The sequence below is a fragment of the Ixodes scapularis genome, unplaced genomic scaffold, assembly GCF_016920785.2.
Source record: "Ixodes scapularis isolate PalLabHiFi unplaced genomic scaffold, ASM1692078v2 PGA_scaffold4__175_contigs__length_147842914, whole genome shotgun sequence".
NCBI lineage: Eukaryota > Metazoa > Arthropoda > Arachnida > Ixodida > Ixodidae > Ixodes > Ixodes scapularis.
In genome coordinates, this window is record NW_024609879.1 from 71,655,338 (window position 1) to 71,799,516 (window position 144,179).

General features: G+C 44.6%; 1 protein-coding gene across 1 annotated transcript; it reads right to left on the minus strand.

Annotated features, from left to right (window-relative positions):
• Positions 1–10,622: 10,622 nt before the first annotated feature.
• LOC115329268 (venom metalloproteinase antarease-like TfasMP_A) lies at positions 10,623–69,788 on the minus strand. The gene is made up of 9 exons (XM_040218003.1): positions 69,743–69,788; positions 48,476–48,550; positions 46,091–46,212; positions 42,513–42,587; positions 42,302–42,447; positions 29,928–30,016; positions 29,706–29,817; positions 23,546–23,716; positions 10,623–10,692 (listed from the first exon to the last, which is right to left on the minus strand). The coding sequence occupies exons 1-9, from the start codon at positions 69,786–69,788 to the stop codon at positions 10,623–10,625; spliced, it is 906 nt and encodes a 301-aa protein (XP_040073937.1).
• Between the last annotated feature and the right edge of the window lie 74,391 nt (positions 69,789–144,179).

Sequence of the window (144,179 nt, forward strand, 5' to 3'; positions counted from 1 at the left end):
CATGCCACATATAAGGCTTTCGCCTTAAAGGGATTGTTCGGTCGAAACCGGAAGTACTTAAGTTCTTGCGCTCGTTACGTCAGGGGAGACTTCATGCAGACAAACGTCATTTTTATTTTGATATATGATCTCCCGTTATCAATTAAACCTTTTATGAGCGTATGTACGAAACTGCACCCCGAATTTCGCCAAAGTCAATGGCTGACATCCATAGATGCTGCGTGACGTCACAAAACGCAAAAGGTTTGTCGGATCGCCTAGATAACAAGCGTTGGTCGATGGATGCCTTGTATTTTGTTTCGAATTATATAGTCTCCTAGGCTGTACCCTGCTTAAATACGGTTCTTTTAATGCAGTTCCCAAGCATGCAAAAGAAAAGTCACGCCTTTCAGCAAAAAAATTATTCGCCTACAGCCATATGCTTCGAGCAAACGTATGCCGTTTCGAGCAAACAGAACTGCAACGGCCACCGATCGAACTAGGGGTGCTTGCAAAGCAAAGGATGCAGATTTCGGTCCTGAAGCGGCACCTAAGTACACGAAGCGGCATCTGAGTACACATGTCAGCGGATCCACTGGATCGGTGATGAGGCTGCGGGTCGTTCCCTCAGAGGGGCTGTCTGCGGGTCGAAGACAAACGGCGAATCGTTCAAATGCAGGTCGTCACTTGACTTGGACAAGCTTGGTGAATCGTAGTCGCGCTCCATTTTCGCACGCGGGTCAAGCAGAATCGGGCTGCACGCGTGTTAAATACAACTTCTGGCATCGTTTCCAGATGGCCTAGGTGTGGGTTTCGGTTTCGCTGCATAAGCAAATTGATTGATCCGATTTGGGCGAGGAGTGGATGGACGTAGTTTCATATCGTTGGCGCAGCATCGCACCTCGGCTTACGAGCCATCTGTTCTTTAGAGCTCAGCTCGTAGCTCTCCTCTGTGAGACGATTGCTGCATAAGCGGGATCTCGATCTTGACGGAAACCTAGTCCCTACGCACGGCGACGATCCACATCGCTCGACACTGCACGTCTCGCGGAAAATTGTGGAACGTCATGTCTTGGCTCGCATGTGCTGCCTGGTGGTTCTGGCACCCAACCGCGCAACAAAAATCTCACCCAACTAAGAAACAAGTCGAGCTCAACAACATAAACGAAGCACGCAGAGGCAGTCAAAAATGCTCGCTTTGTGTTTTGTACCGTCAGAGCTTCAATTTTGCCAACAAAAGCAGCGTTTACGCTAGAATGGGATTGGAGCAGCATAACTTCAATTACTCACGCAGAGGGGCATATAAAATTCAGATATTGCACGTACGATCCGTTTCGAGGCAATACAAATGATATTCCATTGTTTTCTCAAATATAAAATTTGACCGGACAATCCCTTTAATAAGTATATATTAGGTAAATTTGCAGCAAGTACTCTTTGTATTCAAAATAGTATTATCCTTGTGGGTGTTCTGTGGCGATCATAGGAATCCAAGCCAGAGACGTTTCGGGATCCAGCAGGTCCTTCTTCACTCGGACCAAAAACCTCAATAAACTTCATTTTCTTTTATCGGAATAAAAATGCCACGCGAAGAAACCTTTAAAAAGTACTTACGACTTGAAAAATATCTGCTAAATAAATATGGCTGTTAATTGTTTGCTATATTAGACACAAAACAAAAACAAAAAAAAACAATCAACCTTTTTTATCGACTTAAAATAAAAAAGAAAGAAATGTATTTTTTTTTAGGCAAAACCAGTTTTGCGGCATGGGGATGGCGTGAAGCCATCTACCTGGTGTCATTATATGGTGATCCTTCGCTAAAATATTCACTCGTATAAAAAAAAAGGACAATGCGGTACCGAATGGATTTATATTAAATATCAAGGAAAAATGACGGTAATGTTCCTTTAGAAATGTTAAGGCCCTTCGGTTCTAGGGTATGAAATTAATTATTAATATTTATAATTTATAAATTGCAATGGTAATTCAATCGGTTGTGCGGACATGCCCTGCCATGATGAATGCGCTTCAGCACGGACGGATTAATGGACAAATTTCTGGGTGCAAGTGGTTTATTGAAAAAAAAAAAAAATTCACCACCTTAAAAACAACCACGCAGCTGGGCGATGCGTAAAACGGTAGGTAAGGGGCGAAAGAGAAAATAAACAGCGCAGCTTTCTCAGGAAGCGATAACAATATGGCAAGTAAGACAAGTGCAAAGCAAAAGTACCGCCAGTCCGCTGCGTGTGTAACATGATTTCGTCAAGCTTGGTAAAAACGTTTGTAGTAGAAGTTTGGTTGAAGTTTATTTTTCGTACATAAGGTGACATGATTACAAGACACACAGAGGAGGCTGAACTACTGCTTTTGAGAAATCGGTTTCAGGGGGCTAATCATCTCTTGGTACTTTCAAGTTTTTTTTCCCCTTCATTTGTTTGTTTTATGTAACATTGCTCGCACTTTTTTTTTTTACAGCGTGCTGCATTTGAACGAAAAGTGAAAACCTTCTCTGTTTCATAATTTATTTCTCAGTACTCGTACATGATAAAAATACAAACTTTGTTAATTTGGAAGGAAATGAAAGGTATTATTTTGAAAGCAATACTAAACACGGTCGACTCAAAGAAAAAAAAAAAAAAATTCCCCAATTTAGGTTACAGTTGTTCGCGGAGCCATGGTTGGGGATATTTACAAAGATCAGAGCGACGAATAATAAATAATAGAAATAATGTCGTTTTGCCTACGTGCCCATATATCACACTAAAAAAATATAGACTTTGAAATCTTTGAGATTGAGAGTGAGTCAAATAGGCCACACGCGACCATTGTCAAAACAGCGTTGTTCTTTGCCGCTTCCTTGAGATTATTTTTTCTCGCAAACTAAACATGCCAGGACAATAAAATAAAAAAGGATTGTTCTTCTTGTAACATGCGCCACGAAATATAAAATTTTGAAGCAAAATAAAAATATGACTGCACCTCGTTGCTCGAATCCAAATGAAACCGCCCACATCTATATATTAAAAAGCTAAAACTTTTTTTGAGGGGCTACAAGAGATGACCATGAAACAAAAATTTTAAAATTGTAATGGAGGAGTTTGTACGGCCATTCCTGGTCAATATAGGCATGATTATGACAGACAGGGTAGCGTATCGAAAGAAACTGCTTGAAGCCACTACATAGCAGAGTACTTCACGTCTAGTCTAAAACTTCAAGGCTTGGAATCTGTAAATATACCAGGTTGGAATAGGCCCGTAGCTCTAAAGATTTAAGCAGCGCTCCAGGCGAGCAAAACAGAATATTTGGCTCGCGTTTCGAACCTGCGTCGTTACGCTTAACCACTACTGTTTTTATACTCCGTTCCATTATAAACGCAAGCGTAGTAGAGGCTACGAGAGCGAACTCCGAGCTTTCAGTGTCCCTTCCAAGCACGCGCGCTCGAGCAGTTAGAGCATCGTTCAGGTGTAACATGCTTTTGCAAGTAGCTTCAGCTTCGCTATCATGTAAAGTGAAACATATGGGCTCACGAAAGCTATAAAAAAGCAAAAAAAAAAGAAAGAAAAAAGCTGAAAGGAACGTTTATTGGGTCTACAGTGTTCTAGAGGGGGTTGTAGTGGCAAAAGCGGCAGCCGCTTTGTGAAGATTTTGCGCGTAGACGACATCATGGCGCTGGTGTTCTGTGCCCTGGGAGCGCGCCCCCGTCAGCCCCATCATCAGCGCTGTTCGGCGCTTACTACTGTGGTTTGACTGGAGCTTTTCGCGGTGCGAAACAAAGGCTACAAGCGCGAGCTCCTTGCTCTGGGGCACATATCGGCGGCAGAAGCTCTGGTGAATTAAGAGCAGCCGCCAACGCTATGAGCTCGCGCTTCTTGCTTTCGCTGCGGTACAACATAAGGTGAAACGAAGTATAGTAAATTGTAGTTCTGCCTTTGGACTAATGCCTCTAGAGTGTGTGCTATCCTCTACTTGAAATTTTCGCGTGTTTTGAAGGAGATTATTTAATTAATATTAACTTCCACCCCCCCCCCCAGTACTGACACATCGTTCAGCAACGCTATCACTTGGGCTGCATGCAGGCTTAATAGCTGCACAAGAAGTTCTACGGTGCTACATTTTGGAGGAGAGTACCGCGTTACCCTCGTCGTCTTCTTCGTTCATCGCACACGTGCCATTAATTCTCCTAGGGCACAGAACTCCAGCGCCACTCACGGTATCTACGTCGACCGTCTTCACGCGCTTCATTGTAAGCGGGCGCCGCTCTTGCCGCTACACCCTCTAGAACACTGCAATTGGGACGCTGAGGCCGCGAGCTGCATAATTCTTTTTTATTTAGGTTTTTTTTTTTAGTCATTTTGTTATCGCGCGTCTACAGGTGTTGACAGACGCTTGTATTCGAACGTGGCGCGTGCAAAATCGAACGTTACAGCGCCGCCTCGATGGTGCTGCCAGCATAACATGGTCGCGTCTTGCGGACGCGCTCGCGCCCCCTGCCCGAGAGCAACGGGTCTATACCGAATAAACCAGCTTGGAACAAGGTTGGAATTTTTAAATAAACCAGAGTTCTTTTTCTTGAGACCCCGTTGCCTGTTTTCATATAGATTAAGTTATATCACTGCGTGCATAATGGGTACGGTGGTATGTGCTACAAGTGCCAAAAACCAGACGTTTACAAGATAACGCCCCATGTTTTGAATCAGTACCTACTATTATCACAAAATTTATAAAACAAAAAAATGGCGAAATCATTGCGAGGTGGTCGTATCTCACCACCATAATTTTGTCGCTAAAGCCGGGGTCACACTGCTTAGACATCACACAAAAGACAATCTGCAAACAGATTGAAACGCGAGTCACCACGAAATCAGAGCTTCGAATGCCGCACGGCAGCGAGTTCAAGGAGGCACTTGGCACGCGGCATTTGAACCGCGGATATGGTGGTGACTGATATCTGCAGACTGTCTTGTGTATAATGCATTAGCAGTGTCACCCCGGCTTAAAGTTACTTCTAGTAGAATCAAACACAGCAATATTACCCGCAAAAGTTGTGTAATAAATAATAAAAAAATATTAAAAGAAGGACAACATGGACTGCAATATATAGTATCAAACCTCGTGCAAAGGCTCAAAAAGCTACGTCAAACAACGCGTGATCAAAAAAAAAAAAAAAAGTGCATCATGATTTTCTTTTTTTTTTCTTTTTTAGATAGGGAAATTTGCATTCCTTATGTCCGGAGCCACTTTTTTTCTGGGATTTTATATGCGCTAGAGATTGCAGTCAAATATATCAAAAGGCGCGCTTGTAGCGCTAGCCACCACCATGTCCAGATGAATATCTAAAATTAAATAATCATCACAACTTGTCTATCTACTTCCCCGACCTTCAGTTCTTGATTCCTCTAATTCCGTTCCCTGGACTTCATCATTGCCACAGCAGGACAGCTTATCGCCACTTTAGATGCTACTGTGTCCTTCTCCCCAGCGTAGGCCTTTGGGGAGGCTCGTCAACGACCGCTTCAGTGGCTCGGCATCTAGGTAAGACAAGAGCAGGCCGGCTATGAAGCCCCAATTTGGCGCGTGTCTTGGCGTCGATATCAAAAAAAAAAAAAAAAATGAGAAAGCGATTCCGTCCGCGCCCCGTCTGTCTATCTTCTTCAAATTGAAAGGCGCTTTTGGATGGCTGTCTTCGAGTAGGCGATTGGGTGTGAAGCGGATTTGGAAATAATGCGTGTATATATAGGTGACGATTCTTCAATTAAAAAACTAATTGAAAGTAAATCACCTGTCCTGTCGTGTGTGTATCTTTACTGTGTCCGTTTTGTTTCCGCTTTTAACCTTTAATTCACTTATTGGAGGGTGTTCCCGGCGAAATAAAACCGTGTTATTGATCGGGTAGATAAACTACGCGTCGCAGAACGCTCGAACTTTGTGAGATTGTGATGCTAGCCGTTTTGATAGAACGCGGAAGTTTGAGAACATGACGTTACATGGATAAAAAGGTAATTGCGAGAAACGAAATTTTTGTCGAGCCGACGTCCACCTATGTCTAATCTCGTCAAAACAAGAAATGACACTATGGGCAAATGTAACATGTATTATAGTGATAAAGAAACATTTCAGTAAGAAATAAAAAATTTTCTTTCTTGCTGACAAGCGCTGTTCACTGATGTAAATTTCGCATGCGTTCAAAGTGTTATTTTTTACTCTATTAGGCTTAGGCGGAAGCAGACTTGTGCTCGCTACTTGAACAATGAAATGGATTACAATTACAAATTACCGAGCCTCAAATGTAATGGATTACCTTTACAAATCACTTACGCTAAACTTTACTCGTTACGTTATAAATTACTTTCACGTTACTTTTTCCTTACACTTATCCAGAAAACAAAGAAACAATTTTGATTGTTTTTTTTTGTGTTTTGCAGCACCATTTTTTTTATTAATTTTCATACGCCCGTAAAGGTAGTGCTTGTAAAAATAAAACATAGTATTTAAGAGAAAGAGTCTAGGTGGACTCCATTCACCTGTAAGCCGACAAGGCACCAAAAGCTGTAGCCACAGCCGCCATCCCGCTAGCTTACGGCATCCGGAAATGATCCCTGGAATTGTGCAGACAGAGAAAGCGGTGCGCACGCTCAGTAGCAGCGTCTGCCTCGGCTACAGGATTTGGAGCTAAAGCAGCGATCTACGAAATCTGTCGTTTGACTCGGGTGTTTCGCCTCTTATTCGCAAGGAAATGAAAAGTTAGTTCTAACGTTACAAATTACAATGCAGGGGCCCTAAACTCATCTAACGCAAAGTTGGAGCCGAAAGTTCGCGGAGCGCGCCGATTGGACGCCGGTGAACAAAGCGTGAAGTCATGGTCGTGATAGTCCAATTGGTGCGCTTTGTTAAGTTGGGCCCCAACTTTGTGTTTGGCGAGATTAGAGCTCCAGAACGCCGGTGTCGCAGCTTACCTTGATATGTTTCCGTAGATTAGACTCTGTTGTTCTTGCTGATGACAATGTGTGTTTTTCGGCGAGCAAAGTGTGCACTGAAACTCTAGGTTTCCGTTGTCCTTAATGCCATGAATCTCGAACATCGAACTAAGAGATGGCCAGGGAGATGACGGACACTCCAAGACCGAAAACTCGACCAGTCAGAGAAAAAGTGGCGGTTACGGATTATAGATCGTTCATCGGTACTCACTTTTATATCAATATTCGTGGAGGCCCGGAGAGGGGAGGAGCGGTGGCCATCGGTCTCAGAAAACAATAGAGGATCACAAAACTTTTACGCGTTCTCTCTCTCTCTCTCTGTCAGCACTCCTTAGATGGTGTAACCCCACCCCGTCCTCCCTTTCATGTTGACAGTTGGCTGTAAAGTGAGCAGTGGACTCGACCGCCATGCCGAGACAGGTAAACCAAAAGAAGTATCGTCCGTGCCCTCGAAGACGATGCTCTTAGCCTTGTGCCGGGAGCTTCCCATCCGTGCCTCAAGAGCGTGCTACAATACAGTAGCGCACATCAAACACAAAGAGAATTCGACGCACTGCGCGAGGCCACATCGTCTGTTACGCGAGTTGTGAACCAGCGAATCGAATGGGTACAGACCCGCGTTTCATGTCAGTGCAGGTGGCGGGAGACATCGAAGACGTTGGAAAGGGTGAAACGGTGTAAAAGACAAAAAACTAATAACCGCGAAGAGCTTCTCCCTGCCCGGGAGACGAAGAAATACACGATCGAAGGCGACGGAGAGCCTACTCGGTGTTGCCTTACTTGATCTCTGGCTTTCGTATATTTGTACATGCCTTGCCTGTTTTTTTTAGTGGGTCTACCATCCGGTCATACAAAAAAATCGTGGTTTCTTTTTCTGCTATTATCCCCTTCCTGACGTTTTCTATTCTGTAGAACTTGATCTCTTTATGATGCTGAATTTTCTGCTCGTATTGCTCTAATTATTGTAATATGCTCATATTTTTAAGAAGTAACGAGTTCCTAAAGTAATCCGTTACCAATATTTTGCAATGGAATCCCACTGCAAATTACTTCCGAAAAAAAGTAAGGTGGTAATTACACAATTACTTAAAAAAGTAACGGATTACAAGTAACCCGATACTTGTAATGGACTACTTCTAAGTTTGGGTGGAAGTCGGATAGTAGAAAAATTTCGACTTTCTCAAGTATTTTTTTTTTTTTTTTTGATACCGCTAACATTATAATTTCGATCTTTACCGTTCTATCCCAGCTGCTCTCGTCGCATTATCTCGAAGTTAATTTACGCGGGCCTAAAATATGATTCTTTTTTCTCAAGAAAGCAAGGTACTGTACATCGCCTGGCTTTATTGAAGGGGCAAACAGTAAAACAATAATTTATGACTCGTTGAATGCACCCACTTGGCACCCGCGTTGTTGGAGAACGTTTTCAGGCCTTAAGTGTCCTCTTTTCTTCCGGGGTAAGTTTCATAAACACGACGCATTCCGTAATACTAGTCTAGTCGCAAAATACCTAGGTTGTAGTTGTCGACAGTTAAATTCGAGACTTGTTTCCTCGGTGAAACTTGAGGATGTGCTACAAGGTATCATCATAATAACCTAAATATCTCGCCGCTATTGTAATGATGCGACTCAAGCGCGTGCCCACGGATTTACGGAGGACAACGAAGATGCCCGCGAAGACGGCACGCCACCTGCACTTCTAATCTGTTCTAATACATTCATGGATGTAACCTATCCCATGAAATCTGTTACAATACTATCCTGAATCTCCACTAAACAAGCCATTCAAGTGGCTGTGATTAGTTCTCTACCGTGCGCTCAGTGTGCAGCTTCTGCTAAAACCATTCGGGGCGAAACGTCGTCATTTTCGCGCAGCCTGCACCTCCCGCTTAGTGAAGTCGGATTTGAGAAATTTGAATCCTTTGGGTGTGCGAATACAAGTGGCCGTGCAACAGCGGCTCGAGAGTGGGGTCTAAACCGAAACGGTAAGCTCGGGGGCGGCTGTCGCCGTTCCCGAGCCCCTAATTTTCGTCTTGCTGGAAAAAGAAAAAAAAAAAATATTTTGTTGCGAATTCATGCACAGTATCAGAAAGAAAAATACGCTCTCTAACTTCTGGACGACGACTGTCTGTACACAAAAACCTAGAAAACTGACTGGGTCATGTTTTAACGAGAAAGAAATGTGAGTGAATTGCATTTTGAAAATGTTTACGAAGCTCCGGAGCTCCGGAGTTCCCGGTTGGGCCTATAGGTGCGCCGCGTCGCTGGCTTCTCTCTCGTACGTCCATCCAAAGAGCAGATTCGTAGGTCTACCCAGCCGACTCCGACCAAATTGTTATGCTTATATTCGCCGCTATGATTTTTAGCGCAGGCGACGTGTATATGATCTTCGCTACCGAAAGCGAAGCACTCTGGGCTTTTCCGACCAATCAGTAAGAGCGAAGGGAAACGACCGTTTTTGTCTTTTTTGTTTTGTTTGCGCTCGCTCGTCACTCCAAGCTTTCAAACCGTTCCGCGCGTGCTATATTCGAAAGTGCGGATTTTACGGCAGTATTAGCAGTACGTTGCGCGCTTATAATAATTAGAGATGTACGTCTCTAATTTGACAGAGATTCTGCCGAGTGTTTTGCGTGCCTCATGACGGCGTGTTACGGAGTCTACAGCGCGGCGAAATAACTCCGAGTGCTCATTCTTCCTCTTTCCAACAGACGACAGGTGAACCTCCATATCATTTTTTTTTTTTTTTGTCAGCGTTCGAAGCTCAATTTTTTTTTTTAGTCAGTGTTCGGAACTCGAGGAGGAGCACAGAGGGCGCACGGCGCACGCCAACGGCAGTGGTGGCGCCATCTGGCAGTCTTTAGTCTCCGACCGTTCGTATGTTCGCCTTTCTACCACTAGCGCCTCGTGGCGCTAGTTTTTTCTTACCATGGTGGAAACTACAGTTGCACTCAGGTGACAGCGGCTCGAGAGTGCGGTCTAAACAGAAACGATAAGCTCGCCGTTCCCGAGCGCCTAGTTTTTGTCTTGTTGGAAATAGAAAAAAAAAAAAAAAAAAAAACTTCTTGCGAATTTATGCACAGTATTAGAAAGAAAAATGCGCTCTCTAACTCCTGGACGACGACTGTCTGTACACAAAAATTTACTAACCACTTCACAGCTATGACCCGCGCTTTCAACATGTGCGCAAACGTGATCCTATTATTGACAGAACATATTGACCTTTTTTTATTCTATATTTGCAACACGTTGACGCTTATTAGAACAATCGGCAGGTTTTCAAATCCTTGCAACATTAATTTTGACATTTGTTAAAAATAACCAACATGCGATCAAACTTGTATTTTATTTCGTGACATAATTGAGAGTGAGTTTACATTTAAAATAGCGCCAGATTTTATTAATATTTCAGTTTAAAAATCAATCAGAGTAATTCGAAAATGTAAGAACACCTGTTTCACTGTTAACCTTTTGGGGCTACAAAATGCAATACTTGAAAGAATAAAACACAGAGGGCAATCACAGGACAACCACTTTTCCCTCTGCGTTTTATTCTTTCAATTTTATGTATTCATGTTACCCGCTCGCCTGCACCAGACAAACTGCAAACTTTCTGCTAGTTATTTTTTTTTCCATAATGTCTTTTTTAGTGAGCTTTCTTGCAAATATTATTCCAGGATTTCGTTGCCCAACGATTCGTTGGGTGGGGTTTGGTCGTAACATCCGGGTCCATGTTGCCTGTAGTAAAGGGATGGTTTTATTTGAAATTGAACACGCGTGTGGGGATAGGTATTTTGAGTTACTTCAAGAATATATGTAATGGCCACACTTTAGTAATAAAGAAAACAGCTCTTTACAAGTTTATTTAAATTTATTTCCTTCCGCTAAACTTTTTAAGTGGGGTAAGGTGAAATGCAAATTTTTTGCTGCTTGCTTTGGAACCTAGTTGTTTGAGTTCTTGTTATAATATAATGATATACTTTATTTTCTGGTAGTGTCCAAAAACGGCCACGAAGGCCTACCTATTGGTACACTATAAACAAAATCACAATCACATTAAAGATGCATTTCTCTGTTCAGCCACAAATAAATCAACACTAACTACAAAATTGACAAACGTAATACACGCATATACCAAGACACTACAGATAGCACAAAGAGCTAAAACCAAAACACAATGCTAGAAACGCAAACAAACTTTCACACTCTTTAAATGCTTCACCATTTTTAAGAACGTATATGTATAGATGTCAAGAACAGGAGAAGAAAGCTCGTTACAAAGGTGCTGGATCCTGGACATTGGCGAGTCATGGAATGGTGTATTTGGGTAAAATTGCAAAAGAAATCTACGAGTTATAGATTGGTAATATAAAAAGAAAGATCAGAATCCTTTTTTTTCTAATAAACTTAAAATGCACGGTCTCTTTGTTCTTGTCTGAACTAATCATTTTGGAATTTTTAATGCCAGAAAACAGAAATAACAAGCATCGTACCTTTGACGCGTCGGTGACATATCTAGGAGTTTGTATCTTTGGAATATTAAAATATATTGCTTACTAAATCCTTCACATCTATACTCCCATGGATGTGATATCAACCGGTACCACTTCCGTTTAATTTGAGTTATTTTCACGATACATTTGCAAAATATTTTTTTTTCTCATGTTCATTAAAAAATCAAATTTAGCCAGTTTTTGAGGAAGATTCATTAAAAAAATAGCATTTTTATTTCTTCGTATTTGTTTCTTATTTCAATGATGTTAACTTTCTATTAACCGTTATATTATTTGTAGATTTATGTTGTTTTTCGTATCGACATACTACCGTTTTGTTGATTCGGGTGCATTTTTTGGCCGCTTGATCAAACATTAAACCCACATATAGAAGAAAAAAAAAAAGGTTTTCGCGCAAGTTGGCTTTACTGTAAGGCGTTTTAGGCTTGAAATGCTTCGGGCAGTGTCGTTGCAGACGTTCGGCTTGGGAAGGGAAGGGGCGGTGGGAGCTGGCTTTGACGGGAGGCGGGAAGGGGAGTGGGTGTTGCGAACGGGGCGACATTAGAAAAATGTCTGCCCCCACCCTCCCCTGTTTTTACACCATGGCTGAGCGTACTTTTGTTTTCCTTTAATTTCAATACAGGCCTTTATTTCAGGGTGCATATTGTCGTTTATCTCAGTTTAGTGTCTACAGTACTTTTAAGGCTTTACATAATTGTTTTAAATAAACGTTAAGCCTTTCCACTTTGGTGAAGCAGGAAGACCAGCGAAGCTGCACTATGGTGGGAATGAAGTAATGGCCGGCCGCAAGTCGGCAAGCCAGAGTGAAAGGCCGAAAGGTTGCGCCATCTATGAGTGACGGCGGCAAGCGGACCACCGGCAAACACAACATTCCGAACAGCTACCGCCATCTATGAGCGACAGCGGCAGCCAAAGTTTTGTTGCAACATTTTTTTTTTTTTTTTGCGGGGGACACGTTGTTGGCGAAACTAGCGCTGAACAGATCCTCTCTCTGTACAAGCCGTGAAAGGTTCACCAATAAGCGTTTTGCGGATGAGTTATACACAATAGAAGAGGATAATCGTCACGATAACTGGGATAAATATACCGAAACTTGTTTAATCACTGCTTTTAATTACTGAACATAAAGATATGTTTCCAGTCGAACCCTTTCCAAGCGTGATCGGAAATAACTAGGTAAGTAAATTTGAGAAAGATCTGGGGCGGGTGAGAAAAGCGGTGGTACGCTGAAGTTGCCGCTCGTGAAACTGCGCAATGCTAGTGGTGGGAATGCACTCATGCGTGCTATGTCCATCTTTTATCATCCACATTTTCTCACCACCAGCACTGCGCCCGTTGCAAAAATGGTAACTTTAGTGGACCACAGCGCTTCCAACGGATCCCAAGTCTTTCAAAGATCTACTTATAGCATTGTTTATGATGACGCTCAGCAAGTTTCTATTTCAAAGCCTACTTTTATTTTCATTAACCAAAAAAAAAGTTAATAGGCTCCTTTCAAAACTCCATCAAGGACATTCATATTAAAAATAGCGCAAAAGAGACGGGACAAAAAGACGAAGAAGCACACAGGACAAACGCTAACTGGCAACTAAACTTTATTGAAAGCTTCCAACTTTGCTATCGCCATGCACGTGCTTAGTCTCGTTCAACAGAGACAGGGCGTACCGCCAAATCCGCACAATCATACCGCCCACCGTCTGTTCCAAAAAGTCAGCAAAACAGCTACATCACCCCGCCGCACAATCCGAACGAGAAAAGAATAGAAAAAACGCCGCGTTAATATTGTCAAGTTAGATAGTGTTAATGAAATGGTACTCTTTCTGCTGCATATACACCGATGCGACGCTTATGCAAACGTCTTTGTCACAATCACGTATTTTCGCTGCCTCCAACAACTCTCGTTCCCTCCTTCCTTTGTTTCGTCCCTCCACCTTCGCACCGTCCAGCTTGGGGGAACAACCACAAGTTCTACAATGCCCCGGTAAGTGGGAACCGTAATTGTTGCCAAGAGAAGCCGCATGCTCTCGAAGTCGATCATTTAAGCAACGTCCCGTCTGCCCTATGTAAACACGGCCACACGTTAGAGGAATCCTGTAAACCACCTCAGTGGCACAAGGTACAAACTTTGTCACGTGTTTCTTGCTACAAACAGGTTTCTTCACTTTCGGCCCGCTCACCATAGCGCACAATTTTGACAATCTGCACGGGGCAGTGAAGACAACGTCCACGTCGAACTTTGATGCTATCCTTTTCAGATTGTGCGACACCTTATGAATATAAGGTAGCACTACAAAATTCTTTGGTTTCCTCTTAGGTACAACGGAAGAGCATTTCAACTTCTTTAGAAGGGATTCCGCAACTCCCTGTATTAAAACCGAGGGAAACCCGGAGTGTTCCAAGCGAAGTGTCTGGAGGTCAAAACTTTCACTAACTACATGCGGACAGGACTTCAACAGAGCCGACCGGAGGCAGAGGGATGCGATGCCCCTCTTTATCAATTTAGAGTGGGCTGAGTCAAAGGCTAAAAGGGACTTTTTTGTGCGTGGCCTGTACATCCAGCACACATGGTCAAGGGAGTTAAAAGACAACCGGACATCTAAAAACTGTAAAAAACCTTCCAACGGAAGTTCGTAGGTGAAATGTAAATGCTTAGAAGATTTGCTAAAAACTTCCAGAGTAGTCTCGACTAAAGAGACCAGGCTTTGCTCTGCAGGAACTCTAACAAAAATAATAAAATCGTCAACGTACCTACAAACCTTCACAACGGGGAAGTCAACCAACTCATGCAAAACCGAGCGGTCAAACTTGGCAAGAAAAATCTCACATAGTACAGGGGCCACACTAGACCCGATACAAATGCCACGCCTCTGCACATACACCTTGTCCTCAAAGCAAACAAGCGTTGAGTTTAGGTAGCAGTCCAACACTTCCAGGAAGGCATCAACCGTAACCCCACACGCGTTTTGAAACGCAAGAACGCCCGATGTCTCAATCAGTTCCCGAACAGCAACTAGAAGTTCGTCGTGTGGAACCGAATAAAACAATTCCTCAACATCCAAGGAGAAAGCGTTGTTGACTCCAGGTAGGCCCTCCCGTAGTACGTCGATGAGGTGGTCCGAACTGCTCACCTTGTAAGGGTCTTCTGGGATGAGGTTACTCAGGTGCAGCTGCAGAAACCTGCTCACCTGGGCCTGCCAGCTGTCTCTCTCTGTGACGATGGCTCTGAAAGGGCACTCAACTTTGTGGGTCTTCGCCGCAAAGAACATCTTCAGGACATCCAGTTTGGAATTTCTTGCACGCTTCGCCAAAGCCTCGAGGTTCAACTCCTCCAGCATCTTGACCGCCCTAGTTTTTGCCCTAGCCGGTCGTGTGTCTGCTTGTTTGAAGTTCTTGTTGATGGCCAGCATCGCTTTCTCACCAAATAATTTGTTTGGGAGTACTGTGAAGCTTCCTTCTTTATCAGACAACAGGAGCGAAAGGTCCGAGTCGTGGAAGTGCCGGACAATCGTCCGGAGAACCGAGCGATTGTCTTTGCCACCTACGTAGCTCCTCTGCAACGACTCCACTCCTTCCGAAACACACCGCTCCTTTTCCTCCGTGGGAGCCTTGTCCGCAATCCTGTGGACAGCTGCCAAGAGTTCGAGTTTGTCTGCAGAAGTTTCAAGACTAAACTTTGGTCCTCTTTCCAGCACTCGCTCCACGGCTGGTGGGACCGAAGCACCACCCAGAAAGACCACCGGAGCAACAGAAACTGTCGTCTTCTTACCCGGTTTTGGCAGGTTCCACCGAGTTCTGGACCAAAGAAACTCCGTCGTCGCTACCGCCAACCTACGGTATTCAGCCAATCGGGTCGCTCCAGCTTGGCCGTCCCCGCACCATTTGAAGCAACTGACTCTCAGCCAGTCGTGAAGGAATCGAACTTGCCGCCAACACTCCGACTTGAGGATCTTGCAAATTCTCTTCCAATGCCCTATAGACGAACCCAATGCACCAAACAAGGAAGCAATGTCCGGTGGGCACTGTCCTTTCCGAAGACAGTAGGCAAGGTACCTGGCCTTGCACGTCGAGATGGCGATGAGACTCGTGCACTGCGCGCACTGCTCACATAGTGGAAGCTTACACAGAAAAGAGCCCAATGAAGAAGAAATGTATTGTAAAAGCTTGGTCTGCTGGGCAAGTTGGTAGTGGACATTCATATTAAAAATAGCGCAAAAGAGACGGGACAAAAAGACGAAGAGGCACACAGGACAAACGCTAACTGGCAACTAAACTTTATTGAAAGCTTCCAACTTTGCTATCGCCATGCACGTGCTTAGTCTCGTTCAACAGAGACAGGGCGTACCGCCAAATCCGCACAATCATACCGCCCACCGCCCACCCGTGTTTACATAGGGCAGACGGGACGTTGCTTAAATGATCGACTTCGAGAGCATGCGGCTTCTCTTGGCAACAATTACGGTTCCCACTTACCGGGGCATTGTAGAACTTGTGGTTGTTCCCCCAAGCTGGACGGTGCGAAGGTGGAGGGACGAAACAAAGGAAGGAGGGAACGAGAGTTGTTGGAGGCAGCGAAAATACGTGATTGTGACAAAGACGTTTGCATAAGCGTCGCATCGGTGTATATGCAGCAGAAAGAGTACCATTTCATTAACAGTATCTAACTTGACAATATTAACGCGGCGTTTTTTCTATTCTTTTCTCGTTCGGATTGTGCGGCGGGGTGATGTAGCTGTTTTGCTGACTTTTTGGAACAGGCGGTGGGCGGTATGATTGTGCGGATTTGGCGGTACGCCCTGTCTCTGTTGAACGAGACTAAGCACGTGCATGGCGATAGCAAAGTTGGAAGCTTTCAATAAAGTTTAGTTGCCAGTTAGCGTTTGTCCTGTGTGCTTCTTCGTCTTTTTGTCCCGTCTCTTTTGCGCTATTTTTAATATGAATGTCCACTACCAACTTGCCCAGCAGACCAAGCTTTTACAATACATTTCTTCTTCATTGGGCTCTTTTCTGTGTAAGCTTCCACTATGTGAGCAGTGCGCGCAGTGCACGAGTCTCATCGCCATCTCGACGTGCAAGGCCAGGTACCTTGCCTACTGTCTTCGGAAAGGACAGTGCCCACCGGACATTGCTTCCTTGTTTGGTGCATTGGGTTCGTCTATAGGGCATTGGAAGAGAATTTGCAAGATCCTCAAGTCGGAGTGTTGGCGGCATGTTCGATTCCTTCACGACTGGCTGAGAGTCAGTTGCTTCAAATGGTGCGGGGACGGCCAAGCTGGAGCGACCCGATTGGCTGAATACCGTAGGTTGGCGGTAGCGACGACGGAGTTTCTTTGGTCCAGAACTCGGTGGAACCTGCCAAAACCGGGTAAGAAGACGACAGTTTCTGTTGCTCCGGTGGTCTTTCTGGGTGGTGCTTCGGTCCCACCTGCCGTGGAGCGAGTGCTGGAAAGAGGACCAAAGTTTAGTCTTGAAACTTCTGCAGACAAACTCGAACTCTTGGCAGCTGTCCACAGGATAGCGGACAAGGCTCCCACGGAGGAAAAGGAGCGGTGTGTTTCGGAAGGAGTGGAGTCGTTGCAGAGGAGCTACGTAGGTGGCAAAGACAATCGCTCGGTTCTCCGGACGATTGTCCGGCACTTCCACGGCTCGGACCTTTCGCTCCTGTTGTCTGATAAAGAAGGAAGCTTCACAGTACTCCCAAACAAATTATTTGGTGAGAAAGCGATGCTGGCCATCAACAAGAACTTCAAACTAGCAGACACACGACCGGCTAGGGCAAAAACTAGGGCGGTCAAGATGCTGGAGGAGTTGAACCTCGAGGCTTTGGCGAAGCGTGCAAGAAATTCCAAACTGGATGTCCTGAAGATGTTCTTTGCGGCGAAGACCCACAAAGTTGAGTGCCCTTTCAGAGCCATCGTCACAGAGAGAGACAGCTGGCAGGCCCAGGTGAGCAGGTTTCTGCAGCTGCACCTGAGTAACCTCATCCCAGAAGACCCTTACAAGGTGAGCAGTTCGGACCACCTCATCGACGTACTACGGGAGGGCCTACCTGGAGTCAACAACGCTTTCTCCTTGGATGTTGAGGAATTGTTTTATTCGGTTCCACACGACGAACTTCTAGTTGCTGTTCGGGAATTGATTGAGACATCGGGCGTTCTTGCGTTTCAAAACGCGTGTGGGGTTACGGTTGATGCCTTCCTGGAAGTGTTGGACTGCTACCTAAACTCAACGCTTGTTTGCTTTGAGGACAAGGTGTATGTGCAGAGGCGTGGCATTTGTATCGGGTCTAGTGTGGCCCCTGTACTATGTGAGATTTTTCTTGCCAAGTTTGACCGCTCGGTTTTGCATGAGTTGGTTGACTTCCCCGTTGTGAAGGTTTGTAGGTACGTTGACGATTTTATTATTTTTGTTAGTGTTCCTGCAGAGCAAAGCCTGGTCTCTTTAGTCGAGACTACTCTGGAAGTTTTTAGCAAATCTTCTAAGCATTTACATTTCACCTACGAGCTTCCGTTGGAAGGTTTTTTACAGTTTTTAGATGTCCGGTTGTCTTTTAACTCCCTTGACCATGTGTGCTGGATGTACAGGCCACGCACAAAAAAGTCCCTTTTAGCCTTTGACTCAGCCCACTCTAAATTGATAAAGAGGGGCATCGCATCGCTCTGCCTCCGGTCGGCTCTGTTGAAGTCCTGTCCGCATGTAGTTAGTGAAAGTTTTGACCTCCAGACACTCCGCTCGGAACACTCCGGGTTTCCCTCGGTTTTAATACAGGGAGTTGCGGAATCCCTTCTAAAGAAGTTGAAATGCTCTTCCGTTGTACCTAAGAGGAAACCAAAGAATTTTGTAGTGCTACCTTATATTCATAAGGTGTCGCACAATCTGAAAAGGATAGCATCAAAGTTCGACGTGGACGTTGTCTTCACTGCCCCGTGCAGATTGTCAAAATTGTGCGCTATGGTGAGCGGGCCGAAAGTGAAGAAACCTGTTTGTAGCAAGAAACACGTGACAAAGTTTGTACCTTGTGCCACTGAGGTGGTTTACAGGATTCCTCTAACGTGTGGCCGTGTTTACATAGGGCAGACGGGACGTTGCTTAAATGATCGACTTCGAGAGCATGCGGCTTCTCTTGGCAACAATTACGGTTCCCACTTACCGGGGCATTGTAGAACTTGTGGTTGTTCCCCCAAGCTGGACGGTGCGAAGGTGGAGGGACGAAACAAAGGAAGGAGGGAACGAGAGTTGTTGGAGGCAGCGAAAATACGTGATTGTGACAAAGACGTTTGCATAAGCGTCGCATCGGTGTATATGCAGCAGAAAGAGTACCATTTCATTAACACTATCTAACTTGACAATATTAACGCGGCGTTTTTTCTATTCTTTTCTCGTTCGGATTGTGCGGCGGGGTGATGTAGCTGTTTTGCTGACTTTTTGGAACAGGCGGTGGGCGGTATGATTGTGCGGATTTGGCGGTACGCCCTGTCTCTGTTGAACGAGACTAAGCACGTGCATGGCGATAGCAAAGTTGGAAGCTTTCAATAAAGTTTAGTTGCCAGTTAGCGTTTGTCCTGTGTGCTTCTTCGTCTTTTTGTCCCGTCTCTTTTGCGCTATCTTTAATATGAATGTCCACTACCAACTTGCCCAGCACACCAAGCTTTTCCATCAAGGAACACACTGATGGTCGCGATATCTTGAACATAAAGCGCGTGATTGGATCCGGGTCGTCGCGAAACACCCACGCAGCCCTCGTGTCCAGGACATTTTCATAGTGCGTGGTCAAGCAATGGCGGACAGACGATGGCGCGGACATTTTACATTGAAGCTGTTTATGGCTAGAGTTCCGTAGAGTTTTCGTGTGCAGTGACTAAAAACCCTACGTTCGCACCGCCGGACGCGCCGCACGCGCACGCCTCATAATTTTTCAAAGGGTCTATTAACCAATCCTAGTTGTAAACTCTTCGATAGAGAGAAAACACGAAACACTGAAAACATACAAAATAAGTGATTCGCCAAAATGATATATACTAAAGCGAAATAAAGCACACAATTCACCGGACTCAAGCCTTCCGATTCAAATGAAAGGGAGAAAAAAAGAAAAACACGCGATTGAGAGTGCACGTAGCCGGACTAGCGGATGGCTGGTGGCAGTCATTCAAGTCTGATACTGGTACGTTCACAAATTCCTTTCCCGTCCCTAGCCCCTCCAAAGTCAGCTCCCGCCACCCCTTCACCTCCCAAACGCTTGCAACGCCACTGCCCTCGGATTTGGAAGCTTAAAAAAAACCTTGCATGAACTAAATCAACCAGCGAAACTACCGTTTCGTCGATTCGGATCCATTTATTTATTTTGTTAAAGCTTTATTTTGACTGTTTCCCAGATAAAACCATTAAACTTGCCAGAAAGGGACGAAAGTCATGGATGACCCCTACACTTTTTAAAAAGACACGTAGAAAATAACAACTTTATCAAATAGTTCTTGCTACCCGTGAAAAAACGGCACTTGAACAATTGAAAAAAAAATATAGAAATCAATTAACTAAGAAAATTAGAAAGTCGAAAAAACTCTATTACTCTAATCTATTTGATGTGGAGTGCCTAAAGAAAGCAGATTTATTGCGGAAACGTATAAACAGTGTTGTTAATATGTCCTATAAATCAAGCAAAATTGAAAACATAAAACATAACGGCGAAACACTGAGTCGTTTGAATTTGCAAATGCATTTAACAGCTATTTCGTGAATATAGCAACTAGCTTTTACAATCCTAAAGCGTCAGATCACATTTCGTCAATTTCGGATTCACTATTTATCTACCCTACTGATGAAATTGAGGTTTGTTCTTTTATTTTGTCTCTTAATAATAATCACAGTCGCGATGCCGATGACTTGCAAATTAAATCTATCAAGTATGTGATAGATAATATTGCTCCTTGTCTAACATACATATTCAACCTCGCAATATCATCTGGCACTTTTCCCCAAAAAATGCAAACTGCAAAAGTTTTAGCGTTGTTTAAAGCAGGTAACAAAAATGAACTAGGGAACTACCATCCTATATCTATACTTCCTGTGTTCTCAAAAAGTCTAGAAAAAATAATTCACTCTCGTGTTGTTAACGTTTGTGATAAGCACTCTATAATTACTGATTGTCAATTTGGATTTAGAAAGAATAGGTCAACCGAAACAGCGTTAGTGGTTCAAAAAGAAGAAATACTTAAGAATTTCGAAGAAAAAACCTTAACGCTTGGGATATTTTTAGATTTCAGCAAAGCGTTTGACTGTATAAATCATTCCATTTTGTAAGATAAACTATATGCTTACGGCATTCGTGATCTTCCTCATGCTCTAATTAAATCTTATTTAGAATATCGTACCCAGTTTGTGCAAATTAATAATGAGAAATCAATTCCATTAACCATATCAGCTGGAGTGCCCCAAGGAAGTATTCTAGGACCACTTCTTTTTTTGTTGTATATTAATGATATTGTGAACATTGATTCAAACTGTAAATATATAATGACTGCGGATGACACGAGTATCTTTTTTTCTAATATATCCGAAGAGGCCCTCATAAATAAAGCTAACGCATTTTTTTCAAAGTTAAAAGTATGGTCTCAGTCCAATTGCTTGACTATAAATACTTCGAAAACAAAAGCAATGATGTTTCGCCCACGCGGCTCAAGTAACCGAGTTTACACTCCTCTTCATTTCGGGTCTTCATACATTGAATTTGTAAATAGCATAAAAACTCTCGGAGTCATTTTTTCCGAAGACATGCTCTGGAAAAATCACGTAAAACATCTCTGCTCTAAATTAGGCAAAGTCGCAGGAATTATGAACAAGCATCGACAGGTTCTTCCATCCAGCGTAAAAAAGGTTTTGTACAATTCCTTAATTTATTCTCATTTATGTTACTGCACCCTTATTTGGGGTAACACGTCTTACTCAAACTTGCATATAATACACTTATTGCAAAAAAAGTGCTAAGAATAATAGGTAACGTTCCCTACATTCATCATACGGATTCACTATTCAAGTCATACAAGATGATTAATATTCACCAAATCTATAACTGTCGCTTAACGATGGCGTATAAATATGCGGCATTAGGACGCTCAAATGTAATTCTTCAACTGTCTGATTTAAAAGAAAAAAGGGATTATTATTCATCGAGAAATCAACAACCCTGGCAAATTCCGAAACGTGGAACGAACTATGGAAAACAAAAAATAAGTTATGCTTTACCGTCTATTCTGAACGAATATTTTGCTAAAAACATAAGATATGGTGCAATTGTCCAACAGCCAAATATTCAATTTGTTCATTTGATTTTTTCTTTCTTGACCAGTGTACTGTATGTGCTCCGTCGTAGCTGCTGAATGGGGGGCCCGGAGCCTCGTCAAGCTGCATTTATGCAGCTTTTTCTTCGGCCTCTTATTCACCACTTGTATTTGCGGTGAAAAATTAAGTTCGTATTGTATCGTATCGTATCGTATTATCCACTTCTACAAAAAAAAAAAAAAAACTTTGAATAAGGCAATAGAAAGATAACATAATTCGGAATATTAAAAATACACTAAATATATAAAAATGCTTATAAAACACAGGCTCGAAAATAGCCAAATTATACTTGATATGAATAAATATGTAGTTGTTTCCGTGAAAATTGAATTTATATAAATTAGTACCGGTAAATAGCACATGTAAAAGACTGCAGGTTTACCGTATTTAGTAAGCGACATGCGTGATTAATCCTAAGATACAAAAGTCCAAATATGTCACTAAAACCTGAAAAGTACGACGTCTGTCATTTTCGGTCTTCTACACGTTACTGAAAAAAAAGTGATCGCTTACTATAACAATTACTTTTTGTTGAAAATATTCAATTAGGTCACCTGTTACCCAATAAGAAGCGTAATTGAACGTTGCTTGAAAATGTAACCGTTACTTTTCCGATTACATCATATTTTCAAAGGGAAGCATTTTTCTGTTGCTTCAAAATGATGTGTCTCGTACCTTATATTCTTTGATAAGAATCATCGAATAGTAAACTACTTATTTTCCTAATCCTCCAACTTTGGTAAACCGTTCTCCTGTCGGAGAAATGGTCTCAGGATTCATTGGTCGGAAACGTGTACAATCAAAGCGCGCCATTAAAAAAGGTAAGGGGAAAATAGCTACAGTTACGAGCAAGTTTAGTACTTCCATAAGTAATTTATTTAATTACCTCTAAAGGACCACAGGGGCATTACATACAGAGGGGGCACAAAGAATGTCGTCATAGTCGTACAATTATGTAATTGTATGAACATATAAAAGGAAAGATAACCACGCTAACACAGCTGAATAACGCGTTACATGATGCATGGTCACGCTCACCGGAATGTAATAATCCCTAAGTGATTAAAAGTAATAGAGAAGAAATATACAAGTGCTACCAAAAAGAGTACACAGAAAACATTATAGAAAAGACTTAATAAGCGATGATGACACATACGATTACTGCCTTAAAAATGCAAACTAATAATTACCAAATTCCTTTAACTGGTATCATTTTATTACCTTTAATAAGTTCCATACAAGTTCGGTCATTGTAGTTTTGAATTTTGACAAAAAGGGGGGGGGGGGCTTTTTTGCCGGCTTGGATTTTCTGAGACACCTTTGGCAAATCCATTTCGGGACTCAAGGCATAGGCCCGCTTAGAATATTACTACATCTATCGCCCCCCCCCCCCTCATTTCCACAGTATTGTTTAATGTTGTGATGTTTTCAGTGGAAGAAGAGAGAGATAGAGTGAGAAACCAAGATCGCTGGTGTTGTTATGCGCGTGCGCATGTTCGTTTATTGAGATATATTAGTATTTCAATAGTTGTCAAATTATCAGTGGTCTGTTAAGAATACTGGTCGAGTGTGAACATTATTGCTTATTGTTATTTTGAAACACCGAAATGCATTTAAAACTTAATATCTCTATTAGCACTGAGTTGTTTTCGTTCAACTAATAGCAACCCCCTAGCGTTCTACAAACCCCAAAGATGTGCAAAGGATTGTGGAGGATGCAAATTAATATGCGCAGGTTCACGTACCTTATACCCATTATGTACGAGGACCCAGAGCACCTGGACAGCCTTTCGCTGTTCTTGCCATTCGGCTTCCCCATAAGATAGCCGTCACTGTACGGGCACCCTAATGCCCCATCACTTCCCCGAACATACTCCCTACCAGGAGGGCCTTGACCGTCTTCCACGGCGCCCATACTAGAAGGACAAAAATAGAAATATCTCTCATGAAGTTCGCGCACTGATGCAAACAAAGAAACAGATTATGAACGATGCCGACTTCCAAACACAACAACCACAATGTTTATTTTACATTTTTTGCTAAGTTATCTTGTTGAATTGCACTTATGCGCCGGATGATAGCTTAAAATAAATTCTATGTGTATCCGTTTGACTTATGGAACCCTGAAAAACTATGTAGCAGCCAGGCAGAAATAACATGAAAGGAGCAGGTTGTGAGTGTCGGGACGCACTCCGTCCAGAGATAAGGCGTAACGACTTCCAGACCAATGGCAGGGGCGAAGCGACCAGTTGGAAGGACAGGAACAGAAGAGAGCTTTTTTTCAAAAGGATTCAATATATGCACAGTTTCCGAAATAGTGTTAGCAACCTGCGTACGGCACTAGCGCCCACTATATCTTCCCCCTGAGACCCTACTACTGTTAGAAAGAGAGAGCTACGCTTTGAACTGAGTAAAAAAAAACATCATGAATCTGAACTAAATATCCCAAGTTGTCTTTTGGGAGGATTCACTTGTCTCCCGGAACGAGAGGTGTACCTCGGTCCCGCGCCGGCTCAACTAGCTCCTTAATTTATTTATTTATCCTCAAAGTCCAAAGCACATTTCAGAGGGGATTGGACACACACAAAAATAATGGCAACGAAAAAACGAAATCAATCTACGAAGGTGGCTGTTACTAAGTGTTTCTTTAAAAAAAAAAAAAAAAAAAAAAAAAAAAAAACGTCAGTGATGGTTGCGATTGAAGCGGGAAGGCGGTTCCAATCTGTTGACGTGCGAGGTATGAATGACACACTGAATGCGTTAGCTTTGAAACTCGGTGTGTTAAACTTATGAACGTGATCGTAAACGAAAAGCATGCAATTAATGGCAGCGACGGCACGGACGGCGAAGACACTGCACGACATGGTGAGGCAGCAGAACCGACGGTGTCCGAACTACCACGGGATGTTGAACCTCGACCGACGGGGGAGCCTGGAGCCGGCGTGGTCGGTAGTGGTGAACTTTCACTTTGGCGATAGGGCACCAAACTTCGCCGGTTGCACTAAAGAACCGCTCCAGTGCCCATCTCAACCACGTATGACCTTTTATACTGTGCCGGACTTAGAACGGTTGCTTGCTGTCGATCCGGCTGCGCCCAGACGGGTGTCCCCCTGAAGCTCTGGAAGTTCTCGGGCGCGGTGACGGTTACTGAAGTCGGCACTCTGCTTCTTGCAGTAGCTGGCATTCCTTGCAGCCACGAAGTCTCTCCTCAAACAAAGCGGCTGCAGCTGCTCCTCCGTCTTCGATAGCCGCCATCTGATTTGGCGTCGATCACCAGTTGCATATCGCTGAAGCTTGTGGCGCCTGGCATGTCCCGACAGCTTAGGAGCGCCAAGTAAGGGTCTTTCTCCTTATGGAAGAGGTTTTTGATTGTACGAAGCATCTTTTCTACCTTTCCATTTGACTGGGGGAACTTTGCGCTGTTGATTACGTGAGCGAAGCAGTACTACTTCGCGAACACAACAAACTCCTGCGACAAAAACAGAGGGCCGTTGTCGGATCGCGCGGTCTTGGGAATTTCGTGGCCAGCCGACGTAATTTTCAGAACCTCGATTACTTTGCCTGCAGGAATGTTTCCAAACGTCACGTCCTTTTGGTAGTGGGAGTAGTAGTCTACCAGCAGGACGAAGGTTTGGCAGTTTAAGTGGAAGCTAGGTCAACGCAGAGGACTTCCTATGGATTTCCTAGGAAACTTATGCTAAAAAGGGATTCCGCCAAATTGACTCGGCACGACACAGACCTTTCCCAGTTTGCCCACGAGTGAGTTGATACTGGCATTTATTAGGGGCGACCAGACCAACGTAGCGATTGATCCCTTGATGATCATCGTAAACTAAGGCGAATATCATCGGGCGAAGCGAAGCTTGGATACGACCCTGGTTTCCTTTAGCAGAAGACCGTTGCAGACGGAATGTTCTTGTAAGACTAGTGCATGCTAGGTCACATGGAACGATAACTTCGCTTTCGAGGGCGTACCACGTTGACAAAGGAAAATGAAAGTACTGCTCACGCCATTCGACACTTGAGGCATTTTTAAATCTTCCAGCGGGACAGGAAGCACGTAAGAGAAGCCCTTCACGGTTTCAGCAGCAAACAGCTTAAGGGAATCCAACCCTCCAATTGCACGAGATGTCTTCCATGGAATCCGAGAGAGCGTGACAGCCGTTGCCATAAGCTTCCCAGGGACGTGAAGCATCCTGAACTGGTACCGCATGAGCTTCAGAAGCAACCGCAGAACCCGGGGTGGCTCGATCTTGAGCTCAACGTCGCCGAAAAGAAAGAGAAGAGGCCGGTGGTCCGTCTCCACTTCAAACGAAATTTCTCCTCGTGTTCTCGTCGAACCTCTGTACCGCCCACGTGGCCGACAGCGCCCCCTTTTCTGTTTGGCTGTAACGCTGCCTCGTTACTGCCAGATCTCTCTATGCGGCGAAGGCAACAGGTCGTCGATACCAGGTCGGCTAAGTCTAGAGTAATACTGCACCCAGCCCGAATGAACTTGCATGCGCGTAGATGAATGTTTGGTAGAACGTGTAGTATTCCGAGATGCAGTGTTCCGACGTGGGAATCTCCTTCAGGGCAATAAAGGCGGCGTCTTGCTCGGGTGTCCAGGTCCACTGTGCGTTCTTGCTGAGGAGTGCCCTGATTACCTCGATAACTTGGACCACGTGGGGAAGAAAGCGGGCAAAGAGGTTGACCTTGCCGAGAAGGCATCGCACCCCCGCGACACCCGTCGGTGGGTTCGTGTTCTTCAGCTCACAGAACTTGCCGGGGTCGGCTATTGTCCCGTCAGCAGAGACGACGACGCTAAGAAAGGACACAAGGGAGACGCCGAAGCGGCAATTGTCCTTATTGACAGTGACGCCCGCCTTAAGAGACGCGACAGAACAATCTGCTGGCGCTGGTCCTGCTCTTTCATCGTTCTGCCAAACACAAGGATGTTGTCAATCATGTTGATTGTTTCTTCGAGGCCTTCCAAGATTCGAGCTATCTGTCTTGGGAAGAACTCGGGGGCTGACATGATGCCGAACGGGCGCCGGCCAAATCAAAACCGGCCAAACGTTGTTAGAAACGTGGTAAGCTCCTGCGAGTCTTCGGGCAGCTTCACCTGGTAAAAACTGGACGGTCCAACTTCGAGAATACAGGTGTGTCAACCAAATTGATTTAGCTTCGTCACTTCGACACAAAGCCGAGAGCCACCAGAGGGTGTCAGAGCCACGACCAGTACAGCACAATATGGAGCTGGATTGGAGACTCGCTGTATGAACCCGTCGTGTTTCATCTCGCTGAGCTCCGTTCGCACAACCTATCGCAGGGGCATGGGTATTCGGCGTGGAACGCTGAGGGAAAAAGGCTCCGCATCAGGATGTAGGTTAGTCGTGTACTCTTCCATGAGCGTACTAAGGCCTTCGAAGAGATGTTGCGGTGCCGGTATCTCTACGTCGTCCAAACATTTTACGACAGCCATGGCTTGGATGACTGGAATTCTCAGCAGTGGCACCGAGAGATTCTTGAAACATAAAGACGCTGACGCCTGCACTGGCCCCGCCGAACAAATGTGGTCATGAAGGAGCACAAGATTTGCAGCGACTGGTCTCCCGGTCTTGTCAGCAAGACGTCGACCGCGCCCAGTTGGAGGGGAAAGTTCGGAAATCCTTCCGATACGGCACACACCTCAGAGCCGGAGTTTACCTTGAATGTTTCAGTCTTATTAGGGAGTTTAAGTATACCGTGTTTCCCCTTCAGCTAACTCTCCGCTACGAAGAAACCGCCACTGCACCTACGCGCCGATGGCCTCGGCTGTAGAGTTCCGGGTAGCGGAGGGGGAAGCACGGTCTACTAAAACTCGCTATAAATCTTTCCTTGCTTACTCTCGCCCCCCGCCACCAAGTAGGCAGATCCGGTATGGGCGACGAAAAAATTATACAACATTTCAACCTGCCAATGGTCAAAAAATAGAGCGGACACAAAATCAGAATGTGTGATGGTTACGCTTATATCCGAAATGCATTATATTGGTGTGGAGACGGCAAAGCAATGTTTTCGCCCATACTGGAAACGACGATATTTTAAGATGGCGGCGCTCTTGTGAAGAGGGTCTATTGTCGACTGTCACCTCAACGTACTTGGACTTCCCATGCTTGAGGATTGCGTGAAGCTGTAGGGTCGCCCATCACCTTGCTCTGCTACTGCTTCCGACCGTGACAGACGTCACGCGAAGCGGCCTTTCTTCTTGCAGTAGTTGCACAGCAACTGTCCAGCGGGACAGCTCGAACGCGCGTAAACAGCTCGGTCGCAGTAATCGCAGAATCCGCTTGGTCATCTGGACGGATTGCAGACGCTGGCGCATCTTTCGAAAGCTTCGTTCCCCTGCACTGGCGCGGTGGGCCACGGCGAGTCTTTGCTGCGGCATCGTTTTTGTCTGCAACGTGTGCTTGACTTTAGTGAGTTTTTTTCTCTCGGCATCTTAGGCCTGTTATGCCTGCAGCCACGCTTCTTTTAGGCTGAGTTTAACGTTTCGGCAGAGCTGGTCAGAGAGGCGCGCATCTCGAAGGCCAGCAACCAATATGTCGATTAGAAGACGCTCTGCGACGTCGGGCGACGGGTGGTTTCATCGTTTGACAAGCCGACGCAGCTCAGCGCAGTGGCGGCATATACTCGATCCTGGCTATCGAACCTTCTTGTTAATTCTTGAGGATTCGTAAACCTCAGTGACGGGGCACACGAAGAGCACCGAAAAAGGCGTTACGACAAGGTCGTAGCCTGTCAGCGCCGCGTCCTCCAGGCCGAGACTGCTGAGGAGGGTATCGAGCCTACGTTCCCATGCTGTAGAGTCCGCACCTGTAAATCACGTGGCGCTTGGCGAAGACCCGAAGCGTAGGAACATTCCACGAGAAGGTTGAGCCAGATGGGCGGGGGGGTTGTGTTCTCATAGTCAACACGGTCGGTTGAAAAAGCTAACGAGCGCTATAGCCGGACAGTGACAGGGCCATAGACAAAGCTAAAGCGGTCTATAAAGACGACTCTAAAAGATACTAAAAATTGCCATAGATTTTTTTTAGCTAAATGGGCTAAATAGCTAAAGCTGACCATACAAAAGAATTTTCTATAGCCGACCATAGTATATTTTTATATGTGTGCATCGCTCCTCGAAGCGGTTGTGTAATGTCTTTTAAACAAATTTAAACGATTGCTCCTTAAATGGTGCATTTCATGCATTACAGTACTTTGGAGGTAAATATTACTGCCAATGCGTATTCATCGACGTCTCTATAGGAGCTATTCGTCACCTTCGTACCCTTCCAAATGCAGTGGGCTAGGAGGATGCCTTCATCGTTCCATGGTAAGGACATCATCATCTTCTTTGAACCGGCGGTAACGCGAAATGCCTTTGGTGGCGGGGAGTCCCAGTGTTTAGATTACTGCGACAGGCGTTTGGGTTCAGGGTACGTGCCAGCATCCCTATCTCGTATATTGCAACAATCAATGAAAGAAAACCATCACTCATGCGTCCTCATGTAATAAAAACGCCGGATCGATGTAGAAATCAAATCATTGCATTATGTTTTCTGAATATGACCGGTCACCTATTTTAGTGTTTGAAACCTTTGGTCGGATCAGGTATCGCAAAGATCTTTTGATGATATTCGCAGTGTTTCTCCACCTCACACTCGTTCCCCTCAAAATATCGCAAATTTTGAAGTGCTTGTCATGCTCCGATTTGCTCACTTTTCTGGAAAATCAATTACGAGACATTACAACTTGAATGCCCTAGTGCTAGACGGGAAAAGCAGATGTTTGTCTTGAGCGTTCGTCTCATGCCATAAACTGGAATGCCTAGACATTCGCCTGTTATACATTCAAGGGCTTCTTAAACGTGCAGTTTATGTACGCAGTATGCTGACTTACAGAAAAGACAGCTGGCGAGCGGCGCTTTTAACACCACGGTATTTTCCATCATCCGTCGCTGCTGCGACAAAATGTTCCTTCAGACAAATACCTCCGATTCGTCCTACAATGCCTGAGAAATGTAAATTAAAACGTAAGATATTCGGGAGCCGCATATATGTCACAAATTAAATCAATGAGATAATTAACATCAGTTGTAGAACGTAAAATGTATCCGCATACCTGTCAGAACGTCGTTCTGTTTACTCGTTCCAATATTGTTGCTGTTGGTGTTTTCGGTCTCACTCATAGACACATTTCTAATGTGTGACCTGCCAGACATAAAAAGACGAAAAACTAATACGTTTCAAACTATGCCAAACGTTTTTAACAATTTGCCCAGTGTTGTTTTATTACTACTTATTAAATGCTCATCAACGATATTACACATAAAAGAATGATATTCAGTGTACACACAAAAATGAGGCTATATAAGCACAAGTAAAAACGAAATACTCTGATACAATTATTCCAACTTTAATATCAAGCGAATAGTATATTAAAGAAACATGAATCCCCTAACATGCGTCAAATTCAGCTGAGTTCAAAATGGCGACCGGGGAGGGCGGTAGATCACTCCAGTCACTCACGGCTCGTGGAAGAATATGATATATTCAAAACGTTTCATTGCTTTTTATAAAGGAATATAAATAAAATATAAAAATGATCATTCGAGTGTTTTATGAAAAATATAAATATATGAAAAGACGTTATTTTTTACGACTTCTTTATATTTAAAAAAAAAAAAAAAAGATTTAAGGTCATTAGACATGACATCTACCAAAGAGTGTTGCGTAGTTTCCACTCTGAAGTTGGAGTGGATCCGGATTAATTCCGCACTTGCGGGACCCCGGAATGGAATGGGAATGGAATGGTGGCAGCACTAGGGGGAAGGGAATGGGCTCGGTTTTTATGCGAGCTGTGTTGATTTTCATTTACGGTCTACGGGCCAATGCCGCAATTCGCAATCGCGTGGTAAGTGGCTCTTGAAACAGCATCATTGCACTTGCGGTATTGAAGGATTCTTTGTTTCTCTGGCTTATGCTCTTTCGATGATGAAATTGGAGCACCTTCGGTGGAGCATGCAACCAAACTGCAGAGAGACAAGGTGTCGTTTCTGGTGCCGCGAGACGCGACAAAGCGGTTGTTGTACGTATGCGCGATTGGCATGCAGCGTTTAACCAGGGTGTCGAACCGAACCCGAACCGAACAGAACCCGAACCGATTTCGAACCTAACCCAAATAATGACCAGATCGACTCCCTGCTTTTAACCCAGCCGATCTTCTAGTATTTGTGTGGATCGCAAAGAAGAAAAAATAAACTGAATACGCAGCAAAACGTAAAATTTTACGTTTCAAGGCAGGTTTTATAATATGGTGGTACAGTCCCTTGTGCTGGCGCCGTCAACCGATTAAACATAGTCAGTGGTTTTTTGTTCCTGCCGCAGTGCATGGAGATTTGGGGTAGGTTTAAGCGGCGTCGCTTCTAACAGCGCACTAGCGCGGTGTTTTAGCGAACTATCCGACGCAAAAGCAAGATAGCTTCTTCTTTCACCAAGCACGAACCAGACATTTTTAAGGCCTTAGCAAACAAACAACACGCTAGCCATGTATCTGTTTAGGGTATACACGGTCCGTTTGCGAAGAAAATTAGTAGTTTAGTTTTTTGGCGTCTGTTAGGACTCGGAAGCCTTTTACGCTTGATCGCGCGATCGCTGTCTGCCGTGACAAGAAGTCGTTACGGAGCGCATTGTGCGACCAGCATTTGGCTTAACTGAATGGGTGCTCTGAGGATGCTTGTGTATACATCATCGTTTGATGACGTTAGCAGCTCTATACTGCTTTTTGCAGTAACACAACGTTACTCTCACTGGCCATTTATTTACCTTTAGGAACTAGAGGAATAGAATAGTGAAGTTCAACCATTCCAGGAGTGGGAATGGGCCCAGTGTCTCCACTCCGAGGAGTTGAATGGAATGTAATTGCCGAAAACTCTAATTCCTCAGAAGTGAATGAAATTGGAATGGAATGGGGATGTCCATTCCGCAATACTGCTAACAAACAGAGGATAATATTTTCACGCAAATAAAAAACATGCATATTGGATGGTGAATATAAAATAAACTAAGTTAGTTAAGTTTATTATTACCAATCTTTGATAAACAGTTCAAATGATAGTAACTAATCAACGCGGTGCTTACATAGTAGGCACCTGTCACTGCCTCACAGATTTTCTTTTTTCTTTTCTAGGCTTGAATCGAAGTCTTCCTGGCTTCGTTAGGAAATTGTTGACATGGTTGGCACAAATATGCGTTGAGGTCATTTCTTTGATTTCTGAAAACTATATATTTAATGTGAATGTATTAACTGTCCCATGTAGCGAAGCCGGCGTTGTCTGTAACCGTCTGTAGCAGCAAAACGGCACCTTCTTCAAAAATAAACCCAAAGAAAAGCACAGCAACGAATGCTTCGTCACGGAAGAAGTCGTGAAGCAGACAGGCTTCGCAGTGCCTGCGCAGTGGGGGAACGTGATGTCACTGCTGGAGCGCCGTGTGCTAGAGGAAGACGTAGCGAGCTGCTTGTATGAATACGCTGCCTGTAGGAATGCTTTCGCATTCCTACACGTGAGCAGTCTTAAGTGCCTCTGCCGAAGTTTTTGTTGCTTGTTATGCACATGTATGTCTGAGGTATGCACTGATGTGTCTTCCTGCATAATCCCTAAATGGTTCGCAAGTATAGATATAAATTAAAAATAATGAATAACTATTTGCTAAAATAAACAAAATTAGTTGTATCAAGCTAAAATTGTATATTTCTGTATAAAATGGGCACTTATCATTTTAGTATTAAAATAAAGGTCACGACCTAACACGTTTTTATTCTTATATTTCCTTTAGAGCGCCTCTCTTAGGCGCCGTTTCCGGCTTGTGTGGCGTCGCCGTCGCCGTCTCCGTCGGCGTAACCGCGCGTTGCGTTATGGGAAACGTCCCATATTCCAACGCGCGGGTCTCATTCACGAACCGCGCGTTGCATTCTAGGACGTTTCCGATAATGACGTCACTTGTGATATCATGTGTGACATTACAAGGGACACGAGTGACGTCACGAGGGTCCCACGCGTTGCATTATGGCGAACGTCCCATGATGCAACGCGCGGGTCACGAGTGAGACTCGCGCGTTGCATCATAGTACGTTTCCAATAATGCAACGCGCTGCTCTCACTAGTGACCCGAGTGTTGCATCACGGGACGTTCCCGATAATTACGTCACGCGTGACGTCACAAGGGTCACGAGGATCCTGTGCGTTGCATCATGGGACGTTTCCTATAATGATGTCACACGTGACGTGTTACTCATGACCACGAGGGTCATGAGTAACAAAACGAGGGTCACAAGTGAGGTCACAACGGTCACGAGGGTTACGAGTTACGTCAACAGTGTCGTCACCAGTGGCGTTCCCAGGGACACTTGTGAAGGTCACGACGAAGGTCACGACCACTGATCTCTATGTCTATTTGCAGGATCACGTTTGACCAGCTCCGCCTATGGACGGGAATGCGGCCACGGTCAGTCATCTTTTTGGTGGAGTTATATTATCTCTAGCCATCATAGTAAAATGGCAGACAGCGCAGTGGCAGCAGGCTGCCATAAAATAGTCGTGGATTTAGTACACTGTACCGTGGGTGATATTTCTTGCTTGATTGAGGTTGTTCGACGAAGCAAATTGTTGAAACCCGGCGTGAACGGTAGCCTCATCTTTGAGGACCCGGCAAAAGCTCTACGAAAGCGCAGCAACGGGGGAAAGCAGCGCAGCTCGCATCGAAAGCAGGCTCCGTGTCGACGTCTACTATCGATGCTTCTTTCGATGCGACTTTCGATGCGTGCTGTGCTGCTTTTGCCCGGTGCTGCTATTTCGTGAAACTTCTACCGGGTCCTCAAAGACCAGGCTACCGTTCACGCTGGGTTTCAAAAATGTTTCGTCAAACAATTTCAATCAAGCACGAAATATCACCCACGGAATTTTGGTGGCAGCCTGTCACCACAACTCCCACAACGCTGTGTGCCATGGATGGATGATTGTGGCTGCAGCAGCTGTACCTTGGCTAGAGGTAATATAACTGTACCAAAAAGATGGCCGCCAGTGCCGCATTCGCGGAGCGGGCAAACGCGGTCCAGCAATTGTAATAGAGATCATTGGTCACAACCTTCACGTGACCTGCACTCGTGAAGCTCATGAAGTTCGTGATGTCTTTACAAGTGACGTTACGAGGGGACAGTGAGGGAGGCGGAGGAAGAGGGGTGGAGAATTAGAGCAGGGGAAGGGAGAAGGAGAGGAGGAAGAGGAGAGGGGCCAGAGGACGACGGGAGGAGGAGCAGAAGAGGTGGGGGAGAGGGCGGTAGGCGGAGAGGAGGAGAGGGTATTAAGCAGAAGGCGCATACCTTCCTCTCAGTACTCTCCCCTCCTTCAGAAGGTCTGGGCTGTAATTTGGCACTACAGGAAGTTGTAAAGTTGTCTTTTTTTCTACTTTTTCAATAAATCGTTCCAGTAGGGGTGTGCGAACATTAATATTTTCGAATACGAATCGAATACAAATAATTAGCTTCGCATATCGAATCGAATATCGAATAGTCGAAAACAGCTGCATTTATTTACAGAATTTTTATTTTCACATGTCGGAACTGCAGTTGATTTTTCTTTTGATTTCTTAATTTCTGAATTGCAGAACTGCAGTTGATTTTTCTGCATGACAACTTGTTATCTTCACTACAAATAGAATTTTTGTTTTTGTGTTTTATTCTCGTTAACACCAGTGAAACACTGGCGTTAACGAAAATAAAAACACGAAAACGAAAATTTTAGTTGTAGGGAAGATCACAAGCTGTCATGCAGAAAAGTCAACTGCTGCACATGGTCAGGTAGGAGGCGCTACCTTCGAGCGGATCTACACCTCCAGGCACAGAAAAAAATCTCTCACTCAGCACTGAAGTAGCAGGCATTGCCAGGTATTTGATGCAAAGCTTCGCCAGACTCGGCTATCTTAAAAAGGCCGTGCAATCATATTCTAGCGTCTACATTTTTTGCGGTTTCCACATCTCTCGTGGCTCGGGCAAGCCAGCGGGCACGGAGAGAGTAACGTAATATCTGTGCGTCATATTTTAACCGGACGACGCGGAAACCTCCTCCACCGACGAGGGCGACCCGTGGTACCGAAAGCACGCATTATCTGACGTCTTTGGTCCTGGGCTTAATACTGGTCAGAACAGCTAGAAGTTTCTTTTTAGTCGAAATACAAAATATAGGTGGCGCGAACCGTTTCAAATATTTATAAAAGTAGTTTTGCTCCAGTATTTTAGATAGAAAAAGAAACGAATACAGTTCATAAAGTACGGAAACAACAAATGACCCGTCGACATACCCGCCACCAAGCGACGAAAAGGCGGCGCATACTAGAAAGGAGTAGTGGGATCAGGCGCCGACACGGAAAGGTCCCGGATGAACGCGGCGGCGGTGCGGTCGTATGGGAAGGAGGATCCGACCGGCTCAGAGCGTTCGGAAGGCCTTCGGCAACAAGCTTTGTCTTGCGGTTTGGCCATTTCGCGGTATAACAGCGCAAAGTAGCTCCCATTCTGAATTGATCTTTATCCCGTGTTTGCTGTCGTCTGTGGCCAATGAAGTGTCATGCCGAATTAGTATTTAATCGCGCACCAAATGAAATCAGAGCCGCTCTGGCTGCCGGCTGCATACAGCATATCCAGAACACGCTTTAATGGCGCCCTCTCGCGCCGTCGACACGGAGTGCGGCAGCCGTGAGCGCTCGATGAGCTCACTACTTCTCCTCTAGTTCACGGCCACTCTCAAGCAACCAAGGACGTCATGAGGGAGGTTATTTTTTGCTTGTTTTTCTCATTTTAATTTGCCTATAACTTTTAAAATAAAGGAAATTTCGAGAAAAGTTTCACTAAGTTCCTACGTTCAGTGCGCTTAGGTTCGTTGCAAATTAAAAATTAGTAAAAAAAGTCATTGCAGGGCCCCTTTAAAGGGGTACTCCGCCGATTCTTTTAGCTACCTCGACTAACTATATTTTCTGAATCCCAGACCTTTACCCTCTCCGGTATGCTATTTAGAATCGCGAAATTCTTCATAGGTATTGTGAAATCGGCAAATGAAAATGGTGCAATAACCAACATTCAAATATACCCGCACTTTTCAGTGCCGTGACGTCAGTGGAAGGCAAGCTTGCCAGTCGAGCAAGTAGTCTAAAAATAGAATATGCCAATCATTTGTTCCGTGCTGGAGCGCGGATACGGGAGCGAGCTTTCCAAGCATTCATTTGACACCATGAAACTGCTTCGAATCAGTTTAAAACAAAATCTACAGCCCAAAGAGTGAACCCCTGCCTTCCACTGACGTAACTTTTTCATTGTTGCCAGTAGAGACCTCGAGCTTGAAAAACACGGTGAGGATCAAAACTGTAAATTCAATAAGTTCGCGAAAAAACAATATTTCAGCCTAATATTTGGGATACTATTTTCGCAATGTTTATTGGTTAGTTTAGAAAAATTTCAAGCAAATCGGAGACAATGAAAAAACCTGTGGAGTACCCCTTTAAGCACCCGACAGTTCGCCACAGCTCACACAGATCACTTCTTCTTTTTAGCAGTGCCTCCACCGCTTAAGTTACAACTTCTTATTCTGAAGCTGAAACCACTCTGGTTTCCATTGCACTTTTGGCTAAGTGGTTAAATGTTTTCCAAACATTGCTGAAGGTTTTGCGCCCTGCTCTTTTGCTGTGTTGAAGTTTTCGGCTGGGTTTCTTCAGTAGCATCACATGAGGCTAGCTTTTACAGCACCACAGCATTTAGCTATATCACTTTTTTTTCTGTTCAGCTTTACAAATGGTGGACTTGAAGCGTGGGTCCAAGAACTTAGCAAGTCATATGCTTTCTTGTCCTCCTTATACGAAGTGAACCTTGCTTCGATGACTCTTATCAGTCCTGCGAGAAATTCTGATGCCCCAGCACACTTACCTAGACAGAGGGGCATACCAAAATCATAGGAACTTGGGAGGACAAATACGGATACTTCTCAGCACTGGCAATAAGAGCGGCATTAAACAATGGCTTCAATGCTTGCACATATTCAGAAACATCTTTCCACTCTGATGAACCAAGTCCATCGATGTCACAGTCCGAGGTAGCAAGTTCCACAGTGACTGCTTCTTTGAGTTACAGAAGGCGCGACAACATTACATACTGGCTATTCCATCTCGTATCCACGTCTTGCACCAGACGCAGTGCGTCCTTTCTCAACTTATTTGGCACTCCTCAAGCCTTTTCTGAGCTGATTAACGGTGATTGTAATGCCCCACAATATGCTTCACTTTTTTGCACAGGCGATCACTGGCCGACGAACGGGATCTCGCGTTATTAATCGCCAGTTGGAGCGTATGCGCAAAGCACGCTCTTTCAGTCCACGGAGGTCTCCTTACTGCAGCACGGATGTCGCGCCCGTTATACGTTACGATGAACGCCGCAAATTCATCGGGTATCTCCCAGTCACGGCACATTTTGTACAGCATGGTGACAATGTTCACTGAACTGCGACTTGCAGCCATGTCTAGAGTGTTCAATGTGACCCGCTTCATCATGAATTTTGGAGTGCAGAAGGTGGAAGGTGAAGCTCACGTAGCTTTCGTTAGCGCGCGATGTCGGCATGTCGCTAGTGAAGGCAACAGCGGCAGCGCCGCCTTCAAAGGCGCTGTTGAGCTCTGCTTTCGCCTTGTTTCGGGTGTCGTCATTCATCCGTAACACCAGCACGCGCGAGAGTGTAGATCCGGATGGTAAGACGATGGTTGGGAACGGCTTTTGTCAGAAGTTTTTTGAAGCCGCGGTCTTCCACAGTGCTGTAAGGCTGTAAATCAAGCGCCACCATGGCGGCCACCATGGCGGCCACCTTGTTATTTAGCGCTCGAATCCTCTGTTCTGGCAGGGGCTCCATGCGATGCAGGAAGTCCGTCAGCGTTGGTTGATCTTTTCCTGGCGTACCAGTGGTAATCTTAAGACACTCTTTTAACAACGCAGGATGTACTCTGGGACGGTTGGCAAGATGCCTTGTCGTCTCTGTGGGCGCTTTAAGCGTTGAGTCACATGCCGTACATTGCGCCATCGAAGTCGTCATCCTCGCAAAATCATTACAAATATCGCTCCTCTCTCATCGTTTTGGAGCCGTTTCCCGTTCTTTTCTCCGCTTCGCAGATGGTTCTCCTCAAACACTTCCATCCGTCATAACACGGGTGGGCGAAAGCGAAAGTGAGCAGTTTAAAAAGTCAGGAGTCCCAAGGGCACAGAAACTCACAGATTACCGCTACCGACACCGGCGCCACCAGTTTAGGTTTAAGCCACCATGCACTATGTCGCTGTTAATGGGCCTTACTTACCAAAACAGAAGCCGAAAGCAAAACTTACGCTTGCGAATACGTTCTCGAATATTCGATTAATTTCGAATATTCGTGTTACGACGAATATTCCAAAAATACCGAAGACTTAGTTCACGAATCGAATACGAATATTAAATGTATAATATTCGATCCGTATTCGAAGTTTCGAATATTCGCCCACCCCTACATTCCAGAGAAGAGAGTATATTTTTCAGGGAGGCAGAATAATAACTATTTTATACATGTTATATTAATTAATAAAACAAACTATAAAACCGTTCAGGCTTATACTATAGGTATAATGATGTCGGCAACTAGCCGAAGAAAATAGAAACTTCATATGAGCAAATACACGACTTTCACGGTACTATACAATCGGAGCTCTTATATGACCTAATCCTAAGGAACATATAGCAAATATTTGTAAGGAATGCATTCTGAAACATTCCTTGTATCCAGAGATGGCAGTAATGAGATTACTGTAATGGAATTACAGCAATTAAATTACTTTTTGGAGTAATTAGTAATGTAATGAATTACTGTTTTACGCTAGTAATTTAGTAATGTAATGATTTACTTTCAGGCAGTAATTCAAAAAAAAAAATTCTCATTACTTTTGAAATTGCCTTTGTCCTAAATCTGAAAATTAGTTCGCAAGCTTTAAAAAAGACGAGAAAAATTATTTTGCATGGTGAAATGTTGTGAAAGAGCACCAGAGAAAATAATCGACAGCCACCTGAGCGCAAAGCCTTGTACGAAGAGCTGGACAGCCGCAAAAAGGAGGGCTGGAAAGGCGAAAGAGAAAAGCTTGCATGTAGACATCGCTGGAAGGCAACGGCTTACAAACTCCAGGCACGACAGATTCGCGGCGTCGCGTCATCACGACGACTGGGGCCTTTGAGCATTACACGGTGCAAGGAAGGACTACAACGACGAGGCTAGCATGCTAGCCCTTGTCAAAACTGCTGTGCTCGACCGGAGAGTTGAATCAGGACTTTGAAACTTTCGTAGTAGGAATCAAGGACTTTGAAACTTTCGTATAGTTTACAGCTTAATTGTTGCCTTCCGTTTGTTTTATTTTAATAGGTGTCTTTGTGCTATTACATTTTAGTCTATTTTAATGTTTGTCCGTGCTATGTTACAGTTTTGTTTCTTATCATTTTTTCTTGAATGGGGGAAGTACTTGCTTAGAGTTTTGGCACTTTTAAAAATAAACCTTTTTGCAAACCATAATCTCGGTCTGCTCCCTCGACAACCAATCCCGCCAAAGGGCTGTTTACTTTCCGACGTCGAATGATATGTTACAATGTTTCCGAGCTAGCGATCGCCTGCATTCTATATTTGTAGCATACATATTTGTCGGAATGACAGATTCCGAACCAGACCAATAGAGATTGGTCAGTGGCCTATTCTGTAGATATATCTATACGTAAACACACGTTTGGCAGTGTGGGATAGCAGTAAAATGTATATTATGGGGATATTCATAGAAATGCATTATATGATCCCATGTCTGGACCTGGAAAATAGGGTACCTACCCCTTGAAAATAATTTTCATGTGATTCTAGAAGGAGCATCGCATGAAAATTGCTATATATGGGGTGGATACCCTATTTGCCAGGCCCAAACACGGGATCATATAAAGCAGTCCATATATTGCATATAAGGAATTGGGCAGATATGGGTATATAAGGAATTGGGCAGATATGGGCATATAAGGAATTGGGCAGATATGGCTTTATCAGTCTAGATATGGCCTGACTACGCATAGCTGGCCATATCTGCCCAATTCCTTATATATACATATCTGTATTTTTTAATATAAGTCCAGATATGACATTTCTGTAAGGGATGCTATACTTCCTCCCTCCCTAAGCTGACAGTGCTGGGGAGATACAAGCTAACCAGAACCAACGAGACACCTTTTTTAATTACGTGTCCCGTTCCTTTCTCTGCGCGTGGGCATGAACGAGAGCGTGGTTACGTGGCGAACGATAGACGTGTGACTGCTCCAAGAAACACGTAGCTTCCACCGTTCATTCCTAAGCTGACAGTCCGTCAGCTCAGGGATGAACGGCTCATAGGCTACAAGGCGACGGGCGCATCACCAGTGAGTTAAATATAATTTGAAACCTCAGAGGACAAGACAAACAGATCCCCAGCCTTGTACTTTCGTCAAGCGAGGTCAAACCGTAAGCTTCGACCATTGTGAACAACAAACGACCGGAATAAATTGTTAATTCCAAATGCCTTGTCAAAGCCCCAGAACGTTTCGCGCGTCCTCGAGCAAAGCAGTGCCGCTCGCGGTATCCCTCGCGGGCTTCCCTTGGGAAGTCCGTTCGGGAATAAGCCTACACGCAGATATCGCCACCCTTTGTTGGGAAAGTACATAATTTAGGAAGTTCGCGTCATTCCCCAATTGGCGACGCTTTTTCTTTAAAAGACAATGCGCAAAAGCTTGGACTCTTCGGGTGTTTCGGAAAAATGCTCCTTTACAGGAATGACCCAGAATAGGTCAACTATAATCGGTGTCAACCTTTTCTTGGCAACGCAGTAGAGGATACAGGCACGCGTACCCTCTCCCATTTTGAGCGCTGAATAAAGCTGTGGGCGAGCTCTCCTTCTCTCCACTGCATTGCCAAGAAAATTTATCGCCGGATATAGTGCTCTCGGGAGAATAAAATTAGATTGCGTCCGAGGCGGAAGTGAAACGTTTCACGTGACGGCTCCTTGTAAGAACGAGTTGTCGTTCCCCGACTTAACAAACTGACACGGACTACAACTTTAAATCAGGAAGACAGAAACATATCACGCTTTCAGTAAGAACCTACACCGTTGAATGAACACCGGAACCGGTGAGTCGTCTGTCTTTCTGAGTAACATCTAAAGAAGCTATTAATCATGTTTAACACCTATGTCGGGTGCGGCAGCAAAACCATTGTTCAGTATGGTTCACTTTGAGGCACATAAAGTTGTTGCGGTCTAAACAGGAAGATCTGAGTTTTGGTGCGAGGACTTGTATTGTAAACACTGTGTTTCTGTATATGGTAAATAAAATGAGCGCGAATTACTGCCTTAAGGTATTCAAAAGTAGTGTCAAAGTAATTTCAAAGTAATTTCATTACTTTCGGGAAGTAATTGTAATGTAATGTCATTACCTTCAGTCCGCGGTAATTTATAATGTAATTTATTACATTTTTGCAGTTTTCAAAAAGTAATTAGTAATGTAATTTAATTACTTCTTGAAAGTAATTTTGCCATCTCTGCTTGTATCTACTCTCCCACTGTACTTTCAAGAGAGCCAATCACTACAATATATAAATAGAGCTTGTCAATTACCAGAGCTGAAAATATATTTAGTCGTAATAAATGTAGTCTGCTCTGTGGTACTGCATGACGTATCACATGGTTTAGTCATGCAGAGCAAAAGTAATTTTTTATATGAAACGCTTTTTTCTGAACTGCAATCCGTCGAACATTCGCCGTAGATCGAAATTATCAACTCTCCCACGAGATTCTTGTTGCAACTATCAGTTTAGAAGTGCCTAAAGAACATCTGCTAATATATACTTTGTTAATAAATCTTATAACGTAAAACCAATAAAGTGATGACACGCATATCTAATATACTCGCAATTTACAGAGTGGTCGAGCACACTGTCGAGCATTTTGCTCAAGCCAAAATAGACGATGATAGCCTGGGGTGGTTTGCCAAAAAGGAGTCAACGCTGTGTTTGGTGGTTTGTGTTTGTCTTTTGTTCCTCATGTTCCCCTTCTCCGGGGATTATTTTCGTCATTCTTGTCCAGTTCGCTTGCACCTTTGCATTTAATTGCATTATAATCGTGACTGATATACACTACTGATTTAATTTGCATTGACTTTAGAAATACACGTTAAACTTGCCACACCTTCCTGTGGAGGAATTTGAGGAGCCCATTTAACTCCCAAAATGTTTTGGCCATGATAGCAAGAAAGAATCTGGGCAGAATTTTGGCTTTTACAGAGAATAACATCTAGTGCAGTGCATAACGTAAAAGTAGATGTGATTATTTTACTGTGTTGTAGTATTACTGCATCGCCTTATTTTGCTGCCAGTTGAAACAAAATCACAACTTACGTGGTAAGAAACAAGACAGCATCTATATTTCTGTGCTTTTCCTTGTGCAGCCGTGTCGCAAGCCTCTTCCCGTACACCTTAAGTATCGCAATCAAAAGTTCGGCATCTAGGGCTTTTCTGTCTTCAGTGAGAGCTCTGTGATCCTCCTGCAAAAGCAAGATATTAAGAACAGTTTCTGCATTAAAAAACAATTAGAGAAAATGTAACTTACATTCCATTGACTGGCTCCCAGAAGACTGAACTGCACAGTTACAATTGCTTCCGCAGTTTTCAGAATCTTGTTTACCTGGAAACAAACAATCCAACCTACGTTGATGACATGACTCAAGCATTTTGTTCGAGTCAAAAGAATACATGAATGAATAATTAAAAATTTCAGAATCTTCACTTATTGATTAATGTATTATCTTTATTTCGGGAACGAACTATCAGCCACGGCGCACATCCGGGATTGCACAAAACGTACTAATTAGGCAACAAATTATAAAAATACATTACAAATTTGCTTTTAGTTAGTGGAAATATGCAATATGTTCCAATAAAGACGTGTTAAGCGTTGTTGAAAATGGCTAAATAAGTTCATTTTAGAAATGGTTAAACCACGTCTGAAGCGTGGGAGTGCGCTAAATATTCCATTCATGCTGCAGGCACAAGGCTAGGGACGCGAGAACGAGTATGATAAGAATATCAACCAAATTTTTCGCAACCCCAGCTTCGTGCCTGCTGCACCATTAAAAACTGTAGTTTACACCAAACCCCCCCCCCCCTTTTCATACGTACTTAAATCTTCCTAAATTGATTGACTTAGGAGTTTTTGATGACGCTAAGAAAGTTTCAAACTGAAACCATATTCTAACTTTGGTTAATTAAAGGTAATGAATAAATTTCAGAAAAATATTACACTAATTAGCTGGTTTGTTGCAACCTTGATGTCTACCGTGGCAGGCAGTTTGTTTTCGAAAATTATTTTCTCAACCACTCAATTGGTAGGAAGTTGTTTTTAAATATTCCCTGAAACACCCGGTACAATTTCGTGCTTAAGAACAGTGTAGCACTGCGAGGGTGTGAACGGTACAAGCTAAAACTACGACAAAAGTACAATAACCAGCCTATATGAGGCATAAAGTGTTTTCATCGTAGTTCTTAGTAAATAAAATGGCACGCCAAAATAGGATGATGCTGTGGCCATGCCTATTTGGTAATAAGAAAAAAAAATATAAAACAGGTCGAAATGTTAGCCGCCCTGTTGGGGGCGTGGAGGGTGGCGGTGGCAATGCTTAAGTGAAAGTTAAAAAACAAGCGAAAAAAAAAAACAATGTGCACTGCTTCCTCTGCAAGACATATTTGGTGTATATTTTATACAAGCTCTGAATAGACAAGGAAAGGACAACCCTTGCAAAAAGTTTCTGTAACATTTTACAGGGCGTGCGGAGGCAAACAAAAACAAAACTGACAGACCTTCCGGGAGGAATATGTTGCTTCCGGTCGGCTATGATGTTTGCTTGTTTTTGACGACCCGCACTCAGTAGAGAAAACGTCAAAAGTCTCGCCTCCGAGCACTAACTGCAGTACCTCCTGAAATTTGTTTTTACGGGACCGACATGCCTTCCCGACCTCTTGTGTGAAAAGAAATAGCCCTTGTTTTTTAAGAAAATTACAAACCTGCCAAAGGTTTCGTAGGCGCGTCTTCATGACTACATATTCGAGCCATCTGGTCTATATATCTGAGAACGACTTAAAACCTACAAGTTCTTAAACGCTTTCAACTAATTCTTGAACGGAAAGGCATCGGCGTGGGCGCCTATGTCCACCAGGGGCCGAAGATACGTCCCGAGCTTCCCCGCACTGGTCGCCGACTTTTGTCTTGGTTTTAGAAGATATTCTTCCGAAAGTTTGCATCACGCTGCCTTCAGCACGACGCGAGTCTCTGTAAGGCCCAATTGTCTCGTGTTTTGTCCAGCTTGCTTCGATGTTCAAGGTTTCTTTCCCAGAGCGCCGTGTCGGCTTCTATTTATACTTGCTGTAATTGCCCGGTTGGCACCTATCGTTGTACGGTGATGGTTGGTCGAGGCGCCGCCGCGCCCCTGGTGCTACATGCTTGAGTTTATCTCGTTGAGCCATCTGTCGGCAGTACATCGAAGTAGACTAGCACCGTCTGCTTAGCTGCGATCACCGAGGCTCAGAGGCGTCGGCGGCGTCCCTTGTCTCGAGATAATTAAATAACTAATGAGCCATAACTAATGGACCAAGAGTCGTCCCGCACCAACCCAAGCACAAGACAAACATAGGAAAACGAGAAGTATCTCTCTTCTCTTGTCATGGCGGCCGAAGGTGGCGCGAACACCCTGAATATAAGTGAATGTGAAAGTAAACACACTCACGAAAGACAAAAAAAAACGAAGCATTCGTGGCTATATTTTCTTCAACAAATTACACTTAAAAACACAAGTTACTTAGTTAATTACCTGTTTATTTATAAATGCCGCCAATCTTACGAGGAGCTTTTAGCAGGCAGTCAACTGCTTATTCCAGCACCTGCGGTTGGTTATACGTAGCTCTACATACCCGCACTCTAACATTTCTGAAAGGATCTGAGTTTTAAGAATATATTTAATATAAAGCAGCTTCATTTTGTGAGTTAGAGACACATAAACACTTTTTTATATGTAATGCACGTGTGCTACACTGCCACAAGGCCTACATTAATTCAAAAAGTCAGATCTACATTACACAGGTGCTAATTGCTAAAATCCTTCGCGATTCAATAGAATATGCAGTCATCGGCCTACAGCCTTGTTTTTGCAGAAGCTTCGGGAATAGTTTGGTTAGTGGAGAGCAAAAATAAAGCGGTTCCAGAGCCAATCATTCCGGTACCCGAAAATCAAAAATATATTATCAGTTCAAGCACCGCGAAAATTCATATAACCTGCAAGAAAAATATGCAACTATGCATTTCACGCGTGGCGAACATAATTTCTTTTTTTGCCTTTAGTATTCAATAATTATTTTTCGCGTTGCTTATTTCTTGAGCACTATCATTGTTGCAATACTAGGCCTTACACAATAATATTGCTTTAATTTCGGCTTTCAGAGGACAAAATAGTAAGACTTCATTAATTTAACTAAAAGCACTTTCGTTCACCTCTTAAAGATGGATAGCTAACGTTTCTCAAATAAAAAGACCTCGCCATAAAGTTCGTTTTGGGATATATTTTTGTTATTAATTCATATCCTAAATGTACACTTAAAATTTTATGACCTGTTTCCAGCAATATTTCGATTAAACTTCCGTTTTTACCCAAAGTAACGAGGTTTATCCTTGAATAAAGTCTATTGATGATTGATTTATTTGCAAGTTCAGTTTTTCCAGATTCTTCGCTAATTATGAAATTCGCAATGCTTAATTCATTATTGAAATAGGTGGTACCTCTCTGGTGAGCGAGTGTTACTCACAAGAAATATGTGCAGCATAGCTCAAGGCCAGCGTGCAATAATGAATAAGCTCAGAAGCGAAGCTTTGAAAAAAGTACGGAAATACTTTACGTATGAACCGTAACAATAATCACATTTTTGGTTTAACCTTGCAGGAAAGGTCGACTGAAATCTGATGCCAGAAAAAAACTGAATGTAGCAAGGTATTGGATGCCTGCAGCCGAAAATATAACAATTCCCCAGATCTAATTAACTTGTATTACTGCTCTAGGTGCGGCTTTGTTCAGCTAGCCATCCCACAACAATATCTCGAAAGTTACTCTTTAACCTTGTGCAAGGGCGCGTAAATTTACTCACCTTTTTTAAAAACTGTTTCAAATATTCCAACACCACTTTTTTATCACCAAGACGTTTTTTTATGTGTCTACTATAATATATGTAAAGTTCCAGATAGGCTGAACCTCCAGCAGAAAGTGTACCTGAAAACGAATAATAAGTTTGAAATTGGCTTAACGGCAGCAACCAGGGCTCGTGCACGTTTACATTTAATAAATACGTGAAGAACCGGTAAGGGCGCCAAATTTTGTTTAAACTTCATTACTAAGAGTCCCTAATGTCCTCTTCAGATACACACGACTAAACAATAAATATGCAAACATAAACGCGAAAATTGTAACATACATTTCAATTAAATGAAAGTTTAAAATATCTCTGTATTTTGAATACACTCAAAAAGTTTCGCGGCCACTAGTCCAGGGAAGAGATAGAAACAATTATATATACCTTCGGCGTGAATAAATATTTTTATGTCCATTGTATTATATAGATAGCCCTAAGATACAAGCTCCCGTTGCACACCCTAACACAGGGTTGAGAAAAATATACACATGTTTTAATAGACTAAATAAAAATGTATTGTATTTACATCACATCATCCCAAGGATGGTGCTTTGTCGCCACTAAAGGCCGCTTTAAACATGGCACGTTGATTCATCAACCTGCTTGATCTCTAAAAACAGTGTGGAAAAAGCCTCCACCGTAAATTTAAATATATCAGAAAGCACAGTTTAATCAAGATAATTTCATTCCTTATCTAAAGCCGTATATTATTGTTGTAACAAAAGGCCAATTTACTTTTTTAGTTAGTAAGAAAATTTCATTCGCTGCAATGCTCCCTAAAATCAAGACGTCAGTCGCCTTGTAATTTACAAACATGGAAACCTCATGAAAACAGTATTCGCACATTTTTTATTCTGCTCTCCTAAAGGTACCAGCCAATTTCTTTTTTCTCAACTTCGTTGAAACGGTGGCATTGTTTCCAACACCTCTGCGGCCAGCTGCATATGGAATATAAGGGATATCGAGGCCATTCATATCTGCTTTGAATTTTAAGCGCCAAGAAAAAAAAATGTCCTAAATAATTTTTAATTGTGCCCTTTGAACTCAAGCACAGTTTGCGATTGTCCTATCTAGAATTTTATAAGCGCTCAAGGCTTCGGTATGGTCTCACTATAAAGACGGAAAGTTTTAAAGACAAAACGGAAGAAATCTCTACATGTTCATCTCTATCTGTTGGCCTCTAACTCTCTATGTAGGTCTAAGTGAGTGCGCATGTACGCATAATTATCTTTATCTGACCAACGAAGTAGTAGGTAGAGGGTTCAACGCTCAGATTTGCTCATAAAATGAAGAGAACGTGCAAAATTATTTTAGTCATGCGAAGTGCACGGTAGAAAAAGCGACCATGAAAATACCCTTTTTTATTGGGAAAGTCATGTCTGGTTTAATAGGCGTCAACCACCTTAAAGTGTGATGGTTGTGAGGTTGAACTAACTAAAGAGCATATTTCTGCAGAAGGTAGATATACCGTTTTTTGTTCTGCGTATCAATCTCCTTCTATACGACCAAAACTGCAGAATAGCTGCATGCTGTTGATCTGTTGTTCCGGGTGGTTATGCCACCGCTCCTGCCCCCGCTCGTAGAAAAAAAATTAAATATGGTCATCGCGTACCTCGACTTTTTCCCGGTGAGTGTTTTGCCCTCCACTATGTGCTTTTATTGCGAAAGCTTTAACTGTCCCGTGTAGCCAAGCGGCGTTATCAGCTTTTCAAGCCGCACCAAACGGCGCCTAAACTGCCCTGTCCCAATGCAGCGAAGCCTATCATCTGTAGCAGCGATTTGATAGATAGGCCTCCATTGGCTGGCGCGCGTCATAGTTTCAAGGAACGAGGCTCCCATATGCTGCCGCGCGGCGTCGTTCCAAGGAACGCCACCCCACAGAGAAACCCTCTCCAGGGCGGCGCAGCGGCCCGGCCGGGCAGAGCCAGCAGAGCCCAGCCGGGCAGACTACGGAGAGGCTGCACGGCCGACCTCAGCGCGGAGCGGCCACTTCACGAGAGCACGTGATCGGTCGTCGGCCGCAACCTCGGCAGTAGTGAAACGTTGCCGTCTACGCCAGTATGCATACCGCAAACGAACTATGGGAGCGAAGATCGACATTCATGCATTCGCATTTACAACTGATAAGAAGTGCTTAAATGTCCTCGGAATTTATTGCCCAAATTCATGTTGTAAGACAAGAAGACTTGAGAAACACATCCTTCTTAGGTTTTTTATTACCCGCATACCTCTATGTTCATATATTTCGTAAAAAGTCACCTTAACATTAGTTAAACAATTATTACCCACGTCATTAATCATCAGTAACCAATAGACCAATTGAGGTTTCGAATAAATGCATACCTGAGTCACGCGCCATAACTGCGCTTCCATCCGGCTTTTTTGAGTCTACTTCAAAACGTCCATTCAGCGACGTAGCTGAAAAAATATCGGGGTATCTCAGTAACTGTTCCCTTGGTGCCAATCATTATAAGCAAGAAACAAATAATATTAAATACAAAACAGAAACTTGAACAGCGAAACATCTTATTGCACAAGAGAAAGCTGTGTATTTCTTTTATTATTTCTTTGTCATTATTTACGGGGGAAGTAAATTCAACAGATAGTTTTTATGGGCCAGTTTTAGCGAAACGTGAGAAAATATTTTAATTTAATATCGCATCTATCTTTTTTATTAAGACAATGCGCGATATACAACACAACATGTTGGGGACGGCGTGCTTTGGAAGAGTACACCGTTTGTAGTGTGTGACAGCTTAAACGAATACTACAATAAAATTTCGGCGCTTAGTTTTTGGTTTATGAGTGTTCAAAGGAGCAGGATCCATGGACACACCTAAATGTTGTTAAAAAAGGCACGAACAGAAATTTTACAACAAATTAACCGGTTAGCAAACAGCACCTGGTGGATGTCGCTAAAGCCTCGTTTGAAACGCCAGTCTAGGAACCTTGACAGGTAGTGAGAACAACTGCCTCGTCTAGGACTATACATGCTTTGAACCTGATGTCCCCCCGACATCGCTACCGCCAGCAGAAGAGAAGAGAGGAGGGAGGACTTCCCCACTAAACGTTACTCTTTCTAGTGTGTACCAGATGTCTCTATTTTCTTTATACAATATTGTAGAAGATTAACCCTTCACTCAATATTCACTTAACAGCAGCTTTGCGGTTAGTTGCGGTGGCCCGATCGCTGGCGTGCTTCGACCGCTTCAGCTAGGGCAGTGGTTCTCGAACGGGGGTCCACGGACCCTTTGGGGTCCGCCAAGGCATTCTAGGGGTCCACGAAGGCCAGCCTCATCAGTCAAGTCCGGCAATTAAAGTTGTCTTTTCTTAGATTGAGAAGAAACGTTGCAATTTTCGAGTGAGTTTTCTCGTGTATATGTCAATAAGAGATGTCTACTTCACACTACCACTTAGTTATATCCATTTATTAAGTCACTACCATAATTAACCTATACTTTCTCTTCCTCTCACCACAAACGTGGTCCTCCGTCATCTCCACCGATCCGCAAGGGGTCCGCGAGACATCAGTGGCTGAGAACCACTGGGCTAGGGAATCCTAACGACGTCAGCCCCGTCTCGGGTTTGCTCATCCCGAGAACAACTACGTCACTATTGTGCCGGATGTGACGTGCTCTCCGCTGGCTGTTCTCGCAGCGCTTGAAAGAGTGGGCCGTTAATAACGAAAAATACAGCCATCAGCCTCAGCATACAAACTTGCCATTGTCAGTTACAGATATCGTGGATCAAATTCAGCCTATTTCTGAACACGACGGGTATATTTAAACTTTTGTTGAAGTATTCCTTTAAGACGACCATTTTCCATTCTTGGTAGGCTCACTCGAGAGGATAAAATATATCAGTCTTATATTCTGATTGACTACACGCTCTCTAGATATCGCGACAACCCCACTTATTTATTGACAAGCATGTGAACATAATTGGCAGAGTGCCATTCTCTTCAAGCCTCGGGGGTTAGGAAGCGAAGGAAAAGTGCGGACTTGCTGTTCCGATTGACTACACGCTCTCTAGATATCGCGACAACCCCACTTATTTATTGACAAGCATGTGAACATAATTGGCAGAGTGCCATTCTCTTCAAGCCTCGGGGGTCAGGAAGCGAAGGAAAAGTGCGGACTTGCTGGCTATCGTCTTGTGTTCGGGCGACAACTAGCTGAAACCTGGAGCTCTAAGAAAAAAGCTCAGCCCGCTTGACAGTCGGAGTGCTGCAGATGCAGCCATCTCACGGCACTTATCTTCGTTCAGTATCGCGGCGTCGTGTCGACACAAATGACAGGAATTCGGGGGTAGGCAACGGACCGTCCCGACTTTTCCCTGAGAACGGTAGTCTGCGGGGATAATCCAGAAATGAACCGCTGCAAGAAAGGGAGGGCAAGCGCAGGAGCTTATATTGTCTACCGGTGCAACTGGCTGTCCAGTTATGAGATCTCGAGTGCGGTGGCTCGTTTCACCGTCGAAAGAAGGTTCACAAAACTGTAAGTACTTCCGGTCGGGGATTACTAAAATACCTCGTCTCCAATCAACATAGGCGGGTGTTGTGTCCTACTGTGTGTATCTTTCACCTCTTCTTCTTTGTGTTGTCCAATCTATCGCGTTATTCTTCAATACATCTTCTTTATTTTCCTCTTCTGTGTTCGGTCCGAATAAATCAGTTCCTCACGAGACTCTGCCCGCGATGGTCGTGCTCTGATAGCCGTCCACGAACCGCCCAACGCTACAGCGGGGAAGCTGACGACGTGCCTTTCAGAGGTTTTGTGTCTCTCTATGCGTGCGTGTGTGCAGCTGTGAAAAGCTACTGATGTGGAGCCTGAATGTTTTTGCAACTGCAAATCTGCAAGCATTGGTCGCCGACTTTGGCTGACGATGTTTTCACATAGGGACATAGAGAAATGTGAACGTTTAAAAGAGCAGACTTACTGGGACCTGTGTGCTCCCTAAAATGTAACTTCGCCAAAGTGAAGAGTGTATAAAGAGGCCCTTGGCCCTTGGCTCCGAACGACCTGCCGCATTCCGGTCCTTTGCCTGGCCCCAGTCGCCCCTTTAGGAGCAGGGACACCCGCTCGGTTCGAAAAAGACGGTAGTTCAAGAAAGACCACAAAACAGGCGGACGGCGGCTCTTCCATCTGAAGTGGCAGTGAATACTAATGGTAAGTAATATTTTCTTTGTTTTCCAAAAATACCTACAGCGTGCTTTCCATGTGAGTGCATTTTTTTATTTGCTATTCTGCACTTATTTATTCCTCATTTCATTCGATCAGTACAGTTTATTCACTTTTATATTTGGATTATTCTAAGTGGTAATCTACATTTAAGAGCTATACAATGTATATTTTCAGCCGGCCGATTCGCCTGGCCAAAGAAGCAAGTGTTCTAGAATTGACTCATTATTCCTAGCACTGAGGAAAGCAAGCCCAACATCTAACGCGGACGCATCGCCAAGAGCGTCTGGTTCCTCTTCGACGAGTGACGTGCTCTTACCCTCCGTATCCTAATGCTCGTTGGACTTTTCGTCGGCCGATGCTACTGGCTCTTCCAGAAGGATGCTTCCGAGCTACGGCACTCAGCATAGCTCTCCGTTTGCACGTAAAACTCACGTTAAAGGAATAAATTACCAGCACATCCTTCAACATCGTTGAACTAAATCGTGATTTGAAGCAAACTTAATGTAGCTTTATTTATACCAGGGTGTCGAACCGGAACCGAACCGAACCGAAAACCGGAACCAAACCGGTATTTTTTCCGGAACTGAACCCGAACCCGAACCGTTATATTGTTATCGCGATGAACCCGAACCGGAACTGAGCCGGAAAAAAAATAACGGTTACCGACTCATGTCAAAACGGTTCGGGCACGCGCTGTTGACAATGAATGTGCTATCAATGCCATTTGTTTTTTAAGTGCCGTCAACTGACACACACCTCGCTTACATATTTTTCTTCTCTACTCAGTCTTAGGAATATAAACGCTGCATCCATGAATCTTGACAAACGCTGCATCCATGAATCTTGACATAGGAACCAGTATTGCGCTGGTCGCGGCTTGCACGGAAAAATGAAAATCGGAAGTCTGTGCCAAAAAAAAAAAAATCGCGTCACGGGATTTCATTTTCCTACAATCTCGTAAATCCTAAATCCTGATGTGTGCTCATTTCATAACACGTTTCTAGAACGCGCGAGTTCTTAAAGCTTGCTTCCATCGAAATGAGAAAAGAAAGGGCTGTGGAGTTTGATAATAATGCATCCAGTTTCGTATAGGCACTTAGGAGCTAACATATTTGTGAGACAGCGAACTCTTCTATTTTAATATGTATCCTATTACGTCCTAATGAAAACTTCTTTAAGGGTCTAATTTGAGTTACCGAAGGCTAGTTCAAATAAAGAAAGCTGTATTTTCTCCCCACTGTACCTTCAATTGCTTACACGCCGAGGTGGCGGGATAGTTAGCGAGTTCTACTTGTAAGTGGGTTTGTAAGGAGATCGCGGATTTTACAGCTACTGCGTCGGACCCAATTAGATGAAGTCCGAATGCGTAAACGTCGGTGAGGTAACCTTTGAGTGCGCATAAAGAAACCATTCCTGGTAGAAATCCCTGAGCCTTACACTACGATGTATCCCGTTTCGTATGTGCTGATTTCAGATGTTTTATTTGTAATTTATTTTGATGTTGCAATTTGCCATTTATAATTTCCGAACCGGTTCGCGAACCGGTTCAGCGCCCCGAACCGGTTCGCGAACCGGTTCGCGGATCGAATTAATCGAACCGGAACTGAACCGGAACAAAATAAATTTACCTGAACCTGAACCGTAACCGAACCCGTATTTTTTTCGGTTCGACACACTGATTTATACGATTGCAGCAATTTACTGAGACAAATTGGCGCTACATCAGTAATGTGAACGGATGTCTTCAATGAAGCGATGGGCACTGTAAACGCTTTTCATCAAAACTTTGCACAACACCCGCTAGATCGTATGACACAATCTATTAGGGACTTTTGTTTTTAGTACATAAGGAAGCATAACCTGCCCACCTATGTTTCGAAATTGTCAGACTAAAAACTAAATTTCTGGAATATTTTATGCCACATTTTGGATAGCAATTTACCTCTCATAGTGCGGCTACTGGAGCGGAGTATTTGGAAAATGAAACGGCTACTCCAGTCTTGTGAGCCTTGTTTTCTTTGTGAATAGGCAGTCACGATTGGGTCAGCACCAACATGTATCTCGGAAATATGCGTCAGCTTTATGCTCCTAAATCACAAATATTGCCTCTAGACGTTTGTATTTCTAAGCATCCTTTGGTGACGCTTGGAAATGTTACGGGTGCTCCGCTACTGTGTCGTCATTGCTCCGTTTTTATCCTCCTCCTCTTCGCACTTGACTGCGCCAATGTGCTCTCGTCGCCAAAGCGAGGAAGAGGAAACAACGCGTCCAACGCTACGCGATGTTCGTGTTCCTTTAACCTGTCCGTCGGTACATCCTTTTTGAGCTTCTATTATATGTGATGAATCACTAACTAGACATACCTTAAGCGCTAAATGCGTCACGTGATCGCTTATCGCTAACGTAAGGGCACCAGGCCGTTTGCGAACCTAAAATACGGTAGGCGTAATTGTAAGCCTCTATGAGCGATCTTAAAGGTAAGTGCTCTCCACTTTGCGTGTGGTTCATTTTTTTTTTGTTGAAAAAGTTGCCTGTGCGCAAGTTTTTTTTGCATTTGTTGCACCCATTTATTTATTTATTTATTTCGTAAACCCTCAAAGCCAAAGGCATTAGAGAGGGAGTGGGTACAATGTATAAGTATACATAAAAACAATGCAGTTATCATTAGTACAGTAAATTGACTCCTTGTTACGCAAATAATGTATTTATCAGTACTTAAATAATTAATAATACAATTATATAATAATAATAAATAATTAATATTTATGTATTTATATATTAAATACCCTTGGGCCGTCTGCATTAACAGGGAGAGTGGGTATAGTACAGGAAAATTTAAAGATGTTTACAAATCTCTGTAATGCGAAATTAGAGCGCAGCTCTTCAGGAGGAGGAAAAGAGTGCATGCCCCTTCTCCTGTCCTCCTCTCCCCTCCTTTCCCTCGCCTCCCCTCCACCTCGTCTCCCCTCCTCCCGTCTTTCTCTCCTCCCCCTACGTACCCTCCCATCTTCTTCCTCCCTACCCTCCCCTTTTTCTCCTTCATACCGTCTGTTCCTCCCACAGTTTCCCCACTAAATTTAGCCACAGTCAAAATATACTTAGGGGGTATTCACTGGACGCCATATTTGAGGGCACTATTTAGAGCGCATGCTCAGAACAAGCCCACATAAAGAAGACCAGCAATCTCGATGGTGCGGAATACACGTTGCAAAAGAACTGTGAAAGGTCACTATCAGCACGCGCTCAGCAGTCGTGCACACAGCTATGGCCGCCAGCGAATACTGCCTATAACTTGCAGGTATCGCGATTTCTGGGTACTGATGCTTATTTCTACTTATTGGTTCCCTCGAGCTTATACTTCTGCAGTGTAAAACGAACAAGGTGAACAAAACGCTCAAGGCACATATAGTACCGGCATGGCCATGAATGATGTTACATGCAAGCCAGGTATAGGACACAGGGTGTACGCTCCTCGGATCCGTCCGGAAGCGCTCTTTTTAGCCTCGATCGCAAGGAGCAAAAGCGAACAATAATCTCGAGCCCAGACGCTCACGGGGAAGGGGGACCGGGGGGGGGGGGGGGGGGGGGGGGGGGCTGCGTCGGCCTGCGCCGCCGCTTCCCGCTGAAGGCTTCTTCGTTGGTGTGCCGACTGCTGTTTCGCTGGCATCAGTCCTGTTTACCACGGTATGTGAGAATAGTGCCCGTAATGTGAGAGCCGTTTGTCCATACGCCACTTAGCCGTTGTTGATTTCCATCTAGCCGAGCCAGAAAACATCTCGCGACGAGTTGAAGCGCCGCGAGTGACGAAGAAGCGAACATGGCGACGGTTTGTGCGATTGCTTTGGTGGCTCCGGTGTTAACTGTCTTCAACGTCCTCGTAAGAAGATTCCCCTGCCCTTCGATGTTACTGCAAGCACCACGAGTGGTACGGAAGATGTGGCATCATCGTCTGAACTACAAATAAGCTGGCCTTCACGAGCAACAGCGATGCCGAGCAGGCGCTCGGCACAGTGGTGTCGTCAGATGTTTTACAACGCCGAGGTATTTTCATTTATCATCTGGAATTGCTCCAAGAGTGGGAAATTATTATATTTCGCGGATTGTTAACGCCGAGGCCAGTGCCCTCCGTTGCAGTGCCGTTGTCGGGCAAAGTGCGGAGAAAACCGGGTGGCGATGGCGGCGGTGCTCTTTGATCGCTTTGATCTTGCAACGTCGGGTTCATGGAGTCCGGAGTAAACGTCCGTACGTGCGTCTGCTGGATCGGTGTTTTGGACTGCCTCAAAACTCTTTCTCACACGCATTTTCCTTGTGAAGCTTAGTAGCTCATTACACCTCGTCGTCGACTGCGCTCATTTGACTACAACGGACGAGTCTGCGTGATGTGAATTTCACTGCCTAAGATCCTTGGTGTGCCGTAACGAGGGCTAATAAAATATCACCGCGAACTTCTGAACAAACGAGTCTAAGTTTCGTCTGTTATCATAACTGATCGCCTGTCACAATATTAATCAGTAACGTTCCTAGACTCCGCCCCCACAGGCACCCTGCTTCGTTGCCCGATAGCAAGGGTCTCCTGGTACCTCGTAGAATTCCAGCTCCCACTTCAAGTAAGTACAATCCTTTAGAACTGGCAATAATTAGTTTCGAACCCAGACGCTCGCAGCGTGTGTGTGTTTGTGTGCGTGTGGGGGGGGGGGGGGGGGGGGGGGGGAACGCGTGCTAACATACTCGGAGCCCCCGTTTACGCCGCATCGCGGCGGCAGACAAGGCGGCACATTAGAAAAGAAAGCTAATCCGAGCTGTCTATGTAACTAGAACCTTTCGCCAGTCATTCGATTAAACGTCGCGGTATCGTTTTCATTCGCTAAAACGGCGTTCGATCAAGGGAACGCCTCCCACTTATTTCGGCTCGGCAGAGCCGCGCTGCCGCAGAAAGGCAAGCAGATCGCGAAAATCGGTCTCAAACGTGCCACGAATGTAATGTCATATGCAAGAAGCCAACAATCAAGCATTTGAAAGCTACAAGAAAGCGGTAGCCAAATATTTTCTACGCAATGAACCCGGACTGAAACGCGGATGTCAAGGGTCAGCAGACACCGAGAACATTTAAGACAAGAAAGGTTTTCTCTTGTTTTCTTGATCGAGATGGGTTCTCGAATGTTCACGACATCTTATCAGTTGAAGAACGGGCCGCGGAGGCTTCTGGTGAAGACATCTTTCACGATGTGCCGGTGCATTCGGACAGCCTGCCGCATCCAGCTCCCCAAAGCAACGCCGCAAACGCAGCCCTCCCCCCCTCCTGCCTGCCAGTTCTCTCAGCATGGTGGCGCGAACGTGGATAAACATGGCGGCGCCCTGGAATTGGCGCGGACACTGGTCTATTTCTACAAGGCGAGATTGTCATGCACTGACACCACGAAGGAGTACTGCTTGCAGCTACAGTACCTTTGGCCGTGAAGAGGCCCTTGACGTCTCAAGCGCGTTACGCATAGCGCTTCTTGCTGGCTGATTTTGAAGTGAGAGGTACAATTATTCTTTTTCCAGTAAGGGTCTGCGCACGCGCACAGCATTTTCCCTTGACCTTGACCGCCCTTTCGCCATTCTTGGGGGGCACTGTTTTCTTGCGACACTAATCTGTTCCTAAGGGAGAAGGCGAGTCCGGTTGCCCTCCATTTGTAGTAGGCGGCGAAACCGTCATGAGGCACTCCTTACTGGAAAAGGTCCATTATCGCGGTCACTTCATTTCGTTTCCCTACTCCTTGAAAAATAGCACAAAAAATAAAACGTTTGTTTCTAACGCGTCGACGAGTCGTGTGAACTGCCCGTGCCGCAGAGGACTCGAGCTCGGCCGCTCGGCCGCTGTCCAGATCGGTGAGCGAACATTGTGGAATCGCGGCTGCCGGAGCAGCGTCTATCCTCGCCGCAATCAGACCGTAGCTCGTCGGTTTGAAGAGAGCAAACGCTTCATACACGTGCGCGCTTTCGTTTGAGTGGTGATATCTCAGCCATTTTTCCGTCTAATCGTTTCTTCTTTTATGCATCTCGAAGTGCGCGCAACCCGATGTCACTCAGCTCGAGCGCGTAGCTTTGGCTAATGCATAGACGCCATTTTACCGCCCAAGTCACGCACCGAGTGCGCCAAGAGCGTCACGTGCTGGCACATTCAGAGCAAAAAATGGATGGGCTCACCCTGAGACAGACAGTCATGTAGGCACACTAAGCAAACGAGCAGGCCAGCAAGTGAAAAACAACGCTCTTGTGCACTGCGCAGGCCTCGACAGCAGGCGGCGACACTATTGGCCATCTCCTCTCCCCTTCTTCTACCCTCACAACGCCTACACACACAAACAGCAGGCGGCGGTGGAATTCGGTCGGCGCTCCGGAGCACACTTTTGCCCCCCAAAGTACGAAGGTTTCATTTTTTAACGAAGTAAAAAAGAAGTTTAGCACTGATATGGTTTCTGACTGGGAAAATGAATATAACGTTTAGCACGCTTAGTCGCCTGTGACCTATACTGGTACCAGGCCATACCCCAGGGGGGCTATGCAAGACGTCGGCACTAGGCGGGACGAAGGGACCGGGAAATCACCGCCTGCTGCGATTGTTCAGTGGGCCGCTGATCACACGTCTCGCCCCCGGTCCCTTCGCCCCGCCTCAACCCGTCGTCATGCGTTAACCCGCTGAACGCCAAGGAATGCAGTGGTTGGGCCGTAGCGTCGCCTGCGGGAGAACAAATTCGCGAACGTCTGGTTTCTGTTTTAAGATCAACTATACAGGGTGCCAGATTTTTATGCGAACCGATTTCTTTTTAAATGGGTGAGAGTTAGAAGAGCCTCGGTTTTCACCATGTAGAGACTCGGCGGCGATTAGATGATGGAATAATCGCCATGATAAGTTGGATAATGAACTAAGATACGTTCATTAAGTTTAATTCTTAGTTAAATTGGTCAGGTTGCAATTGCAGTATTCACGGCAATTATATTAAATGAAAAACCAATTGAAAAAAATTGCGGAAAACAAATAATCTAGAATGTATATATTAATCGATAAATTCTCACATTTTTAGCCCGATAGAAAAATAGCACGCAAAGAGAACGGCGCAGAGCCCTGTCCGCAATCAGGCCTAGAAGAGTTAAGCTTGAATCAAGAAATACATCTGGTCGACGTGAGAGCGTTCTGGCATAGGCCAGGCATTGGGGCGTGGTATATTTATTACCTAATACTAATACTTTAATGAGCGCGTAACATTAAAAACAAGTGAAATTGTGTGGAATTCAAACTGAAAAGTTATTTACTGCGCAATAAAAAAACTTCCCAATCGATAACGCACACCCAAGAGGACTAATGTTTTAATTGCGAAAATATATACAAATACTCCACATATTTTTTTTAATATTTGCTCATCAATCACAAATGTACCTTGCTACTAATAATAAATAAGGGAACTAAGAAATTCATTTATCGAAAAATTCGATCCGGAATTTGCTAGATTTTCAATCCATTTTTTACTTCAAATGTGTGTAACATATTCTATATAAGATTATATTATATTACCTCAATTTATTCGTCCGTTTCAGCCACCAGATGGCGCGCGGCTCGAAACGCGGTTGAACGCGTAACTTCTAGATGGCGCCAGTATCGAGGTGTGAAAAGGCCCGCGTTATCCGCTGCGTGAAATAGATCCCGAAATGTGCCGTGTTCTCCCGGCGGAGGAAGTTTCTCCCTCCCTCGCGCGCGCTTGGTATGTACGCGCGGTGGCCGAGTCCGGCCTCTGTGATGTGTGATGCAGTGGGTGGCGCTCGTTTCTGTTCGGAGGTAGGAATAAAAATGCCGGTCCCCTTTTTTTACGACGCTCGTTTCTATAGCTTCTTTTTCTTTTCTTTTTTTGTTTTATCTCAAGCGACCTACAGTACCGCCTGTTTGAAATCGTCCTTTGCGGTGAGCGATTGAGAGTCAGGTTAGCATTTTATTTGGGTCAGCACTACACGTTCAATGGAGACCTCGGGCGGCGATGTAAATATGCATTGCTCCCCAAAGTGTGTCCAAGGTGCGCAATGACAATTGGAAAAGGTATTGAAGGCGCGCGACCGTCGGTTGGTAAAATACGTGCGTTAGATTCACTTATTCAGTCTAATCATTTTTGCCAACGTCTTTTATCTGTTTCGACAAATGACATGGTCGAGTCTATTGATAACCCTAGCTAGATTGGACGTACGAAGTGTCCGGGCTTTAAATAAATTTGCTTCGTTTATGGGAATGAATAACTGTTTTCTCTTTTCCGTGCTCGGTGCTATGCAAAAATCGCTGAGATGTTATGGTAGCTCAGTGTGGCGGCGTTTTGCACGCTGACTCGCTATTGCATTCGCTGTGCACAATATGTGTTCAGATGGAATGTGCCAAATCGTATTTCCGATCGATATGATAGATTTACTTTGCTACAGTGTTAATTATATTTTCCTGATTTAAACTGGTTCGTCCCTAATCTGAGCCTAAGTTCAAATGCGAAGGTGCAGACAGACTTAGCGTCGTAACAGCCGTAATCCGCAGAAAGAAATTAGTACCATGAAAGAAAAACAAAAGGATACGAGGTGGCTGAGTGAGTAATGAGTGTGCAAGGGATGCCATCGTACGTGTTTTTGTTTTTTTTTGTTTTAACTCTCTGCATCGCTGGGAAACGCTCAAGGTACCAGCAAAGAGAGCGAGCTGGCGTGAAATTTCCATCGAGCGGAAAACGAGTGTCATTTTCATTTCAACATGCGCTTTCATTTCGATATGGCTCAAAATGGGCGCGAAATAATAACAGGTAAGGCAACAAAATTTAGATGTTAGGTCTGGAGCACCGCCATACTCAGCCGTGTTGGGGGCATCTCTCGCGAGTCAATACGGCAAAGGTATTGCGCGTCGAACTGTACGTGAGAGTTATCCATTTCAGCGAAACCTTGATTTCGCAAAACTACTGTGGCTCGAGTCGTGGCTTCCAGTACTTGGAAGCTACGAGCGAGAAATAAATGACAGTTGATTTTGAAGGAAAATCGCGACGTGGAAACCCATAAAAGAGAGTTCCAATAAGACGAGAGCTTCCCCTTCTCTTCAAGTGCGTGGGTTAGGCTCTCAATCCTGCACCGGTGGTAACACTACAGGCTCCTAAAATCGCTTTGAAAACGTTCCTGATCGCAACAACTTTTGTTTTTTTTTGTCGAGGCGCTATTTCATTTTTTTTTTTTCTTGTCTACCTTGATACCCCATCAGCGCAAAAACTACTATAAACTAAAAAAAAAAAAAATAGTGGGCATACAACGACAACGCACCCACTGGGACCCGAGTCAAGGCAAGGACAACTAACTACTAAAGAAGAAAGGGTAAAAGCACAGGCGAGCTGGTGAAGAACTTCCATCGTAAACCGGAGACACGAAAAAATAAAAAAAACGGACAAAGCAACAACAAGTCTCAAACACAGCTTCTAGTTTATTTAACACCTCCGCTCTTATATATACACACCAACCCTCCTCTCCAAAGGTCGACACACCTCCTCTCCACTTCATCAACGACATCTCAAACTGAACCAATGACACATGCTACCTCCCTTCCTTTCATACCAACCAAAAACTGACCCCTTTCCAATCCACGAAACAGGCACTCAAACCCTGCTAACAATAAAAACACCCCCCCTCCAAAAAAAAAGAAAAAAAAAAGAACATAGATATTTCGGAACCGACCAGCCACAGCTGATAACACGCCTATCGAACAGACACGGTGTTAACATTCAAACACCCTACAAAAAAAAAAAAAAATGGAGACATAGAAAGCGTTTCAGTTCACTTCCGAAACCCAAGGACGGTGTGCTGACACAATTGCCACGCTCCAAAATACATAAAGTCTCCCTCACAACTCTCCTACCATTTTCTTTCTCTTTATGCAATACCTGGGTATCCCCCCACTCAGGCTGACAGTGATTGCAGTCTACAACATGTTTAGCTATTTCTGAATTCTGCGCATTGTCTTTTACCGCCCTTTTATGTTCCAGCAACCTATCATTCAAACAGCGACCAGTTTGGCCTACATAAGACAATCCACACCGCAACGGAATGTCGTATACAACTCCAACTTGACAAGTTAAATCAGGGTTTTGGTGTTTCTTTAGGCAACCCTGACGACCACCCGAAAAGGGGGTTAAGCTTTCCAATTTATGTTGTGCCTTGAAAACTAAATTTACTCCGAACCTCTTGGCCACTGACTTCAAATTGTGAGATATTCCATGATAGTAAGGCACACAGACCACATTTTTCACAACCGGTTTTTCTACCGGAGCCGAACTGAACTTTCTTAACACCTTGAGCATAACGCTAGAAATCACATCCTGGCGATGGCCCGCTTCCAAAAGACGCAACTTTTGCAACCCTATTGCCTCTCCAACGTGATGTACACATGACGTTTTACACGCGTTATCTACCACAGATGCGATTACACCCCTCTTGACTAACTTCGAGTCACAGCTGTCAGCAGCCAACAAGGGTTTTGCCGATTCCTTACTAAAAGGAGAAAAAATCATGTTCGCATACACAGACAGAACGCCTCCATCGAAAGAAATGAATCATGCGCTTGTTCTGCCAGTCTCGTTGTGCGTCTGTCAAAAGCCACAAAGGAGGAAGACAATCAGCGCCTACACCACTCCCCTCCCTTCCCCCCCCTCCCCCCCCCCCCCCCCACCACCCCTAAAAAGAAGAAAATAAAGGTTTCTTGGGCGCGCGCGCGGTCGCCCAAGCGATGACCTTGGAAGGGTATGCGATTGTAGCACGTTTGCCCCCCGGTTGTGTCCCTGTCTCAAACGCCACGGTCCGTTTCTCCCAAGTGCCCGTCTTATCTTCCCGAGTATCAACTCCGCAGTGATTCTGAATCATTCCGATGCTTTCCAACGTTGCAAAACTGTTAGACGAATATTTGCACAGAAGTATACACTGTTCGCAGAACTGTATACGGCGCTAAAATTCAAAAGCGCCGTGTTGGATTCGGGAACTCGTGTAGGTTTAGCTCATTGTTGGAACATTCTTATTCGCTCGATGAACTCCACAAAACGTGTAAATATTAGAATGAACTTTCCAGAGAACGATAGTTGTTGTCGGGGTTCCAGGCGACTGGACAGGTCGCAATTATTGGCTGATTAAAAATTTTATTTCATAATCACAATCGTATCATCAAGGGCACGCCATTTCCTCATCACTTCTTCTACGAAAAGAGTTGCTGTATTCGTAGCACACACAGACGGAAACGGTTGAGACGGTGCCCAAATAATATCTTCTTTTGGCAGGTACTGCGCAGCGATTACACACAATGCCTCTAACATAAACATGCTGCTCCACATGTCTATTCACAAGATGCAATACATCGTTCTCCCAACTTTGTTGAAATGGGCATGAAAGCGCGTAACCGTCACTTTTTTGAAGTTCTACTTAGAGGTGAAGTGTTTACAGTAAAAAGTCGTTAATTATTTATTTTTTTCCGTTCCACTACAAAGCTCGATTCACTTAAATTTCTGTTTTATATCGTCTCTACAGCGCTTTTACGTCGGTACTTTCGTGTTAGAGGACATCACATAATGTGCGAAAAAAAAACAAAAAACGGTAGGATCGATGCTGCGAATCCCGGAGAAAAGCTCACCGGAGAAAAGCTCACCGGAGATAAGCTCACCGGAGAAAAGCTCACCGGAGAAAAGCTCACCGCGAAACCGGCGAATGCGGAGAAAAGCTCACCGGCCATTGAGCGTCTGCGCAGAAAAGCTCACTGATATTTGTTTCTTCTTTTTATATGGAGGCTTTTGGATCGTGCGTAACATATATCAATTTATTATCATTAAAATTCGTCAGCTTTGTAAAAAAGAAAATGTCCCCTTTTGTAATATTTGTTAAGCTTAATGGGTATATTGCTCCCAAATTAATAATTGCGGGCCAGTGTTTTTTGTGGCTTACTCTCTAGGCAACGAAAGCCTAATTAAAATCTTTATGAACTTGAAGAACAGGAAAAAGTAAAAAAAAACGTAATGATGACTGCCTAAAACCTAAAAATCAAAGGTCTAAATGCCGAAAATCCAAAAGTGCACGCGCAACACCGCGGTGCCTGAAATTCTCTTTGAAGCTTTTGTTAACATTTGAAAACAGGATTTCTTCCACGGACATGCACGCTTTCTAACCGTTCTGGTGTTTCCACACGTCCCCTTTGTGTGATAGTGTCCTTCTACGGTGCGCCACCCATGACCTTCAGAGGTGCACACTGTCTCCGTTGTTATTCGTGAGCTATATAAGAACTAGTCATTTGTAAGGTAGGTAGCGAATTGGGCTAGTTAGTAAACGTTATACATGATGAAAACCGCTCAAACGACGACGACGGAGTGAAGATAACAAACACGACACGACGAAGCTGTTCTCGCAACTAAAGTTTTGTTAGAGAAATTAACAGAAAGAAAACAGCGTAGCCGACACTGATTACACTAACAAACATCTACTTATCTATTAGGCACCACACAATATTTGGACCTCAAGCGATTCACACACCGCCATTCATATTAGCTCGCAAAAAACAAACCTCTTTATCTGACAGAGCTACCGACCGCGGACTCTCAACTGTAATTAAATTGTTGCCATTTTTACCGGTGTACGATGTTCTGATTTTATACTTGCGGCTTCATTAATTTACAGAATGGGTGATTACTAATTTCTGAGGAATTAGTAAATATGCCCAATGAACCTCAAGAATATTACAAAAACGAGGACATTTTTAATGAAGTCACGAATGCGAATTGTGTTAAATTGCCACGTTTTACGCAGAATCAAGCTAAGCTAAAAAAATATCGGTGAGCTTTTCTCCGCATCTGCCGGTTTTACGGTGAGCTTTTCTCCGGTGAGCTTATCTCCGGTGAGCTTTTCTCCGGTGAGCTTTTCTCCGCCGCCCCGATGCTGCATAGCCTTTTTTTTTGTGGACATCAAGAAAAAAAAAAGATACTAGTCTTCACTTCGCACTGCATGTTTTAGCACGGAAGTTCCTATTTGGTTATGATGTCTTTACTTTCTTAAAAATTGTATACAGTAATTTAAATTACCGAATTACAAAAACGTCGAAATTGTATAATTGCTTTTCATTGGGACGCCATGACGACAGCGGCACTCGCGTTCCCTCGTGGCTTTCGCCAGCATTTCTACGATGAAGTGCCAGGATCGCGAGATGCAACAGCGTGACACTCCGTCTTCTGTGACGTCATTTGTTGCACTTCGGGGCCACTTTTGATGTATTGCCAGTATACGACGCTAACACACCAGTCGGAGACGCGCTGCAGGCGCCATAGTACTGCTCCTAAAAGTAGCTGTCACGTGCTTTGCTCCGCGACTGTGATTCCCTCACAGCAGCTCTGACTGAGGGTTGCCAAATTACGGTGAAACGGAGTATAGACAAAACAGACCGGAAACAAGCTGCCAGCATACGATAGTCAAACTCCAACAAAAAGGATTAGTTTCTTCCCAAGCTGGACGACATTTACCGGGCATCTTTAGAGCTGCGAAGCTCAAAATCACGCGTACTCATAAGATTGTTTTTTCTCGCGTGTTTGTGATTTTTATGATGTCCTGCAAGCAAGAAAAAAATATATATGGTGAAGTCACTCCGAGGGGGTACCGATAACTGCGAGCCACGAACATGAAGGATTCGCTAACATCCGTCAGGAGTGTGAACGGTAAATCGTCACGCAAACATATTCTCACAAGCTGCAAATGTTTATTTGGCTTAGCAAGTAGAATACTAGTATACTAACGACATGTGATTATTGTACACAAGATACCATTTCTCGGTTCTTCAAAACCATTTCCCTAGTCTGAACGGTCGCGCTACGGGCCGCGGCTAGCCGTGCCCTCGATAGACTACGGAGCTGCGTTGTGTCGTCTGCTACTATACCGCCAAGAGGAGAGCGATAGCTCTGTGTGCTCCACAGATGCGCGTTGCGGTATAACTCTGTACGTCTGTCCTAGAGGAAGACAAAAAGATAGGCTCTGTGACCCCCTCCTAAGCTAACAAAAACAAACAGAAGTATACTCGTTTGGACTGAAAGGTTTACAAAATAGTGACCAGACATTGGAAAAGCATATGTCACAGAACTTGGTTTATGAAATGGCATCATTGTTTCGAGCAAGAAATCACCTGCTCACCACTGGGACGATGAAATCGTCACTATTTATTGTGTCAGGTATATTTGCGCTCATGAAGAAAAATCTGAACACATCCTTCTCCCAAAGTCCTATGTCGAATAATAAACACTTCTTTAAACATCTATGCACAAATAACTCATTTTTTTCTACACTTGTATATACACGTTAATTAAACGTCGTCAAACCGCATTTTTGACTAGATCTTGATGTCTACACCAACTACATTCATATTTTATAGGGCTTTATTGAACGATAACTTCAACTATAGTTAATGGAACACGATGGCTCGATCTCAACAAAAACCTCAACGTGCGAAGCTTCCACAGACGGTCGCTTGCGAGTATTCTCAATGTGAGACTTCAGAAGCTTTCGCTTGCCATAGGGAGCTTGCTTTCGACTACAGCACTGCACGGGCCCGGAAAACGCGGAGCGCGCTGCTGTGGGGAGAGGTTGACTTACAAGATGACGTGTTACGTGGTCACGTAAGATGGCGTCATTTCGTGCAGCGTGATCACGTAAGATGACGTCATTTCGTGTAACGAGATCATGTAAGATGACGTGTTTGTGTCACGTGATCACGTAAGATGACGTCAGTTCGTATGAACTGACGTCATCTTACGACAACGCCAACAACATTAGTGCCGTCCGGAACCATTGACCTTAGAAACGCGCCTCTTCGCTGGAAGAGCTGATATGCGTTGATTGTTATTTGTTTCTTTTGCCTACTACAGACCATTCAAAAACTCGCCTTCTGGGTGCTACCAACTTCGTCTACTGGGCTGTGAAGCGCGTTCGAACATGCGCAATACCTCTCTAGGCCGAAAGATTGTACACTGAGTATCCGTTCACAGCTCAATGACTTAGGCATTTTTCGTTAGGATAGATGCTCCCACGAGAAGAGCGTAATGGACATGTGAATAGAATTGGAAATTTGAAATGTTCTTGTCCAATCGCATTTTTCTTTAGTTATCAATGCTTTTTAGCGTCATCACAAGACGTTCAACCCATAATACACTGGTGATTAAAAAATAAGCACCGAAAAACATGCACCGATTTTCGCTCAAAAATAAACACCGGAAAAAATATACCGTAATCATTACCCATGTCACCTTTTTGGGTGATATGTGAATTTCCAGAAGAACAGCGAGATATCACCCTTCCCTAGGAATACCCTGACTACAGAGCAGACGACCCGTTTTTCCCGCGTTAGATTGCGGTGACCACGAACCGTACGGAGGTCACAGGACGTCCGTGAAAAATAAAAAGGAGGAAAACAACGATCTACTCTGTGCACGCTTCATCCCCAATTTCCACGACCCCAAGGCCGAAAGACGTTTGTGTCAAGGAAAACGATAAAATAAAACTTTGCGTCAAAATAAAACTTTGCGTCAAAAAAAAAAAAACCGTTTTTAAAAGAAAAAAAAAAGTAGAAACAAGCACAACGCGTTGACGGGCCGCGAGGTTATGGAACACCTCGCGGTCCGCTTGCCACAGGACGGTTGTCTTCGACCCATAGCTCCAAGGTGAATTTGCCACTTGCGAAAACACGGAGACGTACCCAGCGAGAACCAGGAAAGCAAGACACGCACACTGACGCCTCGGCGTGCAGAATGAAACAGGATACGGGCGCGGAATACGGCCGCGGAAGAACACCTCGCACAGTGCCGATCCGGCCGATCACCGAACGGACGATTTCGCATGGATGGATGGATGGATGAATACGGCTGAGCCCTTTGGATCGGGCGGTAGCTTACGCCACCTAGCCATTTTGTTTTACCATTTAAGCTTAGAATATTTAAATGTGAAATCTATATTCACTCCGCAGTGCAAAGAAAGTGAGGCTATGAAACCCCCTTGCCATCAGTGATTAAGAAAATACCTAGTTTTCTCTCGATTTCTGCCACCATTCACTTAATCTTTGCTTGGTAATCTCTACAGTCTTGAAATCCACTCTCCCTTCGCTGTCTCTAAAACCCAATGACTTTATTAAATCTATGTTGTCTTCGGTAGGCATAGGGTGAAGCCCTTTACAGTAGAGTATCAAGTGCTCAGCCGTCTCGTCCTCCTCTCCACAAGCAGTGCACACTGTATCAATTTCCTGGTACTTCACTCTGTATGTTCTGGTTCGCAGAACACCCGTTCTTGCCTCAAACAGCAATGAGCTTCCCCTAGAATTGTCATAAATGCTTTCTTTGGCAATAACTCTTTTGTTTAATCTATAGCTTTCCAGAGCCGTCTTTGTCTGCATTCCCTCTAGCCACCGATCTCTTTCTGTGGCCTTAACTTTCTTCTTAACTGAGACTTGCTCTTCCGTATCTTCGCTATAGCCCAAAAACCTTCCTCTTAATTTCCTAGTGCGCTGTCTCCACTTTGTGTCTACACTCCTCATGTATAAATAGCTGAAAACCTTTCGTGCCCATTGCTCCCCATCCATTAGCCTCAACCTATCCTCAAATTCTACCTTGCTCACCGCTTCCCTGCTCTCAAATGATGCCCATCCCATGTCTCCTTGTACTCCCTGGTTTGGCGTTTTGCAATGCGCCCCCAAAGCCAGTCTACCTACTCCGCGCTGTTTTATTTCTAGTTTCGCATGCACTTCGGATTTCATGCATAGCACTGCGTTTCCAAAAGTCAAGCCAGACCCTTTCCAAATCTCTCTCACCACCTCATACCTGTTGTAATTCCAAAGTGCTCTATTTTTCATTACAGCTGCATTTCTGTTGCCCTTACCTATTATATACTTTTCATGGTCTCTGAGATATTCTGCACCATCACATATCCATACTCCTAGATACTTGTATTTACTAGCTCTCTCAACTGTAATATTCTGTATCTTCAGCCTCTCAACTTCATCCTCGTTAAAAATCATGACTGCCGATTTTTCGCTACTGAATTCTAAACCTAATTCCTCTCCTTCCCTACCACAGATGCTCATTAATTCCTGCAACTCTGTCCTGTTGTTAGCCATTAGTACAATATCGTCCGCATACATCAATCCCGGTAAGGATTGCTGAATTTTTTGGCCTAGCTTACTGTAAGAAAGGTTGAACCCAAGCCCACTCTTCTCTAGTCTATCCTCCAATCCTCTCAGATACAACATAAACAGCAAAGGCGATAACGGGCACCCCTGCCTAAGGCCTCGTCTTATCTCTATTTTCCCTGTCGCCTTTCCTTCCCATGTTATAATCACCTTGTTATCTTTGTAAATGTTCCTTAATAGTGCTGTTAGTCCTTCATCTAGGTTTAAGTTCTTCGTGGACAGCGAGCGCCACCGCACGGGAGAGAGAGGTACCTTAAAAACGACAAAAACAAGCACCGACATTTTGGTTCTTTATATTTGCTGTAGTTACGGAACAAATCGACTTACATGAATAATTTGAATATTATTCGATTCCGTAATAAATTTAAAAGACAGTAAGCGCAATAGTTCTTATGTTTGAATTTAGATAATTTTGTAAATTCGCTCCGAACGCAAGAGTGCCGAATTAGCCGATTTTGACCATATTCATGATTTTTTAAAGAATATAATTAAATTTATGATGAAACATTTGTTGTGCTTAGTGTCTCGATAATGACTCAATGTCTTTAAAGCCAAAATTTTCAAGAAGATCCGCGCAGCCGTTATCTGTGAGAATTTTTTTTAATTTGGTGAAAAACCTCATGTATTCTCTATGGGGCTCTGAGGTGAGCCCCCTCTTAACATACAATATTGACTATAAAATATTATATTTGAATTAATTTCCCGAAAATCGTCAAGGGGACATAGTTGAACGTTATTAAGAAGTCGTTGAAACCTAGAAAATAGTTTTTTTTTTTGTAATTTCTTAAGAATAATGAAAGTGAAAACGAGAAGTGAGAAAATAGCGAGTGGTCAAACATGCCATCCACGACTGGTGGGGAAAACGTGAGTTTTCTGCCCGATCATATCAATAGTTAATAACTCGAAAAAAAATGAATCCGCCAAGCTCGCCGTTCGCGCTCTTTTTCATATCAAGAATGCTCCCCAAGATATATTTTGGGGTGAAAATATATATTCGACACAAAGAACCTGAATGAATTGAGATGAAAACACCAGAGGTCATGGTCCTTAAAAGAAAATAAGTTCTAAATACTGACTGGTGAAACCGGCGTACGCATCAAGTGACACACAAGGTTTCAGTTTCCTCCTTGAGAAACCGGATTAAGAAAGACACAGAACAAAAAAAAGAAGTTAATATTGTAGCTCGAGCAGAAGACTTACCATACGCCACGAAGCAAAGCAGGAGGAACACTTTCATCAGAACCATGGTCACTGTTCTCTTTCGCTCAACGTTTTAACCAAGAGAGTCTTCTGGCCGTATATATACGTATTTAATAGTTGGCATCTTTCAAAGAAAACAAAACACAAAATGTTTCTCACTCGTTACCTTTATTATTGACCAGGCCTCACGCACTTGAATGTCATTGTTACGTAGGTTTCTTATTTACTTTGTTTGGTATGCCCTTTCCCCGATAAGGTTGCAGGTTTTCATGAGACTCTAACGTCACACGATTGTTGTACAAATACAGCCATATCTTCGAAATCCGGCAGAAAAATATTGATAAAGGTCGAAAATGAAAAGGACAGGCCTTTCATCTAGAAAATATAGAAGCAAGACATCTGAAAGCCGTAGGCGCCGCGGGTCTTATAGGAGTGACAACTTTGTCCTCACTTGTTTAGGCTTTAGAAGGTCACTATCGAAGTGCAGTAGTTTATTTTTCATTTAAATATATAACATAAATGCAATAAATAGTCCAGTCTTCAAAAAAAAAAAAACTGCCACGAGGGTACGTCAACTGTAAAGATTGAAATTTAAGTTAAAAAAAAAAACGAAAATCGCGCGACATTTGGAACACAAAAAAATTGTTCCCTGCCGCTAAACAAACCAAGCGAGAGGCATTTTTCCCGCAAAAAACGCAAAAACTATTTGAAAAAAAAAAATACAGCTCATGGTTTTGCGAAATATTTCCTTCTGTCTTCGAAAGACAATGGCGTGGAAAATATTTGACATGTTTCAGATTTTGCGCAATCTCAGTTGCTTATTTGCAAATGCGCCTTAAGAGCTCAAACTTGCACGAAACACGAATCAAGCGCCGCTTGTACCACGCTTAATATGGCTTGGGAGTGACGTCATCGAACCCATGCTGGTACCCAGGCACGTAGAGGGGGGCGGGGGGGGGGGGGGGGGCATGGCGCCCGCCCCCCCCCCCTCCCCTCGTACAGCATTTTGTCATGGGCGCACTCACCCCCCTTCCCCCCTCCCCCCCCCCCTCCCGAAACATAATCCTGGCTACGTGCCTGCTGGAATCATTTACACTGGTTCTTTTCAATAAAACAATTTTGACGGTGCAAATTGCATGCTGCAGGAAGAACGCTATCAGCAACAACGCCACGACAATGGCCGATAGTGTGAGCTCAGTGCAAGTCATGTATTACTTATTTGAAAAGAAGGGCGTCCCTCGTACCTAAATCCGAGAAACGTTTTCGTTGAAAGCTTATTTGCAATTTCTGTGTATTATATATCCGCGCATGATATGTATAAAATAACCGTGCAGCCCATTCTGTCCCCCTGAGAAAAGAACTCTTGCACACAGAATGCGGTATGGTTAAAGTTTCGAAATGTCGTTTTTTATTTTTTTTATTTTTTTCAAGCTTGGAGTATTTTTGGTATATTTTAACGCGACTACTTTTTAAAGGGCACTTTTCTCGTTTATAGTTTTGATTTTGGCATAACGACTCTTTTTAGCGCAGTCAGCGTCTATGAATTACAAGGTGTAATTTTGTTTTCTGGGTATTGCTCGTAGTTTTAGGAGGCGTTCACATCGGCGATATGGAAAAGTCGCGCGATGCGACTAAATCGCATCGCAAAACAATTATATGGTCGCATAGGATTTCGCGATGAGCGAGTTGTCCATCGTTGCTTCTTGAAAACTCTCGCTCCGAAAGCCTCGATTTGACTCAGCCGCTCCGCGACTAGGTCGCGTCGCAAAAAGTCTGGTCAACTGGCGGCTGCTCGAATCGCGTCGCTTTTTTCCCGCGATGGTCGCTTTTGCGATGAAAGTTATCGTGCGACTACATAACATCGCCGGTGTGAACGCGCCTTTAAAGGTATAGACGCCTCAAAATTTTGTTTGGGCGTGGTCGACAAAACAGAAGCTAGCCACTCGAGGCGACATCAACACTGGAAATCAGCCGCTAGGCGGACGTGCCGTGATGGCCGTTCTCGTCCATGCCTTGTTCTCGTGCAACGAGTACGCGATCCAAGCGGTACCTACCTCTGTTGCGCTAGCCGTTCTTGGACAGTAGTTACTAGAAAGGCGGTACCAGTAACTATTTATGAATAAAATAGCGCAAAACAACAAGGAAGGAAGGACGAGGTAGACAGCAAGGGTGCTGCCGTGTTCTTCCTTCCTTGTTGTTTTGCGCCCATACACGCTTTGTGCCACTGACACCGACTGGGCGGCTAAGCCACGCGGTCGGTGTCAGGGGCACAAAATGTGTATTTGCCCATGCCTTTCCCTGAATACCTGTACACCGGGCGGCACTGTGAAATAAGGTGCAATACAGTACAATACAATACAATAGCCCGCCAGCTTATCTTATTGCGGTAAGTAGTTACTTTTTTCAGTAACTTGTAGCTTGACTCGTTACAGCTTAATAAGAAGAACCTCTCACTGTTAGAAAAAAAGCTGTAGTACTTCGTCCTTTTGTTGGACTAAGTTGATGTCGCTGAGAGTGATCCCCCTAAAACGGCAAAACCCCGGTTTAGTCCCTCCCTTTTCTTCAAGTTCCTTTGGATTGATCCATTTAGGTCAAAGTTTTGAACCGTTAAAATTAGTGTTTTTGATCTCTACAGCAGGGTATCAGGGACTAAGTTTGACTCTTCAGTTGATTAATTACGGTTCCCTTAGCGCCGTCGTGTCAACAATCGGGGGAGTAATTTTGATCTCTTTAAGGATAAACAGTGCTATGATGGGGATTTATTTTGCCACTTAAAGGGATGATATTTATAGTGACGGGGGAGAAACTCCCGTCCCTTTGAGGACCAATTATTAACACTTATAGGGATAAATTTTATAGAATTTAGAGAAGTAACCTTCGTCCCTTTAAGGATCAATTTTGACACCTTTAGATGCTATTTTTATAGTAGCGAGGAAGTAACTTTCATCCCTTTGTGGATGAATTTTCAGTATTGAGGGAACAAATACTATCCCTTTGACAATCAATTTTGACACTTTTAGAGATGAATATTACAGTAATAAGACAGTAACTTTCATCCCTTTGTGGACGAATGGTACACATTTAGAGACGAATTTTCTAGTGGTGAGACCCATAAGGCGTGAATAGGAAGTGAAAGGTTTACGGCATTGAATGGCTTCCTGTTCTGAAAAGGCAGATTTTGCAACTTGTCTGAAAAGGTATATCTTCTAGTTGCGCAAACCGTCTTTTCAGTTATTCAACACCGCAGACCTTTCACTCCCGTTCATAGCTAAAAGGTGGAAATATCGAAGTACATCTGAAAAGTCGCACGCCTTTATTTGCAAACAACAACCCGGTGTTTTCAAACAAGCAGCATCATGTCCTACCCCAATCTAAATGGTAATGATGCCTGCGAGACTGAAAATATTCGGACAACACTCGTAGAATTTAGAGGCAGGTTTTAACAGCCAACATCACTCTTTTACGAAAAAAGTTGCACCAGCAATCTGTATGCAAAAATTAGCACTTTAATTATGGAAATATATTTATTGTGGAACCACTTAACAGAGGAAATAAAAAGAATTTCACATAACAAGAAAGTATACAGAAGAAAATACTGGCCCCCTGGCACTGAAGTCCTTGCCAAAATTTAACACGACTTGCATATATAAGTGTGTTCAATGGGTCTTAGTGTTTGGAATACATTTTAGCGCTCAAAAAACCGGGACAAAGACGCGAGAAACAGACAGCACAGTGCGCTACTAACAACTGATTTTATTACGTGAAACCACACATTAATATCATCCCAGTTTCTGATTTTGCTCCACCACTAGCCAACCCGGTGCCAGGCTGCGTCATTGAGGAACGCACGCTCTTTGTCCAGTAAATCAATTGAGGCCACGCTGGCGCATGCTGCAGCACCCTTCTTAATCTCATCTGCCTCGACTATCTCCCTCACAGTTTTTTCCTTGTGCCGTGCCAGAATCTTGCTCTCGGAAAATAACGGCATACACTTGCAACTTTGACAATGATCAGACAGATGACCGTCCCGATAATTTACTACTTTAAGTTTGTGCTCCCTCAGCCTATCATTAACACACCTACCTGTCTTACCTATATACTTGTTTCCGCATGATAAGGAGATCTGATATACTACTTCCTCCGCACATTCAACGAAGGGATCTTTGTGTTTCACCGCGCAGCAAGAAGGGGCCTTACAAAAAAGATCTGTCATCCTACACAATCTACTAAGTTTGTTTGGTGCGGAAAACACCACTTTCACGTTTGATTTATTGGCCACCTTTTTCAAGCCATGCGCCGTTTTGTGAATGTGCGGTATCACCGCGACCTTCTGTTTATCTCTGAGAACCATTGGGCCAGGGCGATCTTCACTACGCAATCTTTTTAATACGATCTCTGCAACTGAGACCACTACATTCTTCGGGAAGACAGCTGCCAACAACCGCCTATGCTGCGTGCCCAGGCCTTCTGACATCACATGGTGGCATGATTTTTCGAGGGCGTTCAATACGCACATATTGGCAATACTCCTTTTTACCAGTTTTAAATGAGCTGAATTGTACGGCAAAAGTGGATTCTGGGCTCTAGGGTGGTACATCCAACACACATGTCTTTCAGAAATGATTAGCCTGATATCAAGGAACTGCAACACACCATCTACTGGTAGTTCCTGGGTTAGTATGAGGGGTTGTAAGACGTTTTTAAAAACAGTAAAGAGGTCATCCACTCTCGACTGGAATTGTGCAGGCCCATGCTTTAACAGAACTAAAAAATCATCCACAAATCTAAAAACTTTGATTTCATTAAAATCGTTGCCTTCATTAAAGTGCTCAAAAAGAACTTTGTCCTGATGGGCTGAAAATATGTTACTGAGGATGGGTGCCAAACATGAGCCAATGCATATTCCTTGTTTTTGTATGTAGACCCCGTCAATCCATTCCACAAACGTCGATTTAAGATAAAACGAGAGTATTTCAATAAAACTCTCTTCCGTCATGCCGATTTGATTCTGGAAGGCCACTGTACCAAAGCGATCGATACTATGTTTCACGGATGTTAGTAACTTGTCGTGCGGCAAAGAGTAGTATAAATCTTTAATGTCAAATGAACAGGCTGAAGTCCTTTGTCGGAGTTATCTTTTAAAAAATCTAAAATATCGTCAGAATTTATTACCAAAAATGGATTGTTAAAGCCTAAAACTTCCAATTTGTCTTGGAGGAAAAGCGCGACCGGCTTCTGCCATGAGCCCCTCTCCGATACTATGACCCTCAGGGGACATTAATGTTTGTGGGTCTTAGCGCTAAACATTATTTGCAAGCTTCCATCTTTATTCCTATTGATGCTCTGAGCTAGCTGATGAAGGTTCAACATTTTGCATCGTCTCACTGCCTCTAATCTCAGCTATTTTAGAGACAGATCATCTCGGCGATTAAACACTGATGAGATCGCCTCAAGGGCTTTGCTACCGAATTCTGCTTCCGTTAAAACTACGAATCCTCCCTCCTTGTCAGCTGGAAGGAGCGAAAGCCGTTGTTCTTTTAAAAACGACACCACTTTTTTGACCTGACCTTGAGACACCGCTGGTCTTAGTGCTGCTGAACAAGCCGAACAAATTTGTGCCTGCACATTAAAATCTTAAGCTTTCACTGAATGCGCATGTTACCTGTTTACATTATAAGGATTTCGCCTCCTTTCTGTAAAAAGTGAGACCAACTTGCCAAGACCAGCGGTTAATCTTTTTGTAGACAACAGAGTAGGCAATGGTTGTAAACTGTGATGTTATTTCTCCAAAGCACAGCTAGCAGAAGGCGCTTTTTCATCTCCTTGTTGTGCATAACGGGAGTTGGAACCATCGCTAACTCTCGTCTGCAAACGTGACTGCAATTGACACTGGCCACAATGTTGGTCCTACTTGTCATGTGAAGGGAGCTACGCCGTGAAATTTCTGCAGGAAAAATTTACATTCGGTGGAACGTTGAACTTTTTACATGCAGAGCCAAATATCTGTGGCACGTTTCAAAGCACTATATTTTTTGTAGGCATATCAAGTTAAGAATAAGAAAACTTTGAGACAAACCTACAAAGAGACAGCTCTTTTCGATGTTCTTTTTTCTTGTGCAATAAAAATGACACCTTAGTTAAAAAGCTTCCATTCATAAAATATGTGGCAGTAAAATGGCTAGTATATTTATGAATTAAAAAGGAACCCTGGCATGGGTTTTCCACATTCAAAGAATGCTCAAATTAAAATAATGTTCTGTGAAATGCTAATGTATTCCTAAAACACAATAATTAAAGAGGCACAGGAGAAACACATTTTAGCAGCATTTGGAAAACAAAGAGCTTCAATACTTTTTGGACTCCTTTGAATTCAAGTTGATGAGCGGCCCTGTACCCATACAGCCCAGCTGTGTGTGCTTGACACCTGCAAGTCTCTCGAAACAAATGTGCGACGATATTTAGCAAAGTACTGAAGGGCGAAAACCCATGCCAGGCAGAAACAAAGTGGCACAGATTGTGAAGGGCCTTCTGCTTCATAGGCTTGATTTTCGAAGAGCGTGTCCCTATTGGAAAAACCAGCATGAAAATCAAACTGGCCAAGCTGGTAACTAAGCTGGTCAATCTGGTCAATGTTGTAGTCAAACTGGTTTAACTCGCAATCAAACTGGTTTAAGCTGGACAAGCTAGAATTTAAGCTGGTCAGTCTGGTTTAAGTAAAAACCAGCATAGTCTCCCTAGAATCTGGTTTTAGATTCAATCTGGTGTAGCTGGGAGCCAGTCTGGTCTTAACTGGTCAACTGGTTTTCTATGGAGCCAATGTGGTCAAGCTGGGAGACAAGCTGGTCATGCTGGGAGACAAGCTGGTCATGCTGGGAGACAAGCTGGTGAATCTGGTCGAACTAATAATTGTGGTGGTCAAGTTGGTCATGCTGGGAGCGCGCACGCCAAGGTCGGCTAGAGATAGCCGAAGTGGCATTGCTGGGAGCCCGCGCGCCAAGGTCGGCTTAGGCTGAAAGAGGCTACGTCCTGTTCTTTGTCCTCTCGTTTTTGGTAGACGACTGGGCGCGTCAGGCGCGCTTCAAGCTACCTTTGTGTGTGAGAAAAGAGAGAGAGAGAGAGAGTGGCAGGAACGAAGAATTTGCGACTCGTTTGGCTATCTTGGAGAGATTTTCGAAGCGATAGCTGTGTGCACGTTGTTTGAAGACTACTTGAACGACGGTGCAAGCGAAGCGGGTTTTGACGAGACAGCGAGCAGCAGTCCGTTCAGTGCGGGAAGATGTCGGACGTCCCGACTGAGGCGTCGCTTCGTGTCTCCGAACGTGTGTGTGCTCAAGAATTACGGTGGTGCCGAGGAGTATCGCCAATGCAATCCAAGCCGCACGAATTTCCTTGCCTCTGCCGACCACGCAAGTTGCCGCTTCGCCCCCATCACTGGCGGGACCCAGGTTCGCTTCTGTCATCCGTGTAGTATTTTCGTTTGCTATTGCCTGTTTTTGGCGTGTGTCTAGTATTTTTCGTGTTGAAAGATAAGCAATCTGGTTTTATCAACATTGTAGGGTTAGCACCGAGAACCACTGTCTGTGCGTCGGTTAGTACTGTGTCAGCGCCAAGGATGTGTAGCATCTGAGTTCTTGTGAGGCGGCCGCAAGTTCGAAAATAATAAATTGGATGACGAGTTGGCTTTTCTGAAGAGCTTGGCTTGTTTATCCTGTTTATTAATTTAAACAGGTTAAACTGGTTGGTAAGTTCACCAGCCTTACCCGTTTAACCAGCATGACCACCATGCCAAACTGGGCATGCTGGGCAATAACCCAGCTTGAAGCTGGGACCAGATCAACCAGCATGACCAGTATAACCAGATCAACCAGCATGACCAGTATGACCAGATCAACCATCATGACCAGCATGCCAAGCTGGGCATGCTGGGGCAATAACCCAGCTTGAAGCTGGGACCAGCTTAAGCTGTTTTTTTCAATAGGGCGCTGCAGCGCTCAGTTGATACCCCGGGACACACTACGACGAGAAGACTGCGGGGCACGTCTGAAACAAAATGTTGAAAATTACGAAAAATCATAAAGTCGAAGTCTTTTTAACAAAAAAAAATGACTACCCTGTACAGAAGACGCAGGTAACCGATGGACTGGCTCAAACAGGTACAGTAGTACTCTCTAAACCTGACCCCGTAAACCAGTTACCCAAATATTGGTTTTGACAAATCGAAGCTAAGTATGGCATTGCAACGCCTGGAATATCTTCCAAGGGACTGATCATGATCGGTTACTAAACTTGACCACGTGGTTTGACTGGTAGGCCGAGGAGTAGCACGAAGTATACAAAAAATGGACCATATCCGGGCGCGGCCTTCCCCACAAGAGGCATCCAACAGACTGCGGGCACCTAAGCCAGAATGCGAATCCGTCATTTGGGGATTCGCAGGCCGGAGCTTTGCCTCGGACCCACCGAGGCAGCATGTGCTAGGTGAAGCATAATATTTAAAACGTTGATTATCGGAGTTTAGGCCATCAATCTGCTTAGTATTACTTTAAACTCTAGTCCACTCTAGAAGATAAAGTTATCCCAAGAGAATCAGTTCGCCATTTCCAGTGTCCTTTTTCTTATTATTATTTGCCATCTTAGGATCAGGACCCTGTTTAATAGCTAAAAGAACACATTTCCTAGCCGCACAGACAGCCCAGGGGTAGAGCATCAGACTACTGGACGAAAGTTTGGTGGCTCGATTCCCGCCAAGGGACACAGTGATTTTCGCAAAGAAACCTGGCCATGTTTTCCGTTACAGCTTCTCGTAATGCTCGAGAACTAGAACCGAGTCCTAAAATGCATTGTGCGTTAATAATCAAAAAGAAGCCTTGCATTCACTGTTACAGGCACGTAGATGGCCCTAAGCAAGATATGGCCTGGTCTACGAGCTTAAGGGCCCGATAGTCGATGATTCAGAGGGCCGAGCTGATAAGTTCTCTCTTTGCCTGGATGGTCTTTCCTGTAGCGTCTTCCTCTACTTCGTTGTCAGTAACTGTTTTCTTCATCTCTCTTCATTGCGTCCATGTGGCCAGCAACGCTCTGTCGATCCTCTGACATGACCGGAGATGCTCCATACTGCACAAACTTGCAGGCAAGAAACAACCATGTCCAAAGAGATCTGCCTATCACCCCCAGCTGAATTTTCTTTCCACATTGCAACACTTTTTTTCAATTTGACATGTTCACTAGATCGTGGGTCACCGGTTAACGACGTCGCATAAGTCAGCCCACGGCTACAAGGTCCCACCCACTCATATGTCTCAAGCACTATGTGTGCCGTAGGGGTCTCATTCCGTCGATTCATTTCCGCTCGAAACGCGACTCTGCTCTCATGATGTGTTCATATAATTCACACTATTCTTTATTTTTTTTTTTGTACAGTTTCATCTGTTTTTTTCTAATGCTACTTGTCTGTACCACAGTTCTACTACTAGGTTACACACACCATCTCTCTGCTCAAGGACACATCTCAGCCGCACCAAATTTCGCTCAGCAGGAGGAACCCCTACTGAAAAAAACCATTTGAAATTCAAACGGGTGGCAAACTGGTCGCCCGTTTGAATCAAACCTGTCGATCCGTTTGGATCAAACGTGATTATGGGATACGGGTACCCGTTTGGAAACGGTACCCGTTCGAAACGGTACCCGTTTGATACAGGTGCCCGTTTGATACGGGTGCCGTATGGTACGAGTACCCGTTCGAAACGGTACCCGTTTGATACAGGTGCCCGTTTGATACGGGTGCCGTATGGTACGAGTACCCGTTCGACATGGCACGTGACCACACGTTTGAACGTGCCCTTCGATATGGCAAATTATGCACTAGCCCTAAATAGGTATCGTCTGGGAGGTTGGTTATCTTAAACATATTTAAGACGTCCCGAAACTCATAAACGTATTTATAACATGGAGAAAACACGTAGAACAAATGCACCCGCGTAGGTGCTTGTAAGTGGACAGGAAAACCGACACAAAAGATTGTTTTCAATTCTCCTCGAAGTTTATTACCTCTTCTGTAGACAAGTACAAACGTGCAAGCGATCTGTGAACACTATACAGGTAGACTTTCGGGGAAATTATTCTCCTGGCTGCCGCGCGAATAGGCGCTGCATAATTCTTTAGATAATTTAGAAGAGTACGCGTAGAAGAACGGTCAATCGTTGCCAACACGTAGGTTGCAGTGCACTTACCATAACAATAGCGGACTCGAAAGAGGTAATCCGTGATATTTGTCGACACGGTCAAAGCAGGACAACCACACAAACACAAACGAGAGGGAACGGCTCCTTGGAAGTTTCAACACGATGCGGCGCACAAGCTGTCATTTGCCGAACCCAACCAAACCGCGAGAATTTGCGACTTTGAAGAATCGCTCGTTGCCGACATACACGTGGGTCTTTTCGAACACTGATAGCTTTCGTGCACATCCAATACGTTGTCGAGAGGCTTCCCAATAAGACCGCAGGGTTAGGCGACAGATTGAAGCAGGTAGGACGAGCGAACTTCGAGCAGCAACTGACAACAAGCAGACAAAGAAAAAACCGGCTGCAAGGCGCGCCCTTCCGGATCTCGATGCTTATCAGCGTGTAGCTCGCGCGCTGCTGTGGGTCACGTGACAGGGGTGACAAGAGAGGAGGGAGGGGGCGAGGTCAAGGCGCTGGGACCACCGGGGCAGCCCCTCTTTCTCTCCCCAGGCATTCCAGGGAGATGCGTTTGTGTAGGCCCGAAGAACAAACGCGCGCGCGCGCGCGCGCTCGAACTTTGGAAATGGCGGCGGGGCTGCCAGAAGCTCGGCTTGCGCCCGAGCGAAGAAAGAACTCAGCGCAAGCTCGTAGTTTGAGTGCTGCAACGGCGGGCGTGCTCTCGCAATGCTCGATGTTCTTGCAGCCGCGTGTACGCGTGCTACCTTCGCTGCGTCTTGAATTAAAGTGAAACGGAGTCTAGACGTACATTCTTTCACGCGGTCGCGTCTTCTGCGAGAGAGATTCGAGCTGAATAAGTAAATTGAGGCAACAAAGATGGCCAAAGTATTAAAGGTCTGTCAAAAATATCGGCTCACCAACGTCGCGCGTTTACGTAAAACAAAACAAAAAAAAAGGTGTTAGTTTTAGTTGCAGTATAATCGAAAATCAGCGCAATTGAAATATAAATATAATTACTTGCATTACGCGGACGATCTGAAATCGATGAACCGGCCCTCCCAGCCTTCCGGAAAACATTGGCTGAAACGCTAGGCGTGCCCACGCCGCCGATCTGTACGTTCAATATCAAACGTGCTCCGGAGAGCCGTTTGATTAAACCGGTGCAGTTTGCAACATGGTCGCCGGTTTGAGCAAACGTGCGACAACTTTGCCCAAACGAGTCGCCCATTTGCCCAGACGAGCGACCCGTTTGCCAAATAGGTGACCGTTATGGCTCATACGGGGGACCCCTTTGAGCCATACGGGCGACCCCTTTGACAAACTGGTGACCAGTATGGTTAAACGGTTACCGGTATGGACCCGTTTATTTTCATATGGGCGCCAAATGGTTTTTTTCAGTAGGGACATAAAAAAAAGAAAGTTATTTTCTAGGTTTTCTAGCCGTCCAAATTTATAACTAAAATGTAAGTATTTTCTTATGATGCAGCTATAAAAAAAGCAAGCAAGAACTGTCCTACGAACAGATATGTTTTTTTCAAGACATGCTCAACGTCAATATTTCCCACTGAATTGCGCACCAGGGCAAGGACAGTGCGCTTGCTCTCTTGTTCTGTTGAAAACTTCCAAGGTTTAAAATGGCAGGGCAGTGCCATTTTAAACCTTGTTATCACATCGGGTGTGCTCTCAGATCCAGCCAGCTGTCGGTAATAAAACTGGAGACCATGCTCTCTGCACAGACTCATGTGCATGAGGGCATGGTCAAGTAATTAAATACTTGTCCAGAGAGCCCATAGTTTTTGCCAATCCTTAAGCTGAGCCCTTGGAAGGAAATTAATAGCAAAAGACGAGCAACAGCCTTATTTACTGCAAATGTGCCTAAAAAGACAAGTGTAATACAACAAAGGCTTAACTGCACATTTTTTCTCCATCTATGCATCATGTAGCCTCACGATGATCTCGCAGAAATGGGCCTGTCTTTAGTTTCCTTCAGTCACTGAGAGAATAGTTGGCAGGTTTTCCGAGGCAGCAAGGATAAATCGCTACTTTGCCTTGACGCCAGTAGCAGTACCAATTCGAAAACGCTCTGCAAATATCTGTGAGAAAACGTATTCTCAGATATTAAGTTTACTTGAAGATATTTGTAAACTGTTCTTTTAAATAGGAGAAATAAAAAAGGAGTAGTTTTAACAAAATCATAATTGATGTCAGTTCGATAAAAAAGGAGACCCATCATGGTGGCAGGCTTCACCATGACAGGACTAACGGCGCGTTTATGCCAGGAGTGAAGCCGCAACCGCAAAGCAGGTCTGCGTGTTCGGGAACCTTTTGCACAACCGCGTCGTCTTTGGCCAGTGGGATCTCCCTGCTGGAGCTCCCATTCTCTAGCAGTGTAAATGCGCCATATTGCGGCTGGTGGTGGTGGTCTTATCAGGGTCCTTACTGCTCCTAAAAGCATGAGCAACATCGTTACACACAGGTGAAGTTTTAATGGTAGTAAGCAACATATTACCTGGTCTGAGAGCTTTAGGGCTGGATAGTCATCTACGATATTGGAGATTTCTGGGGCGCGTGCTGGGTGTATTCTATTTGCCCGAAAAGCCTTCTCCATGGCATCGTTCACCATCCTCATATCCATAGCGTTCCCTTCCTTTCTCTTCTCACTGCGTCCTTGTGACCGGCTATGCAATGTCAATCTTCAGTCGTGGGCGAGGATTCTTGTAGCTTCCGAAAATTAAAAGGAATGAACTAAACGAGCTTGAACATGCTAAAAACACTTTGAAATGGCGAAAAGGAAAGGACGGACAGACACAGTCTTAACTACCACCAGCTCGCTTTCATCCCAACCTTCTCTTCATAAACCAATTCTTTTAAAAATGTCTGCCCTCCACCTATAGTCGAATATTTTTTCTACATCAGAGGCATTCCTCCGATAACATACAAGAGACAAAGGAGTTTAAAACCACGAAATCAAAAGTTTAAAGAGCTCAGTATACAGACACTACTCACGGTAAGTACAACACCTCCTGTCGCAAGGCCTTAGTGTTTCTGTATTCTACCACCTCTCATAGGTCATCACAAGGCTGACTGGAAAAAGTGCTGCATTAGCATTCGGCTGGAGCACGTGTTCTCACCAACTGAACACGAGTTCTAGGCCAATGCTAACATTGCACTGTCCACTTCGTACTCTGCACTGAAATATGATAATTAACACATAAAATCTAGTGCTAAGGTATTGGTTTAGAGGAGGTGCTAGGCTAGCCCAAACTGAAAGTGTTCTTTAAATGGTGCGATAGAAACATTTTTTGTCGTGATGACAACTGTTCATGGCATGGGAAAATTTATTTTTACCTGACTTCTTTTGATTTTTGTTTGTCGCTACTTCTGTTTCAAGATGATGATGCTATGTGGTTTAACCCTGTACTGTATGTAAGATACTCTAATAAAGCATAGTCTCTGTAATAACCAGAATTTATTAATGCAAAATTGAATCAGAGTCACGACGAGGAAATTACTCCTTAAAGGGCCGCTGAATTTTTTTTTTTTTTTTTGTCTGGTTGGGACATGATGTAAAAAAATAAATTTTACGTGAATTCGTTTTAGATTATATTAACGGCGCGAGATCTGCTTCAAATTCTGCGGGCAAAGTTCATGACGTCACGGAATGGTCATACGCGCATTCTACCTCAAGGAGATGGTCGTACCCTTTCTACACCTCAACGCGATGGCCAAGCCTCTCCTCTCCTCTCCGCACCCGAAATGCCGAGAGGAAACATGTAGAAAGGAAATTACTACCGACTAAATCGCGCCTCATGCCGTCAATATTGTTAATAAAATATTTGTTGCGTAAGATTAATTTTTGACACGCGTGTCCCAACCAAACTGCCTAAAAATGTGTTTTCTCTCTACGGCTCCTTTAAAATAAAAATGATGATCAATGCTTGGTACCTGAAAGGAAGTTAAAAACAGCAACCCTTGAATGGAGGTACCACTTTCTACACACAATTATTGGCACTAGACAAAGTTATTTACATTGCAGTAAAATGTGTGAAGTTAAACTGCACTTATTAGGGAAGAGTATAAGTTAGGCAGCGCTGTCCTGACGAGCCGCATTCGTCATTCGCGCAGTTTCTTTTTCTGTCATTTGTCAACAGAAGTTGTTAACATGTGTACCTGACTTCTATATAGTATAAAACTTTTACTCAAGTGAATCGTGCTTTCATTCATTCAGAAAACGTCCTTTCAATTACTTCAAAAATAGAATAGATTTCCATTATAAAACTTTTTGGCCCAATTTTTTTGTAACAGAACCATTCGATATTCGACTTAAAAATATTAGGCCAAAATCGCTATTTTTTTACTTGACGTCTAGAATCGCACAACACTAGTAAATCTACTGGCGCATACTGCTGGCTCCCAGTTACAAACCGAGGGGTAGGGTGACGGGCTGAAGTTGAGCTAGATGGTATATTGATGCGAATGAAAGGTCAGCGAGAACGTTAGGGACAAAGACACAGAGAGAAAAAGCAGACCTACTCACTGCTGCAAGCATCTGTGTTTCTGTCCCTAACGTGCTGATCTTTCCTTTGCGGGGTAGGAACTTCAACTGACGCCTCAGTCCCCCTCGAGTGGAATTTTTTGTTCAGGAGGGGATGCGGTGACTGGGATGTCCATGACTTGGCGTGTAGAGGGGGAGAGGGGGGCCAAAATGCATGTGTATATATAAAGTCGGCTGGATTGGGGGGGGGGGGGGGGGGAGGGGAGGAGGGGGTGAAGCCCCATAAGCCTTTCCTCTGCTGACGCCACTGGACATTACATGTGGCTATAGTGTTTAGGAGAAACACATCACCTGACATTTAAGCTCTAAAGTTGGATACACATACAAAATATTCAATTGCGAAGGGTTTCTGCAGGCAAATCCTTTTTGAGCGCGAATGATTTCACTTGTGTCAACCCCATATGGGTCTACTTTATGTCAAGTGCTATCTTTCCACGTTGTCGACGTAAGCCGTGCTTGTCTTCAGAGCAGAGGCCCATGCTCATGACTGCCAAAAGTAGAATCAATAAAATATGTCAATCAATCTTGTTCAACACTGCATACTAACATAGATCTGTCCTAGAAACAACGTAAAAAAATAACATAGTTCCGCTGTAACCTAGGTATACTATATACCCAAGATTTTTCAGCTTGATTTTATAAAGGATAGTCATAGGAGCGAAAAAATTATCGAGATTTCACCTAACTTGCATAAAGTTCGGTAAACATTTATGTGACTTGCTCGAAGGTACATCATTCACACCTGCTGAATTTAGAATAAAAATGTCTATTGGAAACTATATATTTTTGAACAGATCGATAATTGTTAGTGGTTCATTGATATGCGCCCATACTACCCACAATTAAACTATAGCATATGAAAAGCCCATATAAAGAAAAAACTCAGACCTAACTAGTTCATTAGTGGGCGTTAAAATGTACAGCGCCTCAAGACAATCTCGCTTATCTTATGCATTTATACACAAAAAAAAATATTGCAGGCTGCGAGTACACCACATTAATTCAATTGAAAGATTCATAACTGGAAAACGATTACAAAAAGCGGAAGGAACCGATACTATTTACGAGCGATCAGACGGGGAAACTTTGGTCAACTACCTTGGTCGAACTTCAAACTGGACTGGAATCTACATTGAGAAAATGCATATTATATGCCACAGCGTTCTTTGAAATGGCATTGCGAAATATGATTCATGTTGATGAAACTTTTAGTAGTCATTGTAGATATTATTGAGCCAAGAATTATTTTCTCACCATGTTTAATGTGCTAATATTCGTACAATGCATCTAGAAATATTTTGAGGTTTAACCATAAGTGCACTGAGAGTGAACTGTGGATGACAAACATGGCAAAAAAGGCACGCTATGTGTAAAGACCTTCCCGTTCACTACACAATACACAGCGGGAGTGGCCGACGCACGACTTAAAGTTGTCTTATGGCTTTTCATATACCGAATAATGAGGTCCAAAAAAGTGTGACACTGCAGTCACGTTATACTGGGCAACACAAAACTTGATATCCCACCATGGATTCAAGGCTTCAGGTTGGCGGCTTCATTATAAAAAAAATTTAAAAAAAATTAAGTACTTTCGGTTTTATGCAGGAAAGAGCACTGGTTGAAATTTAGCGAACAGAAATGTCGGATTTCAAAGGTAAAGTGACCACAAATTTAAGATATGTTAGTGGGAATAGAACTTTAGCACAAGTGATAATGCTCAGACCAAAGCAAACACAACCGTCAAATGGACAACAGCCTACAAAAGGGGGAAAAACATTATAAAAGAAGTTCACAAGAGCAGTTCTGAACAATTCAAAACACATTCAAAGCCACGAGCACAAGACAAGTTATACACGGGGTGAAACCAAACTCCGAAGTCGGGATCTCAAAAGTGAAACTGTTTCAAGAAAAAACACCTCCAGCCGGGGCTCTATAAACAAGTTTATCGTCACAGCGTTCAAGTTCAACTCCAATTTGATGACTCCCGACCATGGTTGAAACTATGAACAGTTCCGCGGAGCCGACCAGAATCGGCCGAAAGACACTCGGAAACCCGCGGAGAAAATAAGAGCATAAGATAATGCTTAATTGAACGCACGCCAGCACGACTTCGCGGCACCGATCAATTTCGTGAACACATACTCGTGCAACGTTTCGTCAACCTTTTTACTTTCCTTCTTTTTTTTGTCAAGGGGATTTTATCATTGGTGTTATTGCGTTCACTGCAAGCGTACCTGAACTAAAGCAAACTTACCCCGGTGGCTCTGATACGCCACGAATGAATTCGCGAGCGCCGCTTTCAAACATTCCGCACTACTCGCTGAAACCCCTCGCTTCGCTTTGAGAAACTATCATAATGATTGAGAACATGTTTATCTTCGCATAGCGGATACGACCATACCTTTCGCCGAAGAGCGCCAAGGTGAAACTTTAATCTCGAGGCGCGAAGTCGCACCAGGCCTTATACTTACCGCCACGGTTTGGGCAAGCTCGTATCGCGTCGGTCACCAGCGAAAGACGTTTTCTATGAAGCGTCGCAAAGTTGGTCGATGAAACGAACACGAGAACTTTTCGATGAAACTAACTCGCACTAAAACGCGACTGCGTCGACGAAGGGATCTCCCGGTGTAGCCTGGTTTGTTTGATGAACTGATTGCCCCCGGGCGAAAGGCACTCACTAGATCGAATTACGTTTTAGTGAACGCCCACGTTTCATCCAATGACTCTTTCGCGAACAGTTGGACGTCGCGAAGCGCATTCTCGAGTGGGTCAAGTGTAATAACAATCTTGTAATGAGCCGCTACAGACCTTCGCTGCGAAGCGGCGTAAGCGCAGCGCGGGGGGTTGGGTGAACGGGCGCCCCCGTTATTCGCTAAAAGGTCAATTTGCTAAAATGTTGCTGTTCGCTAACGTCATTTGCTCATGTGATATAGACCCCCACCGGGCATAGTTTTGAGCGCTAGGCCTCGTTTGCACGTTAACACGGGCGAGTACGCGCCCGGGGGCGTCGGAGAGCGAGCGCCTATCGTACAGGGCAATCCTGTGGCTTTATGAAGCACATTTTGAAATGCCTATAACGTTCCTGCTGCTCTACCAGTAGCCAAAGAAATCAAAACTCACCGTTCAATTGCTTGCAACTCCGACTTCTCTTCGACGAGGCCTCCACAGCAACAGGTCGCCGCAAAAGAGTTGTGGCGCGAAAGCGGTCGTTGGAAAGTAGATTGCCTCGTTACTGGCGCCTCCGGGTCACAAAAAATGTGAATTTTTATCAATTATTGAGTGATGCCAGTTTCACGCTGTTTTTAAAGGTTAAAACACCACTCACGCCATAAAAAAATATTTTCTTCAGAAATATTTTAGGGCAGGGCTACAAACCGTGCGGCAAAAAAACATGTTTTTTTTTGTTTTTTAGAAATTGGAGCTGGTTGAGCGCAACATCTGGGACGTTTGACATTGAATGACCCTTATATCAACAAATTTTGTTCACAAAGTTTCATATATCAAAGTTTCATAAAAGAAATTACAACGTTTGCTTTGATTTTGCTGATTTATTTTAAGTTGACGGTCAGATACGTACTAAAAATTGCCATTCAATTGTTTCGTGCAGAAAACAAATGTAAATAAGTGCTTCAAAACTAACTCGATTTTCCATTCCCATTCCTCATTAGTTTTTTTTTTTTTCTCCCGTATTTAGTCTGCGATATTTCATTCTCCTCCCCCACCCCTCCCCCCATACGCGTGTTGTCGTTTAGTAGGCAACGCAACCTCCCCCTCGGTTATAATCGCAAACCACTACAGTAGATGTTAAGGAAGGTTGTTTTCCCCGACCTCGATGGACCACCTTTAAGTTGCCGTCGAGGACCGGGGGATCGTGGACGAAGGTAGTTGCTGGAGGGCTGGATGCGTCGGTGGTGATGCAGAGGCGACCGACAACTCGGACGATCAACGAGAACGACGAAACTTTACTTCGATAAAAAAAAAAAAGAATCAAACAGTTACGTAAAAGACAAGTACGAACAGATTCCGCGCTGTAATAAACTGCCGCGCACGGATTACAGACTGAGACGCCTCGGCGTCAGATGGTCCTACCGCGCACGGTAAGGACGGCGACTACCTTGTAGCCGCGATGATGAAGACGCTGTCGCGCACGACAGGTAACGCGGCGCACCGCGGTAGCTGAACGTAAGTGAGGTCGCTCACGAGCGCGTTCCGAAACTCAAAGATTTCTCTGTCCGGCCAGGGTCTAAAACAGCGTGCTCGAACCCGTCCGGGCCAATCACGGTTCGATCCTGTTCCCATTGGCTAGAGGGACCAAACTACGACGCCTACAGACGACGCACTTCCGACCAATCGGGTGAGAGGTCATTGCTCCGAGAGTGAACTAAAAGCCAAGCACTGGTTCTCAGAAGCCGAGGATAAAATACGACTTATGGCTTTCCTATTTGCCACAGAAGATGGAAATTCGCGAACGGTGAGAACCACCGAGACATGTCGGCTGGGGCACGTCAATGCCATCGCTAAAGGCCGTTGGCAACAAAGTAAAAAGAAAGACACGCCAGGCATATGCAGAATATATTGGGAGCGCCTGGTCCCCGGGCGTCACGGAAGAGTTCCGAGACACGACTCCGAGAGCTCTGAAGCACTTTGTCTTCCAGCAAACGACCTGGCGACTGGTGACGTGTTAACGCCTCGGCCGTGGGTTCCCCGGCAAACCTTTACGTCTGGCCCCGCGTCTCAGGGTCAAGGGGTAGACGCACGCGGCGCTGAGACAGCAGCCTCTCGTCGACAAGTTAAGTGTTTTCACGTGCGTTCGAAAACCGGGGTTCCGCATGAAATGCAACGAAGGAGGCGACATGCCCGCGGCCATTTCCCCGATACCGGGAAATGCTCATAAACAAGCAGAATTCCAAATTGTAAGGGCACGGGACCGCTTGAAACGCGACACTCGACTCCCAAAGCGCCTCCCCATTCCCTACTGAAGCGCCGTCAGGCGGCTAAACAAAACAGAGCGGGGTATGCCGTCCTGTCGGTCAAAAAAAGAAGTAATAAATAAAGGCGACCACCTCTACAACTACCTTTTCTGAGTCTTTTTTTTCGCATAAAATTCGCTGAGTCAATCAGCGCAGTCGACGGAAGACACCTGTACAAATGATGAGGAAGAAAAAATCGCTTGTCGCTTAAGATAGATTCTACTGTCATGATAAAAAAATGAACATGGCGTGACCAATCCCCTGTAACACCGAGGTAGAGCGCAGCTCTTGAGGAGGAGCAAGGGAAGGTACGTAGAGGAGGGTATGTCCCCCTTCCTCCATCCGTACTCTCCCCTCCAATTTAGCGAGAAGTTTTCTCTATATGCCCAGTTAAATTTACCTCGAAACTTTTTTGGTAGAGGGGGATTTTTTTCGCTAAATTTAGCGGAAAAATTGTTTTTGCTAAATTTAGGGGTGAATTGTTTCAACTAAATTTAGCGGGAAATTCACCCGTAATGCAACGCGCGGTGACATTACGATTGACGTCACTCGCGACATCACGCGTGAGGTCATGTGTTACGTCATTATGGTGAACGTCCCACACACTTAACTTTTTTACACCCTTTAAAGGTGCTACAGGACCCTTTAAGGGTGCTGCAGGGGGTTTGCACCCTTCACTTAGCTGTCTAGCACCCTTTTTCTTGCAGGGTTAGCACCCCTCACGACGAGCGCGAGGGTGCCTGAGCGCGAGCACCCTTCCAATTCATTGTGAGGGGTGCTGAGTGCTGGAAGGGTGTTGGAAGGGTGCTCAGTTATTCGTTCAAGGGTGTTCTTTATTTTTAACAGCATAATTTAGAAAAAAAAGGAAGCGATAGATATCTGTATGTCGTCTTCAGTTTATATAACTAGGCTCAGCGTACATTAAATGAGTTGATGAACCACCCCTATTGGAAAACCCCAATATAAACAGCGTATTATGGATATTGGTAAACAATATCTTTTTATTGTATTACAATACGATATGGACAGTGTATTGGAAAACATTACATTTATTGTATTGTATTACAATAAGGGTTTGTTATGGGATTCCAATATCCATAATACGCTGAAAACATTGGAATCCAATACCGTATAAACCCTTATTGGATCCCCATGTGTCTATGGGGATCCAATAAGGGTTTATGATTCCAGTGTACTTAGCGTATTATGGATATTGGAATCCAATATATTATATCGGCTACCAAGAAAACTATATACAAGTTGGAAAATCACGTTTAGCGCAACATTTCTCCGCAACGCAGTCTCTTCTTGTGTGTATTTCTGAGTGATAAAATAAGAAAAAATGTTGCTGTTGTCAAATTATGAATAAAGAAGCAAAACACTGGGCTTATCCATACCAAATATATTTAACATAATCCTGAACTGGAGGATCTGGCATTTACTGCAAAAGAAAGTTAATTGTTTAGGACCCTCATTCAAAAACTTGCTGTTTGAAAACAGAATGTGAAATCCTTACCTTTTAATGAAAACAGCACCTGCTAGCTGTAGCCATATAGAAACTGCAAAATAAAAATTTGGGATTAGTTTGCAACAAGTAGCAATCCTTCACTAAGACGGATAGATTCAAAATTATGCCTGCGTTTGATTACGAAAAAATAAGCTTCCATTCCACTGCCACGGGTCATTCTGAGCTCGGTCAATTAAATATACCTATCCGCTCGCCTGGCTTCACAGTTCCTGCTTTGCACCTAACTAAAGTATCTGGAATGCTCACCTTTGAGGACAAACGAAGTGGTGCTTGCTTGCTTGTAGGCCGTGTAAACTGAGACAAACTGGGAGAGAGATTTGCGATTAGTTGTGTTCAAGTAGCAATTACATTGAGTAGCCCCGTAAAGTACACTAAGTCAATAGGATGGAAGCTTGGGCGAGTTGGTGAACCATACTTGACGGTGACAGCGCAGGAAAAATCAATCTCACACCAGACACTCAGGAAGACAAGCACACGCGCTGAATTGACAACTCTTGTGTATTCGAGTGCTTCATTTCTGTCTTTAACGTCTGGGTTGACTTTTCAGAACGTGATAAGTAGAAGAAGTAGCATGAAATACAAAGGAAAACTCTAAAGAGAAGGCAAAAGAACAGTAAAAGAGAAGACAAATGAAGAAACGGAAAAAATATCTAAATGAAACACTTTTACAAATCGTCCCTCTCCCTCATCGCTATCACTTAGATAGAAATTGGAGCTCTTTGGTCGACAGCGCTATAAAAGGACTACTTACACACTTGTCCTTCAGCTGTGCTATCCCTTTTGCTTCCATTATTTCTCTAGTTAATGCGTCTCTACTCCTACCTATTACAGAACAATTTTCAAAATATGCTATAGAGCCACAATCGCGTTAATGGATTCCCAAGTGTCCAGCTACGACTCCGTGGGTGTTATAAAAATGCTCTCTTAAACGATCATTCAAACACCTTCCAGTCTGGCCTACATACTCTCTACTACATGAGAGTGGGACAGAATATACGACTCCTTCAGTACAATTTACAAAGCTCTTTTGGTGCTTTTTCGAACAACCAACTTCCCGGTGTGCCGATCTGTTTACCTTCCTGCACAGGCTTAGAAGCTTATTTGGTACTGAAAAAGCAACATTAATGTTAATGCAGTTAACTATCTTTTTTAGACCGTGCGAAACTTTATGTATATATGGAACAACGGCATCCTTTCCTTTTCTGTATTGCCTTTAGGTCGTTCACCCCATCTTATTCTCTTTAATAAATCCTCTGCCACGGCTGTAAGTAATGCACTAAGATATCCTGTTGGCTTTAACCTGGCGATTTGAGCATCAAAGCTAACCTTAAGTGAATGAATACAAGACTTATTAAGCGCACTGGTGAGACATAATTTAACAATGCCTCGCTTAACATGCTTTGAGTGTGCTGACTGAAAATAAGAAGAGGTTTCTTCCCTCTCGGTTCGTATGATCAACATACATGATGCTCCGAAAAAATTAATCTGAGGTCCAAGACCTGCAAGGAACCTTCTGTGGGGAGCTCATGAGTGATTTCTAGTGGATCTATACAGGATTTAAAACAAGAAAGAATGTTAGAGACCAATATTTGAAAGTTATTAGCTGCACAATCTAGCAGAATCAAAAAATCATCAACAAAGTGAAACACTTTCACAACAGTAGAAGCATCTAAGCTACGTGAAAGAATCCAGCCCCGATGCGCGAGGTAAAGGGTACTCAAAACTGGTACTATGCATGAACCAATGCATACCCCTGCTTTATGGAGAAAGGTGCTACCCTCCCAACATGCAAACATAGCTTTTAAATATAGGGTGAGCAATTCAAGGAAACCACCTTGGGAAATTCCTGACACGGTCTGAAAAGCAATAAGTCTTGTATTCATTCACTTAAGGTTAGCTTTGATGCACAAATCGCCAGGTTAAAGTCAACAGGATATCCTAGTGCATTACTTAAAGCCGTGGCAGAGGATTTATTAAAGAGAATAAGATGGGGTGAACGACCTAAACGCAATACAGAAAAGAAAAGGACGGCCGTTGTTCCATATAAACATAAAGTTTCGCGTGGTCTAAAAAAGATAGGTAACTGCATTAACATTAATGTTGCTTTTTCAGCACCAAATAAGCTTCTAAGCCTGTGCAGGAAGGTAAACCGACCGGCACACCGGGAAGTTGGTTGTTCGAAAAAGCACCAAAAGAGCTTTGTAAACTGTACTGAAGGAGTCGTATATTCTCTCCCACTCTCATGTGGTAGAGAGTATGTAGGCCAGACTGGACGGTGTTTGAATGATCGTTTAAGAGAGCATTTTTATAACACCCACCGAGTCGTAGCTGGACACTTGGGAATCCATTGTCGCGATTGTGGCTGTATAGCACCACTGATCTCAATGACAATTGCTGGATCGCGCTTGCCGCTCCCGCAAGTGAAGCCACCAGACTTCACTCGCTTGGGATACGATTTGCCGTTTTTGCTAGCCTTTGCTGCGGTTTTCCAGCGTGCTGTGGACACGTTTTCTACTCGTTCGTCGTCATTCGCCGAAGAAGTTTTTTGAAGACTCTGTGTATTGTTGAGACTTGCCGTCGTGAACACGTGGAAAATTTTACGAAAGTGCAGTGTCGCAGGAAAAAGGCAAAACGCGTCGAAAGGAAGGGCTGGCGGCGTGTTCAAAGCTTCCTTGGCACGCCGAAGTGCCGTGTCTCTGTGCCTTCGCACGCTTGGATACCGACCAAGAATCGACGCCGTGTGGATGTGTTTTGCGAGTGCAATGTGCGTGAAGCCGTATCAAAAGGTACAACTCGTCGAAAACAAGTGTCGCCGGTGTCGCGGCGTGATCAAAGCTTCCTTGGCACGCCGAGTGATGCATCTTTGTGCCTTCGCACGCTTGGATACCGGTCAAGAATTGACGCCGCGCCAAAGTTCTGAACGTGTGTCGCGCGTAGAAGCCTTTAGATCATTTATATATATCGGCCACGGAGTTCTGGATCGTCCAGCTGTTCCGGTGAGTTGCTATCAATAAAAGGGAGAGATCTGTACGTGTTCTTATGTACAATATTAACCTTGGCTATGTCCCAAATCTACTCTAATAGATTCCGTGGGAGCACGAATAGGGCAACGTTGTGGAGCCAGGGGGGTTTTCGAAAGCAAAAGTACAAGACGGCGAGAATGAAAATCTTTGAAGCGCGGCCGATATGGTCGTGTGCAACCTGCTGACCAATTACAATTAGGCGAGCCGCGCTCAAACGTCAAGTGCAATTAAGTAGGTTGATAATAAGCCAGCACTGATCAGTGATGAGGAGCTGTTGTGCACGGTATTGTGTAAATCGTCTAAGGCCGAAAAAAAGACGTACCTTCCCCCCATCTTCCGTCGCTAGTGGACGCTGGATAAAGGCCCGTTCACACTCTAGCAACCGAGTACGACTGATAGAGACGAGGCCGGTTTTTAAGCCTCTTGCGACTTCTTAGGACCAGCTCCGCTGCAGCGGAAAAAACCGGTCTCGTCTCTCTCAGTCGTACTCGGTCGCAAGAGTGTGAACGGCGCGTTAAGCTCGTTCCTAAACCGCGAGGGGAAAAGACGCTGATCCAGAGGCACGAACAGCTTCACGCACATTGCACTCGCTAGACACATACACACGGCGTCGGTTCTTGGTCGGTATCCAAGCGTGCGAAGGCATAGAGACACGGCACTTCGGCGTGCCAAGGAAGCTTTGAACACGCCGCCAGCCCTTCCTTTCGACGCGTTGTGCCTTTTTCCTGCGACACTGCACTTTCGTAAAATTTTCCACGTGTTCACGACGGCAAGTCTCAACAATACACAGAGTCTTCAAAAAACTTCTTCGGCGAATGACGACGAACGAGTAGAAAACGTGTCCACAGCACGCTGGAAAACCGCAGCAAAGGCTAGCAAAAACGGCAAATCGTATCCCAAGCGAGTGAAGTCCGGTGGCTTCACTTGCGCTGCAGCGAACAAGCGGGGAAGCGCGATCCAGCAATTGTCATAGAGATCAGTGTATAGCACACTTTGAAAATTGTTCTGTAATAGGTAGGAGTAGAAACACATTGACTAGAGAAATAATGGAAGCGGAAAGGATAGCACAGCTGAAGGACAAGTGTGTAAGTAGTCCTTCTATAGGGTTGTCGACCAAAGAGCCCCAGTTTCTATCTAAATGATAGCGATAAGGGAGAGGGACGATTGGTAAAAGTGTTTCGTTTAGATATTTTTTTCCGTTTCTTCATTTGCCTTCTCTTTTACTGTTCTTTTGCCTTCTCTTTAGAATTTTCCTTTGTATTTCGTGCTACTTCTTCTACTTATCACGTTCTGAAAAGTCAACCCAGACGTTGAAGAGAAAAATGAAGCACTCGATTACACAAGACTTGTCAGTTCAGCGCGTGTGCTTGTCTTCCTGAGTGTCTGCTGTGAGATTGATTTTTCCTGCACTGTCACAGTCAAGTACACTAAGTTCGAAAGATTAAAAAAATTACATGCACGGGACATAGATAACCTCTTGCGACGTAACTGGACATATGTCAATGTCGCTCGCGTGTATTACAGAAAAATAAGCCTCAATGCAGGAGCCCCCAGTCGTTCTAAGTTTCGTCAATTAAAAATGCTGTACCGGTTGTCTGGCTTCAGTATACCTGCTTCGGGAATCTGGAATTTTCACCTCTGAGGAAAAGCAAACTGGGACCTGCTGGCTCTTAGGCCTTGGAAACTGCCACAAAGATTTGCAATTAGTTGCGTCCAAGTACCAATTTATTTTACCAGCCACCTACAGCACAGTAAGTTGGATAAAATCAAAATTACATGTGCGTGACATAATATGCCTCTTGTGACAAAACTGGGCGCATGTTTTGTTGCCTACAGCGACACTGAAGCAAGACAGAGAAGCGATAGGGCATATTTAATTGACTGAGCTCAGAACAACAGGAGACGCTTTCACTGAAGCTTGTTTTGCTGCAATACACGCGTGTATTGCAGCAAAACAAGCTTCAGTGAAAGTGCCTCCAGTTGTTCTGAGTTCTGTCAATTAAATATGCCGTACCGCTTTTCTGGCTTCAATACTGCTGCTTCAGAGCAATCTAGAAAATCTAGAATCCTCACCTTTCAACAGGAATGAACTGGCGCCTGCTGGTTTGTGGGCCGTGGAAACTGCAAGAGATTTGCAATTAGTTACGTCCAAGTGACAATTTTTTTGAGTAGCCAACTACAGCACACTCAAAATTATACGCACGAGACATAGTTGCCTCATGCGACGAACTTCCTTCATCCTTGTTTTCTGTTAACTCTGCTCACCTTCACCACCCGCCTCCAATTTCTGCACTACTTCTTTAATCTCGATTCCCTGGTTCCCAAAGGCCATGCAATGGCTTGTACCAGTCACGGGTCTGTCAGCTCTGCAACCGGCGCCATTGTGGCAAAGACGCCAAAGCACCTGGCGCTTGATGTGCTCTTTCAATATTTTGAGCATGGCTCAAAACAGGTGGATGGGTGTTTGGTATGCCCTTTGCTTATTTGCACATCGTTTCGAATCGGAGGGCAGGCGCTTCTGCGATCTGAGCGCATGCTCGGTTTTTTACAATAGTTGAAATTGAACTCTGCAGGAATCTTCAATCATAACAAACAGAATGTGCATGCCACAAGGCATAGCAAATGAAACACTCACTATCTATCTATTTTCATTTCTTGTCCGCAAGAAGCTGTCGTATATGTAGCCTCCCTTGCTTAAGCCGCTCCTCCCTAGTGTCCCGGTTGGGTCTCGTCCTGATGAATCGCCGGTGGAGACCTGATGTGCGGTCAACATCAGATTAGACCTTTTGAGACAGAACCATATACTTGCTGGGAGGAAGTACACCTAAACGAATTTTAGACATGTCATTTATAGCGAGTTTTAAAATGAGAGGCCTGATGTAAAATGAGACGTCAATACTGACGCACCCCTTTTTCGAACCTAAAATTTTGAAGGCCTTGTCCCCCTCGCTAGGGGGACAAGGCACATGAATCCCGGCATGGGGATGTAATTTTTACCTTAACATCCCGACTCAATGCCCATCCCCGAATATTCGACCACCACAATTTAGAAAAATATAGCTTTTTAGAAAACACCCAGTCATCGACCACCCCTACAAAAGCCTGAACCAAGCCTACTCGTACCGTGGCTTGTTTGCTCCGTGCCGCCCCCGAGTTAATTCAAGCTGACATTGTTTTTTTTTTTTTTTTTTTTTTTTCAAATGAAACCCACATTCTTAGTTTCGGTTTCACTTGTAGAGGCAGGTGGATACTTTTGTAAAGCTTTCTCCCTATGCGCTTCCGAGTCAACATTTTTGCAATGGCCAACCCCTGGGCTTTGATTTTTGCGCTCCTTGACAAATGCTGAAACTCACGTAGCAGTGATGTGATTGGCCTAAGCCGTTTTGGAGCACCTTTCGGAGCAGCCAAAACAGTGTTTTGGAGCAGAAAAAGTGGCCTTTGGAGCAGCCGAAACAGTGTTTTGGAGCAGCAAAAGTAGCTTTTAAAGTAGATATTCTAATAAGAATAAAAATATTTGTTTTAAATGCTGGACACGCGAAGGGAATCTTGCTCGCCGAAATAAACCAATTATGGTCAAGTTTGGCCACCTGGGAGTCTTTCAAGATGTAACTGAACTGCCAATGACATGACACATTTCTTTTTGCTTTTCAAAACATTCCGCAAGGCTGGAGCAAGCTTTGCTTTAGCTTAGGGTAGTAATGAATGTCCAATTTCAATGTCTCCAAAGAGACATTGCGACAACCCACAAGTGTACAGTGCTGTAGGCGTTGCCAAGCAATTCCGAAAAACCGCTTGCTACCGTTTTACTGATTAACGACGTGCCAGATTTTCGTCAAAAGTAATTAAATGTAAAACAATGAATTGCAAGCATCCCGGCTGGTGCCTCTGTCATGCAATTACGTTTGCATCGTTGGTTCGCATGCATGTGAGGGCAACTCCGGCAGGCTTGCAGGTGCACGTGCTTCATCGCGCGAGCGAAACGGCTGTTCGATCGAAACCAAAACCATGCCTCTCCGCTCCGTCGCCAACTGGTTGCCAAAAGTCTATGCAAAATGTAACTGCCCAGCATGCGACAAAAAAGAGTCCAGCGCCGCATGCTTGCAAGGCCGGCAGGCGAGGTACGAGCTAAACACAGAAACAAAGAACCTGAGCGCATTGATGCAAGACATTGCGAGCCACGGACGCTTTGTGAAACGACTGAACTCGAGACAAACAAGCGTGCTCAGAGGGTTCAGCGTGCAGACATTCCCTTCTTTGCTTTAGCTCACTTCAACTTTTCTTCGCGACACATTTTTCACGTACCGGGGTCCCTCTCGAAAGAAAGCCCACCAAGAGAAACCTAGGTAATTAATACTTCGACACAGCAGTCTTTGAGTTAGAGAAGGATTTTTGTAGCAGCGTATGTTTTAAACAAGAACACGAATGTTGATGAACATGTGGCGGTCCTTATGTTTCAGTTTAGGAAGCACCATATCCGCAATGTCGTGTGGCCATTGATTTCAGGAGCGAGAGCTTCAACTCAAAAAGCAACTCCCGCCGCGCCGAAACATAGTTTCGTTTCACGGCGTCACGTCATGGCTGGTACCCAGCACGCTAGCGTCGCAGCACACACACACACCGCCTTCTATCGTTAAAAAAAAAATTAAAAAAAAAACGAGAGACGAGAATAATGCTTACGAGACGACGAGAGCATGAAAGAAAAGACGGCATGGCGGAAAAAAAACGTGAACGATTGATGCAGGGTATTTTGTGTCGGGCGGCCGTTTGCACCACCTAGCTCATGCATGCACAGTTACGGTACTTAGTTTAGTTTCAGTTTTGAAAGGCTTCCAAAATTGGCCCTTTGGCTCAGGCTTGGCGCAGATTACCCATATTTTGGCAAAATGTAGCAGGATGTAGCAGGGTTAGCCCCTTGGCGTAGTTTGGCGCAATTGGCGCAGCCATCACATCAATGATATAGGCGGGCAATAGCTCACCTTGAAAATACTTGCTCTTGGTGGCCGAGAACAAACTCATGTTCCTGATTGGCAGCCATTTGCCGCGAAGAATACCTGCACATATCCTAAAGAAACCAGTCTTAGTCTAACACAGATGCTTTGGCCTGACAGAGACACAAAAGTCTGATACAAATCACAAAAAGCAGGAAATAGTGTCTGCGAGAGATGAAAACGGAACCAGGTGGAGAGGCTCGTTCTGTTTCACCTTAGTCAAATAGTGTAGCTCATTTTGCTAAAACAATGCATATTTTCTAAAAAATGTAAATATATATTTTGCCCCATTTAGCAGAGTTTACTGCCATGGGTACCTGCACACCAGAATATGTCAAACTTAGTCAGTTTTTTTTTTTTTTCTTTTGATGAGCGACAACAGAATCCTAAACGGGTGATGAAACAAAATATAAGCCTACCAAGCCAGGCTAGTTTGCCTTGATGCAAGTACAGTGCCTTGGCCGACAATTGAGGTTCTATTCTTGGCCACTTGTCATATTTGGTGGGAATAGTAAAGTAAATGAAAATAAGGCTATCTCTCTTGAAGCCGACAGCTGCAAACGAAATTCATATACCTCGATAAACGACCTAAAAATAAAATTTGGTGAAGGCCAAGTGGTTTATGGTGTCAAATTTCAAATTTACAGACTGTGTAGTTCTGGTTTAAGTCCTCCTGGTGTATATTTTTATCCTTGGTAATTATATTTAAATTGTTTATTTTTTATTTTTGAGGCACTAGCACAGAATTTATATGCTAATTCACTTTTAGAAGCATTTTAAGAATACTTCACGGCTTCCTATGCTCGTAATAAATTCTCAATTAGTGCGGTTTTAAATTTTTTTCTTGCTCTTGCTGCTGCTTGCTTCCTCACCCTTAAAATGCTGACAACTCGACACAAAAGTAATAAAAAAATGTGTTTGAAATATGATGAAGATGAGCATTTCCAAGTTGTGCCCCTGCTTCATGCCCTGACCATTCCACCATACCATAGCTGAGTGCAGCGACGAATGGTCCCAGGTGCTGCGACCCGACTGCATATAGCCTTACGGTGCGGCGCGACTCATGCAGCCCCTATGCTTGATGATGGAGCCAGTGTGCGAGGTGCGACCTGCTAGAGCTGTGCAAGCCACAGCTTTACAGCCTGCAAAGGGTGGGAAGGTGCCCCTCCCTTTGCAGAGCTCGCAATAGCTCAGCAAGAAGCTATTGGAAGCACTAGGGAACCACAGTGTGTGAATAAAAGCACTTCTTAATGTGAATTAGTGTGTAAATTATGTGTCTATACATTAAAACCTAAAAAAAAGTATTATTTATAAATATAAATATATATATATGTTTGATGATTGAAGCTTGTGGGCCGGTGATTATTGAAATACACAAGAAAGATCCATGGACTGAACAAAAACAAGGAAAGGTTCATTGACATTTTGTGAGGAGGCCTGTCTTCTTCAGAATGACGGGCGGGGGAGATCGGTAAAATTTTTCTCTAATCCCACCAAAAAAAAAAGTTTTTAGTTGGGCAAGGGCACGGCGTAAGATGAAAGCTTCCGGGTGGGGGAGAGCACGCTCCCTGCGGCGTGCGAACAAAGGTCTCCCTTCACTCTCTCTCTCTCTCTCTCTCTCACTACGGATTCCATCGGCGCCAGCAGGCGGCCCGTCGGACCGTGGGCACATACAGCCTCGCCGTCTGGCCACTTCAATTTAATTCTTGGGTTCGCTTTAAGATTTAGATGTCAATGACTTGAAGTGGCGTTAGTATGCCGGGATCTTCGTTAATCCCTCTTCACAGTGTGTTGAACTCACGAATTAGGAATGATTCCTTCTATTCCCGCTCGCGATGTGTACCAAATCCGGATTCTAAAATTGTGACAGTTAATTTCTCAAACAAGTGATCTTTTAGTTTTAGGTGTTTTGAGAGTGGCAGAATGGGCTTTCTTTCGGTGTCAGATCTACGAACATTGAACCTCGCCCGAAATGGAGATTTTGCTTGGCCCACGTACTGCATGTGACATTCCCCGCACTCCAGTAAATATACAACGTTGGCGGTAGAGCAGTGTAGATCACCCCGAATTCGAAAGGTGAAGTTTGATCCCGTGCTCCTAGCTGTGTGGGTGGGGGAGACGTGCGAGCAAACCTCACATCGCGGACGCAGGCATGATTGGCTCCCAATGTTCTCCACCGGCGTGGTCCTGGCCCTCAGAATCATGTCTTTTAGGTTTCTAGGACGTCTGAATACAACGCGTGGTGGGGAAGGAATTATATTTCTCAGCCTTTCGCTTTGTTGGATAATATTAAAATGTTGTTTTAGAATGTTGTTAATATTGGGCGTGTTGTTTGAATACGTTAAGACTAAGTTAGTTTTACGATTCTCCCTTCGGTCCGGTGGCGTGCCAGTTAACAGTTTATCGTGACCTAGTGCCCTGGCTCTCTCGATTGCGCAGTCAACGACGGGTGGCGGGTAATTTTGCTCGATGAGGGCGCTCCGAAGGTGGACTGCATTGGCATTAAAGTCACCCTCGTCCGAGCATATCCGTCGGGATCTGTGCGCCTGACCATACGGAATACTAGTTTTATAGTGGGGGGGGGGGGGGGGGGGGTAGTGGCAGCTGTTGTAATGCAAGTATTTCAAGCTGTCCGTAGGTTTCCTGTAGAGTTTCGTTTTTAAACTCTCTCCTACCACCACGACCGTGACGTCAAGAAAGTTAACCTCGGTTCGGGAGAATGTATACGTAAATTTAATATCTGGGTGTGCCGAATTAAAATACCTGATGAACTCCAAAATTGCTCCTCCGTGTGTTCCCATATTAAAAAAAAATGTTATCAGTGTATCGTCTGTAAAATGAGGGTCGCAGAGGTCTGTCTGAAGGAAATGTTTTTTCTAGTCTATTCATAAAGATGTTTGCGCAGTTGGGAGCCATTCTAGTGCCCATTGCGGTTCCGCTGACTTGAAGGAAAAAGTTGTCGTTAAATTCAAAGCTATTTAGTTTTAATACAAGGCGGGGAAGTATTGCCAGTGTGCCACAGTCGGGGAGGTCTTGGCGCCGTACGCTCTCGTACGCATCAATCAGCGAGGTAAATCTGTCGTCGAGGGGGATATTTGTGTAAAGTGAGGAGACGTCTAATGTTACCAGGAAGGAGCCAATCGGAACTACGACCGTTGAGATTTGTGAGAGAAAATGGTTAGTGTCCTTTACAAAAGAATGAAATGTCGGTGGAATTTCGCTAATAAAGCGGTCTATGCCCAGGTAGCACACTTGCCTGGTTTACCTGGGGCCAGGATTGGCACTTAGTTGTGATAGCTTGGCCACGACTGCCCAGCCATTTACGTCTGTATGCCAGTCCGGCGTTTTACAGTCTTTTCTTGCCTCAGAAAGCCACGTAACTGCCAGGGAACGTCTTTCCTGGTTGACCAATCAATTTCCTCGGTCATTGATGACCAGGGTAAACAGGCCGCTGCCAGTATTTGATGTAGCCTGGCTGTTTATTGATTTTCCTTGGTCAGAGATGGCCACGGTAGCAATGCCTCTGCCAGGCTTTGAGGTTCCATGGTGGTTCACAGGAATTCCCTGGTCCGCTCAATACAAGCAACAGCCAGTGTTCAGCATGTTGCCAGATCGAAGATAGGGTGAGCCAAGGAATGGTAGGGAATTGCTGCTATGCAGTGTTCCGTGGCTCAAGCTCGTATTTTATTGGACCCAGAATGCCCGCTGAAAGCCACTGTTACTCTACAGCTTGTTTAACGTTTTTCACTTTTTTTTTAATTCGTATGAGCGTTCTCTTTGCACATTTTTGGTGCTTTGTGTCACGAGCTCTCACAGTAGAAAGCCACGTTTCAGTGCAATAAGTCTGTTTTAGCTAGAGGCATGAAAAAGAACACGTTTTCCCCATTGAAGAAGAAAAAAAAAACTATTTGAAAACAGTTTGGATATGAACAGGCCAATCCCGAAATGAACTGGATGTAGTGAAATTGTGCCAGACAAATTAGAAATCAAACTGTCGAAATTGGTCGAACTCGAACTTCATAACTTTCCCGCTTTTTACCGCGGCCTTTATCTACCCTGGCTTGCACGGAGAAGCCGCTTCCAGTGCAAGTGCCCGAGGCGGGGAGCCTCCCACGTGACGTTGGAAAAGCGCGGGAAAATCCGGCACCGGCAGGTGCATTGCGCATGCGAGTCAGACGCCTTGGAATGCGCCAGTGCCCAGGGACCGGAGATGATGCAGTTTCGTGGCGCGCAGCGCGGATGCCTTGAAAGAGGATAGCTGCTCACGTGCCAGGACAGGGAACGCGCGGGCCAATCAGCGCGGCCCTCGCGTCCGCTCGAAGCGCAGGTTTGAGTCGGCGGCGGCGCAGTTCCAAAAAAACAAAAAAAAAAAAACAGCCGGATTTGGCGTTATTGGCGCGAACTTTGGTTGCCTGGGTCTTTGTTCCCGCCAGTTCCCGCTGCTGTTCTGCTTGGGGAGGTTACAAGTTGCTGTGTTTGTATAAGATAGTTTGCTGGTGTCTTGAGTGCCGATAGTTCCTGTGGCTGATGACGTCCTCTGCCTGAGTTCAGCTCGCTTGTGGGCGAAATGGCTGCATCCCAGAACGGCGTGTTCGGAATTCGCTCCGTCCTCATTGCAGGGCGGGCACTGGCTGTCTCTGTCTCGGCGCCAGCGAGCCAGGTAAGCAGAATTGACCATTTGGATTCATTTTCATAATCAGCATCATGTGGAACCGAACCTTTTTGCAACCAAATTTGGAACAGCCATGCTACTAATACAACCGCCAGTGTGTACATTCAGCTTCAGAAATCCTCTACCGCAGTGGTTAACCACTGTGGTAAAGGATCCGGCTGTTGTTACCCTCTTCCTGCCTTCCAAGTCTGTCGCCCGCTATGCAACTCGCAATGGCAAGTTGTATAGCGGACGACAAACTGGGGAGGCAGGAAGGGGGTAACAACAGCAGGATTCTTTCATTCCTAGGCGTTGAGTTTCGTAAAGGCTGAACCGCATGTAAGCGATTAAGCGAGCGACGAGCGGCGGAGATTTCCCGCAATCGCTCCTTGCGTCGCTCGGTTTTTGAATTTCTAGAAATCATCGCTCATCACCTTGGTCGCTTGCTCCCGTCGCTTTCATGCGGTTTGCCGCATCGCATGAGTGACCGAACGACAGCGAAGCGGATCGTCGTCGCTCGTCAAATCGCTTAGATGTGGTTTATACTTAATTGCCGCGAGACTGGCACCACATGTACGATTGGTCACACGCTTCCATATTCTCTCTCATACTGTTTATGATAGTGCATATTTTTTATTTGTGGCATTAGTGACATACCGTTTTAGAACAGACGGGTGCGAATAAATCTGCCACGGTTCTAATTACTGATGTTTATTCTTATTTCAGATGCCTTGGGGTACAGCGTAGCCACCACCGGAACCGCGACACTCCAGATGTGGAGATACTCGCCAACTGCCTGGGACACATGAATAATATCATGACAATTTTTTTTTGCATTGTACATATTTTTTTATGCTTATTTCTGCGGCCTGCAGTATGTATTTATTTTTCTGGAAATAAATTTAACTTTATTAATTTACGACGTGTGTTGTCAATATGACCAGTTAAACTGGTTTAACTGCATGGTGAATTTCTATTGTCTAGCCAAGCTTGGCTGACTAACCGGGCACTAACCTGGCCCATGCTGTATATACAATAAAGAACCAAGCTTAGGGTACCACTGAGCTTCCCGCCTTGGCCCAGGCCATAATTCCAGTGGTGAGCCAGTCCATGGCTAGACAGGGAACTGCCGGTGGTTGCCAGACTGGCATACCAGGATGGGGCTGCCTAGCGCCATGGTGCAAAACAATCTAGGCCCAGTGAAACTTTACCGGCTACCCAGTCTGGCTCAAGCTTGAGCCGGTCGTAATGTGCTGCTTGGGTGAAACTTGATATAGGTATAGTTAATGTATCAGTGCCAGATATAATAGGGCACCCAGGGTTCCCCGCTTTGTGTATTTTTGGAAGCATATAGAAACGCCCAACCTTAGGATATTTTGGTTTGAGAGCATCAAAAATTGCCGTTGATATTTTGCCCGTCTTTCAGGTCCGCGAGTGCGTGCAGAACAATGGCAGAATCAGGCACTCGAACATTTGGATCATGTTCGAGTGCCTGATAAAATGACGTGTTTCGCAATTGGCGATGGCCTTCATCCATGTAATCATCGGTGTCCATTATTACAATGGCCCCTCCCTTGTGGGCTGGCTTAATAATTATGTCACGTCTACTGCTCAGGGATTTAAGAGAATCCCGCTCGGAAGAGTTTAAGTTGTAGGTGTGTGGTTTGCTTTCTCTGTATTTTGCCACTACGTCTTTTGGACTGCTTTTATGTATAGATCCAAATGTTTATCGCGATTGGCACTGGGAGTCCAGCTTTTCTCTGTGTTCACTAATAAAGGATCAGGGACATTTTCAGGTCTGCCGTGAAAATATTCTCGCAACCGAAGGTTGCGTGCAAAGTTGTCCAGGTCTTGTAGGAGAGAGAACTCGCTAAACTGGCCGGTTGTGGGGCAGAATTGTAGCCCTTTCGAAAGTAGCATCTGCTCGTCTCATGTAAGAGCGATATCTGATAAATTTACTACATTCTTCAACGTGCGGTCCCCTGGAGTCCCACCATCCCCCACCTGCTTATCGCTCTCGCAGCCCTCTAGCGCGTCTGTGGGATCTTCTGTCGAGTTGTTCGGCCCGAGTACCATGCTCCGTTCAAACGATGTCGGAGGAGGGAGAGGCACGTTATCTCTTGCTCGTTTTCTTAGTTTTACTCTCTCTAATTCGTCGCGTTTTTTAGCTCCGAATGACTCTAACTGCTGCTTTTCATGAAAAGTTAGTGGTTGATTAATTTCCAATTGAATTTCGCGTGACTTTAAGGTTGCTGCAGATTTTTCGCGGTGGCCAACGATAATTTTCGTTAGTTAGAGTGAGGTTCTTTCTAGAACAGCGTTAGTATACTGTATACTAAAAAAAGGCAAAAAGAAAAAAAAACGTCTCCAAGTGGGTTTGAACACAGAGCTCCACTGCCCTTGATTTCAGTTCCCTAAGGCCCGCTTCAGACGGGGCAACTTTTCTAGAAATTCTGAGGTTGCTGGCGGGTTGTTCCCTAGGTTTTCCCAGATCAGCACGAATTTCTGATATCAGGTTCGGCTCCAAACAGACAAGCAACTCGAACAAACTGGAAAAGTTTGAACCGGCAGCAGCCAATCAGGGACGCAATATTTTCACGTGACATCCCTGTGATGGTGAGGATGACAGCTGAAGACTTGGTCCAGAGTTGAAATGGATCGTTTTTGGAAATAAACTTTTTCAGAAACATGAGTGAGTATTCTCAACGCCACTCAAAGATATAAAAACACGTTTTTAGCGCGTAGTTGTGCGTCTATATAGTGCAAGAAAAATCAAATTTCATGATGATGATGGCAAGTCGTAGCAATTCGCTTGCAGCGTGTGAGCGCAGGCCGCCCGTGTTGCTGGTGTTCCGACGTTAAGTTGCTGGGGGAAATTGCCCAGTCTGAAGTGGGCCTTAGGCTCGCTTCCACCGTTCACGCTCAGCGAGCAAGCCCGCTTCAACCGTTCACACCTCAAGGTAAGCTGTACAGCTACAAGCCACCTAAATGTCTACCGCCGCATCTCGGCCAGGTCGTGACGCGACATAACTTATTAAAAGTCTTGCTGTCACTGCCACGACCGGCCAGAGTGAAGTCGAGAAAGAATCATATAAATCAATTCGTAGCTTTCTTGGAACGACCCCCCTCAAGGGAGAGTCGTCCCTCCGCCCTTCGTCGATGGTTGGACTGACGCGAAGCAACTAGCCGTCTGGGCCCAGCAGTTACAAATCATAGTGCTCGTTAACTCGCCTGCCAGCGTTCCCGGTGCCAACCGCAATTTCCGCCAGTTTACCCGACACCCGCTGACAATCTCGTCTGCCAGTGTTTCCGATGTCAACTGCCATCTCCGCAATCATTCCAACACCCATTGACAAAAACCCATCTGCACTCCAGGCTTCGACAAGTGCTTACTTGCCTACCGCATCACCCCAAGCCTAAATCCTAAATCTGCAATGAGTCCTGGCTGTTTCCCCTTCTGCCACTCGTTATCCTGCCTTCCAGCGAACATGCTGTGACTCTCCGCTGCCTCTGAAGACGACTCTCTCACATCTTAACCGCGCTCCCCGTTTCCGACCAACCACTATTCTGGGGTACCCGAGACTGCGTGTCTGCAACCTCGTTCTCGAGCCCTTTAGGTACTTGATCCGAGAAGACACCTGCTGAGCTCTGCCGTGAGACAAGTCGCCAAAATTCAAACATATTTGTCTCAGCGGGCATCGTTAGCGTTAGTGAACAACCCGCTCAACGAATCCGTGAGACTCCCTGGGGATGACAAGAAGCAGAGGCATACCGAACGAGCCCCTTGTTGGATGTGCCATTTTAATGTTGGTTTTTTTATGGAGTTCGCTTAGCTACTAATAATCACCACCCAATCAGTATGCGCTCCGCCCGTCACCCAGGGAGTGACATACAGCAACGAGAAGACAGCGAATAAGTTGACTGCCTCACGGTTGCCCGTCGTTCAGAACCGGCAGTCCAGGCACGCCGGCCCTTGTTGTCGCCCGTTGATCAGAGCTCACAGTCGGAGTCAGTGTCCAGGCCTGCGGATCGTCCTTCCCATGCCAGCGCTGCGTAGACTGGCTGTCCCGGGCTATCACTGCCCGAGTCTCGCTGCGGAACCACCACGAGGATCGTCGTGGCCTAGGCTAGATGGCCAGGACTCGCCGTTTCTACCGGTCGACTTCGAACCTCGCTAGTGGACCGCTCCGGGGTTTGGCATGGGCCAGGCCAGGCAGCCCGGCTCCGATGTTCCTGCCCAGTTCCAGCCTCGCTCAGCACGCACTGCCTTGTGCCAGCTCGTGACTTCTCCGCCAACTGCCTGTCACGCGCCCTCTGCCTCGTCTTTCACCCTTGGCTCCCACAAAGTTAAAAGGAAAGGGAATGTACCATTATGTTTAATGAAGTTCGGTGAGAAGACCCGGGACTCGAGCTGGAATGCCGTTATCCTTGGTGTGACCCTATGAGACTCCCTTGCTGCCTTTGCTGGGGTTTATCTAACTGAAGTACCTGTCTGAAAAGTAGAAGAAACATATGTGCATAACACTCATTATTCACAAGAAAATTTGTCAACATCCAAAATGACCCATGGAGAAAATTATGCGAGGAATTTGTCGGCTACGTTGGCCGAGTCACCTCTTGTGGCCAATGTTTCATTGCAACTTTAATTGTAGTAAACAGTCATAGGGTATATTACAAGGTGCAATTTGGTTTTGTAGAAACCTACAACACACAAAACAGCACTCTAACACAGTATGTAGAGGTACCTCTAAACAAATTTCAGGGTTTCATGGAGCCTCCTTCAGATAACTGATGTTGAACATAAAATTTGTGCACCAAGGAGTGAGTAAACAGTGACTTCCAATTAGTCTCAAGCAGCAGCGACATGTCGACAAGGAGTGCAATGTGTAGAATGTCGTCTAGAGGTCTGCAGCCAAGATGAAAAGGCGAGATATAACGATATCAGAATAAGATCACACCAAAAAGGTTCAATTACAATCTAGGCACAGTAATGAGTCAAAAGACGTACAGCCGCGATTCACCTTGCGTTGAAGTGAAACATGGCCAACAAAATATGAAAAACGTTTTTTTTTTTTTTTCTGTACATCATTTGCTCTGCGCCGTTGATAGAAGGACAGTTGGGCGGCGTCACAAAGTAACTCGCTAGCGCTTTTTCAAATTCGTTCATCGGCACTCACGGTCTACCCGGGAAGAGAAAAGTACAAGCTAAAAGCCGAGACGCCGAGCGTCGATTGCGACTTTCGTAAAGAAAAGCTCCGGTAACACTTCGGCGACTCGTCAGCTTCAAACAACGCCTCTTCGAACGAGCCTGACGAGCCCGCGAATCCAATGCGCCGAACGGGCGCGGCAGAAAGCACGCCGGAAGGAAGGGGGCTGGAGGCTGAGTATCCGAAAGAGACGCGGCGCTGGTTTCTACGTCTATTTCGCACATGAGATAACAACCTGGCAAAGCTAGCCGAGTGTGAACAGTGCCTGACGTTACATTGGAGCACACGCAGTCGAAGATGTCGCCTGCAAATGAGCACAGCTATGAAATGACGCCTGCAACAGGGGACACAGGCGTTCAAAAAGGCCGCGATTTAAAAACACGTCTCCCCTCTGTCCTTCGGTGTTTACTTTGATCCGCGTACACCAAAGCACTCAATGCTGCAAGTAATAGAGTCGTGTATACGTACCTTTCGAAGCAATTGAAAGTGTGTAAGTTTCGCTCGATGCCCACGAGCACAGAGTGCAACGAACGCCAACCACGCTGGATGGCCAGGCTGGCCGAGTCGCGCAACCGACGCCCGCCCGCTGCGCACTGCGCATGCTCAGCTTGGCGGCTCTCTCGGCCGCTCGCGGGCATTGCGGGCATCGCGCCGCGCCAGCTGGGCCGGGCTCGCTCCTTTCGAAGTTCGTACCACGTTCGTACAGTTCGAAGTTCAAACTGCTTCCGGAGCGCGAGATTGCGCGCGCGCGCGCGGGTTGGCGATGGAAATTATCTTCTCGAAAAACGAGGCTGTAACGTATTGTTTGATGGCGCAAATGCACGTATTTTTCACGTTGTTTTTTGTACAGTGTGTGAATCTCGCGAAACAGGCGACGAAAAGTGCTGGGTGAAATGTGCTGGCATGTCGTAGTGGATTTTGTGTACCACGTAGGATTACCCAGAAAGGTGGGTCAATATCGATAAATGTGCGCGTAAGAAGCAACTACATGCACGTGACCTGTCAAACCTATTCACCCTCATTATTTTATCGTGCGAACCGACATTGTCACGTATCGCGTTCGATTTTGGACACAACACCGGTAACTTCGAATAGTATATTGTGTTTGATGTATTTCTCACCGTCGGTAACTTCGTATTGAAATCGTATTCGATGTGGTGGTTGTGTCCCAACACCGATAGTTTCTTGTTGTATTGCGATGTTGTGTTGCAACATCGAATTCTATCCCGGTACGTTGTGTTTATCGTTTGGCGATCAACTTTTGTTGCATTACAACTGCAATAAACATATGTTGGAAAACGATCACTCCAATGAGCACGTCGTTATTGGGCTTTCTCATTAAAAGGAAGGTCGCGGCGGGTGTTCCGGCTAGTTATTCTGAAGGGTTTGGTGGTTGTCTAGTTTCAAGCGCGCGAGGCTGTGTGTACTGTGTGCCGTACTAACAGCTGTACATACTTGCACTGTCGATCAACGTCGCAACGCAGAACGTTTATGTTATGTGTATATCCACACCCAATATATGTCTCGCGTATTGCCGTGTGGATGTGCCAACGTAATTCATGTTGGTAACTTGGTACCCGCGTTCTGAGATATATGCACGCGATATCATATTGTATTCTCCTTTGGTCCCATGATCGACGAGCAATATTTGTATATCGTGTGGCCGTACAGTATGTCCATGTCGGTCACCAATATGCACGCGATGTCGTATTCTATTCCAATAACCGTGTATTATATCGGGGTATTGTGCTCCGATGTCGTGTTGTATACCAATATCCGCAAGTTATATCGGGATATTGTGCTCCAATATCCTGTTGTATACCAATAACCGCATACTATATCGGGATATTGTGCTCCGATATGAATTCCCGTCGTGCGTATTGGGTTAATCGGATAACAATAAGTCTTTATTGGTTTCCATCCTCTTCATTGGAATACAATATTTCTAATAAGCAGAGTTCATATTGGCCTTTTTCAATAGGGACGGTATATTTTTTATTCATTTTATTTTTATTTATGACTTATCAACCAAAATCTGTTACTTCGAAAATCCGATCGGCATCTATTTCAAATAACGGCCAGCAAAAATAAAGCTCAATCAATCAATCAATCAATCAATCAACTAGTATTTACTGCAGAGTTAAGGAAGAATCACTGGATTTCACGCTGGCATAGTTCAATAACAACAATAAAATCAAATCATTTATTGTTTTTTGCAGTGCCCAGGGACATCCAATAGACCGATCCCACAGCTAGTTTGAGTACGCCACCGCTGCCGACATGCATCGTGGGAGCTGTAGTCTTTCTGCACACGCGACAAGCCTGCTAGAGGTCTGCGCGAGCAGAGCACGAGGCGGCATGAGCTATCTCGTGAATTGGCGTCTGCCTCCTACAAATTACAGCTATGGCGGCGTCACGCATGCGTGGAACGCTTGGTGAGATTGGTCTATTGGCCTTCTTGCTAGCGTAGTTCAATAGAAGGCATAAACAAATATGCTTGCGCGCACGCACACACACATACACGCGCGCACGCGCGTACGCAAGCATGTACACGCGCAAACGCACGCAGACGCAGACGCACACACAAACAACCACGCGGACGTATCCACGCGCGCACACGAGCTCGGGCGCATGCACGCACACACGTACGCACGCACGGAAATGAATACGACGAACGAAACGTGCTTGAGCTATAGTTTCGGTTTCGTGTTTAAAAAGAAAACCTAAAACTTAGATAAAACCTAAGATAGACTAAATTTTTGTTAACTTTCTACAACATTATAGTGACACTATTAATAGTAATATGATACCTAAATGCTTAGTTTCGTTTTCAAAAAAAAAAAAAAAGAAGAGCCTTTTGAAGACTGTGCAAGGCCGATCGCTATTGCACTCAGTTGCCGTTGGCAGCCGTTGGAGGTTACGCAGGCTTTGAGGATCGCTTCCTTTTTACGTTTTAGCCGATATTTTAGATATCTTCCTTACGAATAACGTGGTCAAGCGTAGCAAGCGATGACTGAGAGCTGGGAGACGCTGCGTCTTACCAACGCAAGTTGCGGACAGTCCATCAACACTGCTGCAAACGCCGGTGAGCACTTCTGTTTCTGCGAACTGCGTCGCTGTTTTGAAACTTTGTCGTGTACCCTGGGCTTGCTAAGCTATGCTTGATTCGAAGGATGCTTCTGGCCGGTGCTATTTCATTATTTAAAAAGAGCGTACGTTGTTCAAAACCTATGGCTTGCTCCGCAGGTTGAAAAAGACTCGTGTGCGGCGAAGCCGAGAGGCTGTTCTGGGCGCCGCTCTACGACGTTCGTCCGATGACGCATTTTGCGGAGCGTTCAAGTGCAGTCTGACGGCAGTTCAAGCAATCACAGGTCATGCTAGTTCTGCCGTGTGGTCTCAACAGCCGCTCGCCACCGATTCGTTCCGTAACGGGGGAGCGAGAAAAAACGTTACAAGAGTGAGCAGCATGATTTCTTGCCTATGCTTATGCCTGTGCCGCAGAGAAGCGCGGTCTCTTCGCGTATGCCGAAGCGGCACGCTTTTGAAGTTTACGATTGTGCTATGTAAATAAAGTGAGTTTGAATGTCGCGTTTTTACGGGGCAGCGAAAGCCGCTACAAAAAGCAGAGCAGCTAGAAAAAGCAAAAGTATGAAAAAATGCGAAAAGATCCTGAATATTCGATTTTGTTGACAGACTACCAACGTACCGACTCGCCCAGTTATTCTTTCTGTCAAAAAATAATAGCCAATAGTGATAAATGAAAGAGATACCAACTTTTAATTGCTTATAAATCATGTGTAATTCATGCAGTACAGCCTTCCCTGCTCTGTTGCTTTCATGATATCAGGTAATGTGTAAATGTGTAGGATAGTTCACAGGAACAATTTATGTCACACCCATTACATTGTAAGTTTTCGCCAAATGCTTCAAGTTATATAAAAAAATGCTCATCATAAATTAAGCCGCACCACTGAATGTACACTAGTGTGTGGTGTTATGTATGTTCCCAGCAAAAGAAAAATATGCATTCAAAAAGGGCTAATTATTGCGTTTCCTCTCTGTTAAAGCTTTTTCAGGTACACGCAAAACGTGGGTGTCTACGTCTAAACGAGTGGAATTGACATTTCCCGCAGGGCTGGCAGGCCTGACTCAGTTTGGCTGGCAGCTTGCAACCTATGGGAACCTGGAGAACTGCACCACAAGAGTGAGAGTGACGCCCACCCTGCACTTCCTCTACGATGGCACCATAAGGAAGAGGGAGCTGCCCCCGAAGTGAATGCAATGGCAGGTGGGTCGTTACAGTGAACCCCCATACAGATGATACCAAACAGAAAATCATTAAAAATGAATTATTATTAGAAACAAAGAATGAGAGTCGCACAGACAAGGAGGAGGAGATGAACACAGTGCTGTGTCATGTCCGTATGCTCTGTTCCCATATTCTTCACAATGAATTTATTTTTAATAATTGTCTACCAACTGGTCCAATCATCGGCACTAGCCAACAAGAGTATGCCACTATTTTTTACTCTGCATTAACACTGTGCTTACGGTTAAATCCTACAGTAATGAACAAACAAAAAAATGAGTGCAAGCCAGGCACGTAGCCAAAATCTTGATTCCGCGGCGCCCATGACAAAATGCTGTATGAGGGGGATGGGGGAGAAGAGGCCCCATCAAAATGGAAGACTTTGGGGAGGGGGGGGGGGGAAGCGGAGAGGGGGATGGGCTTTCGTTATCTTTTGAGTAGGACAGGCGCTGGCAATGCCTCTGTGGCACTGGGAAAGCTGAGGTTCATATCCTTCAAATTAATTGGATCCAAAAAGCTATAATATGTATTAGCGGCTGAGAAACTGCCCTGGGGGAATGCAGGCAGAGGATAACAAAATTGAATGCACACACGACAGAACAATAATACAGAAAAAAATGAAAGCCGCTTACAACTCCCTGTAACGCCGAATTGGAGCGCAGCTCTTGAGGAGGAGGAGGGAAGGGCACTGGGGGGGGGGGGTTGAACTAACCAGGGGGGGGGGGGTCACGTGACCCCCAATGCCGATGATGTCATCACTGACGTCCCTGATGACGTCATCAGTGACGATGACGATGCGGGTACCGATGACGTCATTAGTGACGTCAGTGATGACTTCACCAGTGATGATGACGATGACGATTCGATTGTCGGTGACGTCATCAGTGACGTCGCTGATGACGTCATCAGTGATGATGACGATGACGATGCGGATGCCGGTGACGATATCAGTGACGTCACTGATGACGACATCAGTGATGATGACGATGACGATGACGATGCGGATGTCGGTAACGTCATCAGTGATGATGACGATGACGATGCGGATGCCGGTGACGTCATCAGTGATGATGACGATGACGATGTGGATGCCGGTGACGTCATCAGTGATGATGACGATGTGGATGCCGGTGACGTCATCAGTGATGATGACGATGACGATGTGGATGCCGGTGACGTCATCAGTGATGATGACGATGACGATGTGGATGCCGGTGACGTCATCAGTGATGATGACGATAACAATATGGATGCCGGTGACGTCACCAGTGATGATGACGATGACGATGTGGATGCCGGTGACGTCATCAGTGATGATGACGATGACGATGTGGATGCCGGTGACGTCATTAGTGATGATGACGATGACGATGTGGATGCCGGTGACGTCATCAGTGATGATGACGATGACGATGTGGATGCCGATGACGTCATCAGTGATGATGACGACGACGATGTGGATGCCGATGACGTCATCAGTGATGATGACGATGACGATGTGGATGCCGGTGACGTCATCAGTGACGATGACGTCATCGGGGGGTCACGCGACATCGGCGGGGGTCACGTGACCTCGGGGGGTCACGTGACCTCGAGGAGGGGTCACGTGACCTCGAGGAGGAGTCACGTGACCTCAGGGGAGTCACGTGACTTCGGGGGGTCACGTGACCCCCACGAGGTCACGTGACCCCGGTGGGGGGCTCGCGCGGTGCATTATGGGACATTTCCCATGATGCACCGCGCGGTTACGCCGACGGCGACGTTGACGGCGACGCCGACGGCGACGGCGACGGCGACGGCGACGGCGACGCCGCTCAAGCCGGAAACGGGCCCCTAAGAGCTGCGCTCTAAAACAAGACGGACAGAATAATCCACTACCAATGGAGTTCAAATGCAGTTGCTTTTATTTTGTGCGTTGTAACGTCGTTGGGCTCCCTGAAGCAATTAGCTAGACATGTCAGTTTGTACTGGGCAAAAGACGATGAAGGTGCATTTTTTGTTGCATTTTATGACCTTCCATTTCAGCTTCTTCAGATAAAAGGAATCATTAGAATCCTTGTATTGGTGGTTTGGGCAACCTAGGCACTCAGGAGTGAATTATGTTACTAGTGCATTATGTTTTAATTGAACAAGGCAGAACCAGCTTGTGCTGCAGTGGCGTCACATAATGTCGAATGCACGTGACTTGCGACGCATTAGCGATGCCTCATGAAGCAACTACGATGGGTCAGACCCGCCGCTTTGTCTTTTTTAAAGCAAAATGAATATTATAATCAGGGAGCTGACCAGCTATTTATTAAGGTATTTTTTTATTTAATATTGCAGATAAACAAGGAACATCTGAAGTTATAATTATAAAGTATGGAATCATTAAGCAACGAAAACATCAAATCATCAACACACCCGCCATGAAGCGGTGGAACAGGGGGCGCACCACAGTAGCTCTCAGCAGTAAAGGCACACTTAGCAGTTGTCACAACTGTACAGTGGCTGCAATTACACCTGTGTGATTGCAGGAAACGTTGCTTAGAACCAAGCTCCTTAATTTTGTGCAACAGGTGGTTGTGGGACTAATGCAACAAATGCTCGCCAATTTGTGCTTTCGACTCGCCGGGCGCTGTAAGCAGGCATGCTCGGAACATTAGCATGGTCTTGGTCGTCTTCTGCTGCCCCTGATACCGGCAGGAGCCAAGAGTCTTCGCCAGTGCGCTTTAGACGCTTACAAGAAGTATGCTTGTACAGCAGTACATCCAGCTCGACACTCCTTTTAGTGCCCGAAGCTCCAACTTCGATGGACCTTGCAAATCATGTAGGCTAGCGCCGTGGAAGGCGAGCCGTCTACGGCGCCAAGGGCATGAAAACTGTAGAGAAATTCTACTAACCTTATACTGGAACTGTGCTACTATTTTTCAGACATCTTGGCAGTAGCGCCTACGATGATCGTGGTTTACAATGTCAAGGAAACCATGGCACTGTCACATCTGTTTGTTGGAGAGGAGGTAAGCTCTCAACTATCTTTTCTAGCATAGGTTGCAAAGTGTAACTTAGCGCTTTTATGAACTCCCTTGCGCACAATCTTTCTAAGCAAATATTTAGGCAACATTGGGTCACATATGCAATTGTGAATGTATCCATCTTATTAAAGTTTTCCATTTTTTTTTTAATGGCAGCCAAGCATGCGGTACATTACAAACTAGCACCTTTCTTGCACAACAGATAGAGCCATGTTCCCTGCTTGTACGTAGTTTAGCCTTCATCTAGATCAGAGTTTAGCAAAGTTATGCAGTTGGAGGTGATGTTTAGGAGTCGCATGGTCTCAGGGGAGCCAATACGATGCTGATGGTACTGCTTCACATGTTTGACTACAACTTCGACTAACAAGCTTCCTAATCACTGCACGGCACACTCTTCTAGAAAGGTACAAAGGATCCAGTGGCTGTCTTTGCTGACACACTGATGGTTGGAAATATCATGGCCAAAAGTAGTTTCCACAAGATTTCTAACCATCTAAAGCAAAATATTTTGGCCCAAATGTACGTGGGAGGTGAAGTAATTGCAGATCAGGAGATCACACAAGGAGAATGTGGGCTCCTGTTGACTGATTCTGGCTTTTTTGCAATGAGCAAGCCAAAGCAACGCTTACGTCTCTATGTGGAACCAGACTTCTGGCTAGCATTGCCAAAATTTTACTAATCGCAGAGATAATGCAGGTGTCCCTGTCGCACTGATGATCTTGCATATTTTTCAATGCTGGGAAAGCATGATTTACTGCCACTTGTCTAAGTTGCATTCTGTACAAATGTAATCAGGCCTGCAGAGGGTGGGGGTATTACGTATTTAACATAGATCAAGTGACTATAGCAAATAACACTGGACCAGCTCGCTGGTGGATAGTGATATACTAACTGTGATGATTTAGAGAAGACTATCACGCATGGATCCTGCCTTACATTGCATTGATTTTGTTTGCTAACACAGGAGCAAGACATCCCGGCAATGCCGTGCGTCGTGTACTCTGGCAATGACGCCGAGGAGGCTGACTTTTCGTACCTCGCTGTCGACAGGCAGCGGTTTTTGTCCGTGAAGAATGCAGAGGACGACATCGCTGCCGTCATGGTGACTTACTGGCTTTTTAATATACATGGGGATTTGCGGCCTGGTAGGCTGAGCGGCTAAACCTTTCCTGTCTGACCTTGCAGTATTCTTCGAAGCCCGAGCTAGCGGAGCGCGGCTGCCGGCGCGGTGTTGGTCACAACCCACAAGACTACTCGTTCGTCGTCATTTCGAACGGCTTCGCAAGAAGAGAAAACACCGGCACCGATCTGCTTCTGCTTGACTGCATCGTCCTTCGGTTTATCTGCACCTACGTCATCAACCAGTTCTACAAAAAGGACTATCGCTCCATAGTTCACTGGGATTTGCGGCCTGGTAGGCTGAGCGGCTAAACCTTTCCTGTCTGACCTTGCAGGTGAGAACTCTGTCCTACTATTCTAGTTAGTCAAACTGTAATGTAAGGCTGCAGATCCCCTGTGTTTTATGTCTTCGCGGCATGGGTGTTGACCTGTCCGTATATCGCGCTCGCATAGGATGTTTTTCCTACTCCCTCTCGCACGGCTCAAGTCGACGCTATCTCTTTGTTCCGCGGGCATTAGCGTTTGTCCCTAGAGCTCACGTATTGTTATTGGCTTTGTGTCTGTGCAACGTCTTGATCCGTGCTGGTGATGTGGAGTTGAACCCCGGCCCCGGGGACTTTGATAAACTTCCAGAGCACGCTTGAAAAACTTGTACAGTCTACTGAGCAATACCAACGGGAAAACGCAACAAAACTCTCTGGAATTGCAGATGGGGTAAAAGACCTGACTGAAAGAGTGACTCATTTAGAAAAAAAGGCTAGAGGATTTGGTACGGGTTCAGAACGACGTTGTCGATGTCCAAGCAAAAATAGCTACTCTGCAAAATGAAGTAAAAGCGATATCCACTACCTGTAACCACCTAAGCAGTATACCAACTAGTTTGGACGCGCTGGATAACCGACAACGCCGGAATAACCTGATATTTAAGGGTCTTCCAGAAGAAGACAAAGAATCGTGGAACAGGTCTGAGCAAATTGTGAAGAACTTTATTCAAACGCACCTTGGAATTGAGGCAGGAGAAATCGAGCGCGCTCACCGTCTGGGAGGAAGGCGGGGGGACCACCCTCGTCCGATCATTGTTAACTTCCGTAGCTTTAAAAAGAAACAGGAAATCCTTGAAAATGCGTCAAAGCTGAAACAACTTGAGAACTTACGTGTTTGGATAGATGAAGACTTCACCTAACGTTCGTCATGCTCGAAAAATGCTGTGGGAATACGGTAGGCCCCTCCGTTCGTCCCAGACGCGTGTGCGCCTCGTTTTTGACAAGCTTTTCGTTGGCGACCGTATGTTCTTTTACAATGCCGAATCAGGTGATGTGATCGAACAAAAAAAAGAAACTTTATGTCCACACCAACTGAATCATGACGTCGCGCAAAGAAGCGCCTTTCCGGAACTGTCTTTTCTTGTTGCTAATTTTAGGAGTCTTGTTTCGAAGCAAGAAGAACTTTTGCGTTCGATCGACATATGTAATCCGCATGTCATACTTGGAACGGAAACCTGGCTTTCCAGTGAAATTGATAACTGTGAACTTGTTATTGATAAAGATTATCTGGTTTATCGGAAAGACCAATTGCACTCAAAGGCTGGAGGGGTGCTTATCGCTGTTAAAAAAATGTTTCCACTCTGTCCCTGTCGAATTAAAAACCGAACTCGAAATGCTCTGGGTTCGCGTTAAGTTTCCGTTTTTTTATGTCTTGGTTGGTTTATGCTACAAGCCGCCTCATGTTACCGCTGATTTTGTCCGGGATCTTTGTATTAGCCTCGATGACGTTATTTCTCGTTACCCCGGATTTCCCGTTTTTTTGGAGGAGATTTTAATTACCCAGGAATTGACTGGATTTCTTGTGAACCAGTACCTGACTGCAGACATGTTTCCGAGTGTTTAGAGTTTTTGAATGTTTTAAAATCACTTTTCCTCTCTCAAGTTGTTCTTGAACCTACCCGAGGAACCTCTATTCTAGATCTATTTTTCACGACTGCCCCTGACTTAATTAAGCGCGTAAATGTTCTTGAAGAAATTAGTGATCATAAAATGGTCTTAGTCGAAGTCGAAATGACAACTCAGCACCCCCGCAACCAGTTTGAAGAAATCCACGACTATTCAAAGGCAAAAACTGATGAAATAAGCACAACTATGAGGATCTTTTTTGATGACTTTGAGCGGTCGTTCCGCTTACGGTCTGTTGAAGAAAACTGGATCGCATTTAAAAATCAGCTGAATTATATCTTCATAAACTTCGTTCCAAGAATCAAAATTCTGAACAACCCTTTACGTCCATCGTTTTCTAAAAATCTTAAGTCTCTTTTGAAGAAAAAGAAATGCTTGTACAACAGGGCTGTGGAAAGGAACACTAATTTGTCTTGGGACTTGTATAATTCCCATTCATCTATATGTGCTTTCGAATATAAAAAAAGCGAAAACAACCTTCTACAGCGATGACCTAAATGGCCTTCTGAAGTCAAATCCAAAAAAAAATCTGGAGTTGCATAAATCCACCGAAAACAAGTTGTGAACTTAACTTTACGGATGCGGAGGGAAATAGATGCACTGACCTTGAAACTGCCAACAATTTTAATAAATGTTTTAGTGAAGTTTTTACCAACGAATCGTTTCCGTTACCTTCTTGTGAATTGACCTATGAGCACGCTTTCTTGGAAAAGATCACTGTTTGTTCACGTGGTGTAAGTATACTCGTCGAAGACCTTCCTTATCGTTCCTCGCCAGGCATAGATGGCATTAACACTAAACTATTGAAACTTACGCAGCCGTTCTCTAGCGACATACTAGCTTTATTGTACCAGCAATCCCTCGAAGATGGGCATTTGCCGAGTGATTGAAAGCATGCAAAAATAATTCCGGTTCACAAGTCTGCTGACACGTCATGCTTAAATAACTACAGGCCTATATCGTTAACGAGCATCCCTTGTAAAATGTTAGAGCATATCATATATAGTCGTATTATTAATTTTGTCTTGGAGAACAACATTCTTTTTGAGGGACAACACGGCTTCAGAAAAGGCAAATCGTGTGAGACTCAACTTTTCGAGCTTGTAACAGATCTTTATGATAACGTTCATTCGCTCCAACAGACCGACTTGATATTTCTAGACATTTCCCAGGCTTTTGATTGTGTACCGCATCAGCGGTTATTACAAAAACTTGAAACGTTGAACATAGACCCCTCAGTGATATTGTGGATTAGACAATGCCTTACGAACAGAACTCAATCCGTTGTAATTTCTGATCAGTTGTCATCGTCCACTGATGTTAAGTCTGGCGTGTCCCAGGGCTCTGTTCTGGGACCCCTTCTCTTCCTTATATATATATAAACGATCTCCCTGTTAGCATTTCTTCATCGATTCGACTCTTCGCAGACGATTGTGTATTGTATAAAAAGATAGTACATATAGACGACACCTCGACACTTCAAACCGATCCGAGCTCTATTGCTTCGTGGTGCGACAAGTGGCAAATGCGAATTAACATAGATAAAACCAAATATATGACCGTGACAACAAAGAAAACATCAATTAATTGCAGCTACTCTATCAACGGTGTCCCTCTGGAAAAGGTAAATAAATATGAGTATCTGGGTGTTTTTATTTCCGATAGTCTTAATTAGGCATGACCATATTAACTACTTAGTTGGGAAAGCAAATCGTTCTTTAGGATTCATCAGGCGGAAGTTATTTTTACCTCCTCCCGAAACTCGTTTGGTAGCTTTTAAGTCCTTTGTCAGATCGCAGCTCGAATACGCCTGCATCATATGGTCTCCCCACCAGGACTACCTGATTGACCAAAGTGAAAGAATTCAAAACAAAGCCGCGCGCTTCATATTTAGTGACTATTCACCTTACACGAGCGCTTCGGCACTGAAACAAAGGGCTAATTTACCTTTATTAAAAGTCAGGCGCAAAGGCTCCCGTCTTACCTTCATTCACAATATTTATTACTATAATGTTCGCCTTAAGGAACCCTTATTACCTCCCCCTCATTGCATCTTTCCCAGACATGACCACCCTCACAAAATTCGTTTATCAAATTGTCGCACTAACCAGTTTCGAAACTCGCCATTACAGCTTGCCATTGCAGAATGGAACTCTTTGCCCCACCACGTTGTAGATATCATAGATAAAAATGAATTCAAATCATCATGTGAACGTTTGTTTCACTTTTCCATGGAATGAATCGCGGGATGATGTCTTTCTTGTTTTTCCTGTGCAAAGATGGTCTTTTCTCTCTCTTTTTTGTAGCCTGGTTGGCACGTTGTTTCCTGTTTGTGTAAGAGTGTATTCCTTTCGAGTGGGTGTATTGCATTGTTTCTTGTTTATTAAGCTAATATGTACGATATCTGTTGTTTCAATATTTTTTGTCGAAAACCTTGTACTCCCCCCCCCCCCCATACAATGCCCGAAAGGGCGCTTTGAGGTAAATTAAATAAATAAATAAATAAATGCTCGAAAAAGGCAGCAAACACAGTTGCTGTACTAGAATGGTTGTTTGTCGGCCCCAGCAGCACTGCTCCGAGGCCAGTTCTGATGAAATTCCTGAACAAGGTCGCAAGAGCGTAAAATCAATGAGGCCGACAAACAACCGTTCTAGTACCAAAGGTATGCTGAACCGAGATTTGGATGGCACGAAACCAGGCCGGAGCACTAGGTGGGATGCTGCAAACCTTAGAACATAACTCATATGACGGTATCTTGTACGGATGGCAGTAGTTTTTGGAAAATATGAGCATGATTGAACAAAGCTTGCGACATTTGTATTCTCCTCTTCCCTTTTTCGAAAATATGCCCATCCAGTTGAGATACTGCTGCATGAGTGATTTTTTGGGGTCTGTAGCATCTCACTGTGTGCTTCTTGTGCCTTGTTTTGTGAAGTCAAAATTCAGTACAGCACCCTTTTAACCTACTAACTCGAAACTAAAATAAATGTACTATACTTTCTAGACTATAGTGCACAAACTATACATGTCTAAAAGTTGATATTTTACACCGTACAGTCTATCTACAGGTGTAGACTCTACTATTTTTGTTTCAAGATTGTTCATTATTAAAAACTGGTTAGGCCAGATTGCCGTGTTTTGGATATTTTACCCTGGGATAAAGTAATCAAGACAACCTCTTACCGTCAGTCTGTTTCCCAGGCTTTCGATACCTCGCATCTGACATGTTGTTTGCTTGGGAGCCCCCAAGCAACCAACTTAGGTGAAGCTTAATGTTGAGGAACTCTGCAATTGGCTGACGAGCAGATTACAGAAAGCCCCCTGACATTCATCCGCAGGTATCCCTTTTGTGGAGTTCTCCAGCCTGAAGTTTTCCCCGAGGACTATACACCGAGTGCGGACTATCTAAGAAAATACTTTTTCTTTTTAGCCGAAATTTACCCTTGCGCATTATACAGCTGATTGTGAACTATAGTCTGGAAAATATGGTAGCTTGTTTTAATGTTTTAAGCCCTAAACTAAAAGAAGTGTAGCTTGATTTTTATGCAACTTTAGGGTCCTAAATGAAAGTCACTTGTGCAATGGAACAAAAAGTATACACTCGAAACGAAAGGCGTCTAAATTGTTCCTCTGTTCTAGTCATTTTATCAAGAACCATTGTAATGTACTGAGGCAATCTGTATTGATTTTTTTTCTTATTTTTGCTAGCATTTTAAGCCTGCACTGTGATATTTAAAGAAAATATATTTGGTTATTTGTATGGAGGACATAGCTGGTTATTTCGTGGTGCTCGCATAATAGTTCAATAAATGATTATTCATTTAGTTTGGCTTTTATTGACTCAAACTCCCCCCCCCCCCCATTTTGTCTCGATTTTTACTAGCATCTAGGCCTATATATGCTGTGATGTTTGATAGAATGCCTCAAGTATTGTATTTGGATATGTGTGTGGAGGACATACCTCATTATTTTTTTTGTGATCACATAATAGCTCAATAAATAGTTATTAATTTACTTTTTCTTTTAGTTTTTTTACTAATTTTTTAACAAATTATATTTACTTGCAGCTCAATCACATGCTGTTTGTATGCAGCTGATGCCACTCGCCATGCCTTGGGCGAAAGTGTAAAGGTACTACGGCATACCAAGTATGACAACTCGTAACCACCTCATATGCAAGGGAAATGACCGACGAGCCAGAGCAGGATGCAAGGACCAAGTATCGGAATTGAACAAGCTAAGCTCCTTGTTGTTTATGTTTGTACCATACACATTCTCACATTGCTTAGCTTGCATGAGCAAGTGCTGATTATGCATGTGATGCATATCACACTTCAGTGTTGGCAGTTTGACAATTGGACACTTGATGACACATTGAGATTGGTGCCAGACTCCTCCTTTAAAATGATGTTTGAGAATGTCTCCCACTTATCTTTTATAATATACGAGTATTAAGACCATCTAGCAATTAATAAATTCAGAAGCTTTAGGCATGGAACAAATTCTGTGATATTTTCTTATTTTCCTTCCAAGTTTTGTCGGAAATAAAACTTAAATTACTCAAGATTTTCCTGTAACTTCCGTTTGCACATAAGCTTCACATTGAAATATTACCTTTTCTGCCATGCACATCTTGCCTTCATTATCGGACAGTGCATCTATGCACAGCTGCTTCAAGTAGCATGTGTACCGATGCATTGCACACATCAAATCAGGAATCCAGCTTCTGTAACAAGGTCCTGTGGTGGCACTGCACTTTTGCATCTCCTTATTTCTTCACTTATCTGGTCTGCATACTTCGTGGTTTTCTGGTTGCCATGCTTGGTATACTGAACCCTGTTTGACAGGTGCTGAGATGCAGGGTGATTCATTCTCATCGGAACAGATTCTTGTAAAATAAAACTTTTGTTTTATGCAAATTATCTTTTTAGAGTTGAGTTATAGTTGTCCTGGCAGACACTTTATACAGTCAAGATGACAGTTAAAAGTGGACTTATTGCATAAAATTCATGAACTGGCTTTTTAGTTACTGGTTTGATAGCACCAGCACATATCGTGAAAATGGGGACAGTCACCTTCTCAGACCAGCTTATTTTTCTTGAAATGAGCACAAACCTCAGAAAAAAGCGATTGTGAAAGATTGTTGCACACAAAACGGGTTGTGGGATACAATACTTTCTGGACCGCTACAATACCACTGCCTTTGGCGAAATGGTATTTTCTCTTTTTTGGTCTATGTTCTCATTTCAGCATTTATAAAAAATTTACTGATTTAAGGAGGTGATTGTCTTCCATTTTGTAACAGCTGTCGAACCAGTAATTGAAAAAGTTAATCAACTAATTTTAGATAATAGTCCACTTTTAGTGCCAGCCTGCCTATACAAACTGTCGGCTTGGCTATGTGCTCATCTGTTGCGAGATCATCTGTGTAAACGAGAAAAGTTTTGTTTTACAAAAGTTTATTTCGATTAGAATGAAGCATCCTCGAGCACCCATTAAAATCAGCATCAGCACCCTTGGATTGGGGTGCACTGCACCTTGCACCCTATAATAGTTCACACCCCTATAGGGTGCTTTGGCAGAGGGGTGCTCGTTTGCACCCTCAAAGGGTGCTCGTCCTGGGACAAGTGCTTTACACCTCTAAGGGGTGTAAAAAAGTATAGTGTGCATACTGCAACGCGCGGTTACGCCGACGGCAATGACGACGGCGACGCCACTCAAGCCGTAAACGGGCACCTAAGGGCTGCGCTCTAAAACTAGTAAATGACAGCTTAGGAAAGGCGGGGCTTGGTTTATTATCTTTGCGCGTCTTGTTTTGCGAATCGTACTGTGTGTCGTTATCGCAAAATATCCCAGCCTCATGCGAAGCGCAGCGCAGCTACTCCATGCGTTTTATAGATTGTCAGTAACTACAGAGTCATCTACATTTCGAGATGGCAAGATATGTTTGGCGGCCATGACTGGTGTGACGTACCACACAAAAATACATATTCTGTGGAAGAAACAGCGCGCAAAACAGACGAGGACGAAAAAGAAACACATGGGACGAGTGCTCCACCCGTGTGTATATTCTTCATTCTCGTCTGTATTGCACGCTGTTTTCTACAATGAATTCCCACCAACTCGCCCAAGTATCTATTCTTCTAAATTTTAATACATCTTCAACGTGGCTGGTGACGGGACTGATGTTGTTTGTTCGAGATAGTTTCACTGTTTATATATCCGTGTATTTATTATACAGTATGGACCAGATAATGCTGAACATTGCCCACTGAGTAGGTTTCGGAAAACTCGGTTTTCACTGGAAAATGCCAGAATGAAAAATGTCGGAAGCGTCCAAATGAACAAAAGTACAAATTAATATTTTCACCACTTAGCGGAGACTGCAGCGATGTTTCGAGCTCAAATGGCAAAAGCCTGCTGCAGAAAAAGGATATAGGACGGCGTAGAAGTTGTTTGTGAAAAGGCGTTTTTCAAATGTCAGGATGCCGTGTTTCATGTATCGAATGTATAAAATAGATGTTACAAACTAACGCGCCTCTTCGAAACTTTTGCTCGTTTCAGCGCCAACATCTTGTCATTTCTGTATAACGGAAAGCGCTTCCGTGTCTGACATTTATTTCTTGTTCAATTGTTTTGTTGTTGTTTCTGTGAAAGAAAGTCGAAATGTTTGTTATTGAACTGGAGCTTGGTTGACAAGCAAGGAACGCTGCACTATCCTCGAACTGTTCATTGTTCCGTACGCACATGGTTGGTTGGGGAATGCTACATTTCATGCAGGATGAACTTTAAGGACGATTCAAGCGCTTTATTGTTTACACAATATTGTACACAACGATGACACTCTCGATCTTTGAGAAATATTTAATTTGTTAACTTTTTAATTTACTTTCAGCGCCGAAGCATTAGAGATCATTGTGTTAAAGGAATTAGACGTCCCAATGGGCGTCTAATATCTAAGATGTACACTGTTAGCAAGTCCCGTGTATTATTTGGTGAATATTGGGGGTGAAAAAGATGTTATTTACACAAATCAGCATAAATTTTCACGTTGCGTAATAAATATTTCGTTCAAAAATCATGCAAGATTGTGAAAACGTGTTTTGGATCGGTCTTACACGCATAACCGCAAAGCCGACCTCGAAAACACGCATCACCCGGCGACGACCGCAGCATTGCCAGCTATTGAAGCACCAAAATGCTAGTGGACACACCAAGAAAGGACCGTGGAGACAAATGCCGCGGAAAGAAACACGTCTCGGAGACAGATACACAGCAAAAGCGAGTACGCCATGTCGCGGGACGGGACGAAGCCCGCGCTCCTCGGTCGCTGCCATTGATTTGGTCGATGGCAATACGGTTTCCCTCATGTCGCCCATGTTTGTATTTATTTTAGGGGTTTCGATAATAGTTCCTTACGCACCTTAAATAAAATCTGGGTCTAAATACTCGTTCTAATTAGTTAAAATGGATATAAAACCGTGTACTTGATCTGAACACTTGAAATTGCAGTTCCTTTCGTTTTGGATTGAACCCTTCAACTGCAAGCGAAATGGCCGCGTAACACCATCTCGGTTCAGTTTGGCCAAACCAGGGTTAGCGGCCGCTAACTGCCGTTTGCCTAACCACAGATAAAACGGCCCGTGTAACTAGGAGATGAGATGAGACGCGGCGTCGATGGCTGGTTTCTTCATGCATATCAGGTCTCAGTACTTTGAGGCTTCTTCTTGCCGCTGTTATGATTGGCCACCCAGACCGCAGCTAGCGCGCAGCCAGTCCACCAGTGGCGACCAGACGGCTGGGTTCGGCTCCTCTTATGGCCGTACCAGAGCCTTGGCCGAAGTGGGCCGAGCCTTCACGGGGAAGCACTCAGTCCGCTGCGCGACGACCCACCCGCCGGCGCGGCCGGCCATCCAGCGGCGACCAGGCGGATGGGTTCGGTTCCTTGCATAGCCGTATCGTGTCGACTCTCGGGGGGTCGACACGACCCTCGTTTTTAATTAGCACCGTATAATATTAATAATAATAATCTTTATTTCCATGAAATGATGTGGGGCCCAAAGGAAAAAAGCTGCAGTAGGCAGCTTGACTGGTCCTCGGGCCCCTTACATTGGTCAGCAGCAGGCAGGCGGAAAAAAATACAAAAAAAAAACAAAGTATATAGTAAACCGTTGCACCATCTACGGTTCACATTTCTACAAACAAAGGTTCACCCAAGTACAAAACATAGAATGAAAACAAAAATCACGTACAAAAATATAAGCGCAGGTCCTTGAAAGTTAAACTATCAAAGTCAATATTGTCAGTGCTAAGACTATTCAGTAAATGTGGGAGTGTGAAATTTAACATTTGACAGCCATGGTTTGTTCGTTGAGTGACCATCCTCCATTTCTCTGCGTTGTGGGTGGAATAATGTGGGCAAATTTCCCTTAACGACGCAAGTCTTTCCAGAAAACACAATCCCCTTTTCTTTTCACTTTTAAGACTTGTAGCCAGTCTGTACTGATATAATATATAAATGTTAATTATTTCACAACTCTTAAAGAAACGGCAGAATGAAAGTCATAAGGCACATTACATATTCCTCTCAATATTTTTTTTTTCTGCAGAAAAAACAGTTTTTCTACATTAGTCATTGCGGATGTGCCCCAAGCTAGAAGAGAATACGTTAAATGGGAATAGAAAAGTGATTTATAGAACAGAAATGTAACGTTCGTTGGTAAAACAGATCGGTAGCAATTTACGATTCCAACTACCCGAGCAAGCTTTGGAACAATATAGCTTATATGATTATCCCAGCTCATTGTCTCACTAAAAAACACTCCAACTGTTTTGAAACAACTAACGATTTCGATGGGAGACGAGTCAAAGCGGAGAACCTTTGATATAACCAGAGACTTATTTTTTGGTCAAAATATGACGGCTTTGGTCTGTTAGAAAACATTATTGCGCTTTCAAGACGGGGACATAGTAAGGACAGACACCACAGAGCGCTAACTTGCAACTGATATAATGTGGTGCGGTGAGGCAGTGTGTTTCTACGCTGAGGTTCTTGAATTAAATCAGTTGAAAGTTAGCGCTCTGTGGTGTCTGTCCTTCCTATGTCCCCGTCTTGAAAGCGAAATCACGTTTTCTAACGTACCATACCAACTTGCCCAACAATCAGCACTTGGCTTTGGTCTTATTAATATTACTTTTCAGTGAGTTGCTATCCCCCAGCCTTTTATATTTAAAAGAATAGAGTTCGCTACATAAATTAATTCGTCACAGGTTTCGGCAGAAAAAAAATGGTAGTGTCATCGGCACAAATTAGAAATTACGCCTTAGTATTTACGTTGATTATATCATTAATATATAAATTAAAAATAAATGGTCCCAATATGCTTCCCCGTGGAACGCCTGACGTTATAGATCTAACAGCGGAAAAAAAATGACCGTTTATGTTATTATATTGCTGACGATGTCGTAGGTACGATTTTAAAAGCTGTAGGGTATCTTCACGAATGTCGTAAATTTCAATGTTTTTGAATAATACTTCGTGACTAAGACACTCAAAGGTAACGAAGGGAGTTGCACTTAGTGCTAGAAGCGTGGACACTCATGGTTCGCTTTCCGCTTCACCGAGTAAGTAAAGAAACGATGAATGACGGAGCAATCTCGAGCGAGCTTCAGCAGGTCGAGTGCGTAACGGGGGACGTAGGGGAGACGGTGAACGCTGTTTAAACGCTTGCAGTATCCACGACTGGTACAAGGAAAACGACGTCAACAGAGAAGGAGTTCGCGAATCGATTCAGCATAATGCAGTGCCACGGGCCTGTGAATCACCAGAGCCCCAGGGGGCGAGCGAGGGGGGGGGGGGGGGGGGGGGAGGTGGTATAAAAAAAAAGATAACAAAGAAATGCACGACCGCCACACCGGTGATCACGTATAACTCCGGTCACAAACTCCCAAGCCCCACCACTCCACTCGACACCAACAAGACATACGACATAAACTGCATCAAACGCCCCAAAAGTGAAGGCGTCTGCTCCCGTAGTGCAACCAGCGGAAGTGAAGCGTTGGGCGGGTGTCCTTCGCAAGAATATAATAAAAAAATGCTTTGCGCAAGGATTCTCTCGATTTATTTTTGAATGCATAATGATAAAATCCCAATAATTTGTTTTTCCATCTGATTCGAGCTAGTCGGAATGCTCATAACACTGGTCAAGCAGGGAAATATAAAAAAATTAACTTTTTCATGACCCGTTTAAGATTTATTGTTAATACATCGTAATTTTCCACAACGGAGTTATATTATAGATTTTGCGTCCATAATGGACTTTTTTGAATGCAAACAGTTCTTACACACGGCTTTACTTTGCGCCGTTTTTTGCGTCTTCTGTAAATTTGTACCGGTCAGCGGACAATTAATGAGCTCACCTGCACATGTCAGGCTTATGTACGCCGCGGGGAGAAGAGGATATCAGTGAGTATTTCGATTAGGACGTGTCGGGTGCAGAGTCGTTGTAGTGCTTGTGTGTATGCATCTGTTGGTGCCACCGATCTCTATGGCAATCGCTGGATGGCGCTTTCCCAATTGTTCGCTGCAGTGCGAGTGAAGCTATCGTACGGCGATCTTGCTCGTAGACGATTTGCAGTTTTACTAGCGCTGCAGAGGCTGGCGGCAGCGTGCTATAGAAACGCTTCCTACTCGTTTGTCGTCATTGACCGAAGACGGTTTTTAAGACCCCGTATAACCGTAGAGACTTGCCGTTGTGCACACGTGGAAAATTTTACAAAAGCGTAATGCCTCAGAAAAAAGGCTCAACTTGTCGAAAGCAAGTTTCGCCGGTCTGGCGGCCTTATCAAAGCTTCCTTTGGATGCCGAAGTGCTGACTCTGTGTCTTCGCACGCTTGAGTACCGATAAAGATTTGTTTTGGCGCTGTGTGGATCCGTTTTACGAGTGCAATGTGCTTGAAGCCGTATGAACCTTTGAAGCAGCGTTTTACTCTCTCTGACTACTGCAATTGTAACTTGCGGCACTCGCGCTTTAGGAACGATCTTGATCCGGTGTCCAGTGGCGACGGTGGAGGGAGGGAAGGGAGGGAAAGGAAACAACGTCAGCGGCGCGTTTTTTTGTTTTGTTTACTAGACGCTTATGGCAATCAAATGAGTTTACAAAATCAGTAGTACACAATCTTACAGAGACCCAGTCTTTCGGCATGCCAAGGAAGCTTTGATCTCGCCGCGAGACCGGCGAATCTTGCTTTCAACGAGTTGTGGCTTTTTCCTGCAGCATTGCGCTTTGGTAAAAATTTCTAGGTAATCTTAAGGGCCATTCTCAACCCTGACACAGAGACTCAAAATTCTTCTTCGACGAATGTCGACGAATGAGTAGAAAACGTGTCTTCAGCACGCTGCCCCCAGCCTCTGTAACGCTAGCAAGACTGCAAATCGTCTACGAGCAAAATGGCCGTACGGTAGCTTCACTCGCGGAAGCGGGAAGTGCGATCCAGCGATTGTCATTGAGATCAGTGGTCGGTGCTGTGTAATATGTGGTGCTCGTGTTGTCTGCGATGCATGAAGGGTTTGATATCTACTCGGGGTCGTTCGCAGCGTACTGACAAATCCATTTTTTATTAGCTTCTAGCAATCTCACTTGGTGGCGCATGTTACCGCCCGATTCCGAATATTTTGCTCGAGTTATTTATCTAAGTTCGGCATTCGTTTGTCTGTCTAGCTGTCACGTCGTAGCCAGTCGCAGCGAACGTTGGTCGTAGCTACCGACGCCGCCGATGCACGTACGTACTACCTATGCACGTAGCTACGTCGGCGGGTCTAACGCAGCGACGTAATTTGCGCAGGCCCGATGCTAGCGCTTGAAGACTGTATTTAATGTGTATAAAAGATATCGAACGCGAGCAAGCGCGTCCTGTGTGCTTCCATTTCGGCGGAACGGCGCGCGGCTTGCTGGGTTCGCCTCGCCTGTTCTCGGCTACTTGTCGCCATGTTTTATGAGTAACATGCTCAGTCGTTTTGCGCGGAACGCAGTCATGATGTAGCATGTTAAAGTTTACACGGCATCTCATGTGTAGACAAATAACTCATATGCTTGCGAGAGGAGCGTGTTGGTTCAGGTGATGGATGAAGCAAGAATAGACAAATAACACTGGGACAACACAACCACATCCTTTTCATCAACCACATCTTGAAAGATGTGGTTGTGTTGTCCCAGTGTTATTTGTTTATTCTTTCTTCATCAAACACACATGGCTGCGTGTACAACAAACACGCGTTTTGTCGTGTCTGTTATGGGACAACGGTTTACACGCCCGGGCGTGTTATTTTTCCTAAGAGTGTAGATTAGCAATTTAGCCAGTGTAGTACAACTGCTAGCGTGGTGTCTTGAACGTGCATCACAGAGTGGTGACACACGACCGCACACCGGTATGATGTTCATCCAAATCGAAACGGGCAAAGGTGGGGATCAAAGCCAGGACCCCTGGGCTCTGCAGCGCGAACTTTGGCTCCACGTGCTCCGATCTAGTGTGCGCTAGCCCACTCGTCCACCGATCCCCCTAACACAGTAAAATTATTATGCAAAGTTATTACCAATGGCCAGTTTGAACCATCCGGCGTTGCTGATCGAGGCGATGGAGGCAGGGATGTGATTCGAGTAGGTCGAAGTCTTCGGGGGGAAGGAACCAAAGTTAAAATTGATGTGGCTGCACGTCACGCGAAAATTAAACTGGTAGTCGATGCGAAATGAAATATGCGATGGTCGAAAAAGAGAGGGGCGCTAAGGGTCAAGTTGGCTTGGCAAATCTAACGAAATAGCTAAGGCCAAGATAGTTTACGGCGCAATGAAGGGCCAGGTATGTTCAGGTTAGAGTTTATCGAGCTAACACTGACAGTTCGAAAGTGGTTTGAAAAATACTGGTTCAGCACATGTGGTGTGTTCCACAAGAAATAGCCGATGTAATCACTGCTGTTTTGTTGTCTTATTAGTCATGTTTGGTGCATCACTGTATACAATTGCTTTTCCGATCCTTTGTGCTAATACGAAGAAGCTATTCTCAATATTCCTAATAACCAACCGATACACTAAAAGGGGAAAAGACTATGTGAAATGTTTCGACTTTGTCCAGTTAACTGGGGGAATTGATGTGCTATTTGTAGAACAAGTAACACACATTTTTTTCTTGTGCGGGTGATTTTTATATTTAGAAAAACAAAATCAATTAAAGGCCGGAGCACACCTTCCCTTTCGCGCCGTCTTTCTCTTGAGTGCCACCGGCAATAGCCCCCACCCCCGGTTTCTCGTTGGGTTCTGTGGTTTTGACTGCAGAGTCCCCAGCCGCTTCATCCGCGTTTGTTTACTTTTCAAAACTTGGAATCGCCAAATGTCGCGGCAAGCAATCGAGACAAAAGACGGTTCACCAAGGGCTGACAGCCAGTGTAGCACCGAAGGGGCACTGGGTTTGTTTACTTCTGTGTATTCCCAATAAAAGTGCACCGTGACTCAGCTAATAGTTTTTTTGCGATTATTCAGCGAAATTGCAGTACTCAGGGAAAGGTGGACCGCTTTCTTTTTTAGAGCGCAGCTTCTAGGCGCCCGTTTCCGGCTTGACCGGCGTCGGCGTAACCAAGGTCACGTGACCCCCAAAGTCACGTGACCCTCCCCGGTCATGTGACCCCTCAAGGTCACGTGACTCTCCAAGGTCACGTGACTCCTCCCAAGGTCACGTGACCCTCCAAGGTCGCGTAAACCCCAGGTCACGTGACCCCGCCTAAGGTCACCTCAAGGTCGCGTGACCCCCCAAGGTGACCCCCACGTGACCCCCCTCCCCGAGGTCACGTGACCCCCTCCCCCAGTCATGTGACACCCCCCCCCCCCCGAGATCACGTGACCCCCTCCCCCCGAGGTCAGGTGACCCCCTGGGAGCATATTAATGAATGAGGGGAGCAGGAGGAGAAGGAGGAGGAGGCGGAGGAGGGTTCTACTTTCCCCTCAGTACCTTTTCCTCCACCTCCTCAAGAGCAGCGCTAAAATTCGGCGTTACAGGGAGTTGTAAACTGCTTTCAATTTTTACTTGTGAAATAAATATAAAAATGCAAGCTGCAAATTTCTTCAACGTTAAAATCATTGTACCGCATCATAAACAAAATTTAAACATTTTGTTTATGATGTGGACCGTAGAAGTTGGACTCCGTGGAGCGAACATTCACGACGGAAATCGAGCGACGAAAATCTACAACGACGCGCTGTCGCGTATTCTTTCACCACTGAACTCCAGGAGACGGACAACCTGCGAACGCCGTCGACGCGAACAGCTCGACTGTCAGTGTTGCCAAGGGGGAAAACGAAGGTGCACAGACACCAACCACTTATAAAGCTTTTGTTTAAGCACGTCACATTCGTAAAGGGCGGAAAAAAGCCCTATCGGAAGGGACCAGTTTTAATATCACGATGACCTTGTCAAAATCGAATAAGATTAGATCTTCTGTGGCTGTTCGTTGTTTTTTTGTTGTTGTTTTTTTTGCAATGGCTAATGACGCTTTTGTACTCCCGCAAAACCTGAAAGGCCACCTTGGTAAAGAATATATCTCAAGTATGACATGCTTTCACCTAAATGTACAGTCAGCCAAAAATAAAGCTGTCGACCTTGAGTTACTTTTTAGTCAATTTGATTTTTTATTCGAGGTTATAATGCTATCTGAGACTTGGTATACGGATGAAGAGGATGTCTTAAGATTGCCTTTGTATCGATCCTTTTACATTAATCGTACAACTAAACGTGGTGGTGGTTTGTCTATCCTGACAAAAGACCCTGCGTGTGAACTTGTTGGCGATTTAGCTGTATCACTCCTGATTACGAAGTGCTATGTCTACGTAGCAATCAAAATATTTATGCTGTCATGTACCGACCACCTAAGGGTGACCTTGAAGTGTTTTTTAAGTTTTTTGAATTATTTTTGTCGTTTGTTAATAAGGAAAAGTGCACAGTTGTTTGCGGCGGAGATTTTAACATTGATATGTCAATAGATACAAATACGAAAAGAACGCTAGACTTGTTAATCAACACAAATGGTTGTACAAACGCTATCACTAGACCTACACGTGTTACATGCCGATCTCAGACACTCATAGATTTGTTTATTTCGAATTATTCGACCGACTGTATAAAAGCTGGTGTCATTGGATGTGCCTTGAGTGACCACCTCCCAGTATTTATCGCTCTAAAAAGTGTTCCAAGAAAAGCCAGTAAATCGCAACGAACAATGATTCAAAAAATAACTCCCGATGAACTTGACCGTTTTCGAGTCGCCATTTCAAACGCAAACTGGGATAGGGTATTACAAGAAAATACTGCCGACGGGGCTTACAATGTATTTATGGAGTTATTTCATGAACTGTATAACGCGTATTTTCCTTTTAAGTCCATTAGAATATCAAAACAGATAAGGAAGCCTTGGATAACACGAGACTTGCTAGGTAAGATTCGTACAAAAAATGTTCTGTATGGTCGGTTCGCCAAATCTAGAGACCAGAATGATCTGAAGCAATTTAAGAAGTGCCGCAATGATTTAACCAAGGAATTAAGGCGCGCCAGAGAGCGTTATTATTTCGACGTATTTAAAGCAGCACAAGGACGTACGGACGCCATGTGGAAAGAGTTAAATTCTCTTCTCAATCGTAAACGACCCTCAAACTCTATCGACAACATTTTTTTCAACGGTACTGAACTTACCGGATGTTCTTTAGCAAATGCCTTTAACGAGCATTTTATCAATATTGCAAGTAATGATGACACTCCATATTCTCCTGCTTTTAGCGACAAAAGAAACAATGACTCCATATTTTTAGAGCCGGTGGTCGAACCAGAAGTAATTTCCATAATTTTACAACTAAACAATAGTGGAAGCTGTGATGTGGATGGCATTCAGATAAGACCCGTCAAGTACGTTCTTCACTTGATAGCGCCGGCGTTATCTCAAGTTTTTAACCTCTCTTTATCCACGAGCGTATTTCCGAAGAAAATGCAGATAGCTAAGGTGTTAGTATTGCATAAAAAAGGAAGCGTAAACGAAATGGGGAATTATCGGCCTGTTTCTATACTCCCAGTTTTCTCTAAAGCTCTCGAAAAAATCATTTATACTCGAATAATGACGTTTTCAAACAAACATAACTTAATAAATACCTCACAGTTTGGATTTATGAAAAATAGGTCTACCGAGGCTGCCTTATTATCTATAAAAGAATTTATTCTCCAAAACTTCAAAGAAAGAAGACTGGTTCTCGGTGTGTTTGTCGACTTCTCAAAGGCGTTTGACTGCCTTAATCATAAAATACTTCTAGCAAAATTAGACACTTACGGTTTCCGAGGGCATGCCTTGCAGCTAATCAAGTCATATCTGGAGCATCGATTGCAATACGTCTCTATCAATGGAATCTCCTCTGTTACCAAGCCTATTCACTCTGGTGTACCACAAGGTAGTATACTGGGTCCCTTTCTCTTTAATATATACATAAATGACATAATCAATATAGATTCAGAAGCGAAATTTGTAAATTATGCTGACGACAAAAGTATATTTTTCTCTGCAGAAAATACCGACTTATTATTTGATAAGGCGAACCGAATGCTCTCCGGGTTGAATTTGTGGAGTTCATATAATTCACTTCAAATAAACACAGAAAAATCAAAAGCAGTGCTTTTTCGCCCTAAAAATAAAATAATCAACACTACGAGAGATCTTAGTTTAGACTCAACCAAGATTGAGATTGTAAATTCCTTCAAAATTCTAGGCGTAATTTTTTCGGATAATATGTCGTGGGATGAACATGTTAACTACCTTATTACAAAGCTGTCTAGAACTGTCGGCATGTTAAACCGCCATCGTTATACCTTACCGATAAACGTCAAGTTACTAGTTTATAATTCCTTGTTCTACTCGCACTTAAATTATTGTAATTTAGTTTGGGGTACCACCATTTCAACGAATCTTGAAAGGATACATTTGTTACAAAAAAAAAGCAATAAGAGCCATAGCCGATGTCCCATTTCAATCGCATACATCCGACCTATTCAAAAAGTTCCGTATTATCAATGTGCACACTTTGTATGCTTACAGGCTCAGTACAAGCCTTAAGATAGAGCTAATTAGGAACACAAACTTTCTAGTAACCCTTGGCCGCCTCTCAAAAAATAGTATTACTTATCCTACTCGTGGCGCTGAATGTTGGGGGGTGGTCACGCCAAGAACAAATTATGGCACTCAAATGCTGAGGCACAATATTCCTAATTTATGAAATCTTTACGAATCGAAAAACTTGGACTGGAATAAAATGTCAATAGGGGAAATCCGTTCATTATATATTATGGGTGGTCATGATAACTAGTTAAATCACTGTTCTCGTATTTGATTATATTGCTTTATCTGCCATGGTGAATTTTTGCGTGTTGCAACCTCTGTGTGTATGTATGTTTTTTTCTTTTTTTTTCCTGTTGTGTTCCGTCGCCGTGCACTGTAGGCGGTCAAGGGCTCGTCAAGCTGTGTATGCAGCTTTTTCCCTTGGTCGCCACCATCGAGTGTGATGGAAATAAAATATTATTATTATTATTATTATTATTATTATTGGTCAGACTGGTATTTGGACTGGTCAAACTGATATTTGGACTGGTCAGACTGGTCTAACAGGAAATGAAACTGGTGCAACTGGTAGCCAGACTCGTCTAACTGCCCTATTGGAAAAACCAGCATAAAAATCAAACTGGCCAAGCTGGTAACTAAGCTGGTCAAACTGGTCAATATGGAAGTCCATCTGGTTTAACTGGCAATCAAGCTGGTTTAAGCTGGGCAAGCTAGAATTTAAGCTGGTCAGTCTGGTTTAAATAAAAACTAGCATGGTCTAACTAGAAGCTGGTTTTAGATTTAATCTGGTGTAGCTGGGAGCCAGTCTGGTCCTAAATGGTCAAACTGGTTTTCCACGGAGCCAATGTGGTCAAGCTGGGAGACAAGCTGGTCATGCTGGGAGACAAGCTGGTGAAACTGGTCGAACTAATAATCGTGGTGGTCAAGCTGGTCATGCTGGGAGCGCACACGCCAAGGTCGGCGAGAGATAGCCGTACTGGCATTGCTGGGAGCGCGCTCGCCAAAGTCGGCTTAGGCTGGAACGAGGCCACGTCCTCTTCTTTGTCTGTCGTTTTTGGTAGACGACCGGGCGCGTCAAGCGCGCTGCAAGCTAGCTTTGTGTGCGAGAAAAAGAGAGAGAGAGAGAGAGTGGTCGGAACGGAGAATTTGAGACGCGTTTGTCTGTCTTGGGCACAATTTCGAAGGGACAGCTGTGTGCGCGTTTTTGGAGACTGCTTGAACGACGGTGCAAGCGAAGCGGGTTTTGAGGAGACAGTGAGCAGCGATCCATTCAGTGCGGGATGGTGTCGGACGTCCCGACTGAGGCGTCACTTCGTGTTTTTGACGTGTGTGTGCTTGTGAATGACGGTGGTGCCGAGGAGTATCACCAATGCCATCCAAGCCACACGGATTTCCTCGCCTCTGCCAACCACGCACGTTGCCGCTTCGCCCCCATCACTGGCGGGATGGCGGGACCCACGTTCGCTTCTCTCATTCGTGTAGTGTTTGGCTTTTCAGAAAAGCCGAGTTGGCTTTTCTGAAGAGCTTGGTTTGTTTATCTTGTGTATTCATTGAAACAGGTTATACTGGTTGGGGAGTCCACCAGCATGACCAGTTTAACAAGCATGACCAGCATGCCAAACTGGGCATGCTGGGGCAATAGCCCAGCTTGAAACTGGAACTAGATTAACCAGCATGACCAGCATGCCAAACTGGGCATGCTGGAGCAATAACCCAGCTTGAAGCTGGGACCAGATCAACCAGCATGACCAGTATACCAAATCAACCAGCATGACCAGTATGACCAGATCAACCACCATGACTGCATGCCAAGCTGGGCATGCTGGGGCAATAACCCAGCTTGAAACTGGGACCAGCTTAAGCAGTTTTTTTCAATAGGGTGGTAACCATATCAATCTAACTGGCCACCAAACTGCCTTCTAACTGGTCACCAGATTGGCCTGACTGGTCGCCATATTGCCCTAGCTGGTTACCCGATTGGCCGAACTGGTCACCAGATTGGCCGAACTGGTCACCAGACTGGCCGGACTGGTCAGCAGATTGGCCGAACTGGCCGCCAGACGCCGAACCGGTCACCAGACTCGCCGAACTGGTCCAACTGGTAACCAGATTGACCAAACTGGTCACCAGATTGGCCTACTTGGTCCAACTGACTACCAGTTTGACCCCTTTTTGTCACTTTAGTTATTGGCTTTCTCACTTTGATTTATTGGCTTTCAAATATTGACGGTATGATCGAGCGTTTACTTTATACTAAGAGATTGATCTCCTGAGCCGTTCGAAATACTCACAGAGGTATGACAATTGTCATACCTCTGTGAGTAATGCTGGAAAAAAATCAACATGCTGCAAATATTTTTTTATTGCTTATGCGGTCACCGAGAAATTCCGTATGTTCAAAACGATCAGTATAAAAGACGGAACCGCATAGCTCGGATGTAGTGATCGGGTTAGTGTGCCGTTGTATTGATGTTGGTATGTGCCGTGTATTTGCACGCGTTCAAATGTATATTCAGCTGATGCTTGTAGTAGGCGTATTGTGTCTACATTTGCGCATAATAAAGATTTCCGAAGCGCAGTGGGGGCGTGAACAAAGAAAAATATTTCTGTCGAACCAGCGTGACAAGTCAACCAGTGTGACCAGTTAAACCACCATGACCAGTTCAACAACCATGACCAGTTCAACCATCATGACCAGTCAACCGTATGACCAGTTCAACCGCCATGACCAGCCAAACAGTGTGACCAGTTCGAACCCCCTTGAACAGTTCAACCATTATTAAACTGGTCAAACTGGAGCAATAACCAAGTTTGAAACTGGTACCAGTTTGAACAGGTCTTTCCAATTACCCCAGAAAGCGAACACACGCGTCGTTGCGGTCGCCTCGACCTGATTGGGTGAGGTGTGCCGTGACGTAAGGGGAAGGACTCTGCCTCGCGAACTCGCATCCGATTCGCTTCCCTGTCTTGGTTTCCTGGCTTGGCCGTTGTGTGCCGCAAGTACTTCTAGGAGCGGGACCTTGTTTACCCGGTATACAAGACGCTGGGTTAGGCCGATACTGACGTCATTCCGTACTTTCTATAGACCGACACGTTGTTTACAAACAAGCCGGCGTTTGCCCACACCAGGTGTGGGCACTGCGCGTGCGCAGAAACCGAATTCGCGTGAAGGGAAGCGTCTACGCATGCGCAGTGCCGTCGACAGCGCCACCGCAGCTGCGTGACGTCAGGGCCGCGTGTTGGTCCATAGGAGTGCTTGTCATTTTGACCCTTATAATTGGGTTAAAAATCCCGGAAGCTATCGGCGGAGGCAGTTCCGCCGATGAACCTCCCTGTTGGTCCACACGGCACAAGGCAATCGTACGAGGGGTCGGTGAAGCTGCGGCGTAAGTGTTTCAGACGCCTGAATTATATTCCTTGCATTTTCATGATTTAGGAGAATATTACATCCTGATTTGCAGGCCCTTGAAATGGCATTTATATCAAAGGCTCTTCTGCGTTTGGCAAATTAGTTCGCGACCCCGACTGTGCGCGCGCCACTCTGCGTGTGCTGGTTCGCAGCTGTCTTAAAGGCCATCGGTCTGAAGAACTTTGAAGTGCTGGTAGAACAGGGTTGTTTTACAGCAGTGTAGCTTCTTCGTGAATTATGATATAGTTCGTACACGTATGCAGGCGTCTTTTATTTTTATAACACGCACAATTACTGGAAATGGGTGTGTATGGTAGCAGGAAAAACGGCCGAATAGCCCCCAGTTGCCTGTAGGAGATGTATTGAGCTGTCCAAAATATGCGCAGCAATAGTACCGTACTTTGGAATGTTTATACCTTTTTCTAACATTCTTCCTTTATTCCAGCCTCGTGTATTGGAAAAAAAACACTGTTTAGTATGAATTCTCATTTCCAATTAAAAGAGATTGCTGCAGGTGCCCAAAAGCTTCCTCAGCCTCCATACTCCCTGCAGCTGAACTCTCTGACAACAGAGGAAAACAGGAGGAGCATCGAGCATTCGAACGGCTGTCCAGTGGCAAATGCTGCACTAATAGCTGAAAATATGGAATATGTGAAGAATGAAAGTTTTCGTGATTAAAGCTTCTGGAATTTTAGCTTATGGACAATTGGGTTTAGCTTCAATGTGAATTTTAGAGCATAAGAAACTAACAGCGGGCTGGACACCTTCACTTACGTTTGCTGTACATTACGTGAGTGATATTATAAAGAAGTTCACAGACAGCACTAGTCGAGTCCATTGAAATACTATCTGAATCCAGCAAAGGCCAAATTCGAGCAATATAAACCGATATAAACAAATAACTGTATATGCCTGTTTTCGTTCTTTCTTTACTTTGCCTCTGTACATTCGCCGGCCATATGAGCTCCCCGACCGAGCACCGACCGGAGCAGCGAAAATCCCGCACGCGGCTCGTCGAGCTTTGCCACGTTTTGAGAGCCGGGCTTTTGGGACCAAACCATTCTGGTATTAAAGGGGTGGACGTATAGCTTTTATCGGGATTCCAGCCTTTCGAAGTGTTAATCACAAAAGCACGGCCGATTAGAATTGCCGCTTTCGGGTTTTGGCCCCAAATGTTCGGAGATGATGCTAAAACTGCTGATAAACTGGAACTGTCTTTAGGAGTAGATAAAGCAACAGTTTTCGGTCGATGCATACAAATGTAAAAACCGTCTGTTTGATATTATATCGGGCATGAGACAACAATGATCCCTTGGCAAGCGGGAGGGAGTGGCCGAACAGGAAGCCATCTGCAAAGTCATCGTGTAGAGAATTTCTCGCAACAGCAGCGCGTGACGGTCATGATCAGATTGATTCGGAAAAAGGGGAAGCGGTAATAATTGGAATTAATATAAAATAATTTGGTAACCACAATGTGCATAAAAATATGATCGTGCCTACTGCGTTAATTGTTTTCATTCAATTTTCTTAGATCATGCAACTTCTTCCCACTAGGAACAAACATTTGGTTTCTTGATTTTTTGTTATAAACACAAAAGACCATGTCACTTCGGCTAGATTTTACACACCTCTGTGCATCTGAATATCGCCATGCTATTTTGCTGTCATGAACACAGATAAGCACGGATGGCTCTGATCACCGAGATGATTCACAAAGAACATAAATAAAAGGTGCAACCCTATTGGTCGCTTATGATTCACGTTTCGTCTGAAAAGCCTATTTTAGACGTGTGTTGGGGTACAAAAGGCGAAACCATTATTCCGGGTGCCACAAAGTTGCAGTGCTATGTCACGTATTTCGCAGGAGACAAGACATAAAATAATCGCGCTTGCTGAAATCGAACAAAGCAGGCAAGACATTGCTTCGAGAGTGGGATGCGATGTAAAAACCGTCACTCGGATAGTCCGTGCTTTCCGCGACGAAGGCCGTATTCGCGATGCACCGCACGCACGTCGGCCATCATCTACAACTCCGGATGAGGATCACTGGATGATTGCAGCGGTGGTTGACAAACCCACAATTACAATTAAGGAGATACAGCAGGCGCTCGGACTTCGGCGAGCGAAAAAAACATAAGACGAGTCCGACAAGCTGGACTTCGTTAGCGCGCGGCACGCCAGAAACCATTTTTGACATATAGGGACAAGCAACTGCGTCTTGAGTTTGCTCGGGAGCATTCCACATGGACACTGGATCATTGGAAGATGGTCGTGTTCACCGACGAGTGCACCTTTTGCACTGTATGGGAGCAGCAACGACATGTTTTGCGGCCAGACTTCAGGCGGTGAGATCTCGTTACCGTAATATCCTAAGAATATACCCGATCATATAAGAGACTGAACTAAACAGAATCCATAAAAATGTTGGTCATTAGTGGGAGCCGCTGTAAGTGAACAAATATTATTGCCACATTGTTCTTATCAGTTCTTAAGTGGACCTTAAATGTCTAAATTTGTGAAACCATTATTTCACGTGACTTAGTTTATATTAAAAATTGTGTCCTTAACCGATGTGTTCGGAACGTAGAAGCAAAGCATGAAAGACGCTAACAATGCAACGATCAAACATGTTTGAGTTACGGTGGAGTTTAATGTGTTTTTTACTGTTTTTGATAACTATGGGACAATATTATTGCGGTTAATTGCTGTGTAATTTACTTCACAGCCACGACGCCGAATACGTGCTGCCGGTCGAACGGAGCGGGCGCTCCTTTGTCAATGTTTGGGGCATCGTCACTTGCCAGCGACTTGGCCCACTGGTCAAAATTGACGGCAGGTTGACTGCAGAGAAATATGGCGAAATCATAGGTCACGACATGCTGCCATTTCTTTTGGATGGGCCATTTCCGGACGGACTCTTCATTTTGCAGCACGACAACTGCCCAGTGCACAGGTCGAGACATGTCAAGGAGACGCTCGAGGACCTGTGTACTTCCCAGCTTCCGTGGCCCGCCAAGTCCCCAGGCTTAAACATAATTGAAAACGTCTGGGGAATTATGAAGAAGAATCTCTCGCGGCGTCAGCTGCACCACGCTTCTCAAGAGGAACTCTGGGAGGCTGTCCGCGAAGAATGGGACAAGCTGAGAAAGAGCCCAGAGCTGTGCCCAACTTTATATGACTCTCTACCCAAACGCCTGCGAGACCTTCTCAGAACTCTTGGCAAAGCAACACGCTACTGAGGCCAGAACAGTAGAGTCTCCTCGACAAAACGGATTTATAAAAAGCGCCTCAACCTTTATTCTGCTCCGACAAAATTTTTTTTTTCGTTATCTATAGCATATTCATATAGATTGAATAAATTATTTCAAAATCGCTTGTCATTGTGTAGTCTAGGTTTAAGAAAGATTGTAAGAAAGTTCACGCGTAGGATTAATCTTCGGGTAGGAAACGTTCCAAATGACTAACCGGTTTTGCAAATAAAAAAGTAGCATATAACACGTCAGAGATATTATACAGTGAAGAATTTCGATAAGCCGTCTGCGTTTACCTACAACCGCAAGTGGGTGTGTTATCGGCCGCGCTTCAAATTCACGTTCCGAAACGTGGAATGCTATCAAACTTCCTGCGTCCACCCCTTCGATAACGGAATGGTTCAGGTCCCAATAGCACGGCTCCCAGAACGCGGCAGCTCTCGACGCGCCGCATGCGGAATTTTCGCTGCTCCGGTCGGCGTTCGGCCGGGGGAGCTCATATAGGCCGGCGACAGTACTTGGGCTGCTTCACTTGTGATTCTCTCTCCATGGCCCAGACTACATTTAACATGTTGCGCGAGCAGCATGCAGCTTTCCTGCTGCGGTGTTGTTGTTTAAAAACAGATACAAAAAAAACATGAAATAGTAAACATAACCTACCAATTCATTCAGACAATGAGTAGCATTGATTGTGTAAGATGCAAATATATATTGAATCTATTGCAATTGTGTCCATTTTTCCTCATTTTCATATACCAGCTGCGATTCATGTGTTGCCTGTCCTGTCAACCATCCAGCTAGAGGCCATACCTGAATAAAGCCACATATAAAAATCTACACTTCCTACAAAAAACGCACACAAAGAACATTAAATAGAAGCGAGCGCACAGAAAGCTAACGTCGTCACAGCCTCCACGGGCGAGCGGAGAAAATCAGGCAAAAAATTTGTCCTCCACATGACGTCACGCCGCTTCGCCACGCAAACTTCTCGGGGCTCATGAGGAGGTTCAACGAAACGAGCATAATCTATAATAATGTACTTTAAAGTCTTTATAGGCTTTCAAGTGCTTGTTGGGAAAGAGATTGCCTAGACGCGGCGGAGAGCATGCTGGGTCTGTAACACTGTATCGTTGCCAAGCGGAAGT

Bases quoted from the DNA above. Each gene is read 5' to 3' on its own strand.
- LOC115329268 (XM_040218003.1), bottom strand. From the start codon at position 69,788: ATGGTTCTGATGAAAGTGTTCCTCCTGCTTTGCTTCGTGGCGTATG. The intron at 48,551-69,742 runs GTAAGTCTTCTG...ATATTTTTTCAG, and splicing joins GCTTTGCTTCGTGGCGTATG to CTACGTCGCTGAATGGACGT. The intron at 23,717-29,705 runs GTAAGTCAGCAT...TTGTCCTTCTAG, and splicing joins GCTCGCCAGCTGTCTTTTCT to TATGGGCGCCGTGGAAGACG.